Genomic DNA, 144179 nt, shown 5'->3' on the forward strand with positions numbered 1-144179 from the left:
TGTTTAAAAACTGTGGTATTATTTTCATGTTTATGTGCACCTCACACACATTAAGTTCTCATGGGGTCTTTTATTTTGAAATCTGACCAGACTCTCCTTGGACCCTCCTCATCTGTTCTTTGCAGCGTGACCTGGCGTCAGTTGGGGGGGAAAATAAACAAGACCTGGCACCGTTTAAAGTGGTGCAGTGTGAATTACCACTTCTGGGAAGTGTCTGAAACTCACTGCGGTGGGTCTGGTGGGACTACAAGCGATCTGCTTTAGAACCATAACGCAGTGCAGCTGCTCCAGGTGCATCCCTGAGGTTACGTGAAAAAGCAGCACGCTACAAGAACTTTTGACAAGTGGTCAAACAAGGAATTTAGACTCTTAAATGAAAGTTTTAATCTAAACTAAAGCAGCAGCCTTATTGCACAAAGGTTCTCATTATACAGGATCATATGCAGTTATGAGGAAAGTACATCTTACTGCTCCCATTAAGAGTGTAAGTAGCAGTCAGATACTAATCAGTCACTTGACCAAACAATCTGAAGTGCATCATCTTATGCTGAGAAACAAGTGAAAAACATTCAAGACTGCTGTCAATCTTCCCAGGAGCAGAAAACTGAAAAAGCAAAAGCTACAAGTGTGGCTGCCAGGAGGAAAAAAAGAACACGGCAGCACGGCTTAGTGGAGACTTCTGGAACAATGCCTCTTTAGAGACCAAAGTGGAGATGTTTGGCCATAATGCTCAGTGCCCATTTGGCAAAAACCAAACATGGCATATCAGCACAAACTCATACCAGCTGTCAGCGTGGCGGTTTGGGCTTGGTTTGCAGCCACGGGACCTGGGCACCTCGCAGTCATCGAGTGGACCATGAACTCCTCTGTGTACCAAAACATTCTAGAGTCGAATGTGAGGAGATCAGTCCAACAGCTAAAGCTGGGCCAAAACGGGGCCGACAGAGATCCCGAGCACAGCAGCAGGTCTGCAAACGAACGATAAAAAGAAAACGTCCTCCACAAGATTCACGTGAGAGATTCTTTAACAGGACTAAACATTATATTACTGGAGTAATAATTACTGATTCATGTATATAACGTGTATATCACTGTAATAATGGAGCTGGAGCTGAAATACTACAACATAATGTTTTAGATTCATATTTCAAATAAGTAATTAAAGCTTTGCAATACAAAACATTTGCAGGAAGCATGATATAAAACTACTTAAAAATAAAGTAAAATTACTTGCAGGACAGGACATTTCCCTTCATTGTAACACTAACATTTTACATTTTTACCCTTGTTCATTAAACACTGACTTACCTGAGAGTGACACCAAATCCACTTATGGACCACCACCACGGAGAAATCAAAACAATCACTTTGTTACATTACTGAAACTTTTATTGACGTTTAAACATGTTTGAACAAGGCCATTATAGTGCAATTCAACAAGGCAAAGAATTTTTTATTTTTTAAACTGGTACATAAATTCTTGGTGAACACGTTTGGAGACGCTACAAAAACTCTCACTGCATTTAGCTCTAATTTGGTTGAACCGCATAACTTTTTTTGTAAACTGATGAACTGAGTAAACGTCAGTATAAGCGACTTCAAAACCCTGGACAGAGATGTGGCTAACATCGCCCACATCGGTGTCTCATTTGTATCTTTGCGCTGTCTAGCTTTACAGTTTTTAGTTATAAGTCTCTATCCAGCCCTGCATGTGAAGGAAAAAACAAATATCTGATTACATTTTTATATCATTGGCTCTAAAACAAACAAACACGTGACGACTAAATACAAACACGCACTCTCCAGCAGATGTGATTTAATAGGTAACCCTGTGTATTAGTTTTACATCACATTAGATTTCTAGCATCACCGTCTGCAGTGACCTGTGGATGATTTTGTGTACATGCTAAAGAAACCTGCTGCTTGCACCTTTTATGAAGGCGCAGAGGAATGTTTATTTTACAGGGATGCAGATGTTGTAATAGGAAGATGCAGAGGAATTCAGTTTGATTTGGCTGATACAGAATAACAATGATGACTTTTCTCCCTTTAACCATAAATTAGAAATGTGTGGAAACCAGCTCCGACAAACTCGACAGATTGCTTCAGCTCCGGAGTCTGTGTCCCAAAGTGCAACTTAACCTGGGTCTCGTTCTCTTTGGATAGCCAGCGCTTACTAATCCAGTCAAACATAAGGTCTGGGGGCCAGATTCGGCCTGGCAAAAACTCCAATCTGGCCATCTGTACTTCTTTGGAAGAAGTGGAGGATAAAAGTTTTGGACTATATATCCGTTTTTTCTTTTTTGTTTTCAGACTTTTACGACTGATAAAGACCTCCCTCACAGCCATTCATACTACATCAAAGTAATTAACTGATAGATAAACAATTAAATTACATAAAACTTCTTTTGTTTTGTTTTTTAATTACAGGACATTCTTTTCTGTAATTTTACACATTTCTTTCTTACAATTTAACCTCAAAGGGTTGTGCTGACTGATTTCTTTCAATTCCTACTGTAGGATTTCGTTATCAAGTAGATAAACTGAGACAAACCGTTGACATCACCCTTCTTTTCTTATGATGTCTGAGAGATTCAGTGTGTGGATAAACAAACACTTTTAAAGCTTCGAGGCAAAAACTGATTGCAAAAGTGAATTCTCCTGGATTTGCACCAAGCCGTCAAGAAAGAAATGCCAGGAGTGCTCTTTCACTCAGATTTTAACTTTAGTGCTCTGTCGGGTCTGCCACCACATCTGCCTTCTATCACTTGAAAAATATTGCTGAAGTGCGACCTTTTTTCCCTCTGAGCAACTGATGCAAGCTGCTGCTTCGGGTTTTTTTTACTAGCAGGATAGAAATTAAATTACATTTAATAGCAATTTAAGTCAATTACATTGCTAGACGGTGACTGGAAGGGGAAAAAAACAATTTGGATGCACAAAATTAGAAAAAGTGATCGAATCGAACTTTGTGACACAGACTCCCGGTGCTGCTTCTGCTCTCTGCACAGTCACACAAACACAATGTTAAAGTGCTGGTGGCCACAAACACAAAGACAAAACATTTTTCTTCTGACATGTCGCACAAACGGCAAATAAACATCAATATAGTTAATATTACATCACAAAGGGAGAGAAACTAGCAGATTGTTTCGAAAGATATCACTCAAAACTTTGAGGGAAAGAAAATGAAGATGCTGAATAATTCTTCATGTAGTGGGCAAACATGCAGAAGGAGTACAAAAATATTACATTACAGTACAGTGTGATGCAATCGAATCCAACAGCCCTGCGCCTGATGCTTGTGTGTGAGGTTTGCAGAGTTGGCTTTTCCTTTCAGAGGTGTTTTATTTGTGGTTATTGTTAGGTTTGCGGTTATTGTTATGGCTGTAGTGTGTTGTGTCGCATCAGGCAGCATTTCACTGTTTATTTCTGTTATTTTGTCCACCCGCTGTGTGCATGTGTTCCCTTAACAGCTTCCCTTTCACATAAGTGCAACAAATCGCATTCCCTGAACTTCTGACATAGAAGATAAACTGAAAAGTATATTTCACAGATTCCTCATAGAAAATATACCTGACATGTTTTTTTATATATATTTTCATTTGTAATCTCACTACAAAACACTCAAAAAGCTCTTCGTCCGCTCTGAGGAAACGTCTGTGCTGCTCAGTGGCAGCGTCTTATGTTTGGTTGTGTTTACCGTACTTGCAATAATCCAGATTCAAAAAAACAAAAAGCAAAAAAATGAATGTTAATGCACGTCTGAGACAGATCCACTGCTGACTTGCAGCCAGCTCTGGGAGAGCAGCGAGCGAGGTGGGGCAACAGCAGGTCTCCGATCGCTCAGAGGAGGGCACCCTCACCCAGAGAGAGGATGAGGAGAGGTTGGGAAAGAGAGTGAGAGACACAAAGAAAAGGAGAGTGGCAAGGAGAGAGGAGGTGAAGAGGAGGGGGGGTGTCTATTCCCTGACACATAAACTGCGAACGAGCTCTGACTCGGCACAACTGTTGGCCTTGCTCTGCTTTGCTTGGGGTTGTGACAAATGAAATAAACTAAGTGTGCCAGACCTCATGAGACGGATTTAACAGCTCAGTATTACAGACACACACTGCATGCAGGAGGAGGTTAGAGGAGAGGACGACAGCAGTGCAGATTGCATACAATTAACAGTTAAATGTCTCTCTGGAGTTTCTCGCTTTGAGGTGCAGCCGTGTATTCCTGCAGCAAGTACTCTGTAACCTACACAGCCCACGTAGGACCTGTCACTGCTTCTTTACAGCCACGAGGCTGGCCGTCTGCCGTGACGGCTGTGAAATGTACAAGTCTTATAAATAAAAGTCGGGGAAGGAAGACGACAGCGATGTGCATGAGTGCAGCTGAAGTGAGTGCGTTCTGAGTGTTAGTAGCATGCTAGGCTACCGTTTGTGAGCTCTACAGCGCAGTCGGCTGTTTGCAAGGCGTCACGAGTCCCAGGCTCATCCGCTGAGGGGATGCAGGTCCACCTTCACCTTCTCGCCGCTGCTCAGCATCCCCACGGTGGGGTACAGGCCCCCAGGAGGGACGACCATCTCCCTCCGGCCCATGAGCTTCCCATTCCTCGTGAAAAACACCTGCAGGGCATCAAACAGTTAAAACACACACACACGTGAGCCTTTTGCTGATGGAGCGCTCGAATAATTGGTCGTGAAACGAAAGTCTTCACATAATCGCCGATAAATTTGAGAGCACGCCAGTTGTAAACAGGAATTATGTCCAGTTAGGAAATATCGTTAAACAAATGGGTGACAGGGTAATGTCTGGATTCTCGATTGGGGGGGGGGGGGGGGGGGGGGGGGGTCAGTGTTTACAGTACATGTCTGTACTAAATCAGCAAGTGATCAAACATTATCCAGCTGCTCTCAAAAGAACATCAACAAGCTTTTCAATCCTAATACCGAGGGCTTCTTTCCAAGTCTGAGAGCAAATACCGAAACACTAAACCAACAAGCAAAGTACTGGCGAGTTTGCGTCTTCTAAAAATCAGACTGAGTCACATATCAAACATTTACTGTACCACCCACTCGAAAAAGAACGGCTTAGCCTATTTAATTAGAGATGAAGGCTGAGGGAAACATACTTCGTTAGCCTGAACAACAGCGGCGTGGCGGTGCAGTGTAACGTTAAGGAGCGGTGCACTGAGACTTAAACGTGTCCTGCTGAGTAAACACTGACAGATCCATGGATTACGCCGTTCTATTCTCACCCACTTGCGTTTTCCGTGCTCACACCCGCTCGGTGACCTCTCGGCCTCCGCTTGCACAACGGTGCAGGCGAGCGAGCCGAGCAGCTACGAGTCAAGACAGAGTAAAGAACTGCAGTAATTAAAACAATAAAAAAAACAACAGTTGGAACATGAAGTGGTTAGATGGTTAGAGTGTACAGAGAGCTGCTGGGTGCACATTACAGTGAGGCGTGGTGAGACGGCGCACGCGTGTGGGTTGCAATATGCAGGCCGCGGCGATGGCTCCCACAGGAGCCGTGTTACACACGAATATGAAAGTAATCATTGTGAGGCAAGTCGCTGCGGTTTCTGCTGTTGTAAGTAATATAAAATAATGACCGAGATCCCGCTGCGAAGTGCGCTCCGTGAAGAGCTGCCAGAAAATAAATAGGTTAAAGGTACCTCGAGGAGTTTTTTGAACGCTGAGGAGAGATATTTTTCTCCTCAGGAATGTTTTCTAACGGTTCTCTCTTGGTTCACACTGCTCGACTGATCAACAGGTGGCGCTAATGCAGCAAGGAAAGCATCAATGTGCCATCATTTCTCTATAATCTCATCCTGAAGGATGTCTTAATTCCTTAGATGCACTCAGAGGGGAGAGGAACCAAAACAGAACACGACCATCATCGAGATGGTGTACTGAGATGGAGTCGCAGGTTAGAGGTTGAGCAGCCAGATTCATACAACACAAACGAGGGACAAAGAGGACGTTTTGGTGGGACAACGTGAGACGTGCTGTTACGGTTCCAGGGCTTTTTGCAGGAGTTTCTTGTGTGATGGTGGAGACTACAGGAAATGAGGAACACCTGGCAAGTGCTCGGGGCTCAAATCACACCCCGTCTCCGCTCCTGTGACGGTGTCTGTGCCGTCTACTGCCGCAGCACCACTGTTTTCTTGATTTGGTTTTGCACATACATCTCCTCCATGCACCGCCTTACACCGCTGACCAGATGTTTACACATCATGATTGTTGCTAGGTTTAATAAACCTTTGGTAATCCTTATTAAAAAAGACGAGTCTAACAAAAAAATAAAAATTCTTTGGATACAGGGAAAACGTAAACGTTTGTACCCAGAAACAAAAACTGACATATTAGATGCTTTAACTATTTAACAGACTTGCATTTATGCCATAGTGATGCTCCTCCTTGAAGTGAGCATCATTTATCTTGATGAAAAAGCCTTGTTGTTGCCAGATGTGAGAGGGGAATTAACAAACTCCTTTGAGCTCATAAGATAGCAACAGCAACTTTAAATAACCACTTGTTAGTACCATTTCTAATCGTGCAACATACTGATCCTTAAGCTGTTTTGCTACAGCAGCAGAAGACCACGCAGGGTGTACTCCTGTCAACTGAGAACAGGAATCTAAGGCAACAGTTCACACAGGCTCACAAAAAGTAGACAACAGAAACATCACCTGGTCTGATGAGCCTTGATTTCTGCATTTGGATGGATGGGTCAGAATTTGGCAAAAGCAACATGAAATCAATCCTGCCTCTTATCAGCGGTTCAGGCTGATGCTGTAATGGTGGAGACACCACAGCCGACCTGAACGTTGTTGCATTCCATCATGACCACAGCGTACCCATCGTCTGCGTCTACTTCCTGCAGGATGATGTATTACAAAGCTCGGGACAATGAGTTCACTGTACTCAGATGGCCTCCGCAGTCACCAGTTCTCAATCCAATACAGCACATTTGAGATGTGGTAGAATGGGAGATTCGCATCATGGATGTGCAACCAAACAAAACTGCAGCATCTGCGTGACGTTATCATGTCTGTATGGACCAACATCTCCCAGGAATGCATGAAGAATTGGGGCAGCTTTGAAAGGACAACCTGACGAGATTTACGCAACAAAGTGGCAGATGAGTGTATTTCTGGGTCTTTTCTGTCTCTTAGTCGTCTTTGCGCCACCCATTTCTAGTAAAATGTGTTCAAACTTTTAAAAATAGAACCAATCAAAATGTGGGACATTTTTTCTGTATCAATCCCACATAAAATGGGACATTGAGTCAGGAACAGGAGAGTGAAGGGCAGAGGAGACGAGGAGGATTACATTCGAGAAGAAAATACAGGACATATGCTTTAACTCTTATAATATGTAAACCTGCTCTGCATTTTTTAAGCTTCACGGATATACACGCTGAAGTCCTCGGGGTAGGTTTTAACAAAATATGCACAGAAATTTCTGTTTATAAGAGTTCACCAACAATCAACAATCCAAAACACTACACATGATTTGTGCCTCGGTTACTTAAAGAAAATTCTCCAAAGCTGTATTCAATTATTATACAGAGAGAAGAATAGCCTGAGGGTCTGAAAAGTGCACCTAATGTATATTTAAATAAACTTGCATTCTTTCCAGTGGCCAGCAGGTGGTGACTCTTCTAGTGGCAAAAAGAAGTTTGTGTAGTCTTAATTCTCATTTGCTTTATGGGTTTGTTAAACACTTTGCTGAAATTTTTGTGGTCTCAATCACTAGTTCACTTCCCCCACCGCTCCACGTATTTATTCCCCTTGTTTCACCTCCTTTTTTTCCATCTCATTGTCCGCTACCCAAAAACTGAGAGCCACTGATTTATGCTAAATTAGAGTGATTCCCAGATGGCAAGCAGGGCCGCCAGGGCTGATAGCAAAATGTAAAGAAGTCGCACACACACAATAAAAAGCAATCTATATGTTATTTTCATGGACTTGAATACTCATTTTTTGTTGGAAGCATATTTTGTGTCTGTAGCACATATGATGTTCAGACTATTCACCAGGGAAAAGTCAGCTAAGCAAGGAAGCAGCTCTTTAAAGAAGTGGCAGCTGCCATTTTTACCTTTTTTTAAAAAAAAACCTAACTGATACGGCTCGAGCAGGGGCTGCTGTGATTTTGCCTTTGTGGGTGTGTCTTCAACTCTTCCCAGCCTTAGGTGCCACCTTTCTATGTAGCTGATTCTCCTCAGCAATTAGGCCAGAGTACTCAAGGCCAGGGAGGGGAGCGCTCCGGTGCCAAGGACACAGGAAGGGAATAGCACTTATGTGGGTTCCAGCACATGTGTGGATTCCGGGCAACGAGAGGTCGAACAAACTGGTAAAAGTCACGATCAAAAAAGCTCACACAGAATTAAATATTAAATTATCCATAAGGACAAAGATGGAGAGTGTCAACTTAACTGGGACAGCAGTACAACAGGGAGGAATTTATACTCAGTGCAAAATAAAATTTTTGTAATATCAAGAAACATAGTGATCAATAGAAGAGTCAAACTCGTAATTAGCAGACTCTGGACTGGACATAGAGACTACTTTATTCATGATAAGAAAACATCAGTAAAGCATTTTTTCATTATGAAGCAAATTCATTAAAGAAAAGAAAGAAATGTTATGGAAAGAGAGATTAGGTCAAAAACACAATGTAGAAAGTCTACTGAAGTGGACGGCAGAGTTATTATAGTTTTGTATTTTGTAGTTTTGTATATTGAAGAAAACCAGTGAAGATCTGTCTTATAGACATCCAAAGCCTCAATCACAAGATCCATCAATCCCCAATTAGTTTGTAATAACAAAAATCAGAAATCCCAGAACATTTCCTCTATAATTTTAGTTTTTTTTATTTGTATTTTCAAGTTCACAAAACTGTTTCAGTTTTTTTTTTTTCAACGGTCTAGTTTAGTAGTTTAGTTTAACCATAATAACTTTGGCAGGGCGGCAGTGGTTCAGGAGGAGCTGTAATACTGAGCAACCTCAAAATAGCAGAGAAGTGGAGAATCCTTCATTTTTGGTGACAACCACCAAAGAAGAGGAGGCAGCAATGCACCAAAAGAAGACAAAGAAGGTCGTGGCGAGGAAGGTGGCAATAAAGAAAAGGCTGGGGAAGAAGAAGGCGGCGAAGAATAAGGGAACCCCACAGGAGGCAGATCAATCACTCGCCTCAGAGTTGAGAAAAGCTTTCATTTTACTGACCTTTCATGGTTTTTGGAGAACAAGAGCCAATTTACTTTAAAGGAATTGCACTACCCACACCCATCCACACTTATTAGGGGCCCGGGTCAAAGGGGGAGCAGCCTGAGCACAGAAGCCCAGCTAATCTTTCAAGCGTGCCCTTGGTCTAACCCGGGCCTTCTCCAGGTAGGACATGCCCAAACGACCTCAACTGAGTCCTTTTGATGTTTAGGAGTAGCGGTTCTATTCTTAGCCTCTCTCTGCTTGCATGTCTAAACTCCTTACCCCATCTCTAAGAGATAGGCCAACCAACCTAAGAAGAAAGCCTATTTCCTCAACTTGTATCCACCATCTCATTCTTTCGGTCACTACCTAGCCTTTTCCTCAGCCGGAAAAAGGATGAAGTGCCCGGGTCGTGGACGAGTTGCTTTCCGACTGGAGGATTTTAAGTACCTCGGTTTCTTGTAAATAGAAAAAAGAAAATCAATATTTGCAGTGGCCACCATCTAATTTATAATCAGTTATCTTCAATATAGACGAGCATTTTTCAGTGTATAAGAGGGTAGGTTGTTTGTTCCTCTAGCATCTTGGAGAGTTTGTCACAACTCTTCTGAAGTTTTAGTTTGTCTCAGCATTTTCTGCGTCTTCATGTAATCCATTTGGAGCCAAACTATCTGCTGCAGCTCTCTCTGCCTCTCGTGATGCTGCCAAAAGATCGATTTTTATGACTCGGGATCTGCACTTACATAAGGAATTTGGGACAGGAAGTCCTGCCACAAGTCTAGCTAGTGAGAGGTCATGCGTTATCTCAAAGATGGTCACCACCTCAGTGTTCACATTTACACATTCAGTTGGTTTCCCATAGTGGCTGGTTGACATGTGAAATCAGACGCAAACAAGTATATACCGCCTTCTTAATTCCCAGAATCAACATTAATTTAGATCTTACTGCAACAATGCTGACTTTGGATACTTGTTCAGACTTCTATGGTTCTTGCTGGCAAGTGGAAAACATCATAGCTGTGATAAATCATGTATAGCAGCATGAATGCTCAGGCAATCACAGGCACAATACCAAGCTTTTGCAGCAGAGCTCATGATCTAAAAACTCCTCCCAGCACCCACGGTCATCTTCCATTACTGTACTTAAGGATGTCTGCAGGTATAAACAAGTTCAATTTAACACTTTAGGGCATTTAAGAGCAAACTTGAGAAGAAAATACAGAAGTGGAAAAAGAAAGTGGAAAATATACTCTGTACAAGTACACACATGGATGTGAGATAAAAGTAAAAAGGGTAAATTACAATATTTGTAAGAACGTAATATGAAATGTTTATTGATTGTTTATTAAAGTGAAGCGAAAAACTGTAAAAGCACTAAATGAGCCTGTTGTTCCATTGAATTGCAGGCTCAAATCAAGCTAGTTAATGTCTATGTGCAAAGGTCTTGACCTGTACTTCATTTATTATTTGTTTAACCAGGAAGTGAAACTCTTTGGATTAATAATCTCTTTTGCAAGAATTTAATGGGCTGATAGAGGCAGCTTTAACCTAACATGTTAGTCAATAGTCGGAGAAACCAGAGCACGAGAAGTGCTCCTCAAAGATCCCAAAAACTTGATTCTGTTCATCTGGACGTAGGAGAAACATTTCGTCACTCATCCAAGTGACTTCTTCAGTGTCAGCTGACTGCAGGTTTCCCCAACCTTATAAACAGTACATTCGCTCAATGACTGAAACTAGCACCACTGACGAACAACGGGCTGTGAGGTCAGTTTTGATATGCAAATTGTCATGACCACTGATCAACAACCACAGATTAATGGCATATGAAATACTCCTGAAACACGGAGACACATTTTCTCTAAACATTGTCTCTGTGGCTTTTAAACCCCAAAACACACTGTACCAAAAATTGGTCCACCCCAAGGATCGGGTCCCCCCGACACAAACAGCGTAGCATAGAGTACGCTGTTAAGTGCCAGGAGAATTGCCGTGATTTATACATCGGGGAAACCAAACAACCTCTGGCTAAGCGGATGGCACTACACAGAAGAGCTACCTCGTCAGGCCAGGACTCTGCAGTCTATTTACACCTACAGGACAGTGGACACTCTGAGCGCACACATCATGGACAGGGAGGAACGCTGGTTTGAGCGGAGAGTCAAGGAAAAGGGAAAGACCATCTCTGAATCGAGGAGTGGGCCTAAGGGTACATCTTTCGCCATCTTACAATGCTGTGATTGCAGCCATTCCCCAACTCATGGCCATTGGTCAATTGTCATTGATCAGTGGCTGTTGATCAAAGGTCATGACAATTTGCATATTAATGATCAAGAAACTGACCTCACAGCCCATTCTTCGTCAGTGGTGCTAGTTTCAGTCATTGAGCAAATGTACTGTTTATAAGGTTGGGGAAACCTGCAGTCAGCTCAGACTGAATGAGTGATAAAACATTTCTCCCACTGCAAACGCTACTTCCAGATGAACAGAATCAATTTTTGGGATTCCCTTACCTGGATGATTGAGCATGCATCAAGACTCCTCAAAGAAGAGCTCTAAAAACACTTCAATCACCAAAACCTCGGTACAATCCTCGGGGATGTTACTACTTAAACTGCTCCAAAAGGTACCGGAAAAAAAACGCGAAAGCTTTTTGTTGCACCTGCATCAGCACAGAGCTCTGCTATTCTATCTGTTCTTCACAAGAAGTATCACTGGGGTTCATTAACCAAGGGCAGCACTGAATATCCCCCCCGCCCCAGGCCAAAGACCCTGAACACACATACCTCACCTTACATATATACAGCAAAAATTAAACAAGGTTGTGTTGTGTTTAAAACTGTTCCTCACCGTGACCTTCCTGCCCTCCTGTTCCTGTTCTCCCGCCTCCTCTCCATCCTCCCCCTCCTCCTCCTCCGCCTCGTCATTCAGGTACAGAACATTCTGGACGCTGGCGTGACCTGGGCGGATGTCCAGTCGATCCCAGTCATCTGTGTCCCCTGACGACAAAGCACACACTGTGGGGTTAAGAAGAGGCTGCAGCTTGCTGTACTTCACAGTCATTCCCTAATAAAACCTAAGGTCAGGTAACACAGTGTGATGAGACAGATATGGTTAGATGACATAAGCTGCTGTCTGAGGCCACTTGTAAGTTTGAACATTATTTCTTTCACGTGCAACACATTCCTTAATAGCAGTAAATACAAAAATCCTGGGAAACTGAACAAAATGTAAATAAAAATTAAATGCAAAGTTTAGAAAAAAGAATAATTTGATATTTTTTACATGAAAATGGTACAGTAAGAAGAACTGAGAATATAACAAAATATAGAAGTTGTAAAACTAATAACAGCAGAAATCTTATAATGTTTGAAATTAAATTGCAAAAGATCAACAGTGTGATAGGGTGCAAAAACAGACACAAAGAGGGGTTCACCATTCAAACCTGTGTGGGAAAATAATCTAATATGGGATTTCATCAGCAGCAGTTCATAATATCATTAAAAGATTCAGTCAACATGAATCTCTGTCTGCCAAACAGTTACACTAACTGGCTGAGATCCTGAGCCCCTTAAAGCAGCGGTCCCCAACCCCCGGGCCGCGGACCAGTACCGGTCCGTGAGTCATTTGGTACCGGGCCACGAGAGTAGAGGCTCAGGTGTGAAATGTATGGTTTTCAGGGTTTTTATCAGTTTTCAGCGTTATTTTGTTATCGTTTTTATCGTTAACGCGGTTTTCCTGGGTCTTTTCACGTGTGTTATGAATAAATCTTCTTTTTTTCGGTACCGGTACTAGTTTTATTTTGTTGTATTTATCCGCGACACCTTAAAGGCCGGTCTGTGAAAATATTGTCGGGCATAAACTGGTCAGTGGCGCAAAAAAGGTTGGAGACCGCTGCCTTAAAACATCAAAAACAGATCTGATTCTGTAGTGGCAATAAGTGCATTTGTTCGTGCATTCTGTTACCTAAAAAATGCACGAAATTGGAATGTTTAAGACTGGAACAGGTACACGACTGTGAACCAGTCGCCTTCTGCACGCCTGATTCTTGCCCTTAAGAAATACTGTCAAGCAATTGTTTCACTAGTTTATTTAAATAACCAGCTTAGATGACGGCATCGATACAATCACGGAGGTGTGTTCAGGACAAACAAACCTCTTTAATGAGTGACAGTGTAATTGCAGCTTTCCTCTCACCTTCCCCGTCCAGGATGTAGTCTCGTGGGAACATGATGCCGCAGCCCATGATGTCGCCTTTGAAGCAGCGAGGACCAAAAGCATCTCCGACTCCGCTGCCGTGAAAGATCTTTCCATCATCTATGAGAGAGTGAGAGAAATAAACTGTAAGCTATCCATTTAACCAGTTTATTAAGAATTTGTTCCTCTGTTTATTTGTGCTCAGGATTTCTGCAGGATTAATTACACTGAACTTTTTTTTCAAACCACAATCATTATGACAAATTATGAAAGCATGACGTGAAACCAGCACCAACAATACAGCCTATAATTATTTCTTACATAATATTCTAGCAGTTTCCTGCAGTATCCAGCACTTTCTAAACATTTAAATAAATTAACGTGACTCGAACCGTGACGGGTAACTCATTAAAAAGCAATAAATACTGCACAATCACTTAAATCTAAGCAAAAAACTGACACTAGTAGCAGCAGGAGTAATAGTAGCAAAGGTACTTTTAGCGTCTCTGGCTTTGTTACTCCAACCCTTAAACATGCAAGCTGCAGCTTGTAACATGATTTTAGCTTCCTTCACACACCAGACAAGTTTAAGTAACCCAAAGAAACAACCACTAATGAGCATACATGAGCACTTGCTCTCAAATGTATCTCCAACTTTCACTTGTGGACACCGCCACAGTTTGCAATCCCTTGTAAATAACTTTTGTGTGACGCATCCTGACAGGGCTGACTGCAGCAGTTCATTGGTGAAATGCTTTTAATTTGTAGGTGTTTAATGAAGAAGTATTTGTAACATAGGCAACAAAGTTTCAAGCTGTAAGGCTGAACTTGAGTGAACTGGACCGCAGTGTTTCTTTTAATGTGTTTACCACAGAGGCCAACGTGTGCACATCCAGCGTAGCGCTAACATACAGGACATCCTGACATTCCAGCAGGATGATGATGTGTAAAGGCGGAAAAAAAACCAGCCACTACTAAAAACACTTTTCTCAAAAGAAGGGGGAAAAAAAGGCATCAACAACATCTAAAGGAAATCACCAAAACAACACACACTACAGTTTCGAGCGACAATGGAAAAACGGGGCAAAAGAAAAACATTGCAGAGGTAGCCTGCAGACAAGCTTTCCTCAAGTGAAGCGGCGTGGCTGCTGCTGGTAAATATTTATGGAGTTGTCATGGGACCCGTCCCCGGCTCAGGATACTGTTTAAACAATCTCTATCTGAGCACCGGGAGGCAGACAGAGACACTGTATCATTACGGCTCCCATGCGGGCCCTTGTCACAACACCACACACTAGGCAAACAGTGGAGCCACGCCGGCATGAGGCGCAGCACAGCTAAAAATAGACGAGCAGGGCTTTGGAGAGCGACAAGGACTGGCGCTAGAGGTGAGCTCGGGTGTGCAAGTCCAGGTTTGGGGCCCACGGTTGGAGCTAGCTGACTGGGAGAGGAAAGGTAGGAAGAGCCTGGCAGAGCATCAAGGGCTGTGGCTGGAGGGATGTTTCCTACAGCAAATTATATATTCTTGCTCACAGTTTGCTGGCAGTTAGTAGATTTGCTATTGCACATCCACAAGAAACATAAAAAAATAATGGAACTGCAGCAGACGCCAAGATATCATAATCTGGATACTTGTGAACTTTATGTGGATGTGTTGTAAGGACAAACATGTTGAAATAAAACAATGAACTCGGCTGGGCGCCATTTGGAAAAATTCTGACTTTCAAAGTCATCGGATCCCAGTGTAACTGCAGCCATTTAAGTTCAAAAATCTACCCAGTGAATTTAAGCATCTCCTCATAATTATCATGAAGGTTTAACAAAAGCAGCCCCATAAATCAACACTCACACCTTTCTCATATCCTCAGTCCAGTTCTTCTCCATAGAGTCTTACACCTGTGTAACAATCGTTGACCTGTGACACACCTTAAGGTCAAGGTCACTGAGACTCATACCCGTGTGGTATGAATTTGAAACTCCTACGTCAATCTCATTCTCAAGTTATTGCATTCATAAACTTGGATGTCCACGCTGCCTGGCCACCCGCCCGCCCAGCAGAGTGATGGCAAAACCCCATGAGGCTTTTACGGCTGTAGTGTAAAAACCATAATCAACATGACCATCACTCTTACTATATTTTCCACATATTTGCCCCCCAAAAAGCTCTGCTGCAAAAAATACAGGTGCTCAAAAGTACTGCAATCAGAATTAGTTACTGTGAGCAAATTTAAAGGCTCTGGTTGTTCAGGTAACCATTAAACGCATTTACTGTCCCCTCATTTGCCAACCAGCTGCACCCATTGGTAGTTCATCAAACTCTTGGAATGAAAAGTTGAACCTACTTTGCGTCATCAGCAGTTATGTCACATGACCTTGGTTGAAGCCGCTCAATGTCACTGAGTTTGTTTGCACCTTACTTTCGCTGCATGGAGTAAACCACTATTTATTTTACTGGCCATAACAAACGTCTTTTTCCGTGGTCTGTGGTCGCTTGTACTGTGTGTCATTGTATTTGTGTGACTGTTTACGTTTGTCATTGTTAAAAGATCTTTTCATCAGGTCACTCTTGAAAAAGTGACTTTTACACAGATAAAAATAATAAAAATAATAGACATATAACTATTACCTATATTTGCCCATATTAGTGTTCAGTTTTTCAGGTATCTGATATTTCTTATTGACCTCTGAAGTGACTGTTGATGTTTTTTGTTTTTCCTTTCTTCAGCTATGAGGTTCAATTTCCTGCGGGATCTGCACACGGGCAACTCTATTGATGGCCTGATGAATGATAAAATGCTTTTTGGTTTCACTAAAACTAACGATGCTCACATCCCTTTTATTGGCCTTTAATATATTTGCTTTTAACCAGTTCAAAGCTAATTTATGGTGGGTGTAAGTGGAAGTTAATGACCCTTAAAGGGGACCTCATCTGCTCATTTCCAGTTCCATGTTTTTATTCCTGGATTCTTAAAGAGTAGCTTTGGATGATTCACGGTTCAAAATGATTATTTATTTTATAGCGGGCCTTTCACTGCATCTGCTGTGTTTTAGTGCAAAAGAGGATGAAAACTGCTATACTGGAAAGGGGAAAAAAGGGCTGGAAAATAGGCAGTTTAAAATTAGCATAGAGGTGTTGACCAAGGAAGCTAAACGAAGCAGCAGATTGGTGATGCTGTTAAACTGGAAGTCTTGATAATAGATTTAGACTGTCAGTAGCTGTCATCACCACCAGGTGTTATATCTACAGCAAGAGCAACAAGAGGGTGAAAAATGGATCTGGGCTCAGGGTTTGGCGCTGGGCCCTCAGAAGGAGAGCTCAGGCTCTGTGGCTCCTGAGCGACTAAGAGCGCCTGGCTGACGACCGAGACCAGCTGGGAAGAGAAAAACTTTCTGGTAACACTAGAGTTTGCCCGGAAAAGAGCGGGCTTCCCTGCCCAGGGAACAATGACTTCACTGATTCCAAAAACATGAAAAATTAAACCTAAATATTTATGTTCTTTCGTGATCCCACACATGCATGTGCACATGCTGCTAAAAATGTACTTCAAATTCCATTTGCAGATGCCGTGTGGGTTTATCACAAACAAAATGCGATAAGCCCACATGGCATCTGCCGTGTGTTAAAACCGCATGGCAGATGCCGTGTGATGATGATATATGATATGACATACATCCTGGGTTCATTTTCCAGTGAGGCCCCAGTTGATGCATATGTGAACAACATACTTCCTTGGTTAGAGAAACTGCACAATTAAGCAATACAGGCAGGGCTGCAGAGTCTCTGCACCAGTGAAGCTATGGTATACCTTGGTGGTTGATGGCAAATGTTCTCAAAGAAATAAGACTTAAAGTAAAGTTTCCATCAGGTAACTCCCCTGTTACGGTCTGGTCCAGATCTGAGGCAGAGGACGCCTCAGAGGGATGTACAGCTCAGCTGATGGTTTGGTGAGCTGTTGGATTACCTGGATCCAAACTGAGCACCCATGGCAACCTACCAAATCACACTTTTTAATCATGCTGCCAGGAATTTATAAGATAGTGACAGGCTCTAGGATGGTCTTGCCACTTCCTGCTGTGTTTCAAACAGGTGCCTGCAAGTCAGTAGCTTTCAAAGCTTTCGATTTGGTCATTCACAGGTGTCAATATGTGGACCACAGAGTGTTATACTGCATATGCTATAACACAATAACAACAGCATATCAGCTTTTCAACTATTAATACTGTAGTGAAAGAACTGTAGCTCAAGGTTTTTATAACCAACCAAAACTAAACCAAAAATTAAAAAACGAACCTGTTAGGCTCTATCCACACATTTTCCATCCACTTAAATACAGGGAGTGCAGAATTATTAGGCAAGTTGTGTTTTTGAGGAATAATTTTATTATTGAACAACAACCATGTTCTCAATGAACCCAAAAAACTCATTAATATCAAAGCTGAATGTTTTTGGAAGTAGTTTTTAGTTTGTTTTTAGTTTTAGCTATTTTAGGGGGATATCTGTGTGTGCAGGTGACTATTACTGTGCATAATTATTAGGCAACTTAACAAAAAACAAATATATACCCATTTCAATTATTTATTTTTACCAGTGAAACCAATATAACATCTCCACATTCACAAATATACATTTATGACATTCAAAAACAAAACAAAAACAAATCAGCGACCAATATAGCCACCTTTCTTTGCAAGGACACTCAAAAGCCTGCCATCCATGGATTCTGTCAGTGTTTTGATCTGTTCACCATCAACATTGCGTGCAGCAGCAACCACAGCCTCCCAGACACTGTTCAGAGAGGTGTACTGTTTTCCCTCCTTGTAAATCTCACATTTGATGATGGACCGCAGGTTCTCAATGGGGTTCAGATCAGGTGAACAAGGAGGCCATGTCATTAGTTTTTCTTCTTTTATACCCTTTCTTGCCAGCCACGCTGTGGAGTACTTGGACGCGTGTGATGGAGCATTGTCCTGCATGAAAATCATGTTTTTCTTGAAGGATGCAGACTTCTTCCTGTACCACTGCTTGAAGAAGGTGTCTTCCAGAAACTGGCAGTAGGACTGGGAGTTGAGCTTGACTCCATCCTCAACCCGGAAAGGCCCCACAAGCTCATCTTTGATGATACCAGCCCAAACCAGTACTCCACCTCCACCTTGCTGGCGTCTGAGTCGGACTGGAGCTCTCTGCCCTTTACCAATCCAGCCACGGGCCCATCCATCTGGCCCATCAAGACTCACTCTCATTTCATCAGTCCATAAAACCTTAGAAAAACCAGTCGTGAGATATTTCTTGGCCCAGTCTTGACGTTTCAGCTTGTGTGTCTTGTTCAGTGGTGGTCGTCTTTCAGCCTTTCTTACCTTGGCCATGTCTCTGAGTATTGCACACCTTGTGCTTTTGGGCACTCCAGTGATGTTGCAGCTCTGAAATATGGCCAAACTGGTGGCAAGTGGCATCTTGGCAGCTGCACGCTTGACTTTTCTCAGTTCACGGGCAGTTATTTTGTGCCTTGGTTTTTCCACACGCTTCTTGTGACCCTGTTGACTATTTTGAATGAAACACTTGATTGTTCGATGATCACGCTTCAGAAGCTTTGCAATTTTGAGACTGCTGCATCCCTCTGCAAGATATCTCACTATTTTTGACTTTTCTGAGCCTGTCAAGTCCTTCTTTTGACCCATTTTGCCAAAAGAAAGGACGTTGCCTAATAATTATGCACACCTGATATAGGGTGTTGATGTCATTAGACAACACCCCTTCTCATTACAGAGATGCACATCACCTAATATGCTTAATTGGTAGTAGGCTTTCGAGCCTATACAGCTTGTAGTAAGACAACATGCATGAAGAGGATGATGTGGACAAAATATTCATTTGCCTAATAATTCTGCACTCCCTGTAGTTAATCATAAGGAGAAAGGTGGGGCACAGTTTGGACCAGTCTATTACAGGGCTAAAATATGATGGTAGCCCAGATTCTTTGACAAGAAGTGTGATTAATGAGCAAAAGAACCATTTTTTGAGTATGAAAAGTACAAGATATATGTCATAGCCCCATTTCTATGCCCTACTGTACACCTTAATGTACAGCAAAGTCCAATAACAACAGTCAGTTGATGATCTGATGTTCTCGTTTTCCTTGTGAATATAACAGTGTGAGTTGTGGATGTGGATTCTTATCATGAAGGTATTTTCTAGATCTTTCCTTCACTGCATAGCTGCTATTGCATAACTGTTATGTACTTCATGTACACTTATTATCAGATCAGTTTAGGCAGTTGTGGCTCAGGAAGTAGAGCACGTTGCTGTCTTACCATAAGGCTGGTGGCTCAATCTCCAGTTCCACAAGCCTGAGTCCTCTTTGGGTAGGATACCCAACTCCAAATGAGTCCTCAAAGGTATAAAATAAAGAGCCGTATACAAGATACAAAGTAAGTACCCACCTACTGTACACAACAATCATCTATTAAACCATTAATAACCAATGTACAGTTAACAGGAGATATTATTTGGTGGTGAGAGTCTCAACTCCACATGTTGCATCATCTCTAAAGCACCCCCAACATGGGACATGCTCTCATGGCTACAACTGCGAGTGTCACCGGTTGCTGGAGGCTCTCCCAGTTGGCATTTGGTGAGAAACTAATAAAAACTAAAAATCTCACAGAAACTACAGCTAATGATGTAAAGTGACAAAGTCCACATAAAGACAAAGCTGTGTGTGAAGGGATCAAACATGGGACTTTTACCAATGAGTCTGGGTTTTGTGTCCCATGTGAATCTAAAAGTGAGCGTGGAGTTTTTATTTTTAGACTTACTGGACTTATTATTTTAAAAAAATCTGTTGCCAAATGAGTATGGTTAGGTTTAGGTAAAAAAAAAACTGCTTGGTTAGGCTTAAGCACGAATACTACTTGGATTTGTTTAGGAAAAGTTCATGGGTTTGCATTAAAATAGACTCTTTCACAATCTTACCCATGTATTAAAAAGCCTTTCTGGCTTGGCTTTCAGGCAGAAAGCCCTGAAGGCAAAATTCTCCCACGTGTGGTGTTTCTTCCCAATCGGCAAAGCTATGACATTGCAAAACGTGATCAGTCAGTTCCAGTGACGATGCTGTAGCAACGCTGTTGTTGACACCGTTGTAGGGACAACATCATCAACACCAGCACATCTTCAGGTGTTTCTACGATATATAGTGGTACTAATGTGATGTTTAATATTTTGGTGGTTTTTAAGCTGATTAATGGATCAAGATTTAAACAAATATTTTCATTTTTTAGGTTACCTTTTCAAATACTATGTGGCTAAATCTTTTCCAGTTTGACTCTCTCTGGGTTTTGGTTGGAAAAAGAAAGAATTTGGAAAATTTTCAATATTTATGACATTTTACACACGAAGTAAAACAACATCTGAAAAAAGTGGATGATATGTGGTGGGTTAAAATTAGTCATGGCCGCATGAACATAATGCAGATACTGTACATGCGCAAACATGCTGGAAGGTTGACTGAGGAATATAATCCCCTTACAGCCAAAAACCATGAGTCAGTCAATTAATTAGTTCAAGCACTTTGAGAGAAAGATGGCAACAACTTTAATAATCCCCTGACTGAGCAAATGACTATTCTGCTTTTCCTAATTTTCTTTAAAATGTATAATGTTACAATGGTAGATGGTAATACTAAGCATAACAACTCTTTAAGGCTCAGTTTTCAGGTAATATTCTGGTCTTGGATCTCTATGATCTCACAGATGGGTTCTCCCTAATATTTAATGGGGTCATTCCATCTCAAATCATCAAAGTTTTTAGAGTATTATCTGTTCAACCATCTCTGATGAGCCTAAAAATGTTATTGTCCTACGTTTAAACACATACAATTTTTTTGTAAAATTGTCTTTGTCTTATTTTTCTTTTCTTTATTTATCTCACAAACAGCTTCTGTCCCTGGGCCATTCAGAATGCCATTAAACACTCTCCCCCAACACCCCACCCCTGCTCACCTACCTCACCAATCCGAGCCATGGTATGAGTAACCCCCATCACTTTGGCCAATCACACACAGACTCTATGTAGACCAAGTCTTTTCTTTGCACTACTTCCAAGCACTAAGAACTATTTTGTTCTCTATTGTGTCCCATTCTCTTATGTTTTCTGATATATTTCAGGCCTGGTAATTGAACAAAATGACTCAGTCTGGTTAGTGAGGGTTGTCTCGATCTATGCAGCTACCTTTGGAAAAGCCTGGAAACTATCCTAGTTGTCGTGAAAACCATGTCTTTATCAATATATGCTGAGGATAAAACCTTGTCATTATGGGTGCAAGGGAGGTCATAAAATGTTGTCTTTATGGGGGAAAGAGTTAAAGGAGCATGAGCTAAAACAGCTTCTTTCAAATAGGAGGAATTCAGTCAACCTCTAAATGTACATTATTCAGGCTTTAGTGCTCTCACTTCTCAGTCAGTGTGAATGGAGTGATGTCATACACTATGCTTGCACTGCTCACACTAAAAAGTTCAGCCAATCACATCACATTATGAAACTATCATGGGAGAGCGGTGGGCTTTTTTGTGTAGCTCAGCATCAAAATCTAAGAGGCATTGATCTTTGCTTTAGTAATAAGCCTGCTCTATATGAACAAAGTTAGTAAGAGGGAGCTAACTAGTCCAACCTATGTATTGAATTCTGATTGGAACAAACATTCCCAAAGCCTTGGAACCTCTGGAAGTGGTGTGTAGTGTTGATGGAGGACCGTATGCCGTAAGGACAAGGCTTGGCTGGACCATCAATGGACCACTTTCAGGAAACTGTGAAGCTACAAGTGATCAGAAGCATCCACAAGTTACAGTCAACAGAATTTCTGTTGTCACGCTGGAGGAGCTTTGGCAGCAACAGTTCAAGAATGACTTTCCTGAGAGCAAAGCTGATGAGCAGGTTGGATTGTCAAGAGAGGATCAGAGATTTCTGGAAATAGTGACTAACTCTGCCAAATATGTGGGTGGTCATATCCAGATAGCATTACCTTTTCGGAATGCCAGTATCAGTATGCCAAACAATAAGAAAGTTGTTCAACAACGTCTGCGCTTTCTACAAAAGAGATTTGAGAGAGACACAGTGTTTCATACTGAGTACAAAGTGTTCATGAATGAGCTTCTGGCTAAAGGATATGCTGAAAAGGTCCCGGAAGAGGAGATCAATCGCAATGATGGCAAGCTGTGGTATATACCACACCATGGTGTTTACCAGCCGACCAAGAAGAAACTCAGAGTTGTGTTTGACTGTGGAGTGAGTTATCATGGAACATCTTTAAACTCCCAACTCTTACAAGGACCTGATCTTACAAGCTCTTTAATAGGAGTGATCACAAGATTCAGGAAGGAGCCAGTTGTAATTATGGGAGATATTGAATCCATGTTCCATCAAGTCATGGTTCCAGCTGAAGATAAAGATCTATTGAGATTTCTCTGGTGGCCTAAAGGTGATCTGGAACAACCAACATCTGAATACAGGATGAATGTACATCTCTTCGGGGCAACTTCGTCACCAAGTTGTGCCAACTTTGCACTCAGAAAGTGTGCGGATGACTTTGGACATCTCTACAGTGAGGAAGCTGTGAAGAAGTTGTTGCACTGTTTTTATGTGGACGATTGTCTTGTGTCCGTTGAAACTGATGAGGAAGCAGTGTTAATGTACCACGAGTTGGTTTCTTTGTGTGCCAAAGGAGGATTTTTGCTCAAAAAGTGGATCACCAACAAGCCTGGAGTGCTGGAATCAATTCCTGAAAGTCACAGAGCCACAGGAATGAAAGAGTTGAACATGGAATTGGATTCCTCAATGATCGAGCGAGTTTTGGGCGTGGAGTGGTGCATAAAATCAGACTCTTTTAAGTTCAAGATTGTGCTCAAGGACAGACCGCTCACCAGAAGAGGAATCCTTTCAATTGTCAGTTCTATCTACGATCCTCTTGGAATGCTAAGTCCTGTGGTCTTAACTGCTAAGAAAATCCTAAGAGATCTATGCCAGGAAGGAATCGGCTGGGACGATAACGTACCAGAGCTGTTTTCCAAAAGATGGTTAACATGGCTCCAGCAGCTCCAGCTATTGAGCAAGTTTGAAGTGAGTCGTTGTCTGAAACCTGATGGATTTGGAGAAATCACGAGTGCTCAGTTGCACCATTTCTGTGATGCCAGTGAGGATGGGTATGGAACAGTGACCTACCTGCTGATTGAAAACATTTGTTCAGAACGACACTGTGCGTTTGTTATGGGAAAAGCTCGTGTCGCTCCTCTTAAATCCTTTACCATCCCGAGAATGGAGCTCATTGCAGCAACCATGGCCAGTCGATTGGATGTACTCTGGAGGAAAGAGCTGCAGATGGAACTTCTGGATTCTGTGTTTTGGACAGACAGTGCTTCTGTTCTTAAATACATCAGGAGTGAGACTTCAAGATTCAAGGTTTTTGTGACCAACAGAGTTTCACAAATCTTAAGAGTTTCATCTTCCTCGCAATGGAGATATGTGGACACTGCCAGTAATCCAGCAGATATGGCCTCAAGAGGAGTGAAAGTCGATGTTTTTATGAAGAATACAAAATGGTTGTTTGGGCCTCAGTATCTTCTACAATCTAGGAGTGAATGGCCTGTCTACCCAGATGACATCAGTCTGCTTGCATCTGATGATCCTGAGGTAAAAACAGTTGCCACAGTGAGTGTTGAGCAAGCTGGAGAAATTCTGTTACTCGCTTGTTTAAACATTTTTCCACCTGGACACATCTTAAGAAGTCAGTGGCATGGCTGTTAAAATTTAAGGACTTGCTTCTGTCCTTTGTGAAGAAAAGGAGAGAATTGTGTTCAAGCTTACCACAGCCAGTGGTCACCAAAGAGCAACAGAAATCATTTGTGGAAGAAAAGCTGAGGAACTTTAAGAGGACATCTGTGATTAAGAATCTTACAGTGGAAGATCTGGACAAAGCTGAGGTTGTCATTATCAAGTTCTGTCCGAGGAGGAGATTTTCCTTGGAGCTTGTGAATCTGGAGAAGGGACAACCCATTATAAAATCAAGTCCTCTAAGAAGACTCTGCCCACAGCTGCAAGATGGAATTCTCAGAGTGGGTGGGAGACTCAGTAGATCATTGATGCCAGTTGAGGTGAAACATCCCATAATACTAGCAAAGGATCAACACATTTCCGAGCTCTTGCTTAGACACATACATCAGGAAGTTGGACATGGTGGTTGTAACCACATGCTGTCTAAGCTAAGAGAAAAGTACTGGTTGATTGGAGCTAGTACAGCAATAAGAAAAGTGTTATCTAAATGTGTCATCTGTCGACGTCTTAATGCTCCACCAGTGAATCAACAGATGGCGGATTTGCCCAATGAAAGAATCATTCCAGATGAACCTCCATTCACGCGGGTGGGAGTGGATTACTTCGGACCCTTCAGTGTAAAAAGTAGGAGGAGCGTGGTGAAGAGATACGGTGTTATATTCACCTGCCTTGCTATCCGTGCTGTTCACATTGAGGTTGCTCCATCACTGGATACTGACTCTTTCATTAATGCGTTCAGACGTTTCAATGCAAGAAGAGGTCAGGTTCGAGAACTGCGTTCTGACAACGGAACCAATTTTGTAGGTGCTGAACGTGAACTTAGAACTGCCATTGAACATTGGAACCAGGTAAAAATCAATGACGTCTTTCTGCAAAAGGGAGTTAAATGGACCTTTAATCCACCTGGAGGTTCACATCACGGAGGAACCTGGGAGCGACTGATAAGACTGGTTCGCAAAGTACTTAATTCCATAATGAAAGTACAAAACCTGGATGAAGAAGGTCTTCATACTGTACTTTGTGAGGTTGAAGCCATCATTAACAGCCGCCCAATTACCAAAGCCTCAATGAATCCTAACGACCTGGAAGCTTTGACCCCTAATCATCTTCTTCTGTTAAAGACCTCACCGATATTACCACCAGGAGTATTCCATTCCACTGATATGTACACACACAGAAGATGGAAACAAGTCCAATACATGTCTGACTTGTTTTGGAAAAGATGGGTGAAGGAATACCTACTACAGCAACAGGAACGTCAGCGATGGATTGGAGTAAAAAGGAATCTCATCGTGGGAGATCTGGTTCTCATCATGGACAGTTCGGCACCTCGAAACTCTTGGCCAATGGGACGTGTGATAAAGACTTTTCCTGACCGAAGAGGATTCGTTCGTCAAGTTCGGATTAAAACTCAGACTAGTTGCCTGGATCGACCTATTACCAAACTGTGTCTACTGCTGGAGGCAGATCACAGTTAAAGACTTCTGGGTCCAATTATCAGACTTTGATTGTATTTGGACATAAAATGTCTCTCATTTTTCTTTTAAGATAGACTTTAAGATTACCTATAGGATTCCTGTGGGTAATATTGAAATACAGTAAATGCTTGACTTTTCTCTGCATGTTTTATGTCTCCTACTTGGTTAATTATGGGTAATTATTAGAAGGGATCCTAATAATTAGGGGCTGGTGTGTAGGAGCCATAATTGAATGTATTGAATTTTGATGATCACTGGGTTTTTATTTGTTTGGTTGTTATGGGAGTCACGTGGGTGCTAGCGGTGACATAAATGGGCGTTGTCAGTCTGTCATTCACTGGTTTTGATTTTGACAGAGACGAGGGCTGGGTAGCCGTAGTTTTTGTTGACCGCTGCACAACATGTTCGCTTCGTTATATTAGAGCCTGTGATGTTGTAAGAGTTTGAATCAGGAGCCGATGATACCACTCTGTAAAAATCGCAAAGCACTTTAATAAACAAGCAAACAATTCCACCTCTCGCATTATTGCGTAAAGTTGACAGCGCGTCAGGCAAATAGGCAGGCTTCATCCCCGGCCTCTAGCGACTGTGGAAGTCGCTACACCCGCTGTAGTTGAAGCATCGACATGCGGGTTCTGCCTGACGGGCTGCTCCGAGGTCGAGGATAAGGATTATTTTGAAAAGTGATTCATTACTTTACTACTCTAAGAGAGTCCAAGAATAAAATTATGAAGCTGGAATGAGCAGAATCAGAGACTGTTATTATTATTACGCCCCCCCCCCTGTTTTGCTTTGTATTGGTTGGTTGTTTGTAGTCAATGCCGCTATTATTTTTCAGTTCGCTGAGGTTTTTCTTTAAAAAAAACTTTTCCGACTCCATTCTTCCCCAGTGAGACTCTCTTTTGTTTTTACCCCCTCTGAACTCTAGCAGATTCGGGTCGTAACATTATAAATATGTCAGATAAATTATTGCAAATGAATTCCACTGTGTGGTATAGTATTTTCTCTGTATTATTGTATGGCGTTTACCTTACAATGTAAAGCGCCTGGAGGCAACAGTTGTTGTGATTTGGCAATTTGGCACAATATAAATTGAAATTAACTGAAATGAATTATAGCCACAAAGCCTAGATTCAGACAGTATTTACCAGCCTCTCTTTGTGCCCCTAAGTGGTACAGACAATGCCATCCAAAACTAATCTGTCCCAAGGTAAGAGGGTGATATTATCTCCCTTACGTAACAAGTTGCTATTGAATAATTGTTTTTGCAGAACTTGAGCTTGAATCAGATTAAACCCTGTCACTGAAGTTAGACTGAGTCCTATTATCTTGGTCGGCGTGGTTGAGCGGGATGGATGGTGGTTGTGGTGGTCGGGCACAACCTTCAGCTGCGGGTGTTGAGTCATAGCACGTGTGAGTCACTGATGGAGGGGTGTTTGGAAGAGGGGTGTGTGTGTGTGTGTGTTTGGGGCGGGGGGTTGATTGGGTTAATGAGGCTTGCTGAGGAGCACTCACTGGTTGGATGGCTGGTTACTCCTGACAGGGCCCACAGGGACCAACAGCATAGGGACCTCATGGCCCATTAATGTGTGGAGCAAGCACGAAGGATGGAGGTCCACACTGGGCAAAATTCCAATGCAAACACTCGTTGTAACACCAGCGTCGGGCAAAGATCTCTCAGACTATACAAGCTGTACAAAGAAGCAGTGATATTGTTGGAAATACAGTTTGTGTAAATACCTGGAACTTATCAGGACTAAAATAACAGCCTCAAAAGTCAATAATACGCATCAAATGTGATGCAGCTCAGCACTGATTGCGTGTCCGCTGCTATGTACCATAAATCAGGCCAAAAGAAACAGAGCTCTGGTGACAAATTGTTTATAAAAGTTTATACAAAAAGGACAAATGTCACCCTGCGTGATGCAATTTGCCATTTTTCCTGTAAATCACACAATCTACTGCGTTACCTTCTTCTTAATAGCTAATGATAAACTCCTGTACTGCCAATGCAGAGGAAAAACAGCACTGATCAAAGTATAGATATCAGCTTTAAGTGTTTATTTGGAGCCAAGACCTGCCAAGAATAACTTGGCAGATATTTGCTGGTTCAGGTACTGAGGGCTAATACAAAAACACAACCATAAAATAACAGACACACCTCTGTGCAGAAACATGCCCTTCTGTGGAACTGAGCAGACCCTATTTTGTTAGACCTTCATCCTTCTTGCCCGCTACAAACTTAAATTCAATATCAAACCAAGAGATCTACAAAAATTTATCTCAGAACAATGCTCCAGCAGTCCAATGGTAATAAAGAAACGTGAAGATGAAAACAACCCTCGATTAAAAGTAAAGACACGTGTGACGAGTAACTAGACAATTAAAACGTTACTAGGCCTTAAACTAATTATTGGGGGTTTTTTTGTAATGTACACCACAAGTTAACAGTTGTTTCTCTGTTGTTTTATGTTATGTTACAATGAAACATGCAACTACAGCAACCCCTGCCTTCTTTCTGTGAGAAGACGTTTTTACCCTTTAAAGCCGGTCGGAGCGGGCACGCTCCGTTTTGCGTAACTATTTTTAAATCCCGGTAGCACTGCAACCACATAAGCTAGCGCAATAATTTTTTTTGCATATGAAACCAGAGGAGTTGTACTTACATCTCATGTCATCAGCTTGTCCTAGGTCATGGTTTCCTTCCACATATGGCTTTGCAAAAATTGCATAAAAAGCACTTGCAGCAACAAAAACATAATATTCCAGAAACACACTTTGCTGATCCGATCAGCTGTTCGTAACTCTTCCTACGTTGGAATAGACGTCAGCGCGAACTATCGCATGTCCGCCATGACCTGCCCGAAACTGGAAGTGACGTCATGACACGGAAATGTGGTTGTTTACCTTCAGGGCCTATACAAGCATACTGGTGTCTTTAAAGGTTATGTTTGACTTTATGACTTATGCTTAGGACTCAAATTGCACTGCTGGAAATAGTTTATTTTGATGCATATGCTGTTTTTTTGCAAATTTGATTATAATATTTATTTTCATTTTTCCTGCAGTATATAAAAATTGGTGTATTTCAATAATAAAACTATGAAGACACTCAAAATAAATTTCCTGTGGTGGGAAATTATTTTGTGCAACTTTTTTGTATTTACAGTTTTGAGGGATAAGCCTCTTAAATTTCTCTAACTAGGAATGTATGTTAAAAAAAACAAAAACAATTTTCAAATTTTTTTGTAGTTTATTGCACTTTTTTGCAATTTATGTAATTACTATGCACTTAATGCATACATATTATTAAAATTTGGGCTATAATGGTTGTATTTATGTATAGCAACTTGAAATGCTCCCAAAAATGGCACTACAGCATGTAAAAATATAATACAAGCTCTGGCGGACTTGGTTCTATGGTAGGTCTTAAAGGGTTAAATAAGCAAGGTGGAAAGAAAGCAGATGATAGCTGTGCAAACCAGTGTTGTTCTGCAGCACTTTGATGTAGATAAGTGTGTCGGCTTTGTCAGAGTAAACTGATACAGTATATATCCACTCAGCTGTAGCTATGTTCTGTACGTTCTGATAGACTGTTCATACTAATCTAACACTGCACGAGTGCAAAGCTATGCAAAGCATTTAAAAAGTGATTCCATTAAAGGAAAATGTAATTAAAATGTAATGCTATATTTATATGGATAATGTTTAAAATCATGCATTAAGTAGCCCTCGTAAATAGTTCTCCAGTCTTGGAGGACATTCAAAGCTCCTTTTTGGATGCTGGCTGCCTTTTGTTCTGTCCTCTGTCCAGATGATCTCACACTGCTTTAATAATGTTGAGGTCCGGGCTCTGGAGAGGCGAATCCATGACTGATGATGTTACATTGTGTGTTTTTCTACACAGTTATGCTTTTACTGCACTGGCAGTAAACAATAATTTCTAGATGGCACTGAATGGTGGATCAAAATCTGACAGTACTTTTCTACATTCACAACTATTGTTCTGACAAGGCCCCTAACATCACTGAGAAATGCAGCCCCAAACCATGACAAAGCCTCCATCACCACTGATTTTCAGGGCAATTCTTGTGTAATTTGGCATACCTCAGCCAGTTTCCCTTCGTTGAGAAAAGCTTCTTTACAGTCACCATTTCACTGAGACCATTTCTGATGAGGTTTCAGTAAAAAGTTCAATTCAATTCAATTTTATTTATACAGCGCCAAATAACAACAAAAGTGGCCTCAAGGCGCTTCATAGGCACAGAGAAAAACCCAACAATCATATGACCCCCTATGAGCAAGCAAAGCAGGGAACAACTGATGTATACCTGGTCCTATGTCAGATATTTGCTGGATTGTTTTCCTATTTCATGACTTTCAGATACTGATAATCTGCTGTAGATAGGTTTTTTTTTTAGGTCTTCCACTTCTCCGGTTTCTTTAATTTGCACACATTCTGAGATATGCCAAGTTTCCAGCTAACAGCCATTTGGAAATCACCTTGTTGTTGCAAAAATACTATTTTATGCCCATAAAACTTTGGTTATCTTTGGCATTTTTCATAGATTCAACAAAAGAAATTGGAGCAAATTCAGTTTTTTGTGACAGGCTGTTAGTAGCAAAGTGCCAAAAGATACAATTTAAAATTTGCTCTTTCCTAAGTTGTCGAGCTGTTATGTGAATACACAATACGGGTGACTCCACAAAGCTAGATGCATTTTTATGTTTAATATTTTGTTTTTTATGTATGATTCATAGTTCAGTGTTAAGTTGCTTAAGAAAGGGGGAAAAACTCCTCTGAAAATGGTCAGGGCTGAACTGAAATGAGTGGACAAGCAGCCAATGTCCAATGAAAAACTGCAATGTATGCAACTGGCCCTGCATTGGCCACCAGCACTCCGATGTTGGAAAAGGACAACAGGAAACCAAAGATCTCTTTACATGATCACTTGATCTGAAACTGAGACAAAACTATGAGTTTAATAAGTTGATCGTAGTATGGCATATGCTGAAGCAGTGGTGACACACTCACTGAAGGTTCATGCTAGGCCAAGTCAGGCTGTTGTAACGTGTCATCTGACAGTTAAAGGAAGAACTGTTCACGTATGAATACAGGTGTACCCTGAACTTTAAGGTGGAACTTATTATCGAGGATAGGTTAGATAAAGCACAGGATGCTTTCAGAAGGCTCAGCTCCATTTGGAAATCTAGACAGCTTACACAGAACACAAATCTAAGCCTCTACAACAGCGATGTGAAGTTCTACCAACCAATCAAGGTCTTCTGCAATGGGTGTCTTCACTGAATATGCAACATCTTCAGACCAAGAGTGTGCCCTGAGATGGACACAATCAGGAAGAGGAAGAAAGGCAGACCACAAACAACTAGAGCGGATGATGAAGGTCAAACATTTGCAGCTTTATGTCTCACATTTAGCAAAGAATGCTAGTAAGAGTAGTTTGGTATCCCTAAGAAACAAAATGTTCGAAAAACCGTCAACGTACTCTAAAAAATATTGCTTTTTTACTTTTGTCACCCTGCCAAAGCGCATCCATGTACAATTCTTGAGACTGACGAGCCTTTCAGTGAAAATCCTGGATGCGTGGAGACATGAAGAAAAGGCTCTGACTGTTGATTTTGAATTGCTGGATCAGAGTCTACACATTAACCGAAGCATGGAAAGCAAACCTCATATGCACAGCGTGGAAAACCACATACATCATTTTAGTCTGTAACAAATAAGATTAATGCGAGCTCTACTGGGGCGTGCACATTGCTGTGGTGTTCAATGCACAGCAGCCAAACCAGGCAGACCGCAGCGCAAGACCTCTGGGACTGGCACAGTGAGCCTCTGTGAAAGACAGGCCTCGTCTGTCACTCAGCAATGAGGCATCATCCACAGACCCCAGCAGGATGCATAGCATCAACTGTTATTATTATTAATAAATCCTAAGTATAAATGGAATCTGCAAAGGGATATGGGGATTTAAGATTATAAACATTAACTCAAAACATAAATGGAATGTGCGGACTGAACAAGAAAATGTGTTTTGATAGCTTATTTGGAGGTCAAATGGAATAAAGTATATAAACATTCCTCTAAAAATAAAATCCTACCCTTTTTGTGGTGGAAAAACATGAACGGAAAGTGACATTTATAGTGTGTTATGGTGAATCATTCAGAATAAGAGCAGCAGAAACCCCCCTTTGAGAAAGAATAACAATGGGATGCTTCAGAACAAAATAAAGCAGATAAAAGCCAGCTAGCTCGTAACTGCTTTGGTCAGATAAGGACTAACAAGATCTGAATTGTGACACTGGATTTTCAGATAAAGAGCTGGCTACCCACAGTAGCTTCACCAAGTAATAACAACCACCTACCTAGCTGCTTCTATTCCCATATCATGGCACAAGCGTTTGATAGCTAATCTCTTAGCGCTGTTAGTGAGGCCTGGAATGGGAACTGTGGGGGTTTGTGCAGATGCCTGGATAGATAATGTTCACAGGCTTGTTGTCACAAACAATCAAGACTGAACGTGTGTGTGTGGAAGCAAAGGGAGATAAAGATAACTTTAACTAAACTCGGGTTTTGGTTCATCACTTACAAAGTTGACCGAACTCCCACAGAAAAGCAGATAAAGAGAAACAGAGATTTGGTCCGTTTTATCTCTCTGATGCTGTCACCGTATGTTTTATCAGCCTTTGTGTCTACAATCCTCCTTGATCTCTGTTTGTGTTAGGCACCTTAAACATTAAGCCGAGTTGTCCCTCTGTGATGTTGGCATCTAAAGGCAGCAAAAGATGCTTCAGAGGAAGTAAATCCAATTTATGTATTCTACGGGGGTAATTCCACACCGAGAGGAAAAAAAACAAGACAAACAATCAACACATGACTTTCTTTCTGTGAAACCCAACCCTCTAAGGGGAAATAAGAAAAAAAGAGGAAACTGAGTTAAAATCTCTCACCTGCATGGTAGGCCACTGATCCTCGGCTCCACCCCGGATGTCTGTTCTTGGGGTAGTCCTGCACAAACACAGACACACCGGTCACAATAGATATCTGCACCAGGTAGCTTCAGTGACTAACAGATAACAGATTAACAGACGAGCTAATGAACGGCACAAACAGCTTCACATCGACATAAACATATGTTTTTTTTGACAGTTGGAGTTTCAAGCGGTCAGAAAAACAGATAGATACACAGACTTCAAAGTAATAAAGGTAAAACAGACTCATGGGCTGAGTCTGTTAAACGAAGTCCTGCTGGCCTCATCACCTGCGGGCTAGGATAAGAATTTGCATCTCAGAACTTAAGAGCTACGGTTCTCATTTACAACAGAATGAAGTGCTCAAGGTTGGGAATAAATTGAGGCATTTGGGAGGAACTGACTGATGAACTGCACTGTCTGCAGTCATGACAAAGCTGTTGCAGTAAAGAGAGAGCTGGGCGTTAATTTAATGCTCCATCTATGTCCTTATCGCCAGTTGCAGCCACAAGCTCTGTGTAGCGACCAAAAAAATAAGATCACTGATACAAAAAGCGGAAATGAGCTTCCTCCAAAGGGTGTGCTCAGCCGGAGAGATTTGATGAGCAGATAGGTCATTCGGGAAGAGCTCAGAGTAGCGCAGCAATCACTCAACAGTGAAAGGAGCCAGTTGATATTGTTAAGAATCTGACAAGGACGCCTCTTGGGTGCCTGCTAGGTTAGGTGTGTGGGTATTTCCAACCAGAAGGAGACCCTGGGGCAGACCCGGGACATGCTGGAAAGATCACATGTCTGGGCTGTCTTGGGAAGGCCTCGGTGCTGTGACACTCTGGTGATGTTTATTAAATGTTTACATTTAATGAACTTTTACTCTGTGTCAGCTCCAAACTAACAGACCACTTTTCATGTATTTGCACAGCTCAAATACTTGAAAGACTTTTGCTTAAGCTTTGACTACGAACTCTAGACTGTATAAGGTATGATTACCTCCCTTGTAAACGTGACTCTAAAGTGGATCAGTTTTAAAGTCAAAATTTAAAATGGTTTATTTTTTAATATCCTAAAATTTCCAAACGTTTACATTACCAAGCAAAAAACAGATTTAATCTATCCATCTGGTAATTATCTATGAATTCTTAACTTGAAAATGTCAAACTGTCTCCGTTCTTTGAATTATTGCAGCTCACTTAACTCAAACAATGAAACTTCTGAGGGGGAAAAAACACCACTCGGTTTATAAGCAGCCGCCTATCAGTCACCACCTAGATACTGCTATCGCCACGGGCCAATGACAGAAATGCCTCCAGTGTCACTTATCCCCTCAGAGCTGAGAGGTTTGTTCAATAAAGGTTTGAGGTAAAACAGTGCGTACTTTATTTGCCATTTATGCTCCAGAAACTGCTCGACAAAACCCATTTTTGGTCATACTTTTTCAGACAGCAGAGACAATGAAAAACATTGGAAATATTGAAGAGTCCGGTTGTTCTCGACTGCATGAATGCTCTGCTGTTTTTGTGCGTAGCTGGGGCTGTTAGTCTGCGTCTTTGTCCGGCTTTTTTCATGCCTCATTACATTTAAAAACACTAAACATCATGTTGTTTTCAGTAAGACTTCAAAGTAACAAATGAGACTATAATTCAACAGGAAAGTGTGTGCAGAGGCCAAAGAGGAGCAGAACCAAGGATTGTTTTCCCAATTCTACCCAACTGGACTTCTTTTTCAAGCTAGAAGAGTCGCCTCCTGCTGGTCATTAGAAAGAAGGCGTGCTTAAGGACGGCGTCGTAAATGCAGAGTTTCCACTCGTCTATTTTTATATATCATCTATGGCATGAGCACATCAGAACTGGTATATGTTTCTCAAATAGGAGTTTTTAAATGGCATTCAGCCACAGCTTCACCGGCTCCATCCTGTGTCGAAACAGCAGCTCCACTCAGACTGAGCTGGATGTGAAGCTTCGTCTCTCACCAAGACAGAAAAAAAATGATTTCACTTTATAATAACAAGGTTAAAATGATTTAATAGGCTGCAAATCCTAGTTTTTTATGTCCGTTTATAATTCATTTATGCTAAACAGGCTGGCAGGTAGCGTGCACGTCACACACAGTGGCAGATTTAGATCTAGGCAGCTCTGCAAAGCCAGCCTTCAGATTTCCAGAGGAGTTTGAAATGGGTTCTTTATCCATGTTAACATGCTAATGGGTGTGAGGATCATCTGTTTTGGATACCTGTCAGCGTCTGCTGAGGGTGTGTTGTGTTCTCTCTCTCTCTCTCTTTCCATCTGTCTGCATGTACAGTGTGTGCGCCTTTCTCCAGGTTTCACCATGCCAACGGTAATAACTATCAGGCCAACTTTTGGATAAGATCACAGAATGACTCAGAGGTAATTACTAAAGATTTTTATCTGTTTTCTAGGCTGCACATCCATTACTGTAGAAACACACTACTGAGCAAGAGAGAAAAGAGCCACAATGACATTATGGTTTTCTTTTATCTCTCAGTGGGCAACATCTTCTAAATGCTTACTTGTACATCCTCTCTTTTTCCCTAAAGTAAATTCTTCCCACTGCACTTCTTTTCATATAGTATTAGCACACAAAAGGCAACCTGAAGACCTTTCATTTTCATCTTGTCAAAGAAATCCAAATATGACGAGGATGACGTCCAGAAAAGAAAAACAAATCAGCCTTTAGCAAGATGCTGTGAAGGGAGCTGTGCTTTTATTCAAACAGGCTCTGACTGATGACTGATGCAGACTGAATAGGTAATACATTACCCAAAGCAATATAAGCCAGATGAAATTATTACTATTAGCACCTGTGTGGGATGAGAGGTGAACAACGGGGACAGTGCAGACAGACAGCTTGGCCAGGACAGGCATTCGGAGGCCACGACATCAGGGAAACATCAACGATCCCATCTGACAACCCCATTGGGGCTGGAGGAACAGGAAATGGAGATGGATGGAGGGGGGGAAAGCGAGAGAAGACGAGAGTGAGACATCAGCAGAAGAAGAGAGAGACATGGAGGAATGCAGCTACCGCTCCAAGCCTGAAACCCCTTGATCCGCCAAGTCTGCTCCTCTTCCCCCTCGTCTCAACCACAAGCCTGAGGATTCCTCCAGCTGACTGGCATGTGGGTTCCCCGAGAAGGAAAGGAACGTCTGGGTGTTTTCTCCCTGATTGATGAGCCTGATCAGTGATTTCTAAAATAAGGCCCTATTAGGAACAGCTAAGCAAATAAGGGGAAGATTTAGAGTTTCTAATGTAAACCGGAGACATGTGTCTGATAACTGGATCAACCATTAAATGCTTGTTCTCATAGATGTCTTTGTGGTAATTGTTGTGTCCATCATTTCTAATTCAAAACATGTCCTCAGTGTATTCCATCCATCAAAATAAATATGGTGTCCCTTCCACAACCTACTGATTTAACTAACTCTGATTTAATAATGCCTATTGGCTAGACTACCACACATTTTATTCATCGATGAAAATTATCCGCACGGGATAAAAAAATTATACTTTTTAGAGTAAAAGGTCTCAACAGCTGTTGGATGGATTATCAGGGAATTCAATAAAGACATTTGTCATCTTTGTGAACTCAGGTGGCTCGACTGATCATAATTTGTTAGGTCAAAGATTTAATTAATCCAACACTTTGGTTTATAATCAAAAACCTTTGACATGTGGAAAAGTTTGCACATACACGTGCACAGAAAAAGCAACCTCAACTGATGTCATCCACATAGACTGCATATGAAAAATAGATGTAGCCACTGTGACATCATCCACTGGTTTCTGGACTTTGCATTGAAAGAGTGAAAGGTAAAGTTTACAAGATGCTAGTGAGGCTCACTGTGGTGTAAGGTTTGTAGACAGTGACACTGGAGGTGCTAGGATGGACTGGATTAGAAATGAGCATATCAGTGTGGAGTGAAAGGTCTGCGGTGCCGCTGCAGGGGAGGCGGACGCACCTGAGCGGCATCTGCAATCACGCCTCGCCGGCTTAAAGTCTGAACTGGGTTCTGTCTGTCATTTAGGGGGGATTAGCTGGGGGATTCCCATGATGCATTGAGTATTTCCTTTTCAGTCAACTTTCTCACTCAACATGTGTTAACAGACCTCTCGCATTGAATCATACTTGTTATTAATCTCTGGCTCTATTCCACAGCATGTCTTTATCCTGTCTTCCGTCTCTCACCGCAACCGGTCGCACCAGATGGCCCCGCCCCTCCCTGAGCCTGGTTCATTATTGTAGGGTCTACCTTACAATATTCGGTCTTTAAGTGATGACATGATGAATCCTGCTTCCGGGCCCAAACTACTCTGTGTTTAATAAGGCTTTTGTGTTTTTTACATGTTTTAATGCTTTGTATCTTGTTCTATTGAAAGCCCCTAAAAACAGTCAGTGATCACTGTCGGCCTCTCTCAGTTTTTATTACCGCTAATCATTTTAAAGCAGTATATTGATAACTAACCTTGTATTGTGGATGGATTTTCTCAGTTGTTGTCCTGACTGAATTTCAGCCCGTTTACAGCATCCTGCAATGCGATTGCAATTGTACCGAACCTTCGGGAACCCTCACGTTAACTTTTATTGAGTGGAAAAAAGTTAGCGTTCATCCTCCAGCTTCACTGTTTATATTATGCTAACATAGCTAGGGCGATCGTGGCTCAAGAGTTGGCAGCTTGTCTTGTGATCGGAAGGATCACGTAGCACATCACTATATACCAGCTAGCCAAACTTCAGTAACCCTACAAACGTCACTGCTGTTTAGTTTCCTATCTTCATTTATGTTGGAAATGATAGCAGGGCTGTACGTCTTAATTTGGTTCAGAACTCTCTCAGTCAGAACATGGTATATTATATTTATAGCGAGCTAACTTCCTGCTAACTTCTAACGCCGTTAAACTTCATAAATTCGTTTTTTGTGGATGCCTGGATGTTAAATTTAAGTGTTATGCCTGGTAAAGCAGCAACGCTGATCATTTTATTACAGATGAAAGGAAAGAGACAGTTTTTAACTCTCAGTGATGCTGCAGTGATCGTTGGACTTAGGGACCTGCAGCAGAGTTTGGGCCCAGGCACGGCTAATGACGTCAGACTTAAAGACTGACGTCAGCGCCTTGAGGCGACTGTTGTTGTGATTTGGCGCTATATAAATAAACTCAATTGAATTTAATTGAAAGTTGTTGGTGTGTGTTCGTTTGGCGGCTGAAAAGCTGCAGCCATGTCTGTAAGACACAGCAACCAGGAATAAAGAAAGTATGCTGAAAAGCATTAAAATATGGTCGGGTCTACCGTGGATTCATTATAATCAGATGGGCAGCTCAGACCAAGCGCTTTAGAGGCAAAGTTATCAAGGCTGAGGTGGTTTGGACGTGCTGGGGAGGGAAAGTGGGTATAAAGCGGACAAAGGATGTTGAATAGGGAGCTTCCAGGCAAGAAGAAAAGAGTAAGAACATAGAGAGACTTCAAGGATGTCGTGAAGGAGGACTTGCAGAGGGTTGGTGTGACAGACGAGGATACTAGGAACAGAGTGAGATGGAGGCAGATGATTCGCTGTGGTGACCCCTAAAGAAAATTATTGTTTTAGTGCAATTGTTTTAGCTCGAAGTGACCATATTTGGGACGAGTGATCAACTAATGCTTGGAAGATTAGTTAGTAAACTGTAGCCATCAACTGAATGGATGAATTCAATAATAAAAACTGTATTAGAGACTGATTGGGAAGTCTCTATCAAATCATATTAGTCAGATAAAAACTTATTTTGGTTGCTCCCTCTAGATAATCTATTAGAAGGTACCAACAGCACAAATACTTTTAAAGACTCAAACTAGACCACATTAAGGTGTATGAGTTATAAAATTATGTAACGAAAAGCGTTTTAATATGGGAGTCATTATGGATTGATTTGTTTTTGAAGTCAGCCTCAACCAACCAGTTTTTGGCATCTCCCCAATCATTTTTTTTAGCCCTGAAGGTTGATGTTTGGTTATCCAGAAACAGTGTTAAGCTGGCCAAACACTCCATATTCTGGCAGCCTTTTACAAGCAATGTAATGTTTTAAAAAATAATCACAAATTTATGATAATAGGAATATTTTTATTTCCTTTAGAAGGGTGCTGAATTTTTGTTTGGTCATGCAACTTTAGCCTGGATCTCTTAGCGTGACAGTGGGCTGTATTCGCCCCATTTCCTGCTTCACATTTATTTCTTGGATTGCACCTTGGTGTCACATTTAACCTGTGCCAAGAAAACAATCTGAGCAGAGCCTGATAGTGTTTAGTTCCCCTTCATTTTGGCGATGAGTGATAAATGAATGATTTTAGTCACAGTCTTTGTATAATTCAAACTTAGCCAAGAGATAAGCATTATTCTCTTGAGGATGCCCCACTTCTCCAAGTTTCATTAAAACCATCCTATAGTTCTTGTGTAATCCCGTTTACAGTCAGACACATATGAATACATGAAAATGCTCTAAACATATAACAACAGGGAGTCCTGGAGTAGCTGGTTTGGCCTCACGCTGAGCCTTGATATCAACATCAGAGCCAGTCTAGAATACGACATACAGATATATTTAAAAGTTGTTTACTGCACTTTTTAGTGTAAATTAATAAACTATTTAACTTCCTGTGTTAATATTCTCCTACAGCGTTTGCATTCTTACATGTTTTTATCCCCAGTTAGAAACCATCCATAGATATGTACTCTCTCTGCAGTGCTGCAATTTTGGTATTCAATAAGTGATAGTGCCAGTAATCACATGTACACTCCTCTATTGATGACTGGATTAATTAACCAGGTGGTTTACTCTCACAAAACCCAAACTTTTGAAACATGGTCACTACCCCTGTTTGCCTAGAGCAATGCAAAGAACTGTAAGCTCCTGGAAAGAATAATAAACGGTAGACTTGAATCCACAGCATGGAAGAGCAAAAGCCTTCGATATCAGATCCACAGCTGCTATCAGAGCAGCCTGCATTTCCACACTGTGGCAGAGTAAACAAGTCTGAAAAAGTATGACTGGGAAGGTGCGGGCAGAAAGGAAAACCATGTGGAAGCAGATACCCATCACCTACTGCTGCTATCGCACTGACATATCACAGCACTGTCTAAAAATATAACTCAAGCCATGAAGTGCCGCAGATGTGCATGTACGAGTGTTTGCGTGCATACGTGTGTGAAGAAGTCACAGTTTGCGGGAAGGGAAAGTACTGTTTCTGTTTGTACGTGCCTCACCTATAGGGGTTGGACACAGGCTGTGTAGGGAACTAATGCAGGTCTGTTTGTTTAACCCCATGTCATCAGGCTAAAACCTCCAGCTGCCCACATAACAGCAACTGTCTGTCATTAGCCATTGATGTGACTCGAGAGAAGAGAACAACAGCCTATCTGTGTGTATTTGTTTGGGCATGTCCATCACTTTTTATGGATGCAAGTTCAAATGCAAGATGAAATCAGATAAATTGCTAAATTAGCTCTGTTATTGAACGAGTGCCAGAGAGAGTGCATAGCTGATGTTTAGCGTGGCAGCGTATTTTTCATTTAAGACAGGAGTGTGTCGCAAAATTTATAGCTATTTTCCAAAGAAATACCAAATAGTACAATACACTAAAGCCTCTGACTGAGGCAGAGGTAAAAGTCTATTTACAAATACTACTGGAAACTACTGCAAATGGTGCCAAGGAGGCACCAGGAAACCAAAACATCTCCTCTGAGAGAATAGAAAACCAGATATAAGTCAGAGGCAGCAGACCTGTTGGTTTGTGTGAAAGCAGCTGATAAGGGGACAGAATTATATGTTAGTGGAGCTTATTGCAAAGCAAATAAATTACAGATATCGTACTTAAAAGCACCTTTATTTGTCAATACAATCAGAGCTCCCGCTATGCCACTACACAGATAACAGAGGAAATGTTCTGCAGGAATGCATTCAGACTTGCCTTCTGGTGTACCTTGGGGACAAAGTTTGAAAACCTATGTTTTAGACTACTGCATTAAAAGTTTGGGGTCACTTAGAGCAGTTATTGTCTTATTATCAGAAATGTTCATAAGTTAGTTAGTGATTTTTAGTGGAGTATCTACATAGGCCCACTTTCAGGAGCCATCACTTCTGTACTACCTAATGCAGTTTCATGCGTTCAAAGTCAAACTGCTCATGTTGGTACAGCTTGCAATCACTGTGCTGTTATAAGAAGATTTTTTTTTAAAAAAGCTTTCATACAGCGGTTTTCATAAACAAGTTCCAGTTTGGGTTTTATGTGTACCATTTGTTGGGTTTACAACCTGCTTCTCAACTTGTATTTATGCTTGTCTTCATGTCCAGTTCTGCTCTGACGTCTTACACTTCTCTTTCTGCTTTAGTTATCCAACTTACACTGCTCATCAATCAGCTGACTCCCAGCCTAAGAGCTTCCTGTTTCTGTCCAGTGGCCAAGAAACTATTCCACATGCCAATGTACAAAAGAAAAGGACAGACTGAAAGAATATGATGTTCTTCATCTTTAAATCTATCCATTTTAAATAATACCTTTTCATAGTTCAAGTTAACATCTTCAGACATCATTTACATCTTTTTCCATCTAGGCACCGTCCAAAACCCAAAAGATACACAGTTTAATCCACATTCATGAAGGAGCTGCTGCCCAGTATGTCTGAGACTTGTTTACGAGAAAGGGGAAAGTAGAGCAGGAGGCTGAAGATGGATTGTCATCTGTGTTGACGTGGACGCTGTACTGATCTGTTGTTGTAAAGAGAGAGCTGAGAGTGAAAGTGAAGCTTTCAATTTACACTTCAACCCTCAACTAAAGCCAAACACTGCGGGTAGTGACCGAAAGAATGAGATCTTGGATAAAAGTAGTGGAAATGAGATTCCTCCCAAGGCTGTCTAGGCTCAGCCTTAGCGATAGGGTGAGGAACCTGTTCATTGAGGAGGGACTCAGAGTCGAGCTGCCGGGGATGCATCCTGTGCAACTCTTTGTTGAGATGTTTTGGGCATGCTGAACTTGGAGGAGACCCCACAACAAACCCAGAAGATGCTGTGAGATGACGGAGCTTGGCTGGCTTAGCAATGCCTTGTTGTCCCATCGGAAAAGCTGGGTGGCCACAGCTTAGACCCAGATAAGTAGTAGATTTATGAAAGCATAAAATAGTCAAGTTTTAGAAAGTGGAAGTAGTGATTGTTTTAGCATTGTTGCATTATAAACGAATGATTCTTTAAAGCGGAATTTATACTAAGTAGCATCCCTGACACTGTTGTTGCACTGGTTGTGATCAGAGGCCTTGGCACAGTAACTGATCCTTTGTTTTATCCTAAGTTGACCCTGCTAGAAAGAGATTCTTGGAGCAGCACAAAAAACCCGTTAGAAGGACTGCTGCATCACAAGAGGAAAAGGAAGAGCGCTGTTCCCAGGACCTGTTCCCGGGGCACACCAGGACAGAGGAAACCGTTTTATTTCTTGTTTGTGTGTACGAGCGTGTAGGCTTTGCTGTGTGTGTGTAGCTTTATGACTGGGCTGCTGTACATTACCAGAGACTCAATACAAGAGGGTCAAGGGTGAACTGAGAAAACCATCTGTCTTTTTTAAACACTGATGGCTACTCAATCAAATACTTTCCGTTCACTCCTCTGTCATATCCATTTTTCTCTCCCAGCTGCATCTATACTCCCACAGGGTTACCGTCATTTTTTGTAGGATTTTAAGCAGATGGCGGTTGTTTGTTTTTTAAAACATGAGGGCTTTCCTGCTTCGTTTTTTTTCACCTGTGTTTTTCCCTTTCCCTTGATTTTTCTAGCTCTTGACGTTTTACCTAGCTTCCCCACCTTGCCATCTACTCTCTACACTCTTCCACCCCATAATTAATCCTAGATCTCTTTGTCCCACAGCCTAGCAACCGCTGTGTGTACCGGATGAAAAACAACTGTGCTACCAAGCGTATGCATGCTGTACATTCATAAAGACCCTTATCTTCCGTCTTCAGAGGAATGAGAGAGAAAGCAAGGGGGTCATGACAGGTCTAGGAATGGCAGCGGGGTCAAAACAGATCTTAGATTATGAAACACGCTAAACAACAGCATTTACTTTACACACAAAGAACTCAGACTTATCACATAGCCCAAATTCTTCAGACTTTCCCTTTTGCAGGAAACTGGCAATAGTGGCTTAGGGGATTGAAAAATTAACTCCACCCCCGCCTCCTTTTTCGTCTTTTCTTTTGATTTGTTAAGTGTTTTTTTAAAGCTTAAAAAAATTCCCTAAACTTAACGCTTAATAAGGTTTAAAAAAGCGAGAAATGCCAGGCTATAAACATGTTTTTATCTTCTGTTAAATTTTGGCAATGTTAACATATGAGTCTACGGAGACTGGTTCACTTTTGGAGCCATCCTTCAGTGGCCACTGGAGGAACTGCAGTTTTTGGCACTTCCATGCTGGCTTCATTTTTGAGCCAACGTGTGCTTGTTTAGCACATTTGCATGCTAACTTTCACTAATTTGCATTTAACACAGAGTGCAACGCAGGCTAATAGGAATGTTATTAGCTTCAGGGGTATTCTGAAAATCTGCTCGGATAGTGATGCTCAAGTAAAAGTCATAATAATGGATAATACAGGATTCTTGGGGCTGCTGTTGATACCGTAACGTGTATTAAAAAGGGAAAAGCTGCTTTGGCATCGCTCCTGAACTTAGGCTTAAAGCTTTTATACCAAAAACCCTGATTAAACCCAACAAACAAAAGTAATGCAGCCATTTTAAAAAAGGTGAGGGAACCTGAAAGCAAGCAAACTGACTTAAGTAATCGCCGCTCAACCGCTTCCTCACCCAGCACTGTCTGTATGTGTTTACTTACATGTGTGAAACCCGACATTTGTCTGGTTTTATCTTTTTCTGCATATAAAATAATTCTGAAAATATAACAATAATGTCAACTAACATTTTTGACATGTGTATTTGTTGCAAAATCAGTGTTGGCTGAAACAAAAAAAGAGTTCTTATCATCATTTGTGGATTCTGAAATGCTACTAAAATGAAAATTATAATTACTTATTTTGTTACTCCTTGGATCAAAACATTAGTTACTTTCACTGAGTATTGTAGAAACTGTTACAGAACTACTTATTGCACTGATTGTGAAACGAATGAATGAAAGCAATAAACTGTGATACTCCACGCTCTTACCTTTCCAGTCACAAGGCAGGCCCGACCTAACACATACCCTGCTTTATCCCTCTTTTACACTCTACTGGAGATCATAATTTACAAAATGAGCATCATGTTCAGTAACTATAAACCCATCAGAAAAGTGTTTAAAGAGGTCATGGAGAAAAGTAGCATCATTTTCCCATATCATTTTTATGATCTTCCCCCTGCTGGAGATTACAAAGAATGTAGATTTAAGGCATTTTACCCATTGTCTTACACTGCATACCTGATGCCTTTGGTTGAAATATCATTAGGGAAAGGCACTGGATAAACAACTGAGTCATGAAGTCAACTTTTTAACTTCTTTCGAGTTGTCCTATGCCTTTCTTTTGTGAGTAAACAACAGCTTAACAGTAACAGTAGGCCATAAGACAGGCCAACTAAACAAATAGTTGCAGCTTGTGTCTAAAAAATATCTTTAACTTATAAAATTCCCCAATGCTTTCACCTGACAGGCTGATAGGCTTGCAGTACATGTGCAGAAACTCTGCTAATATCACAACGTAGTCCATTTAAACAATTTTATTAATTTGCCAATTTTAAAGAATTCCATAGCTACGAAGGAAACGTGTAAGTGGAGCACGCATATGCTGTCCAAGTCTATTTTTTCCACTCACCTTCTCCTATACATCTGTATAGCTCTATATCTTCCCGTCATCCAGTAAGGTGACCTATGCATCCCCTCGTTTCTCTTCTATATAAATTCCCTGTGAAACCTTGAAAGATGTTATAGAAGTTTCATCTTTTGTTTTTGTTATTAAAAGGAGCCGAGTTTTGACCCTGGGAGAGACAGTGCTGGCAGCTCTCTGTAGACCTTGGCTTTGGCACTTACTAATATTTCACATCCATAACACTCAAGGCTACACTTAAAGGGTGGGGAAAAAACTCACAAATCATTAACCCACATAGATGAAGAAATAGTTCCTGAGTCATCGGAGTTTAATCTTGTCTTTCATGAGGAGGGTTAAAACAGCTCTCTTGAACCTATTACTCCTTTTATTTTAAATCTCTGCAGGTGTGTATTGAAAGGTCTTGACATATTGATCGTAGATTTATTCAATTTCAGCATCTCTTGTCTATCAGTTTCACTATATTCTGCCTGTTTCGTTCTTTAAAGCCGGCCAGCACTCGAAGTGGCAGTGCTAATGCTGAAATTGGAACCGCATGTGCATACTTTGGAAAAAGAAATAGGGGTTCAAACGAGAGTGTTAAAATTTCGTTAATTGTATTTTCCTCTTAAAGGTGTTTCATCTCCCCAAAGTAGGCCATTAAAGAATGGGTAAACTGCTGGATAATGGGAATAAAAATCAATTATAAAGGCACAGTACCAATACATTTACTACTGAACTATGCTCCAAAATCTAAAAACAGTTTTACCAGCTTAGCAACTCATCCTATTTTCTCAATTCACTGGGATCTGCATGTATGTGAAAGAACTTATAAAAGGACAAGAGTGCCGCTGCTCTTCCATCAGGCCAACATTACAACATTCCCAAGACAGGGCCTGAGGAACATTTTGTACATGGTAATTATCTGCCTAGTTCCCAATTCAGGCTTTTGTCAAAGTTTTCCATCATTAGCATGTTTTTACCTCGACCACTTGTCGAACTATGGGGAACGGAAAGGGCGCGTATGAGTGAGTAGAATCCAAGAATAAGTCAGTGGGAGACGTGTTCATGCAGTCCACATGCTCTGAAACCATTAAGCTATGCTTTTTAATATATTACAATGTGGAAAAATAGGCATGGTGGCTAAATGCTGAACACCCCCTCCCCCAAAGAAAAAAGAAAAAAAAGTGAATGTAGGTGTAAAAATGTCAAAAGCTGTTCTTTTCTTAGAAAGCTCACCCTTCTTGCCAAGCCCAGGGCAATGTAGCATTTCTCCCCAGCATCGACTATCTCCACTTCATAGTAATGACAGCGGGTGGTGAGTGGCTGTCGGGCCTGGGCCAAACCCACATCCATAATACTCTTTCCTTTGCCAACATACTCCAAAAGCTGAGAAAGAAAAAAAAAACATGCAGAGAAGAAGAAGAATGGGGGTTAATATGCTGAGAAATAAACAACAGACTCACATTACCAACAAAAGACTGCAGGGTTTCAGACGCCGCGTGATTGGCTCCGTTCTGCAACTAACTGTATTTATGACACAAGTATTAGCCCCTGAATCGTTGTAGTGGTGCAACTAGGGGGAAAAATATAAAGAAATATGCAGCTGAGGTCTACCATTACTTTTGTAATGGTTGTCAAAGGTACAGCTGCAGGCAAGCAGGGAACTGTGGTAATGTTTTCAAAGCACATACATGTAATCTCCATGAAAACGGGCACCCGTTGTTTGTTCAGCTCAGCCACTGCTGTCATTGTGTTTCTCTTACTTTCTCAACTCTTTAAGAGTTTGTATTAATGACCAAGTCCTTGCAGAGGACCACTTCAGCCTCTTTGAATTTATACAGACTTTTAGCTTCAATCGTTTACGTTTCTTAAACCACACCACTGGGTCATTTTTTGGACAAAACACTAACTTGTTCTTAATGAACATTGACCAAAAGGCACAAGATTTTAGACACCTATTCGGCATGAGTCACAGGCATCATATATAGTTTAGTGTAACCAATGCTCTTTTGTGGTTTTCAAATTTCACCATATTTGGTGAACGTGCAATATAATGTCCACCCTGGATGTATTTCAAATAATGTTTGGGTAAGCATTCATGGCCACTGTATAATGAAGTGTTTGGTCATCTTCTGAGGTTTTCTCTGGCAGTACAAAGAGGTTATCAAGGTTTTTTTTTTTTTTTAAATATCGCAGCAATTATTGGTGACTGCCATGAAATTTGGTACTGAATATCCATCGTGTCAAACTGGCAACATATTTGATCCCATAACTTGCTATTGGCACTATAATTGTCTGCTTCATCCTAAATATCATCTATATACATGCATTGAAATATGGTACAAATATTCTTGATTCCACACCAATGAATCCCTTTGATATTAAATATCCAGATTTTACAAAGAGGACACCAGTTTACTCCAGGTTTTGGGTGTTAGGTGAATTTCTGTTAAGGTCCCTCCTGTCCAGTCTTTAGTGTTGTTAGAGAATTGTTTTCTTTGTTTTCACCTGTGCCACTGTTCCTGGACGGTTCATTGTTAGATGGTTTTGGTGAGTCCTTCAGATCTTACGAGAGTTTTCTTCTCCTCACTGATCTTCAAATAAACCTTTGCGTTCTTCAGTGGTCTAGTGCAGCAGTCCCCAACCTTTTTTGCACCACAGACCGGTTTATGTCCGACAATAATTTCACTCACCGGCCTATGAGGTGTCGCGGATAAATACAACAAAATAAAACCAGTACCGGTACCAAAAAAAATACAATTTATTCATAACACACAGGGAAAAAAACCATGGAAATCGAGTTAACAATAAAAACGATTAACAAAATAACGCAAAAAACTGATAAAACCCTGAAAACTATGAATTTCACACTCTCGCGGCCCGGTACCAAACGACTCACGGACCGGTACCGGTGGCCCAGGGGTTGGGGACCACTGGTCTAGTGAACTTCATCGTTCATTGCGAAAGAATCACCGTAAGATGCCCAAGATCGTGTAGTAACATCCCGTTTCCGCTGTGAAAGTTTCATTGGAAGTTCTGCTGAAAGATTTTGCAGGTGCGGAAAGGGCAGATGATCAAGACCCGTGGGAGTTTCATTTTGCACTTCACTGGAAATGTCTCTGCAATCTGAATCTGAATGTCCATATAATCCTCAACTGTACCAGCTCTTGTTGTTTGTGCAGCTTTCGGCTTCTAAATGAATTAACTTTAAAATGGATAAGCATGAAATCCCAACAGGTATTCATCTTTCCCTCAAGATAAATAAAAACTCTACTTATCCCCTAGACTTTCCACTGGTAGGGCTGACAAACAAAACCATGAATGCCTTAGAGGAGACACCGTTCAAAAATGTCTCACCTGTTTCTGTGAAGGCAGGATGGATAGGAAACACAGCTGATCAAGCTTGGGCAGGACCCAGTGTTGTTATAGAGGCCAGGGACTTAATTAACCACGCAACTAGCTGTTACAAGTGTATCCTAAGTGAGTGGGCATTATGATAGATTGACACTTCCAAACCCAGTCAAACCCTCACTGAATCGCCCACAGGGACTATCCTACAAGTACGAACAGCCACTCCAGACTGAAGATCCATTACTTGATGGTAATACAATTACTTTCAATTCTATTTTGGTCTTAAGCATCTAAACAGGTGAAGATGGGTGGGAACAGGTGAGTAGGTGGACAAAGCCTTTAGTCTGAGCAGAGTTTCCATGTCATGTGAGTGAATGTGTGAGCATGTGCGCAATGAAGCATACACCCCCAGGCTGAAAGGCTAGGATGACAGACGAGGTGGGGGTGGACAAAATTACTTCTGCATTAAGCCTCTGTGATTCTGAGCGTGCAACACCACCTGGGTGTGCTACGATTCAGTAGCCAGCCACTTAAAACGACACACCTGGTGGGAAAAGCTATTCAACATGTATGTCAAAAAAGTCAAGTGTCTCAATTAAGTTATTACAATTTTTTTCTCTGTGTTATTTGCTGTTGCTTAGCGATCTGTCAAACTGAAAATGATTCAGAAATGGAGCTGAGGCAATCGAAGGCGATTAAACTGGTTGAATAGGACTGTACTTGTGTAGTTCATGTAGTTACACGCATTTTATTAACAGACATAAAAACCAAGAGTTATTGCAGCATTCCAAGTATGCAGAGACTAAGGAAACCACACAACCAATATCAGATTGTTATATGAGATAACCAATGTAATAGATTGCAGGATATTGATTTCAAGATCTTTTTATAGTGCTAACGATCACTACCTAGGACTTACTTTTCTTATGGGACATACAGTCGACTCTCTGCCAAAAAAACTAAGTACACCTCATGATTCGACCAGTCAGTGGACACATCGATCACTGGTTGAGGACTGTGATATCAGCATAGTGCCATGAACATTTACACTTCATTCGCTGCAGTCTTTTCCTGGCTGCTCAGAAAAAGTTATAGAAATCACAGATTCAATGATGGGAGAGGAATCGAACAAGCAGAAACAGGACAAAAAAATATCAGTAGTGAAGATTTTTCCACAGTTTTATGCAGAACCCATGTTTTCCAACTGCTGCAGCAATTTCCCCCTGTGCCATCTGGGAATCCCAGCACTCGCTCTCTTTGATGTAGGATGTAAAAATGCCAGTGGAGACCAACCTGCTCACAGACCTGTGCCTGAAGCCCAGCCACAAGCTGAAATAAATTTTTGGTCCCCACTGCCATACACAAGGACAGCCACAGCAAGCATTCAGTTTTGGGGGCTACCTGGGGATAAATACCCACTGCAGAAGTCCTGCACACAAGGTTTTTCCTATATATTGGATAAATGTGCTGCCCACCAAAGACGTTTTGGCTGTCCCCCAAAGGAAAATTACCAGGACTGTGATTTTAAACAAGTTAAACAACTGGGGATGAATTTGCCCTAAGTGAGCTAATACAGACAATCTTTGGGCCAATCGCCCCTACGTGCTTAGTCAATCCGCCAAAGGCCTATTTTGAGTCAGGAAAAACCCTGACATACCTTCCATGAGTTTTTCTGTATGCAGAAAATCTGAAGTGATTTAATAGCCAGCCAGCAGTTGGTAATGTAACATCCCATCATCTTCTTGTCTTTTATTTCTTGCAGTCTTCTCCATATTGCTTTGCTGTGTGATAGATGCCTAGTAGTGGCAACAAATATTTCCTCTTTTGTTCTGCAGAATCAGCATCAAGTGATATTTGCTTGGTTTTATGCCAATTTTTTAAAGTTACTATATTACATACATGGAAATGTTAACTAGTATTTAGACTTTAAGGCTATTTTTTGTTGTTTCATTGATAGGGTCACCATCCCAGTCCTAGTATTTCCAACTTGTGTTTGTTGTTGTTTTTGTTGAATTTTACCATCTCTACTAGTGTTTTTAAATTCGATTAGATTTTTAAATGCAGAGTCTGACACTTGGTGCAATTTTCGACATCACCAATTAAAGTGTACATGTTCTGTCTTCACTAAAAAAAATTATTTTTTAAAAAAAAAAATCTGCTTTTGAGTGATCAACAAACAGGATTTCTGACATCACAAATACAGTGGATACCAATTATGGTCAAACATCATCTTTTGCGCCCAGCAATTACCTTTTTATGTTATTCTTATATTCTGGAAATATTGTTGCACAAAAAACATATTTTTGTATGCTTTAATACTCATTATTAACTAATGTCTGCTTATAGTTTGACAATACTGTTAAGCGCTAACTGTAACTGTCTGCAGAAATGTGTGTGTAATGTGTGTTTGTCAACATTTTAACAGCACAGTATGTGCCTGAGTAGCAGAAAATATTAAGATTAAACGCAAACTTAATCTGTAGTGCTACTTTTTCTGCTTAACATCTATAAGTTTTTATACTTTTGAGTGATTTGCAATCAACAGAGAAGCAGTAACTGCAGATTGTTCGCCGTATTAAAGGCTGAATAGTTTCTTCTCCCTTTCACAAAGGAAATCTCCACAGTAACCGGTGCCAAAGCCTCATTTGTTTAGTCTTTGTAATACCGTGTTGATTAATTGTTCATGGATAGCTTTCAACATTAGCCTCCACCTTAACCTGCTGCAGTTCATGCCTGGACAGCTGCTTCTCCTTTGGGAGAGGAGGAAAGAGTTTCGGTGTGATGAGCACTCAGTCACACCTCTTTTTGCTTCTTGCTGCTGAGTAATGGAAGGAGGAGAGAGACAAGCGGGCAGAAAAAGAGAGATGTAGCCTTGAGCAAAGCATGCCTCACTGAGACAGCTGACAGCCTCCCTCTCCCTTTCTTTTTTCTTGCTATCTCACTCCTATAATTCTAAGCGGTGAGAATGGTAATGTTGGTGTGCAAGGCCATGTTTTGTTGAGTTGCTGCCTGGGAAACAGATGTAACACCCAGACATTGGTCTTGCCAGCTTCCTGTCACAGCTAACAGGGAAACTTAAGTAGAAGGTGAAAATGAAATTAGGAGACTGCTTCTTTATCATGTGAATCAAATCTGAAGACCAAATTTTAACCCGATTAAACACAACACCTGTGTGATCTCAGTATCCGTCAAAATAGAAAGCAAAGCAGATGACAGACCGACAAACCAGCACACTTCTGCCATGTTTTTAATTTACTTAGTGGTTTTATGTAGGCTGTCAGAGCAAAACAGAAATACACAGTCAACAAAAGCGATTCACGACTCCCTGAGTTTGAGAACAGAAGTCTGCAGATGAGAGGATTGGTAAGCCTAACAATACTGCAATATTCCACATATGTCAGTGATATTTAAAGTAAGATTTGATTTTTCGCTTCAAACTGCTCACTCATCCAAGTGACTTCTTTTTCTCCCACTGAAAACGCTACGTCCAGATGAACAGAATCAACTCTTTGGGATTTCCTTACCTTAATGATTGAGCATGCATCAAGACTCTTCAAAGAAGAGCTCTGTTGGGTAAAACACTTTAATCACCAAAGCAATGCTCTGTGATGTTGTTAACTGCTACAAAAAGTTAAAACAGCCCTGATACTGTCAACACAGTTTGATCACCTGCTGAAACATCCTTACTACTTCTTTGGGTTTTCACTGCATTTATGTATTTTATTCTTTTCATTCTGAACATGTTTTTCCTGGATTTGTTTGCTTTTCTTTTTATTGCATATGCGCTAACTTATGGACATCACGATGGTGCAGTGTTTAGTACTGTCACCTATATGAATGTAGGGTGACCAGATGATCGGGTCTTCCCAGAAAGTGACATGTAACTCCCATTGCACCCTCTTGGACTGCAGGTAGCAATGGAAGTTCTGCAGCATGCTAACTGAAGCGTGCTACAGGCAGAGAACCCATTCATGTGCCACTACACCGAGGCTGGAAAGTCCTGCTTGCATTACTTCAATAAATTTAGTTGGAAACAGTGTAATATGATAAAAGGCTAAAAGCTTAGGTTAGTTCCATTTTTATTTATAATGAAGATTTAATTACGGTGGCACATATACAAGGGGCAATTACAATAAATACATATAAATCATTTGGAATCAGCTAAATTGTTATTTTAAAACATTATCAATATCTGAGCATCTCCATTTCTCATTGTTTCACCTTCTTTTTTGTGCCCTCTTACTCTCTTCTTCTGTTCATGATCCTTCTTAAAATAAATCCTCGCCATTTGTGTGCTTAAAAACTAAAAAAATATGGACATAGAAAGTTGACTGATCCAGGCCAAAAGTGGCACCCTGGTTTGGAAAATATATGAGCTGGCCTTGTCCTTGGAACAGAGGCTGTGATTCCCTGCTCTAATTCATCTCTCACTTGGGTTGGATGGCCTCCAGTAGCTAAATCTGACTTGTCCATCAGTCACTTTTTTAATGCATGAGGTATCCCAGATGAAAACTACTGCCATTATGCTGCAGCTGGTCACAGCCACTCTGTCATTGCTGCTTTTTAATGGGCTTCCAGCCAACAGATTATGAGTACTGAATGCAGCCACTGATACGGAACACAGTTAAAAGATACTCTGTCTTCTTCATGTCATGACTCTGTTTACATTACAAGCACAACGCACCACTTTACCTAGGAATAAATTACCTGAACAAAATTACTACAACGTACTACAACCTACTCATTAGAAAGCACTGCAAACATGCCCAAACAACGCTTAGAGCAGGTTTCCCGCTCAATCTGAAAAAATATCTTGTTTGCATTTTTGCAGAAAAACATCTCATGAACGTTCCTTTAGGACAAACTTTTTTTCTTTTTTTTCAAACCGCCTTCAGAAGTTCACTTGGCACCAACTATATGCAAAATCTAAACGCAACCTATAATTACCACAAAACTGACAACAAGCGAGGTGAAGAAATGTGAACATTTACCGTCAGAAGACAAGATGATATTTGCCTGGGTGCATGCAGAATGCCTAAAGGCAACATGCCCACCTGCAGTAACACCCAAGACAGTGAGAGAGTACGCATGAAACCTGAACACAAACCACAAGTTATTTCATGAAACAAGACAGGAAAACAATAGGCACACGCAGTGATTTGACGGTTCAATCAATCAGTCATCCCTGAGAATATTCAGCTGAAACCTTTGCGAGCAAAGACCCACATTGTTGCCCTTCACTGACACCTCATTGCTCACTGGCCACGCGGAGCTTTTCGTCACCTTTTAATACACTCCATTTATTATCACCATTACCACTGCTGAGAAGATGTTGCCCAAATTAACTCGGGGCTCCAGTGCCAGCAGGTATTGCCACCAGTGCTGATTTATCTGGACAAAGTCGTAAAAAGTTAACAGTTTCACAGGATGGTTGCCTCTGCCAGAACCCCCCCCCTCCCCCCAAAAAAACCCTCAACATTACTCTTGGGTAAGGAATAAATAGCGCCCGAGAGAGGATGCCATGAAAAGATGGCAACACATATAGGTTTAGAATAATGAATTCTTAGTGCTAACACTTCATGCTGCCAGACTGCTGCTGTATGTTTGAAACAAGAGCACAATTCAGAGCAATGAGGAAGGTGTTTTATAACAGGATGAGGATCCAAGTCAACACTATTGTCCAAAGACTACACCTTTTCAAGGTCTAAGCCAAACTGTATTCCCCAAGAATATTTCAAGAGAAATAGATTTACTAACATAAATGCATATATAGGAAACATTTGCACTTGAAATCTGCAAATGCGTTAGGCTGCCCTCTAGGTACATTTCATATTTTTAGGTTATCAGTAAGTACAGAAGCATTACTGCAAAGCAATACTTGCAAATGCAAACATTCAAACACATTTTCTCGCTTATGAGTTTAGTTCAGCTAAACTTCATTACTTTCAGATGAGTGAAAAATTTAAAGAAAAACCAACGTAAATTGCTCAGGCCATGTGACAAGGCACAAGACACCTCCACAATCTTTAGTGGAATTTGGCACGTCTCTGGAGCTCAACTACCGGGATTAACACCACCTGTCCAAAAGATATCTCCTGATCTGGTGCGTTGATGATGTGATGGAAAGCACTGTTTAAAACATCAGTGCAGAACAAAGCACAGGTGTTTAAGTGGGTTTAAGATGTGATGACTACAAAAGCCACCGCAGGATGGAAATATCCCCATCTAAAGGACACAAGGGGTCATTGAATGGTTTGATTGATGTGAAAATGACGTGAATTGTACAGCATTTAGATCAAGCGAGATATGCTATGTATGTTTTGTTACATCTTTTCATTAAATAAACTATTGATTTTAAAATCCTTCTCCTCATGCGTAATGTTCTGAATTATCCTCAAGACGTTACAGTATTATATTGCCCCGATAGAGCACTTGACTCTCAGACTGCAGGCTTACACGTGGTTCCTAACATATCCAAAACTACAACAGCAGGCAGACCCTTCAAGCTGTCGCATCAGCTCCTACTTTGGATTCAGGAGACAGAGACTACCTCTAATTTTAAGGTAAAGCTCTAAACTTTACATTTTGATAAAGGTCTCTCATTAGAACATGAACCATTCCTTAGTTATGCTGCTATAGGCTCAAGCTACTGGAGAATTTCCCATGATGCACCTTCTGTATATATCTTGTTTCATCTCATATGTTTATATACCACATGCTATCAGATTTGATCAGAGTTTTGTTCTTCTCTCTCTGTTCTCTCCCTTTGTCTTCGCTTTCCCTTACCATCCAACCAGCTGCAGCATATGGCTGTGCCTTCCTGAAAATGGATCTGCTGGTGGTGTTTTCCTGTTACAACAAAATCCTCTTTCCCATTGTTGGCAATTTTTTTGCTCACAGTGAATTGTTTGGTTGTTGGAGTTTTCTCTGTAGCACTACAGTGTTCTTACCTTACATTATAAAGCGCTTTGAGACGACCGTTGTGAATATGGTGATGACTGGCCAGCCACAACATTAAAATAACCTGCCTAATAATGCGCACATCCCTCTTTGTGCCAAAAACAGACTCTTCAGGACACTGATGTGGGATTTCTGCAGTGTTCTGTAAAGTCTGGAACCAGGACTTTAAGGTGTGGTGGGGTGGGATACTGATCTGGCTTTGTGGCACTTCCGGCAGGTTCATGATCAGATAAAGATTTCAAGAGTTTTCGAGGCCAGGTCAAAACATTGGGTTCAGGGATGTAGCACTGCCTTGTAAAACAGATGAAGAACGACCTTTTGAAAGAAGGATCCCATCCCGCTAGAAGAGTTTCATAGATTCAGAAAATCAGTGCCGCACTGAAGCTGTTCTGGCAACATTTGACGGACCAACGCCTTACTAAGACATCTTTTGTTGGCTTTTCCTTCCATTTGACACCCATCTCTAACTCATAATCATCTACAACATCCTGTGGGTCAGCTATAAATCCAGCTGGGTTATCTTGTGTGAAGAGGCTTCACTCTGCCCAGCCTGGATTAAGTTATTCATAGTTTCCTCTTTTCTCACGCTGATCAGTTCAAAGAATGGGAGGCGATCATGATGGTGCCATCATCAGGTTGCAACTACAACAACTTGATGGGAAAGTTGTGAACTTTCATCAAGGAGCAGTGTCATGGTGGCGATTCATGACTATTGTTCCCAGAGGAAGGAAGGAAGGAAGCAGGCAACCTTTGAGGGGCGTTGGTATTACAGCTGGCTCTGGCAAGTGGAAAAGGTAAAACAAGGAATGGAGCAGCGATGGAGGACAGTGGTTCACATTCACATACACTTTGCTGCGTGGCAGACGAGGAGATGCTCCTGTGAGGATACTGCAGTTTGTCGACAAGTTTGTTTGCTTTTGAAAAACTTCTGTGCACTAATACAGCGCAAAAAAATGCCGGCCTGAATATTTTTCCAATTTCTACATGTCGGGGAGTGGTGGAGGGAGATATGGGCTGTGAGGGGGTGACGGTACACTTGGGAAAACCGATAACTGTAGACTCAGGTGCTGTCCACTTACTTGTCGGCCCGCTCATCCGCAGCTGAGGGGATTAAGCTGGTGGGCACAGTGACTGCTGTGACAACAGGAGGCAGGGGATTGGAGGCTCATGTTCGCATTGAGCCGCACGTACGCAGTGGAAAGCCAGCCAAATGCCTCCTCTCAAGAAAAAACAGCAGAGCAGAAGCATGGTGGCGAGCGAAAAAACATCATTCATGTAGAGTATTAAACATGTTGTGTTTGCCTAAGACACCAGCTGCTGACAGTCAAGAGAAAGGTAGAAAAAAATAAATCTCCCGATGTATGTGTGAGAACTTGAGATCACTTTCAAAGGTACATTAAATTTACCAGTGTAAAACAGGAACCCTGAAGCTAAACAATCAATCAAGCCTTTTCTCAACAGCGGTAAGGGCCCGAGCCGGTGCTTGAAACAGCTGTTTTCATTTGTTAATGTCAGGTAATCCAATCACTTTCACACCTCCATTAACCCACAGGGAAAAGAAACTAAAAGGTTTATGCTGAATGTTTGTCTCATAATACGATTTAGTCGTGACAGAAGACCATCATTAAACAAAGTTATGAGAATTAAGAATGAATCAAGTAAATATTATATTATTTGAGAGAAGAAGAGAAAATGTAGAGACTCACTACCTTTCACAGTAAATCAGAAATCTGACATGTATAAAAAATATTATTATTTTATTAATATTAATTATCTGGTACTGGAGGCAACACTTTTCTATTTCATTGTTCCCATATTAACTTTTACTTGAACAGGTTGAACAGATATATTTGGCTTTTTTTTTTTTCAATTTTATTTCTCATCTTGCTAAAAGAAAAATACCCTCTGCAATCAGTTTACTAGCAACCTTTGCTTTTATTTTAAAAGCTCCCTGATAACCAGCTAGTTCTGTGGGTTAGAGATGACCAATATTATTCACGTCACCTGCTAGTGGTTTAAAATATAGGTTTAAATAGGGAGTACTTTCAGTCAAGGCATTAAAGGAAAACTGTAAACTCTACAAGTTTTCATTACATTATTTATCAAAAGGGTTGCACTGTATATGTTGCACCCTGCATGTACAGTATAAACATCAGATATGTGCTTACTGATAAAGACAAATGCCATGAAAACATCTTTAGTCAAACAGTAAAGCAGACAAATTCCCCAAACAACAGTGAATGAAATGTGTTACATTTAAAAGTACGTGTAACCATGTAAAGCCAAAAACTTATCACGTGTTTGAGTCATAGTTTTACCAGTACATGCTGCAGTTTTTGTTTTGTCTTTGCATTTTATTGAAAGCCTAGATATCTTTTGTATGAAAGCTAAAGCTATCCATCAGGCAAATGATCCTTAAAGATGTACATAACCTCAACTGAAAAGGTAACATCTGCTGAACTAAGGCACATCATTTGCTTCCCAAAGAAGAACTGAAGGTTTTTTGACATAAGAAGGATAATGAACGAAAAAGCCGAGGACAGGTGGTAACATTGTCGGCCATTCTAGTCCTTGAGATACCGGTTAATATCGCCTCGTTTGTAAGTGCGCTGCACGCCCCATCGCAAAAATACAGAAAGAGGGTTGTCACAACATCAGCACACCTGAGTGACTGGCATTTTCACACATCTGTTCTTGTTTATTAGAACACGTTTCTAAGTTGCAGCTTTGTTAGTGAAAGCTCTGTCAGTTTAAGACAGTTGTCATCATAGTAAGGACAAGGCTCACTTGCAAAAAACCCTTTGTGGGTTGCAACGTCCATATTCAATAAAATAACTGTCAATGACACATTTCTCTTTTTTCAGATGTTAGAATGTACGTCGTGCCACTGGTATGTTTTAATTCCCAGAAACTGATAAGATTATTAACACTATAAATGTCATGATTTGTACTCTTTCTGTAATTTGAAACAATCTAAATAATAACTGAACTTGATTGCCAATACGTAACTATTAAAACCAACTGTTGATTTAAATTCTCCTTAGATTTTGTTTTTTGTACTTTTTCAATAATTTTTCTCAGGGTACAAATAAAACAGATTCTAAGAAACCAATCATGTCAACATTTTCAAATCTGGTGTTGTTTTGCCCTTGAGCATCGTGATTTATACTATAGTTAAATAGCTCACATACCAAGAATATGATTGTATTGTTTTTAATTGCAGCCGAGTGTGAAGCAGCGGGAATGAGGATCAGCACCTCCAAATCTGAGGCCATGGTTCTCAGCCGGAAAAGGGTGGAGTGCCCACTCCGGGTCGGGGATGAGTTCCTGCCCCAAGTGGAGGAGTTCAAGTATCTCGGGGTCTTGTTCGCGAGTGATGGGAGAAGGGAGCCGGAGATCGACAGACGGATTGGGGCTGCAGCTGCAGTAATGCGGACGCTGCACCGGTCCGTCGTGGTGAAGAGGGAGCTGAGTGTAAAAGCGAAGCTCTCAATTTACCGGTCGATCTACGTCCCTACCCTCACCTATGGCCACGAGCTGTGGGTAGTGACCGAAAGAACGAGATCGCGGATACAAGCGGCAGAAATGAGCTTCCTCCGAAGGGTGGCTGGCCTCTCCCTTAGAGATAGGGTGAGAAGTTCGGCCATCCGGGAGGGGCTCAGAGTAGAGCAGCTGCTGCTCCACATCGAAAGGAGCCAGCTGAGGTGGTTCGGGCATCTGACAAGGATGCCCCCTGGGCGCCTCCTGGGTGAGGTGTTCCAGGCATGTCCCACCGGGAGGAGGCCCCGGGGCAGACCCAGGACACGCTGGAGAGATTATATCTCTCGGCTGGCCTGGGAACGCCTTGGTATTCCCCCGGATAAGCTGGAGGAGGTGGCTGGGGAGAGGGAGGTCTGGGCCTCTTTGCTTAGGCTGCTGCCCCCGCGACCCGGCCCCGGACAAAGCGGATGAAGATGGATGGATGTTTTTAATTGTTAGAGTGAGTGAGTCAGGAGGGTTTTTAAGCTTTGTAAGCATATTTACTATGTACTTACTCAACTTGTACCTTCTGTATTGCACATGCAATTCTATTTTATAGCTTATTTAATCTTGCACATACCTTTCCAGAGTCTACAGATGTAAACTGGTTGCTAAATCAAGTGCATGAAATCTTTTCTAGTTTGAGATCAATGTTTTTGTAACCAACTAAAAAGCTGAAGGCTGTCTCCTTAAGCACCTCTGTCCCACTTCCAAAGTTGTTATTTTTAGAAGGTTCCATAATCTGTAAACTCCCCGTTCTTAACAGAAACACATGCTCATTGGCAATATCACCATTGATTTCAAAGTTTTGGGACTGGGGATCATCACTGGTAATTAGAGCTTGGTCCCTGGCTACAACTTCAATCTGCAGAGGTTTGCAGTTCCAATGTTGAAGGAGGTACCATACATCTCAAAACCAATAACCCACTGGACTCTAAAGTTTCAGGTCTGGCTCAAGTTGAGTCAGTGCGGTCCCATCACAGGCACTGTCTGCAAGGCCTCACTTCCACTAACAGGAGTCACTGGACTGGATTTCTGGACTATTTTTGTGATGTTGGTGCTTTCTGGAGCATTTTTAATGGCATTATCTGACTAATATTATGGCTTATCGTGTGGTACAAACCACCTGGCTACCTGCTACCAACCAAATCAATAGCAAAGTTTTATACCTCTCTGCGGTTACCAAGCGGTCCTCGAATGTTATCCAAGTATGGGTTTCACAGAGACTGGCAGCGATCTTCAGCAACTAACCACAATTTTCCCTTGCAGCTACTGGCTCCCAAAGGGTTTCCAACTGGTCTCTGGGCCTGTGTGACTGAAGCTTTAGCATCTATTCGCAGGTTTGAGTGCTACACCCATAGTTTATAGACATAGCTAGCAAATGTTAGCTAATAAATTAGCACTACGCCTTCTAGTTCAAACATGGTAACTTACAGGTACCAAAAAAAAGTGTCAGTGTCTATGATCTCCTGTGATACCACAATGGATTTGTCTGTGTTTTACACATTCTGTGGTTTTGATCCTAAAAGGCTTAAAAAAAAGAAACGTTTTTCATTCCTTGTAAGCAGAATTTTATGATCACACTGTGCATAAAAAGGCTTGTAGCAAAGAGAGGTCTTTGTTATATTTCCTAAACTGAAACAATTGCATCTGTTGAAAACATTCCAAGTTTACATTTTGCTTAATGACAAAGCTATTTTCGCCACATGAAGCTTTCACTGAAACTCCTTAAAGCTAAATTCATGCCCACAAGGACACAGCCATTAAACTATAAGTCACTTGATTTACTTCATTTTTTCCATTAAAAGAGAAGCATGAGTTGAGAGCATTTATTACCCTCAACAAATGGCCTTCAGATGAGTGATAAAAAGTTTGAAAGGAACAAAGATTGCATCAAAATAAAGATTATTCAAAACAGAAAGAAAGAGGCCAGAGCCAAAGCAGTAATATCTTTTATACCAGCTACGTCAGAGCCATTTCAAGGACATGCAAGATGAATTATGCAAGTGTAATATTTGGTGAAAAGACATAAAATGGAAAGAGTTATAAAAGAGAGATAGAGAGAGACAGCGAGAAACACGTGACTGCATCAAAGAGAGCAAGAGGTCTACATATTTGGCAAGGTAGGTATGAAGAGTGCTCTAGGATGAGAAACCCACCTATTTAAACAGGAGTGGCCATCCCCCTACTGTAAAATAAACAGTTCACAAAGGCAAAGACTTAGCTGCAGACAAGTCACTACCATCGCCATTGTGTTCTGTGCATTCTGCGGCTTTGCACTTCTCATCAAAAGCATACCAGCCAAATAACTCATTTATCTTGCAGCAGTCTTTTCCATCATCCTGCCCCACCACCCATCCACCCACCAAGGATGACCATCCTCCAGAACAGTGATTATCCATACTTGCTAAATAGTTAACATGTAAAAACTATTCCACCGTTTTGACTAAATGTTGGTGAGGTGTTGATGCCTAATTCATCTATGGCAACGTAACGGTAGATCCGCAAGTCTTCAGAAACCACAGACACTGGAAATGTCTGTTGCATAGCCACATGTACAAAAAAGAAAAGAAAAAATCCCATGACATTTAAAATTTACCTCACAGCTTTAGGCTGCACTTAAAATCTACATGACTATAATAAAAATGGAATAAACAGGAAGAGGAGAAACAAAGCAGGCAAGAGTAGAGGAGAGATGGGAGAAGTAAAGGAGACTAGGATGAGAAACTACGAGAAGAAAGGAGGACATGGAACAAGGAAAGAGGACACACAGGGCAGTAAAGAGGAGATAAAAGTAAAGGCAAGGACAGGAGACAAGGATAGAGGAGGGTATGCGGTACAGTAGGTGAAAAATGAGTGAATAGGGAGAGGACAGGAGACATGTATGGAGGAGATAAGAGAAGGAACAACAAGGAGACAGGAAAGGAGTTGATGGTAGAGGAGAAAAATGAGGGCAGATGACAGGAGGAGAGATAAAAAGGAAAGTGGAAAAAACATGAAAAGAGGAGATGGACAAGAGTAAAAGCAGACTGACTACAGCAGAATAAAGAAGAAGGGTAGAGAAGAGAAAAGCAGGTCCAAAGACAGCTGGAAAAGTTGAGGCACACTGAGACTGGTTAAAACCGCACAATGAAGTGAATTAAAAGTCAAAACCAACAAAGAGATTAAATGAGACCACCTTGTGGCTGACATAATTTTGAAGCATAATCCTGTTACGCAAAGAGTTCCAATGATCAAGACAAAACTTTGCACTTCTCCGACGAGCTTTTCATTTCCTCTGTCACACTTTCCCTTTCTCTCTCTTGCTTGCTTCCCCCTTAAACCAAAATTTTCACTGTCTTCACTGTGTACACAAAATCCTTGTATATGTCAGAACCTGACAGCGTTATCAGTCTGAGTATTAGCACTCACTTAAACCCTCACAACGGTGATCACATAATGGATTTTAAAGGTACAGCTCATCCCAAAAATTAGACCATTCCAGTTAAAAATAATTCGCAAATTGCTGTGACCACCTTCACGTAGGAGCTAGTTTCCTTTCTGTGCGTCATAGAAAAAAGATCCCGGGTTTGAATCCACCAGCTGGGGCCTTTATGTGTAGAGCTTCCACATTGTTTGTGTGCCTGTATGTGTCGTCTGTGGGCCCTCCGGCTTACTCCCACAGTTCAAAGACTTTCATGTTTGGGTTACTGGTGACTCTAATGGTTATCTGTCTCTCTGTGTTAGCCATGCAGCAGACTGGCCAGACCAGAGTGTATCCGACGTCTAACTCATGGCAGCTGGAATAGGCTAAAACCCTCCTGCAACCTTGAATTGGATAAGAAGAAGAAGGTGGCTGGCTGGATGGAGAGATACAACCAAAAGAAGAATACAGCTAGCTAATATTACAGAGACCTGCCACAGTAAGGCAAGTCTTCATGGATGAAAGGGCTCTTTCTTTTCGGGAAGCCATATTTAAGATCCTGTGTTTGTGTCCTTTGTATAATTCTTGTGTTAGGGAGAGAGAAAGGAGAAGAATTATGGATATTCTAAATCTTGAGCAGGCAGGAAACAACAATGATGAAGAAGGAAAAAAAAGCACACAATGGAAACAATAGCTGGAGGCGACACTTTCAGTTGTTTTACCATTCCATTCCACTTTACTACAAATACGTTTTTTTATTATTACGATGACAGTCTTTTTTTTTCCTTGGCCCAAGCTAAACTGAAGGACCAACAACCCAACATCAATATGGATACCAGAAGTTACTTATCCAGGTCTACTCAGACCTCCCTGGCCCAACCTGCAGCTCTGTCAGACCAGAGACATAATCTCCCCAGCATGTCTTGAGTGTTCCAAGAATCTGTTCCCAGGATATATCCAAAAAACCTCACCATCAGTCAAGTGCAATTAAGTTGCAGTATAATCAATAAAAGGTAAAAATCAATGCAGCTCATATCTCCAAAACCGGGCAAGACACGCCAAAAATAATGTAAAGGGAAAAACAGCACTCCATACTCCAGGAATCTACATACATCTGACTTTTGGGTGAACTGTCCCTTTAAGGCTAATGTCTGTTTCTTCATGAAAGAGACTAAGAAAGGGAGGAAGAATAAAGAAAAAAAATTATTGCCGGACTGCCGAGCAGCCCACACTGCCAGGCCAGGCCAGCCCAGCTGTGAAAACCTCCAACCACATGAGAAAAAGTAAAAGATTCCTTAGAGTCCCATTCCTGCACTTATTGAATTTTTACAACCTGGTGTGCTGCCAGGCACTTGGCTCCAAAAACACTTTTTGTGCCACTGCCACTCTGCGGTCCAGAAAAACAGAAAAGAGAGACAATGAGCAAGACGGCTGGCTGAATCATCCTCCTCACCCACACACTGGCCTTCATCTCCCCTGTGCCAATGACAGACCTACCTGTAGCCCTGTGGCTACTTGCTGAAGGAGAACAAAGGTGTTATAGACCTCCACTGTAAACAGGTGGGAATAAAGATCTGTGATACCTCTGATGACACAGTTGAGCCAACAATGAGTTCCATTCAAGCCGCCACCACGAACTGTTGAATCATAATCAGATTGTATATAAGAGGTAGCCACATTAACGTCACCCTCTTTGCAGCCAGAAGTTACCGTATCTGAGAGGGTGTGGAGTACCAAGTTATCAGATAACATTAGCACGGTTGGTTATAAAGATGCATCACAAACTTTATGGCTGAAACACAGACATACACGTACCTGGCTAAGAAAATAAAACAATTTCACTTTACCAATCTGAGGCACTAACTACCCTACCTCACCTTATCTTAAAGCAGCCAATAATCTAATTTAAGCCCAACAGGATCCAGACTAATAAGTTAGCTGCCACATATCAGACTGTCAACATGCTTTGTAATGCTTTAAACATATTCTTTTTAACAATTAAGTCTTCATCGTGTAGTACTCAGTTTTGTTTGTTTGTCTGTCTGTTTGTTAGCAGTTTAACGTTCAGAGTCGTCAAGATATCATTTTCAATCACTTCTGTATGATGGTTGGTAGGGCTGTGCGATATGACCAAAATCTCATATCCCGATATAAGACAACAATATAAATCACAAAAGTTTAACATTTTTCTGTAAATTCTGTGAATCTCGGGCAGCTCGACTTGCGTTTAGTGTTTCCAGCTGGGCGTCGTTTAACTATACATTTTTAGACATAAGTTGTAACAGCCGCCGTTTTCTTTGTATTTATTACACGGCATGCTGTGGGGAAAAGGCTGTTCATTTATTTTTTAGCACCTGACAGCTCTTTTTTGCTTCTCATTCGCAAACACTCGGCATACTCATTCACATGATTTTAGTTTATTTTGAAAAGCCTCAACATGATCTTTTCAAAATAAGAGCTTTATTGTGAAATGTTTACGTGGAAAATAAACAAGCGGACAGCGGAGACAGGCAATGGTTTTACCATCATTTTTGCTAACGACAACACGTAAAAACAGGCGCTTGTCCGTCCGTAGTGTGGTTATATTAAATATAAGAGAAAGAGAGAACTTTAAGAAATTAATATAGCCACTACAGTGACCATCAAAATTATGAAAAAATATTGCTGTAAACAGTTTATTTTGCAACACCACGAAACAAACGATAGCGTGATAGGAAACGATAGATGTTTTTATATCGTCATCCGATATATATCGTTATATATATGATTTAATCTTGTGAAAATCAGTCATGTCAAATATTATTGTTAACCAAATATCATTACCTGCAATTTTTTATGGATTACCTTCAAACAATATACTAGGCCTCGGGGGACATGAGTATGTAGGTTGGCTAAGCATTTGACCTTCACCTTCACTGTTAGCGCCCGAGGTCAAAGTTGACCTTGAAAAAAATGTAAAGAAACCATATCGAGTAATCCATGGAGAGAGCTGTAAACCCCCTTTTTAATTTTTCAATACCTCGCCCTATGATGTCACAGTGTGACGCCATAACAGGCTGATGTCAGTAATAAAAAAAAAAACATCATAAAACATCAAAGTTTTAGAATAGCCCTCACGTTTTTGTTTTGTTTTTTAAGCTTTAACGTCTAAAAGGCATAAAACCTAAAACTGATTATATCAGACAGCGAATAACTGGCCGATCTGCAGCGAGGCCCAGGGTAAGATAAAGTAGGACTTTGGAATAATAAATGATGCAAAGCTAGAATAAAAACACAGAGCTAAAAATTAGCATAATAGATCAACTTCAGGCAGCAATAGATGGCTTGTTTCAGATGGTGGATGAATTGAGTAGCCGTGTGTAAGATAAATAAGGGCTACTTTTAAACGGTAAGTCATTCAAAGCTGGGGTGGTTGAATCCAAGAATTAAAAAGAAGTCTGAACTTTAAGCAGCCTTAATTTTTTTTTTTTTTTTGTGACTGTAAACCTGAGTGAAAATGTGAACACCAAATGTTTTGTGAGTGTTGTATGAGTGGGTTTTGTTTTTTTTATTTCGTTAGACCGCTAACACAGTACTATTATGTCTGCTTATTATGATGGCAGTTAAATGATTACCATGTGGAAAGCGTTCTGCCACATCCAGCAACCTAATGGAAGTTTGGTAGATCCTGTTCAGATTCATGTGCAGATAAAAAGTTGGTATACGGCCCTGCTTGCATGCTTAAGCTCTGAGGGTACAAATGGCAAACTGTTGCATCACCCCAGACTCTGATACAGCAGAAAGGCAGAGAAAGCACAGCAGACACGACTCCTTTACTGTAAGTCGGCTGTTTATCTTGTTAATGAAAGTGATGTGTGCAGGACTCAAAGGAAAATTCCTGAGCGGATGTCATGAAGCAATCTGCAAAACCCCTCCAAAGGTGACCCAAATCCCGTCACGGCAAGATGATACAATGGCTGAGACAAAATAATTCAAACTGAAGTGGTTGTGTCTGGAGCTTTCCCCGAACTTTAGAGAGCATTAAGCACAGCTGTCAACAAAGAGGGATTTGGTAAAGAACAGGCAGTTGAAGGATCTTGTAAGAGTACAGAACAAACATGGTGGAATGTCAACAACTGCACAGAAGAGCAAGCTGCAGAAAAGCCACACTATAATCTGTCCCATTCAAAAGACAGGTAAGCTAACAATAGCCAGAGTTGGACAGGCACCAAACCTGGGACTACTAACACAAACTTGGTGTCTCTGTGATTTGGTTGTAAGTTGCTCTTAATTTGAAGAAACATCCAAGAAAGATGTTGATACAAAGAAACATCCCTTTGTATCAACATAAAAAGTTCCAGGTCTATTTTCTGTCAATAGAATCTGCATCAAGCCACATTGCAGGCATCCACAGCACAGAGAATCAGGTAAAGTTTCATGATTTTAAGTCACATGCTGACCTATATGCTCTACTCCTCCTGTCATTTGAGGGTCAAAACACAACCGAAAAAACGTGACACCACAGGCACACTGAAGTCTTCTGAGGTAATAGGACAAATGCATTTAACATATGCTTTAACATAAGCTATCCTATTATTATAAAGGATTATAAAGGGGATTTCATAATTATCGTCCTTATAAAATTAAAGAACCACTGAACTGAACAAATATTTTACTAAATATTTTCAACTAATTGATTTTAGGTCTGGTGGTTAACATTTCTTCTTCACTACGTCTCACAAACACAAAAAAAATGCAGGGCAGCCATCCCATAATGGACTCTTCTGACACTGTTCATCCCATAATTAATGGCTTTGCTCTTCAACTGTGATATAACAACAAAAATTACACAGAAATTAAGTAAAAAAAAAAAGAGGTTTTACAAAATCTTCACTAACATTAAACATCAGAGCTGAGAGAGTCGGAGAAGCAGCACACGAGTTCCTTCACCTTCTCGATGTGGCTTGAGTGACTGATCAGTAATGTTTAGGAGGCAGCCCAAGCAAATTAATTAACACCTACGATAACCTTTTTCCACTAATATATAACCAAAAGCACTGAACTTCCAATGTTTCCAAACATCCCTTTTAATCAAGCAAAGAAGGAAAAAAATAACCTGCTCTTACCGTGCCGCTCACCCTGACGTCATAAAGTCGTCCCCAGTCGTCCTCGTGGCTGTCAACCATCATCATACTATCATCCTCCTCCAGGAACCACTCAGCTTGGAGGTCGACCTTCACCTCCTCCCCCATAGAGTGCATCCCCACAGCGGGGAACAGCCCCTCTGCCGACACAGGAACCTCTACTGAACCCACCTGGAGAGAAAGCGGATGTAAAAATCCTGAATAAACAACCCTGCATGCCCATTTGAAATGAGCGTGTTATTATTAAAACAAAAATACCTACCTCTTTCCCGTTTTTGGTGAAAAAGACTGTTGTGATACCTGCTTCTATATTTTCTGAGTGTATTCCACAGCCCATGCGGTCACCACGAGCACATTTCGGGCCAAACTGCTTCCCTATCCCTGTGCCATTATACAACCTAAATGGAAAGAGGAGATAAAAATCCTTTTAAGAAAAGTCCAAGCTTCTTTGAACTACAACCGCATACTTTGTAATCTTGTACAGCTTTCACTACGTAAACCTTGTGTTGCCACAGCTGTCGCACTCTACCACAAAACAAGTAAAAGAATGCAAAAATTATTTCAAATATTCAGTAAACGCAGCCAGACAAGACGAAACGTTCCATTATCTCACTTAACATGAAAGGAAATTAAAAATATGTAAACACAATTACTTTGAAGCGCATAATTACAGCTCACTTTGGCTTGATAATTGGCCACACATCTGTCTGGTGCTGAAATTTGGTATCATCAAGTGAAATTAGATGCTGACATATGAATCAGTTCCTGAGGCAGAATGTATTGCTTTGAAAAGTAAGTCACGTGTATAAATCCAACACACAGTATTCAGAGGATGAAGCAAGCAAAACTGGAAGGTAAAATATTTAACTGTTGATGAACTGGTTATTTACTTGTTCATCAAACAAAAAGAAAAAAATACTCTGAAAAAGTAACCTTAAACTACTTCTGTTAAATTTCCTTTTTGCTACTATTAAAATAGTCACACAAAACAAAATATCAACAAACCAAGAAATGAGGAAATGAGCAAGTTAACACTACCGAACCAATATATAAATGCAGCAGCCAAACCATGCAAGAAACCACCACTGCCCTGTAGCGTATAGGCAACTCCAGTTTGACTTACTTGCCGTTGTCAGCGTGATAAGCTACAGAGTATGGCAGCCAGCCCGGCTGGTGGTCCAGCCTGTAGAACTTAGGCACCAGGCCCACAGCAATGGTCCCTCTCACTCCTGTGTCCACTATGGTCACCTACACAAAGACACACACATTATATTGAAAACACACTACAGTGGCATCAGTTACAGTTCATTTAAGCCACAGTGCCAATAATGCCTAAAACATCGATAAAAGTCAGTGTCTAATGCCAGAAGCAAGGGTAAGGGTATAATATTCAGATATGAAATCCACAGCCTGAACTAACTGTATCCAGGTCATTTACAATCACATTAAATTAATTCAGTGCCACCACGTCTCTTGGTGGTCTGCAGTGTCTGCTGGCAGAGGTAGTTGGCTATGCAGAGCAAAGAACTGTTAGTATGAAACCAATGGAGATGGTGTTTGCACGCTGTCCTCCAAAAAATAATTTCCCCCAGGGATCAATAAAGTATTCTGATTCTGATTCTGATATACAAGTAACTTGCTGTGTTGCATTGGGATATTATATTCCATATACTCTCAAAAAATACAAAGGTACTTTCATATGCTCCCTATTTTCCCAAGGGGTCAGCACCGTGGATGGACCACATGTTTGATTTGGCACAGATTTTACACCGGATGCCCTTTCTGACGCAACCCTCCCATTTAGCCAGCCTTGGGACTGGCACTAGGGACCAGCTACGTTTGTGTCTCGAACCGGGGATTTAGCAAGAATAACTAGCTTGAAGTAATTGTTTCCTGTATGACTTTATCAGTTAAGGAATTTTGTCCTACACTTCTTTAAAATGTCACTTCAGTTCATTGAGGTTTGTGGGCATCCATTTATGCAGAGCTATCTTAAGGTCCCACCACAGCATTTCAATCGTGTTGAGGTCTGGACTTGGAGCCATTGCAAAAGCTTGGCTCTTCATTTTTCAGTTTATCACATTCACCCCACATCACCCATCACCCAATCATGACCCAACTTTGCAAATGTAAACCATGCTGCCATGACCTTTTTAGATAGAAGAGGCTTTCTCCTTGCAATCTTTCCAAACAAACCATACTTGTTCAGTCTTTTTCAGTCACAAGCTTCAACACTTAACGTTGTTTACACCATAACAGCCATAGCCAGCTGCTTTTCGTTTCCCCCACAATGGCCGTTGACATTTTCTACTGTTACTGTTTGTGTACAAAACACTTCTGTACACACTATACCTCAACACTTCTGAATATCAACACTTCACAAAAATTACAGGTTAATTGCAATATTTTATTGTTTGTTTGTTTGTTTGTTTGTTTGTTTTACACCCAATTCACCTCAAATGCTCTGGCTGGCATTCATCAGTAACAAATGCTACTTTACCTGAACTTTTCTCTCGGTAAACATTTTTGTGTTTTTGCCAATGTTAGCCACTGTTAACTGGTGTTACTGAAGCTTTCTTTGAATTCTTTAGATCTAACATTGTCAGGCTCAAGCATAGCAAATAAGCTCTATTTCGAAATGAGAATGTAATGAAGCTGTTTATCAAAACAGTGTGATGTTTAAACACTCGAGCCTAACATTAGCTAGCATAATGTTAGCCAGCTATAACAACAACAGCTATGTCTGTTATATAGCTTATATATATTCTATGTAGCAGCTATCCAGAGACGAGAGAGTTGCATGTCTGTTCTGCTGATGGTATTAGTAATTACATAAGCATATTTATGTGCAGTTTTTTGCATTAGATCCCTGCCTTGAGCTCAGAAGATGAGGCTTGTGATAAAAGAGGAAGAGGATAGGTGAAGATGAGGGAAGAGATAACAGGAGGAGGAAAAACTGATGAAAATATAAATGTACAAATCTTAAATGGTTATGTATAGTTTTTAAAAAACTGATATAACTGATAACTGATACATTCTGTTTTTGTTCAGGAATCTGGAACATTAGAATACATTTGTATTTGGGTATAAAGGGATAACACGCTAACTGGGGTCAGCAGAATCAGCTTTTGGGGTTTTTGCACAGTCTGCTGTTGGAGAGAATTTGCTGGGACTTTTAATCCTGGGAAGACTGTGGTTTTGTTTAACACACACCTGAATGTTCAAACCTGCAAAATGCAAAAAAACCTGCTTTTTTCCAACTGGTGTTGAAACAGTAAAGGTATACTTAGTTTTTCACAGAACTCGATGCAGTCTTGTAAAAAAAAATCATTAATAAAAGTTTCTTTTCATATGACTACAACGATTTGCTGATATTGCCCAGCACTAGTCAGAGGTTATGCAATCCTAATCCTGTACAGGAAAATGGCCCCATCCGGTTTAAATCTGTATCAGCTCCGTTATGTTATTGGCGAACACTCCAAGTTATTTCTCACCTCTCTAGGTTTCCTTCATCCCACCTGTCTCTCTAAGTATATCAACATGTGAAACCAAACTTCTTGGGTTTCCCTTACTAAAGATTTCTGGTCTGATTCCTTTCCAATCTGGCATTTGAGAGATTATAGTGTAGATCACTGGTTTGTAAAAAAGTACATTCTTGGCCGAGGCACAATACCACTTCTGTGCTGTTGAAATATCATTTGTGTCTGTATGATATAAATAAAAGTTACAAAAACATGTGTGACAACTAAGTTATGATAGTTTTGACTTTTTCAAATAAATCTATTAAAACAAGTGGAATGTTGCAGATGTTCAGTCTGGGCTGAAAGAAGCGATGAGGAGGAGAAGTGGAGAGCGAGCAGCGGTACTGACAACGGAGCTGAAATGGATTCTTTGTGAAAGCTGAAAGATGGGGAAACACGAGGATAGCGGTGACGCAGACGCGCACAGAACCCCGACCTTTATCAGAATAAATTCTTCCGAATTTTGAGATATCCTGGGAACTGACAGCATGTGCGTCACAGAGTGGAGAATAATGTAGCGCAAACCTCTGGGTAATGACCAACGTAAAATCCACTAAATGTCAAAGAAATCCATCCTCCAAATGTGATTCTTGTTTCAGTATAAACATTATTATTGTGAAGATTTTCCTTGCAGGGGAGAGAAGAGAGGTCATATGTGAGTTTGACATCAGATTTAAGAGAAATGTCAACTCTGGCACATATCAGGGACACCTCACAGCTATAAGAAATAATGTCAACGCATGCTGCCAGCCTGCATAGAGTCTCAGTAGAGGAATATTTTAACATATATCTGAAATGATGCTTCTCATGTCAAGAAGAAAAGATGTGAAAAGAAAACTAGAAGAAGTGAATCATTTGAAGAAGTATGGTATTGCTGGAGGGTCCTGTCTTAGTATATTTGCAGCCCAGCAGAAAGAGACTGGTTCAGTAGATATCAAGCCCCGTTCAAAACGATTTGCTCGTAATGCATCGCTTTGTGGCTGATGTTTGGTTGCTAGTGGACATTCCAGGCTCCCCATTGCGTCAGTAACCCTGTAACATATGTACCACCCCCCTCACATGCCAATCATCGGTATCCTACTAGTGAATCGGTCGCTGCATCAATGCCTCATCTAAAAGCTGATTTTAAGGTTCACTCGGGGCTTGTAAATCCAGTTTTTTCACCTCACTACAGGCCATTGAGATTCTTTGACATTTCATGGTCTCTGGTTACCACATGTATTCAAACAGGACCAGTAACTTCAGACCAGCAAATTCTTGGAACGGCCTCAAGGTGACTACCAGCTCAGTAGTTCCCTGAAGAACTACAGTCCCTCAAGGGTGATTTTTTTTTGTCTAACTTACCCATGTGGATGCTGGATTTAGGAGTATAGATACGTGTGAGTATTAATGTTAAATCTAATCTACTAATAAAATATGTTTTATTATTAAAGATTAAGATTCCCAGTATATATATGTAGTGATGAAAATTTGCTTTTTGTGGGTTGGTAGGGGAAAACATTGGACACTGCCTAACTGGCTACAACAGTGCTGTGTGCGGTAGTGAGAAGGATGTTCAGACTATAATCTGTGGTGACTGTGTCCACCCCAGGCTACCCCTTGGCTCCGCCCGTGTCCGTAAGGATAACAACTATCAGAAGGAACTGACGCATCAGCTTTGCTATATAAATGTATAATAACCTCTCCTGCTGCTAGTCTGAATGCCTTCCTGTCTGCTGAAAAACACTGGTGTGGTAGACTAATCTCTGCGCTTACAGATAACCACCTAACCGACACCCCATCCCTCATTCCAAAGCAGCTGGGACATTTTTGAGGTAGTGGTTTTGCACTGGTGAACTGAGGCTGTAGGGGGGCACCGAGAATTTAATATGAAGTTGAGAAAATTGTCAGCAACTGGATTCCAGGGGATAAAATGGCTGGATGGAAAAGCAATCGCGGGCACAACCAAGGATGGTGGTATGTGGGCTATCATATAATGAATAACGATCCACTGATTTCATATTGTTCATCCACTTCTGCTGGACTTAAACATTACAAAGAGGAAGCAAGAGAACAAATAAATCCTGGTACTTGGAATACAATAAAACAATGCTGACATGCAGCATCACTATCGATGTGCCTTACCTCAAAGTAGCAATTTCCCTTTGATAAAGGCCGGCCAGCCACATAGCATCCCACTTCTTCAGAGTTCCCTTGGTAACTAAAGAGGAGAAATTACAGGTTAACAATGGGTGATTTCTAGTAATTGCTGTATGCACAGTCAGAAAGAATACATCTCATCTCACACAAAGTCCTCTTGATTTTGATCAATAGGCACACACCGACACAGCAACAGATGTGAGAAATAAGATGGACATTAAAATGCTAATAATAACAAAAGCAGATTTATATAATTCAAATAAACCACACACGTGTAATGATTGCAATTGTTTCTGCCCTTTGTGGACTTTCTTTTGAGACTGTTGTCTGCTGCGTGTTTGATCGGGGGAGCAGATCACTGCTGCTTTATTTCCTTTGCCATTCAATTTTGAAAATTAATAAATAAATATATCCATGATGAAATGTCTCTGCAGACAGCTATACATTTGTGCAGACTCAAATCAATTCTCTTTGGAAATAAGAAGAATTTGTTGAGAACAAAAATGTTAAGCTATGCAAATAAATTAGACATGTCGCTATTCCTGGCTCAAATAGCACACATAAGCACAATGGGGCCACATATACAGTAGTTAAGGCAAGGAGTGAGCTTCCAGACATGGTGCATTATCCTGCTGGAAGCCGCCATAAGATGATAGATGGGTACGCAGTGGTCAGAAAGGGATGTACATGGTGAGCAACAATACTCAGATAGGCTGTGACTTTGAAATTATGCTCAATTAGTGCTAAGGGGGAAAAAAGTGTGCCAGGAAAATATCCTCCACACCATTACAGCACCACCACCAGCCTCAACTGTTAATACAAGGCAGGATGGATCCATGCTTTCCTTGTTGCTTACCCAAAATTCTGATCCTATTATCCAAATGCTTCAGCAGAAATGGAGACTCATCAGACCAGGCAACGTTTTTTCCAATCTTCAACTGTCCAATTTTGGTGAGCTCGTGGCAGTAGTGGCCTCTGTATCTACTGAAGTGTCTGGTGACTTTATTTTGTATAGAAAAACCCTGTGTTTAGAGATTTCAACCAGAAAACCTCCTGTACATCTTTAGTGTGTGAACTTCCAAGCCTGTTAAACCTTCATGTCAAGAAATTTCTACCATCACCAGTGTTGCTTTGATGATGGTTGTACTGGCCCATATTCTTCCCTACTTATCCATCTTAGAGTCACACGGGAGATGGAACCTTTCCCAGGATTATGTTCTACATAAATAAACTGACAAAAAAATAAATTGCCAAACTGACTGTTACTGGAAATGAAAATATTTATCATGGCACTGATAACTGTTCCTAATGTGCATCAGTAATTACAAGAGGCTCCAAAGGTCTAAGCAATACAAAACAAAACAGTCCTCTCTTCACCCTGTTCAACAAAGCCAAATGATCTCTTCAAGTGAATCCCCAAACAGTGGCATTTAAGAACAGGCTGACCTGAGTGTGTCTCCATCCTTCTGCAGCCTCATATATCGCTCCTGTGCTGGTCGACCATCACCGATGTCTCTGACACGACGCCTCAGATTCAGGAGGCATCTGTGGTGTAGTACGTTGATGTCATCCATCTGAGTAAAGAAAATGGAACTGTTAAAACAAAATAAGCACTTTATGATCATGTACAGCAGGCTCTGTAATCTTTACTATCAAATCACACAGGCCAATCTGTTGTCTAATCTCTCTTCTTTTCTTTTTTTTTTTTGGGGGGGGGGGGGGCATGTCCGGTTTCCGGTTAATGATGAATTGACTTCATTCTGAGACATGTAATTCTTTATGTTCTCCACAAATTATTCCAAACTCTTTGTTCTTCATAGCCACAACCTGGAGTGATGTTTACATGTGCCTGGTCAAACAAATCTAAGAGTGAGGACGATTTATGTCTCACCCTTCTGCACTTGACCTAAGCACTGCTCAATAGGCTACGTTCACACTGCAGGTCTTAATGCTCAATTCCGATTTTTTGATCAAATCCAATTTTTTTGTCTGCTCGTTCACACTACAAATAAAATGCGACAGCAAACGCTCTCTAGTGTGAACCCTCAAAGCGGCCCGCATGCGCAAAAGAAGACGTCATACACAACGCGCTCTGTTTAGACCCAGAACAAACTGTTGTTGTTTGACTGATGGCCTTAATATAAAGACTTCGGACTTCATGTTTCCCGATTTTTGCTTTAAGTTATTTTGTTATTTACATAATAATGTAGATAACCTAATAATGATCCTTATTGCTGTTTTAGAGGAGCGGTGCTTCAAAGGATAGTTGCAGATTTCTGTCAGAACCTGCAGGTTATGCAGTACAAATAAAATGTTAACGTTTCTCCAACGTTGTCTTCCCAGCAGTTTCACCGGATGGCCAGGAAGCGTTCACGATGTCTTCTCTGGCGCTGATAATTGGCGTCTGTCTTGTGTCAGTGACGAAAAGACGGATTTAATGCGACATGACCGTTCAAACAGCAGTCACTTTCTGAAACATCGGATATGTATCGGATTCAGTACCACATACGAAAGTGACCCAGATCGGATTTGAAAATATCGGATTTGTGCCGTTCACACTTTCATACCATGATCGGATATGGGTCGCATAGGGTCAAAAAAATTGGATTTGATGCGCTTTCGCCTGCAGTGTGAACGTAGCCTTAGTTGCTACTAGGGCTGGGCCATATTATACCGTTCACGGTAATACCGGTATAATGTTAGGCTACGATAGGAAAATGAAATATCGCGATAGAATATGAGTAAAACGCGCATGCGCAGTGCCTTTGTTTTCATACGCACATGGCCGATTGTTGAGTGAAACAGATGAACCAGAATTGGTTTGTAAAAATGGTGCAACTTCAGTGATGTGGAACTGGTTTGGTGTTTGTCAGTCAGATACACGACAAAGCACATTTTTTTGCAGAACATGCAAGCGGCCGTCGGACTAAGATGCCCTTAAATCTGGGAGTAATCTGGGTCCTAAACTCCGTAATCTTCAGGTCAAACGAACACTGCAGCATCACTAAGAGTTAAAAACTGTCTAAATTCTTTCATCTTTAATAAAACGATCAGCATTGCTGCTTTACCAGGTGTAACTATAAAGTTTAACTTCCAGGCATCCATGAAAACAAAATGTATTACATTTAACGGAGTTAGAAGCTAGCAGGAAGCTAGCGGAAGTTAGCTCGCTAGTTTCGCTAGTTACCTAAGCATGATATTGCATGTTCTGACTGAGAGATTTCTGAAAAAAATCAAACGTACAGCTCTGCTATCACTTCCAACATAAATGAAGACAGGAAACTAAACAGCAGTGACGTTTGTAGGGTTACTGAAGTTGGGCTAGCTGGTATATAATTATGATCGCTAGCGACACAGCTATGTTAGCATAACATAAACAGTGAAGCTGGAGGACAAACACTAACACTTTTCCACTTATAAAAGTTAACGTTAAGGTTCCTCATGGTTAGAGACAAATGCAATCGCATGGCAGGATGCTGTAAAAGGACCAATCTTCAGTCAGGAGAACAACTGAGATAATCCATCCACAATACGAGGTTAGTCATTAATATACTGCAACAACATGGGAATAGAGCAGCTGCCAGAGAATTCAACATTAATGAATCAATGGTACAGAAGTGGAGGAAGCAAGAAGAATGAGTTTAATAAAGTTTGATTTATCTGACTGCTTTGTTTCGCTTAATGTGCCTTATAATCCCGTGCACCTTATGGTCCGAAAAATACGTACTGCACACTGCAGTTTAATGTTGCAAAGCACCTCTTTTTAACTTCAGTGGATATTATACATGGTTATGCTCAGGATATGTCAGCCCATTTCTACTGGAAATGCCTTTTGGTTAAACTTTCAGCAAGGAATTTGCATTTGCACTGTTACATTTTTATAAAGCTTTAATGTACATAAAAACCAGCTTCTTGTTTAAGTGAAAATAAATGATAGGTTGTCTTTTTGCGCTAGTAATGTTGTGGAGTTGTATTTTGTCTCGCATCAATTATATCGTCAGTTATATCGTTATCGCAAATTTTCAAATATATATCGTGATAAATATTTTTGGCCATATCGCCCTGCTCTAATAATAATAATAATAATAATAATGGATACTTTATTGATCCCCATGGGGAAATTACTTGTTTTTCTCTGCATTTGACCCATTCACTCAGTGAAGCAGTGGGCAGCCCACTAAGCAGGCGCCCGGGGAGCAGTGTGTAGGGACGGTACCTTGCTCAGGGGTACCTCAGGGTAGCCGTTAAGTGGATTCGAACCGCCGACCTTCCGATCATGGGGCGACCACTTTACCTACTGAGCTATCCCTGCCCTGCCCTGTCTCCTCCCAGGATTGAACCAGGGATCTTTCGCTGGTTAGGCAAATATGTAAACCACTACACTACAGAGCTAACAGACATCAGCTTGAAGGCTTATTTGATCAACTCTAGCCTCCCATTTTCAGTTAAGCCCCTTCTCACACTGACGAATGCAACAGTTTGACTGTTTATCTTATTTATTCCTTGGAGTAACTGGAAAGAAAATAGCTGAGAAACAGTCTAAGAGAAGTCGAGGAAGTCAGACAGACCTCTCAAATTATATAAATCCTCTTCCAGAGGCTCCCAGAACTCTGGGAGAGGATTCTGAGGGGTCTGTCCAACAATTTAGTAGTTAATAGAGATGGACCGATCCGATATTACGTATCGGTCCGATACTGACGTAAATTCCTGGATCAGATATCGGAGAGAAATAAAAAATGTAATCCGATCCATTAAATATCAAAAAAGCACCTCACAAAACTTGCGACACGGCGTAACTCGGTTCATAACCGTAGCACGTCGGAGCAGTATGTGTCACGTGATAGAGCGGCTGTGTGTATTTGTAGCCTCGCTACCAAACCAGCATTTTATCTCCGAGGAAGTGATCCCAGAGAGAAGTAAAGCAAGTGTGTAAGTTAATCTCTGAATGTTTGTAAAGCATTCCCACGTTAAGCTTAACGACCGATATATGGAGCGACTGCCTCTTCTCTCTTCCTCCCTCTCCTGCTGCTACTTAAAACGTGAAACTGATCAATGATCAGCTGATTGGCTTTTCTGTCGCAAGTCCGTCTCTCTTCTTTGTTTATCGCCCACTTCGCGCCAGAAAGAGGAAACCAGCGGCTGAACAACAGCAGCACGTTTAAGCTTGATAATCTTTTGTTAGAATTTATTTAATATTACTTTCTAGACCAGGATCCTTTTCTACATAGCTGACAGCTGGTAACTGTGCAGGGGCGGATCTAGCAAAGTTTAGCCAGGGGGGCCGATAGGGCATTAACAGGGAGAAGGGGGCACAAAGACATACTTTGACCTTTGGGGTATGAACTAACAGCCAGACATTCACCTTCAGGAATTTCTGGTAGAGAGCAGTATTCATGTTTCCATCAGTTACAGCAAGTCACGCTGAAGCAACAAAGCAACTTCAGACCAAAAGCTGTCGCTCTTCTTATGAAATGCTGTGTTAGTTTTACGCCAAATGTAACAAGACGCAAACTTTTCTGTCATCAGTTCCCAGACTTTTTTCTCCCAAAGTCTTTGGAATCATCAAGATGTTGTTGGCAAATGTAAGGCAAGCCTTTATGTTCTTTTTGGTTAAGAGTAGTTTTCACCTTGGTACACTCCCATAGATGACATGCAGTCTCTTTCTTATTTTTGAATCATGAACACTGAATCTTAACTGAGGCCTTCAGTTCTGTAGATGTTGTTCTGTGTTCTTTTGTGATCTCCTGCATGAGTCGTAGATGCGCTCTTGGAGTAATTTTGGAAGGCCAGACACTCCTGGGAAAGAGCACTACTGCTCCAAATTTTCTCTATTTGCAGATAATGGCTCTCACCGTGGTTCACTGCAGTCCCAAACCCTCAAGAATGCCTCTCTAATCCTTTCCATGACTTTGTTTCTCATCTGTTCTTTCTTTCGATTGTGGCATGATGTGTTGCTTTTATCCTGTTTCACTTCATCAGACAGATTCTATTTAACAGAATTCTTGAGACAAAAAGTCTGGCAGCAATCAGTAATATGGCAAATATAGTGAACTTCAGTTGAAAATGAATGTGATTAATTGCAGTTCATTCGTGATTTAACGAGGGGGAATTTATTTTTCACACAGGGCCAGGTAGGTTTAAATAGCCTTTCTGCTTTTTCAGAGAACTGTATACACTTAATAACATGTATAAACCGCCAGTCAATCATACAGATGAGTTCCTAAATAAATCTCAGTCTTAATCGTCACCTACTTTCTATAACCATTTTATGAACTATTAAACATGTATCAGCACGAAGAAACAGGTGGCACACACACTGAAGCTAGCCAGAATAAATCATAGTTATGATAGTTATTGACATTTATTAAAGTTTTAAATTCTATAAAATTCTTGCTTCCAATGACCCCAAGGCATAAGAGAAACGGTACACTAGAAATACAAACGTAAAGCTTTCGCCGTCATAGTCGCAAGAAGGGGGCGTGCCGATGTTTACATCTGTCATCCAGCTGCCGTGCTAACGAAGATGCTAGTTTTAAGTTCAGGTGATGGTCAAACAGGTAACTTGTGTATTGTTAGCTGAAGGTTACAGTTAAGGGATGATTAAACGAGCCTCCAAAATTACAAACATCAGCTCACCAGACGAAGAGGGGGAGAAAGCGGTTGAATTTGGCCAGGGAGCTAAACGCAGGTTAGCGTCATTAGCGGCTAATGCGATAGCCTCTTTATGCTTCAGCGCAAAGCAAAGAGAACAACGAGAGACTGTTCCCTAAAGCCGGAGAGCCGAGTTTTGCGTCAGTGTAGCCGTCATTTCCGATAACTCACTCGCTAACCTGCTATCTAGGCAGTAAATGAGGCAGAAACTCACTTTCGTCCATCAGCTATCCATCCATCAGCGGCACACTTGTGTAAACTTTGGGAACGGCGCTTCCCAGTGACGTCACGCCCCATTCCGCTGAACGGGCCAATTGCAGCGAGGTTTGAGAAGTGGTGAGAAGCCACTTGGCCAATCCCGCTTCTGCGATGTATATATCAGCCATGTATTTGGCACCATTCATTATGTTCATGAATCCCTCACCACACACTTTCCACTCTGTAAACCTCGCCTTCTGTTCACAGGTTCTGTTTCATTATCCCAAACTGAAACATTACTATAAATATGAATTAGGCAGTTGGCTACCTCAGTAGGGGTCCAGAGGGGATTTGACCCAGTCCCCACCACAGGGTTTGTGTAGAAGAAGAAGTGGCAGCAGAGAGAGAAACTTTCTGAGCCAGTTGGGACAGATCTGAACTTTTATGGAGGAATCAAGAGAAGGAAGAAATTGTATTTAGCCTGCCCGAAGGAGGAAAAATGAATAATCCAGGGCACTGTGGAAAACAGAGCCCCCGTCGGTCTGGCAAGTGTCTTGGAACATTCTCCTAATATGTGGAAAAGGACTAGAAGTGCTGCGGCTTGCAAGCTGATGGGAACACAAGATGGCAGGTGATTTCTGCCCTTCTTGCCAAGATTAATCAGAACAGCAGGCGGCTGATGGCAAGGCCGAAATTGGCCTCATGTAGCCCTGAATTCCAGCCAGTACAGGCCAGTGGGTATGTCTGTATGCTCTGCAGAGTCTGAGCTGCTACTGCGGGAGCCAGGCACACGTTTTAACAACTAAATGTCTTAAGGTCAGGCACTGTATTAAAAAAAAAAAGCTAGTGAGAAATGTCATTACCACTCAGCGTTGTTGGCTTAATATAAATATTTATGCCCTGTTTGTTTGCTTTTACATCTGTATGCGGACCAGTGAAAGGCAAGGTAAAGTTATAACCTTGATTATTATCACGCATAAGCACTGTTTGAGAAACAGCACTCCCTGACGGCTGCAGACTCCCCCAGCAGGACAAAGCTCCTACCAGACTACAAAACCTGAAAGGAACACAATAAAGGGCCTAAGGTGTTGAGTTTTGGCCTCCCCCAGTCTGATCAAACATCCCAATGATGTGCCAGAACAAGCCAAAACCACAGAGGTCCCACCCCTGTAACTCACAGCACCCAAAGGATCAGCTGAATGGACATCCAGAGAGTTCCCGTGTCCATGCCCTGATGGATAAGAGCTGTTTTGGCAGACTCAATCAATATTAGGCCAACCTCTACCAGTGATGTTGTAATCCTGTGATATGTTGCAGGGATAGTTGGGCATAAGTGACAAGAGTGGCAAAAAAAAACAAAACAGAAAGAACTGCTCCCAAAACATAAATGCTTTTTCTAACTAAATGACTATACACAAAAGTGCAGCTTTGACTAAGAATGAGAGGTCTGATCTAACCACTTCACTCTCTCAACTGCAGTAGTTGCAAAGTTACTTTTTGCATATGCCTGTAAGAAAACAAGACTTGTGCCTTTTACAGTTTTGTGCGCTGTAAAAACATCATTTAGATACACTGAATAATCTGAATCACATGAGAATATTTAACATAACTGGGCTGAGGTGTCCATTTTATTATGCCACGGTCAAGTGTTGTACATTGAGAAGAAGCGCAGAGGAATCAGTAGCTGAAGAAAATCCTCACTGAGTGGAGCATAATTCAGTTTGGTCTTGTGCATTTGTCCCTCTCCTCCTCCCTCTAATTATCCAGATGATTACTCTTCCAAGTCAAACACCTGGCAAGCAAAAGCTCCAACTGCCATTTAATATCTGATAGCTACTGAAATATAATCTAGAGGTTTAACAGCTTATGAAAGACTGGATTAGATGTAATGCAATATCCGACATGGCAGTGATTAGGCTGATGCACGCAGTTGGTGCGTGGAGTAAACTTACATCAGTGTATGAGCACGCTGGATTTCTTGGTGTATTTCTTCTGAATCCAGCTCATTCTGTGAACTTTGACACGTGTGACAGAAAGACGGAGTATTACAGGTGTGTAGCTCAGTTTTAGGATTACATGTTTGCTCAGGAAACATTCTGTCATAACCTCAAACCGAACTCGAGCAGGAGCGAACACACAGCTGTGCATTTGTCGTGGCGAATGACAATGCAGTGGCAGCGCCGCCGATGGAAGCTCATACTATACATTTGTGTTTGTTACCATGGCAAATGTTCTTCCAGAAAGGTCTCTGACATTGGAAAAAGTGCAAATGGCTGAACGTGACTTCTACTGTTTATGCATGGGTGATGTTGAACATAAGTGGAAGAAGAAGGACTAGATGAATGTGTTCGTATATACCAGGAAAGGGTGGGGAGATTTTGATAATTTCTGAAAGGAACATAATCCACCCCCCACTTGCTCTGTCTCCCTCCCTGCCACCTCCCTCTCTCTCTCTCTTTCTCCCTCTCTCTCTCTGAGTCCCAGCCCCTGAAGGTGTCATAACTGTGCTCTCTCTCTCTCACTCTCTCTCTCTATCACCGCCTTTCAGATCTTTAAAAGCTGGTGCTTTGCCGTGTCTCTCACGATCTCCATTTGTCTCATCTGGCACTGCAGGGGACTCTCGACCGGCAAAGCACCAAGGAGAGCTACTGTATAGAAGCGGGAGGAAGACTGAGGAAAGAGGAGAGAAAGGGAAAGAGAGTAAGAGTGAGAGAGAAATATACATCCAGAAATAGCATCAGCTACATTTAACTGACAGAGAGTGACAGTGTGGAGAACCTGAGACCTGGACAGAAAATGCCTATCCTTTCTAACTTAACAACCGTTGTATTGTTGCTCATTGCTCACTGCGGATCATGGACCGGGGCGAACCGCTTGGGTCCCTTCAAGGTCTGCCCTTCCTGCAAGGATCCACTGGGGGCAGGTCGGCCCCCCAGGGACCATAATGCTGCTGGCAGCACGTCAGTGCTGGCCCAAGGAGAGCCCTGTGGTGTGTACACCCTGACCTGTGCCAAGGGGCTCCGTTGTGTTCCCCCACCAAGGGAGCACAGCCCCCTCCAGGCTCTGTTGCAGGGAAGGGGCATTTGCGCCAAGTACAGCAAGACTAGTCCCACCGAGAGGCCCCACCCCACAGGTAAGATACTGTATTTACACACACACGTGCATGAAATCACATAGGCACGCACCTACAGATGCAAACAGGGGCTTGCACGGCAACTGCATATAGGCTTGATTTGAAGGGGATATATGGCGACAGCCACACATTAGTGTATATACAGTGTGCCTCCCCCAGTATTGCTATAAATTGCATGTGATGCTGTGTCACTTACCAGCACAAGAAGGGACAATTAGTATGTGGCATTTAAGCCTGGTTGCATTTTGTGCACCACTAATGAATTTGCAGACCTCTGGCATCTGTTCCGCAGCACCTCTGGCTTCGCTGTTGATGAAAATGTCAGTTCCTTTTATGGTGGAAAATCACCACAATCACATTAACAAAGAGAAAACTACACCTTGTGTGAGCTTTCTTCAATTTTGGGGGATCTGTAAGTGAAGATATGCACCCATGAAGTGTTATTGTTACCATCCATTTCAGTGACAGGGTGCATGACAATGATCTGTCCAACAAGCCGGCTTCTCTGTAGAGAATTTAGAATGAATGTGAAAACTGTAACAGTGTCACCTACATTCTGATCAAGCTGCTTTTTATTGCAGTGATCTCCATCTACTGTTCAAACTGAGATACTGCGATTAACTATCTGAAAAGGAGCCGTACTGACAGAAATTAGGTCTCTCATTAAATGGCCAGCACACATGCATGTCCTCTTACTGAAGGTTCATTAATGTACTACGCTAAAAGAAGCAAAGCTATATCACAAAGTGTGAGTGCATTATTTTAAGTATATAGTGTATGATCTGACAATGGGTGCTGTTTTACCGGTATCATGCTTCAATGTTCTCATGTCGGCGTGTCATTTCCTCTCAGGTCCACATCCTTCACACAGTGGTGACATTGAAAAAGTAAGTTCATCCTCTTATTGTGAGATAAGCTACTCCATCTTCACCTAAATCATTAAAAATCTGACATTTCTAACCCTGTTATGGCTGTATGTTGAGCTGCATCTACACAGTTCTTCCCATAGATCCTCTGTCGTTTGGGGTGTTGCAGTGGCATGTACACACACACACACACGCACACACTGCTCTGAAGCCATGCATTATGGTGCATGATGTGTGTGCTGCTATGCGGCAGAACTAATTGAGCATGATGTGAATCAGGAAAGTTTCGAGCCGGCCGCTGCCGCTACAGATTTCTCAGTTAGTGAGCTGGTTTGCTGTGCAGTGTCTGAGCCAGTATGGATGCTATAAGTAGAATGCGATAGCCACCTAAATGGTCATATTTAGGTGGCTATTGCACAGTTCAATTTCTCAAAGTGACACAAAAACGCAGAGTCACTTCAAACCATTCAGTGACCTGAAAATCAAAAGCATTGTATAACAATATGGTTATATAATGATATACAATATGTGACATCTGATCTATATATATAGAAATGTGCATTTTCTCTGCTTCTGGCTGGAATGCTGCATCACCGTAGCTAATCCTTAGTGATTCACATCGACATGTGTTCTGCAAAGAGGATTTCTGCCAACACAATCACCTGAGGGGGGATAGCAGCTTGCCACTGCCACTCTTCATATTAAGGCAGGTTCTCTCTGTTTGCCTCTGGCGGTGTTTGAAGTCACACTCTGCGTTGCTGTTTTCAGGCACCCTGTCGCAAGCTGCTCAATAGCGTCCTGAGGGGTCTTGAGCTGACAATCTTCCAGTCTGACCGCGACATCTATATACCCAACTGTGACACTCGTGGCTTCTACAGGAAAAAGCAGGTAGAGCATTATCAGTAGAGCTATCGTGAGGCATGACAGTGGAACTTTGTTGAGCTTATGTGATGGGAAAATGTCTCGTTGCTGCACTGACTTGGTGTTACTGTACATGTGTCAGAGCTGCACTCCACTGCAGCTTTCTGTTCAGTGCATCCACAGATTAGTGTGTGACCACAGGGGCTGAGAATAACTGACACCTCTCTCTGAGCCTCTCAGCTGTGGGCTCAGAGAATCACTACTGCGCTATGATGACATATCATTTTCTCTCTCTGCCTCCCTCACCACCTTTCCTACCCTCTATCTCGGCGCTCTTTCCCTATAAAAATCTCCCTCTCTTTCCTTTAATTTCACACAGTGCCGCTCCTCCAAGGGAATGCAGCGTGGCCACTGCTGGTGCGTAGACGAGCTCGGCACGCCCGTGCCTTCACGTGCCAGCGAAGATGGTACCATACCATGCGATGGCGAGTGAGGGACAAGTCCGCCTGGTTGCTCTCAGCCTGGAGGAGGTGGAGAAGGAGGAGGGCGAGGAGGAGGTGGAGGAGCAGGAGCACGGGGAGAGGGGGTGGCTTTAGCTTGTGCTAGACACTGCCTGGACAGGAGGGAGCAGGGATAAACCACTTCCTATGGAAAATACACACCAGTTAATGTCCTCTCTATAAGCAAGACAAACACACTCTCACAGTCCAGCAGTAGCAACAGTAACATCTGCCTGAATGTTCAACAGTTGCAGCAATGTCCTCTGCGTCGTGTGGTGGCGCGCTGCATGCTCACATTATTGCTCCGTGAACTGCCTCAGTGATCCAAGCTGTATCTCTCCGAATGATCTCTATATTCCCTGGCTCTTGTCCTGGCTTTCTGGTAGATTTTTATTTTCCCTTTTCACTTTAGGATAGCTGACACTGCCTGTGTTTGTTCTGATCTCAGTGGGCTGAAATACTGTTACGCAGGTGATGTGACACAAACGTTCGAAAAAAAAGTGTCTCCCTCACCGTCCTCTCTCCCTCTCTCCAAAGATACACTGACATCAACATACTTATAATTGACAGAATATTTCTTTTCTATTAATTTATTTTTTTTGAGTATTTCCATCAAGTACTGCTTGAATCTCACAGTATCTTATATATATATGTCAAGTCAGAGAGAAAAAAAAAGTCATACTAATATGATACTGGAAGCTTCTGTTCACTTTATTTGTCAAAATAGCGTTCTGACTGCTTATTGGTTGATTGTTTGTACATATGTTGGATTTTTGTGGTCGACTGTGTGTTCTGAAGTGGCAGACAAAAAGCTTACGGCTGTTACCCTTTTCAAAAAGTTGTAAGGCATATTTTTATACACGTCAATATAATATTTTATATATGAATTGTTGGTTTATTTAATGAACTACAGTACAATGCCATGTATTTTTATATTGTCAGCAGTTTCTTATTTAAAGACAGAGATTATTTTATTTCATGTTAGGGGAAGTGTTGTGCTTTAGAGGCACTTTTATGGCAAAACTCATCACATTCATCAGAGCTCTATTCAACTGCTGTACATCTTATGGTTAGATCTCATGTTTTTAATTTTCCTTTTTGTTTATTTATGCTTTGTTCATTTGAGAATTTAAGAATGTCCATGTTACTATTATGTTTTCTTTTGGCACATCCTACTTTTAAAATTATGATTTCAGTACAGAAAAAAAAGATCAAATTTGTTATTGTTATAGTATGTCTTTCCCGAGTCCTTGCAAAAGTCATGAAATTGTGTGCTATTAAAGTGTGATTAGAATTTATCTATTTCTGACCAATCTTGTTGTGCCAATGTGTGTGCCGTGATGAAAGGTCCATGCACAAAGGACCTGTAAGATTTGCAAATATGAAAATAAAACATAATGATAATAAAAAATAGAGAAGAATAAAACATATATTAATATAACAACTGGTGTTGTGTCTGTTTCTTTTGTGAAATATGTCATTTGAGAGCAATTTTAATCACCCAGGGAGTGACCAAGAGAAGAAAACAGCTGTAAAGATAATTTCTTTAGGCTCAAATTTTCACAACAAGAACAAGCAATTATGTAATTAAAAAGGACGTAGCTACACTGATTAAAACACTTTACAGTAGACTGAAGTTAAGTCTCAAGCTATAAGAAATAATAATACACTATGTGTACTATAAATTATACATAGATGTATGACTGCATAATGCCAGTGTTTGTAGCATTTAAATGCAAAACTAAGACTAATTAGCGCTAAAGCCAAATGTGTGTTTGGACCAACATTTGTTTACTGATAATAGCTAGAGCCAGTGCTGTGTATATCAAGACTTAATTAGGTACACTTGTTCAACTACTTATCAATGGAAATATCAAATCAGCCAATCACATTGCACAAACATCTTAGGTTTATTATCCAAATTGAACATCAAAATTGAGCAGAAAGATGATTTAAGTGTCTTTGAACATGGGATGGTTGTTGGTGTTAGTGTTTCAGAAGCTGCTGACCAACTGGGATTTTCCTACACAGCCATCTCTGGGGTTTACAGAAGGTGGTCTGAAGAAGAGAAAATTTCTAGTGAGCAGCAGATCTCTGGGTAAAAATACGTTGTTGATGACTGAAGTCAGAAGGGAGTAAATAGACTGCTTCAAGTTGGTTGGAAGGCTGCAGTAATTCAAATAACCCCTCGTTGCAACAAAGATATGCAGAAGAATATCTCTGAAAGTACAATGTCAAACCTTAATGTAGATGGACTATAGTAGCAGAGACCACACCAGGTCCCACTCTTGTCAGCTAAGAACAGACTTTGGCATATACAACATGCATGCTTCCAGCATTTCACAAAACTCTAATCATCTTAAAATGATTTCTTGAACATAAAGTAAGAGGTGTAACGTGAGAGTATTTAGAAGACTTGGTCAGAAGCTTTGCGGCAGCGTTCTGAACAACTTGCGGACGATCCACAGAGCCTTCACACAACACGTGAACAAAGAATTACAATAATCCAAACGAGATGAGACAAATGCATGGATGACCATTTCTAGTTCTGAGCGTGATACAATGGGACTCAGCTTAGCAATATTTTTTAAATGATAAAAACAGGAGTGAACCAGTAAGTTAGCATGAGTGTCCAAAGTCAGAGATGAGTCAAAATTTACACCAAGGGTCCTGATAGAAGGTTTGGCAAATGTAGCGAGAGGGCCCAAGTTTTCCATAACCATAGGTACCAATTTTTTGAGTTCACTGTACTCTAATGGCCCCAACAGTTCACAAGAAGCAAACAAATGCATCAACACTGTGATGCTACCATGTCAATATGGAGTAAAATCTCAGAGGAATGTTTCCAGCAGTTGAATCTGTTGAATCTATGCCATGAAGAACTAAGGCAGTTCTGAAGAAAAAAGTGTTAGAAAGGTGTATGTAATAAAGTACTCAGTGAGTATACACACTGAGGACTAAAACTAACTGAAAATGGAAAAGGAATGGGACATCTTATCTTAATGACCCTGTAGTACCATATCACCCCATTAGAGCACTTCGCTCTCGCTCTGCAGGCCTACTTATTGTTCCTAGAGTATTTAAAAGTAGAATGGGAGGCAGAGCCTTCAGTTTTCAGGCCCCTCTTCTGTGGAACCAGATTCCAGATTGGATTCGGGAGACAGACACTATCTCTACTTTTAACATTAGGCTTAAAACTTTCCTCTTTACTAAAGCATATAGTTAGGGCTGGATCAGGGGACCCTGAATCCTCCCTTAGTTATGCTGCAATAGGTGTAGGGTACTGGGGAATTCCCATAATGCATTGAGTGTTTCTTCTTTGGTCACGTTACTCACTATCTGTTAATAGACCTCTCTACATTAAATCATTACTTGTTATTAATCTCTGGCTCTCTTTCACAGCATGTCTTTTGTCCTGTCTTCCTTCTCTCACCCCAACCGATCGCAGCAGGTGGCCCCGCCCCTCCCTGGGCCTGGTTCTGCCAGAGGTTTCTTCCTGTTAAAAGGGAGTTTTCCCTTCCCCATTTCACCAAACTGCTTGCTTATAGGGGGGCATCTGATCGATGGGTTTTTCTATGTATCTATTATTGTAGGGTCTACCTTACAATATAAAGCACCTTGAGGCAACTGTTGTTGTGATTTGGCGCTGCATAAATAAAATTTAATTGACAGGTAAAAAGAATCAGGAAACGTGGAAGTAAAAATAGTGGTGGATATGAAAGACACCTAAAACATGAAGTGAAAGGAAAATACTATTCACAAAGACAAGATCCACACTAAACATCAAATCAGAGACCAGGAAACATTAGAGAATAAATCTGTGAAGGTTCTCAGTCATCCAGGTCATCGTAGTCAAAGGAGCTTCCAAGGAAAAGCGTCTGGACTTCTTTAGGTTGCTTGAAGACGTTTCACCTCTCATCCGAGAAGCTTCTTCAGTTCTAAGGTCAAATAGGGGAGTCCCAGATTTAAACCTAGTGGGAGTATCCCCCCAAAGAGGGACAAAGGACCCCCTGATGATCCTCTAATCGCCTGAGCCAAGGTGTGAAAGCGGGTGTGGGTCCCAATCAGCCAGAGTTTCGGGTGTGTTCATTGTGAAACCTGGCCCCACCTTATCATGCGAATTCCTGATGTCAGATGGCCCAGGATGTGAGTGGGCGTTAAGGCGTCTGGGAAGGGATCTCAAAACTGGATTATAGATGGCAGACAGTTGGTGTCGTAAACCACCGCCTCTGTTCAAAGATGGTCGCTCACAGTGGACATAGATGGCTTCTTTCACTCCTCTTTCAAACCATCTGTCCTCTCTGTCCAAAATGTGAACATTGGCATCCTCGAAAGAGTGACCTTTGTCCTTTAGATGCAGATGGACTGCTGAGTCTTGTCCTGTGGAGGTGGCTCTTCTATGTTGTGTCATACGCTTGTGAAGTGGCTGTTTGGTTTCTCCAATGTAGAGGTCTGGGCATTCCTCGCTGCACTGTACAGCGTACACCACATTGTTAAGTCTGTGTTTTGGAGTTTTGTCTTTCGGGTGAACCAGTTTCTGTCTGAGCGTGTTGCTGGGTCTGAAATGCACCGGGATGTCGTGCTTGGAGAAAACGCTCCTGAGTTTCCTCCATGTAAAGGTTGGCTACAATAGGTGACACGGGGGAGCCCATGGCACAGCCATGTTTTTGTCTGTAGAAGCCTTTATTGTATTTGAAGTATGTTGTGGTAAGGCAGAAGTCTAACAGTGTGCAGATCTGATCGGGTGTGAAGTTGGTTCTGTCTTCCAAGGAGCTGTCTTCTTGTAGTCGTCCACTGCCTCCGTGGTGGGTATGCAAGTGAAGAGGGAGACTACATCAAAGGACACCATGGTTTAATCTGTATCCAGGGTAAGTTTCTGGACCTTGTCAGTGAAGTCGGTGGAGTTCTTGATGTGGTGTGGGGTGTTCCCCACGAGAGGTGCAAGGATGGTAGCAAGGTGTTTTGCAATGTTGTAAGTGCCATTTCACCTTAGAACTGAAGAAGCTTCTCGGATGAGAGGTGAAACGTCTTCAAGCAACTTAAAGAAGTCCAGACGCTTTTCTTTGCAAGCTCCTTTGATTAGAGAATAAACACAGAAAGACAAGACGAACAGGAAAAAAGACAGACAGGAAAACACTCAAGGGAGTAAATATGAGAAATAACAAAGTCAGAATGGGAACTAAATTTAAATGAAAAATAGGAGTTCAAAACTAATCACCCTGAAATGCATCCAAAAATCAACAAATACTAATCAGAAAACAGGCTCAGTGTTATGAGAATGATGAAGCATGAAAATCTGAATCCAAAACTGAATGCATAAAAGATGACACCCTGCTTTGTAGACTCAAAATAATGCACCACTCTGAAGTAAAACAAAAAGAAAAAGAAAAAAAGACGAATGGCTGAACAGAGAGAGAGCACAGCGTCACTACTTAAACTGTCAAAAAGTATTTGGATTTACTAATTTATAAAACAAAAAACAGTCCATATAATATGTATTTATCTCAAAACTGCATGCCAGGACTTATCTACCAAACCTGTGTTTTAATCTTGTCATTGCCTATAACTGCTCGAGACTTAAAATCATGAACGTGATTCTAAAATGTGGATATTAAATACAATTTGATTCTTTTTAACGGCTCTTTAGTACGAACACAGGGAACTGAGTTGTATTTGAAACTTCGACCTTACTGCTTTGCAAATTTCACTGCAGTGCTTACCACAAAGCGCACAGTCACTTGTTAGTGTGGTTTAAATGATGTGCATCTAATGTGCAGGTTAAGAATCAAAACAACAGTTCACCATTGTTGTTTATTGGGGAATGAAATAAACTGCACTGTCCTGAACTGCTTGTGAAAAGTCACTGGGTAAATTCTAACTCTTCAGTCAGTGTTAAATAGGTCATTTGGCGACTTCCTGTTTCACACTGTATATAAACGATGGACGTAGCTGATATGATGCCGGCTCTTCATTAGTGACAACCTGCTGTGAAACCTTGAGCTGACAGTGCACCCTCATTGCCAAAACCCAGACTTTCCGTCCACCGTGACTCTAATAATGAGAACAATTTACCAAAAGAACACCATGTTTCATTCAGTTTGACCTGAAACTAGCAAAAGAGCCCATGAGGTCATCAGGAAAGTTTTTACTGAGGCTTCAAAACGAAGGAGCTGAAAACTCATTAGACTTCTAAACAACCAGAAGTCTTTTAGCCATCACACGAGTCACCCTCTGATGGATATTGAAAAGAATACAGTTTCAAGGCAGTTAAACTGCACTTATCATGACCCTGGGTCAGTTTACCCGGTGTTTGTTTGAGTTTTTTAGACGTTCAAGTTTTGTTTATTTAACTACTCTATGTAATTCTTGGTTTTCTCAGTGTTTATATTGTTTACCTATTTGCCCGCATTACTGTAGTTAGTCCTGTTCTTGGTCCATTTTGGAATTTTCAGTAGTCAATCGTCTTGAGTCGAGCCAAGTATAAAGCTCACTCATGTGTCTGCTTTCCTAGTTTAGTTATCACACTTCCTGCTTTATTTTGTTTTGCTTCTGTGATTTAGTTCAGCTGTCTCTCATTTGCAACAGTCATTAAATGGCTTGCTTGAAATTGAACTCAGTCTACCTCCACATTTCTGCATCCTCCTCTAACACCCGACACGGCCTAAAGTATCTTTCGAAGCTGACATATGGCTTCACTGTCAGACCTGGAAATGACTCCCATCTTTTATATACAGCCTATGAGTAAAACATAGTAAATCTTCAAAGCATTAAAGACTATGCTGTATAAAACTATATGTGCTTCTATCGATATAATTTGAATACACAGTAATGGCATAAAATTAATACTTTCATATATAATGTTGAGTTACACTTCCCAGTGAATCTTTGCAGAAAGGGCCCTTGAATGGGCCCCAGCAGCTTATTTGTTGTTAAACACTCTGCATATTCTGTCCTGATCTCAGGGATGAAGGCTCCACTTGAAAATTAAAAAACAATTTCCACAACAGGTTTTTCTGAACAAAACAAAACACGAGAAGCTTAAATCAAGTGTGTACTTAATGGCTATAAACACTTAGGCCTGAAAGGGAACAATAAAGTGTGACAAATCAAATCTGATCTCATAAAGGGAAAAACACTAAAGTCTCATTTTTTTGGGCACTGCTACGCAAACATTATGAACTTTCGCATTTTTCTAATCATGAACAAGTAAGACTTCTTTGAATCATTACCTGCATGCAAGCATGGTACTGTGTAGTTCTTGGATTTAAGGCTTTGTGCTTATATCCATTTTCTGAGAATCCCCTCTGCAGTCACACTAACCAGCTGCCAGCAGCGAAACAGAAATTACACATTAGAGCACATTAGAGTCATGCTGCCTTTAAGCCATTAGTAGGCACATAAAGGATAATTTTCTTCTGCTTCTCCGCTCAGGGACCAGATACATGCCTGTTTCCAAGGTAACAGCATAGAATATCTCATATCTCTTTATAAATGCATAATATGAATTGAAGGTCTTGGAGAAAATGAAGACGCAAACATGATCCTTTGCAGAAATCACATGTGTGTCCTATTTCTATATTTGAATCAAAAGTCAACTCAATTCTCTGGTTTTAAATGAGATAAAATGATAAATTTTTGTTGAAGTTGTTGGAAACTGTTAATTATTTTCATGTGTTTTTATAACAGATACCTTGCTTGGTCTTAAGCACCTTGCAAAGCACTTCATTTGTGAATTTTCGTAATGCAAACAGGATTATGTCAGGTTTTTAGCTTTTTTAAAAACACATTTGTGTTGCATATTCTAGCTCAGAGTTTGAAAGATATGGATCTTTCATCTCTGCTGTTTAGTGCAAAATGGGATCCAGCAGTCTGGGATCCCATCAGGACATTTCAAGAGACTGTTCTGCACAGATTTGGTCCAACAGGTCCAGAGGCTTTGTAGAAGTACAATATCAATCGGCTGCAGTGTCCCTTTAAAGACAAGCTAAAGCAAGGCAGCTGTTTCTGTGAGATCTCTTAGTGACCTCCACACAAAGTAACCTCACAGAATTTTGAGGTTTTGCTGCCCCCTAGAGGTTACGCATCTAAATATGAAAAAAGGAAACTATAAAGATTACTGTATAGTGGTATAAAGGCAACGTTTTGCATTTATTTAAGTGAGTTACATATCTTTACATAGCAGTCCCAAAGTCAAATGATATAAATACAATTTCTTGTTGGGCCCCTATGGCCCCCATTATACACAGATCCGTCACAACAGTAACAAATGCCTGCCTAATACTTATTGGTTCCATCTTATGCTTTCAAAACATCTCCAGTCCCTCAGGGCTTGGACACAGGACCTCTGAGGATGGGATGCTGGAGGTAAAACCGTTAGGTTCTGTTGGCTGTGCGGCTGGAGAATCAGTGTATCAGATCTGTTTTATCAGAGCATTCTACAGATGCTCAGTCAGATTGGGATCCACATAGTTTGGCGAAAAGAGCACATATTTATGCTGAAAAATGCCAGTGTTAGTAAGGTATCACAAAACCAGTTGAACCAATGACATCAGTAGGTTCAAATGGGACAGGCTACTGAAAGAAATTCTCTAATGATAATCAGAAACAATCCATGGAGTCTGCCCATTTCTAAATTTCCACAGAAATTAAGAGCTGAAAATTGTATTACGCTTGGATAAACCCCCTTGAAATGTCCAAACAACATTTATAAAACAAGTGATAAATTACACTAACTTCTTTCAGCCACAATACATAATGATTCGTTCTCAAACCTGTCAAAATGTGGGCCAGTTCTCCGAAGATATCAACACAAGAACTGATTCTGCATCAGCACTGGCACCACAATGGTGGAATAAATAGAATTTCAGCTGGTTTTGAGGAATCTGCTTTATGCAGCAGAACCTGGAGAAGAAGAAAAATCATGACAGAAAAAAATCTGTATGTTATTCTGTGTGTTTTTATGGCAATCACCCACAACTCTGTCTACTACAATTTGCACATTTACACCCTTATCAACCAATTAAAAGCCATCATATATTTACTGTGCTTGTTTTATTTTTTATGTCTGTTAACTGTAATTACAAAGTCATTTTTATTTTACTCTATTTTTTATTAAATAGCTAAAGACATTAAAAATAGCAACACTACTTTATTGCATTAAAACAGCTGTATTATATTATAATACTAATCTTTATTGTGCCATATTCATATTCACACACACACACACACACACACACACACACACACACACACACACACACACAATATTTTTTGTTATTTGTCATAATTATTATTATTACATCTTCAACTTATTCTTTTGTTCTCCACCTATACATTTTTCTCAATTTTCCTTAATTTTTTTAAGGAAACACTGCACACCTAGCTGAAATATGCCAAGTTTTTGGATAATTGCTCTTTAGCACAGAAGAGGATTAGAGCCACTAGGAGAGAAAAAGTGGGGATGTCTTATTTTTTTTTCAGATTTCTGAAAATGACTGAAAAACTGGAGAACTGTTGCTCAAAACCACTTGAAAAAACTTTATTCTAAAGTTTGGCTGCCTAGAAGCAAAATATAAAGAAATGAAGGCTGTTTCAAGACTTTTGCACATTACTATATATCAGTATTAAGATAATATTTACTCTCATTTTCAGATCTATGACAGAGATGAATTAACATTTGATATGATCCAGTTTTTAAGAAACCGTATCCAACTGACGGAGAAATTAATCGTACACTGACCACGTGGTCTATAATAACACAGGTGGGCTCGAGGGGGCGGTGGTGGACTGTCTGTCAGTGATTACATGGACCTGTGAAGTCACGCTTGGGTGAAGTTAGTAATGATTCATCTCCTCGGTTTAAACGTTAAGCGGTGCTCTGGGGAAACAGCGTCAGTCTGACACCAGCTGAGCGGGTCTGGTGACCTTTAGTTGTTGCGAGCCTGGACAGAACAGCGCGAGGAAGGTTAGCCGCTTTAGCTTGAGAGCTCCGGGTGACGGCAGCCGTCAGGAAGAGGCGTCACCGCCCGCACCAGCGCCAGTCGGAGCAGGGCACAAGGGGGAGACGGTCTGCGGCTATGGCTGCCCTCGGTAACACGGGGGCTACCTCCAGTCCTATGGTGATCCTGGCGCCCAAAACGAAGACGAAGAAGAAGCACTTCGTGCAGCAGAAGGTGAAGGTGTTCCGGGCTAGCGACCCCGTGCTGAGCGTCTTCATGTGGGGCGTTAATCACTCGGTGAGTCGGTGTTAGCTAACGTATCACTAAATGCTAATGTTGGTGCTAACTCAGTGTTAGCATGAAAGCTAGCCAGAGTACAGGTAACATCCCCGGACAGGTGAGGGTGTTAGATCGAAATCCGTCTGGTTGAGTGACAGTACACGTTCACCTGGAGAAGAACACGGATGTTTACAGAGCTGCACAAACGGTGGGAACTTGTTTTGCGGCACACGGGGCTGAAAGGTCTTTATAGTCGTACAGTTTATTTACAAAGCAGGTAAATGTGATTCTGTCCTGCTGAAGTTTCTCACGAGTGAAAATCATTCACATAAAATCCTGGCTAAAGAATTCCCGGTGTAGTTTAATATTCATGAACTTTCAGATGTATATATTATTTGAAGGGGTCACAACACCTGTCACAATTTCTACATAAAAGATGAATGAATGGCATAAACAAACATAAAAGACAAGTATACATTAATACAAGAACATTCAAACTTGGCACATACGGGGCTATAAGACCACAGAAACCATCTGTGTTTTGACAGCCTAAAATTAAAATGTTCATATTTCAAGATCTGTTTGAATTCCCCCTTTAAATGTGTCAAGCAGGGGAAATCAGGGTGGTTCTAGTCTGTTGTGTTTGGGTGGGGCGCTAGAAATAAAGGATAGGGAACTGATGAGATGAAAACTGGAAGTTTGAGCAGCTGACTACTAAAATAAAGTAATCTCTCTCTGAGATCACTGTCTCTCCTTCCACGCTATCCCAGCATCGCTGTATGATGACTTGTATAGGGTGAAGATCCTCACTTAAAGTCTGCATGTGGCTCAGTCTGTAAATCTTTTGTGCATATCTCAAAATGCTTACAAATACAAAAGGTGCATCTTTGTGGGTGGGGTGCACATGACCTCACAGGTTTCCTTCAGTATTGCCACACTGATCGGTCAGTTCCTGTAAAGAAACAAAAAAAAAAATAGAACTGTGTAAATGAACAGATTCCTGGTAGAAAGCATTGTTACGTTCTAAAAAACTCCACTTGAAGGTTAAACGTGCTGAATCATGCAGAAACTCTGACACAGCTGTCAAATAATGACCACATCTTAACAATAACAGCCTTTAAATTTCAACTAAAATATTGGAAACACGTTACAGCTCAAATGTCTTATTCTTCTTTTTATTCTTGTCCTACTGTTCAATGAACGTGATGGGCTGCTGAGCATTTTCTTCTTGGAGCTATTGGTGGATGCGTTAATTTATAAACCGCACTCCATGTTTTATTCAGTAGGACCTGAAACTAGTGAATGAGCCCATAAAGTCATGAAGAAGGTGTTTGCTGAGGTCACAGAGCAAATTAGCTGAGATCCATGCAGACTTTGTGCCCCAAAGTTTGCCTGTGGTTTTGAGTAACAAGAGGATTGCTCCACTCTATACTTCATTTATAAAAGTAGCTCATTCTTAACTACAAATAATATTTTTTAAAAAGTGTCAGATTGAAAGAAATTTTTGAAAAGTAATGAAGTAATTTTAAACTAAACATTTGATGCTGCTTTAATCCAAGATATCAGCAATCTGGTGCTTTTTCTCTTCTTACATGAAAGACATTTGATGGCCTCATTTTGGATTCTCTTAAAATGATTAATGAGCCGCTTTAGTTGTGCAACATCAGAAAACTGACAAGTCCCCACAGTGCTGTCTTACAGCTTGAGAGTTACAAATGTTTGTTTTCTAAATCTCTTCTAAAAATCTCTTCTTATTGCCTGACTTGTTTTCTCTTCATTTGGCTTGTTTCTTGTCATTTTCAAGTATTTTTAATCATTTTCTTTTGAATGGTTAATGCATTTTTAATCTTTCTGTGAAGCCCATTGTAACATTAAGATCAGTTGTCTTTCATTGCTTGTAAAAACAAAATGATATTTGTCAGTTGTGGGTTTATTTCAGACACTGAATTCTGTTTAATGATTGCCTCTTTTTTTTCTGCAGATTAATGATCTCAACCAGGTGCCTGTTCCCGTCATGCTGCTGCCCGATGACTTCAAAGCCAACACTAAGATCAAAGTCAACAACCACCTCTTCAACAAGTAAGACTCAGAAATGAGCACATTTTCACATGGAACAGATTGAAATTTATAACTAGTCAAGTGAAAATGTAACTTGCTGACCCCTTGAAGCGTTTGAGAAACTACAAAAAAACCCATCGGGGTATAAATCAGTGATAAGACTGGATGTTTGTGTTGGACTGTAGAGCTGGACAAATGTTTTGGAGCTGAAATTTAGTGAGAAATAAGTCATGTTTGTCTTGGAATGAGTTAAGTTTCCTAACTGCTTCCTCTCACAGGGAAAACCTCCCAGGACATTTCAAGTTCAAAGAATACTGCCCTCAGGTCTTTCGAAATCTAAGGGAACGGTTTGGTATTGAGGATCTGGACTATCAGGTGTGTAAAGTTGAGTCGTTGGCTGGTGATCACTGATGATACTGTTGAATGGCGCATTCAAAACAAATATGAAGTTTTTGCCTGGCTCGAGTACAAACAGTCTGCGCAGCGAAGAGAATTGACCTGAATTTGCTTTGGGCTACACAAAGACAGCAAGTATTAGTTGTAAATCTCCTGGCACCACCGACAATCAGAAATGGAGGATGGCTGTACTGAAGCCATTTGAGAGGCGGAGCTTTCATTGGTGGTACTGCATGTTTGGGGCGAATGCACCATAAGGGATGATCGTAGCTTGTTTTCATAAAAAATGACTGAAATTACTTCTTGTCTTTAGTACTTTACTAAAGATGAGTGCCTGTGCTAACCCGTGTGACGTTTCCAGGTGTCACTGACTCGCAGCCCACCTTTCAGCGTTGATGATCAGGGAGAAGGCCTGCTCCTTAACTCTTATGACCGGACGCTGGTGGTTAAGCAGATCTCCAGCGAGGATGTGGCAGACATGCACAACATCCTGTCAGAGTATCACCAGGTATGGTTATAGCTGTGTGTGTGTGTGTGTGTGTGTGTGTGTGTGTGTGTGTGTGTGTGTGTGTGTGTGTGTGTGTGTGTGTGTGTGTGTGTGTGTGTGTGTGTGTGTGTCAGGTCAGCCAAACTAGTGATGTCTGCAGGCCATTTAGACGTGTAGAAAGCTTTTCTGGCCTGCCCAAACCTTTAATTACAACTCTGATCAGCACACGTCATTTTTAAATCCCATGGCTTTATTTTCTTAGTTCTTTCTCTTCCAAGTGTAATTATTTATAGTATTTTATGACATTTAAAACTTTTTTTTTTTAAAGATTATTTACCTTGTTTTCCTGGCTTGAGATTAAATTTCATGGAAGCACTGGTCTGCATATAGTTGAGGCTTAAGAGTCTGTGTTGGCTCACCTTACAGAAGGCTTTGGCTTTTCCTGTTATTAACAAAACTGTATTTAAATCCTCCCAGCTAGTTTCCCAGACTTGGATTAAACCTAAGACTAACACTAAAAGAAAGGTTTGAACATTGCAGTTGCTTTTATTCTAGGGCTAGGCTTATGGCATGTCTGGTAAACTAAGCCTTGGGTGACAAAAATTGTATATGCAGGATAAAAAGTTTATTTATTGTTAATAAGTTTACACGCCACATTTGTTTGTGGCATGTGGCTTGTTTGTTTGTTGTTTGATGGTTACTTTTAAAGGGTCTCTGCCTTGTTGTGTGGAACCAGTAAATGGTATTTGTATAGCGCTTTACTAGTCCCCAAGGACCCCAAAGCGCTTTACACATTCAGTCATCCACCCATTCACACACACATTCACAGTGTCTCGCCCAAGGACACAATGACCTTCTGATTACAAGGCGAACTCCCAACTCCTGAGCCACGATCGCCCCAGTGTCATTAACTGAAGTAGCTAAAGCCTGTCTGAAATGTAACTACACGTTACATTGCGCGAGTTCTAGTCAAGTCTGACGCACTTAGCCATTTCCGGTCCAAATGCCTCTTCAGATCATATTTAGATAAATACTTGCACAACACTGGCAGTTAAATGGGTGTAAATTCCTTCAACTACGATCGAGTGATTAGTTACAGGTGTTAACATACCATCTAGGTAACAATGAGAAACAGATTTACTAGCAGTTAGTTTCTAAGTTTAACAATAAACGAAATTCCAAAAACCAAAACCCAAGTGGTACAAACAGACAAAAGCCTGTGTGGTGCTGTGAGATTAGATCCTCCTGTACCAACACATGCAGAGCCAAAGATGGCTGCAGGTGTCTGTCAGAAAGCCTGTGTAGAGTTCCTTCAAAACAAAAATGAAAATGAGGTCCAGCCAGGTAAAGTTAACACAACACAGGTCTGTGACAACTCTGCGCAGCTATTTCAGGTATTTGAGATGAGATGCGATCTTTGAAGAGTTGGTGAAGAGTTCAGTGGAAATCAAAGTGGTTTTGCCTGAAGTCCTACATTCCTATTGACTACAGCTAATATCAACAAGACAACAATGGCAATGTCTGTTGCAAGTTTTATGGTTTTGGTTAAATGGTTTCAATAAAAATACACTCTGAAGGTCAGTGATGTACAGCCCTATAAATGCTGATGAGCAGATTAGTCAATGTATACCTGTGGTGTATCAGAGATAACACTATCCACACACTCAAGTCAGTGACTAATATGATGTTGCATGGTTAGAGTAATTTGTTGCAGAAAAGTAGCATTACTAGGGAGAGTCACTGATCAATAAGTGACTCTAGTTGTATGGTTTGATCTGCCATGACAGGAGACGGCCGATTAGCCTCTAAATCATATTCTCATTAGATTGAGCTACGGCCGACATGTGCCTCTCGGAAACAAGCGTGGTTGTTAGAAAGTGTAAATACCTCAATTCAATTCAATTTTATTTATATAGCGCCAAATCACAACAGTCGCCTCAAGGCGTTTAATATTGTACAGTAGATCGTACAATAATAGATACAGAGAAAAACCCAACAATCATATGACCCCCTATGAGCAAGCACTTTGGCGACAGTGGGAAGGAAAAACTCCCTTTTAACAGGAAGAAACCTCCGACAGAACCAGGCTCAGGGAGGGGATAAAAGGGATACAAAAAACATGCTGTGGAAGAGAGCCAGAGGTTAATAGCAGATATGATTCAATGCAGAGAGGTCTATTAACACATAGTGAGTGAGAAAGGTGACTGAAAAGGAAAAACTCAATGCATTATGGGAATCCCCTGGCAGCCTAACTAAGGGGGGATTCAGGGTCACCTGGTCCAGCCCTAACTATATGCTTTAGCAAAAAGGAAAGTTTGAAGCCTAATCTTAAAAGTAGAGATAGTGTCTGTCTCCCGAATCCAACCTGGAAGCTGGTTCCACAGAAGAGGGGCCCGAAAACTGAATGCTCTCGCTCCCATTCTACTTTTAAATACTCTAGTAAGTATTTAAAAGTATATAAACCTTTGATTTGACTCTGAAAAAAATGAGGATATGAATTCAGTTGTTCTTGTTTGCGTCTTCCTCATCGTGCAGCAGCCAGTACTATCCCCACGCAGCCATTTGCCTGTTAATTTTGCATCTCCTTTACTTCAGAGAAGTCCAGACTCTCCTATGAGGGCTGGTTTTTGTGATCAAGCTAGTTTTGAAAACACAGCGCTGTTAAATAAGCCTTGTTCTCATTAAAAAATAAGAACATTAAAATGGTGAGTTAAACAAGATTATGACATGATAGTGAGAGAGCCGAATGATATCTCTGTGTGAAAGCTGAGAGTTTTTAAGCTGACAGTGTTTGTGCTTTTTTTCATTCAGGTGGAGAATATAGTTATTTTATGCAACTAATGCTTAAGATTTGTTTTTGTTTTTTTTGTTTTTTAAATCTTTTTCAAACCCATCCTGTTTGTGGATCACAAAATTGAATTCATAAACATTCTTTTCTGAGGAACAGAGTTTATTTGATATTGTAAATGTCAGTTAATATTTAACTGGTGACACACATTCTTAGCAAAAACAAACAAACAAAAAATTATATATATATATGTTATTAAAACCCGATTCTTTGATCCCCATGATAGAACAGAGAAAACCCGACTCATAGTGGTCAAAACATTTATAATTCTTTATTCAATCATCTTCCGGAAGAGAGAGCCCTGCACAGCCCAACGCCAGTTGCAGGATCTCTAACATTAGAATCATAAAATGTGTCTCATATAGGTGTTATTTTGGTACTTTACATGTCACACAGTTTCAACAACTCCTTATATGGTACAAGTTCCTCTTTTCTGTCTGGCTTCCCGTATTTATTAATATGCTTGTATAGCTCTACACTAACTTCCTGTTTTCAGTCTGGCTGAGCACTTAGTTTGTGAGTCAAACAGACAATGTAGATGTCAGGGCCTTTTATTGTGAAAGGAAGAAACAGGAAGAAGCCCTTTCTGAACGTTGATAGAACAGGTATTGGATTTTAATAATAAGAAGACAGCTGAGCGAACACTAATTTTAGTTAAGTTTATGCAAATTCATGTCAAAACAAAGTTAGACCAATTCGAAGGCTGACTTGCTTCATATTATCTTTTTTCCCATCCATCCATTTTCTTTCAATTATCCAGTTTAGGGTCAGACTTCAACCTTTTTCTAGTGTCATAGGGTGAGGGGCACATCAAGAGACTTTTAACCTCACATCTTTACTGAAAGATCACGTTTCCTTCAACAGTAATCTGCTGAGAAGCTGCAGGAAGAGTGACATTAATAAAAGGGTGACATGCAAGTTGGAGACTGTCCCAGTTGTTTCTTTTTCATCCTGCAGTGCAACTATAAATAAACCTCCCCATGAGCATCTTGAGTCCTTTCTGCCTGCTGCTCATTCAGTCAGCCCGGAGTCTGTCTGTCCATCTCACCTCCTGTCTGCTTTCCTGAGCTGTGTGTCTGCTGCTGCGCGTGTCCTACTTCACGTATTTTCTGTCTCCTTCATTTGGACCTTTGCAGCTGAAAAAAACAAAAGCATTTGTCCTGGAGGTCTGGAAGTAAGCATTTCGTGCAGATTATGAAAACAACTATTTATAGATTTGGCAGCAGGCTGGTGCTGTGAGTAAGAAAATAATTTCTTATTGTCTTGAATCATCCTTGATGGAGATCCTGGATTTGGTTTAAGGTGTTTCTCAGACACTCAGCCAGGCCGTTAACCTTCCTGTGGGCGGAAAGCCCAACTGGAAGACGATATCCTTCTGCAGACCAAAGCATTTCTCATCATCAAGGTTAGCCAAGGTTGTTTTTTTTTGTTTGTTTGTTTTTCTGTTACAGTCACAGGACACCTTTGCGCACAGGGCTGAACAAACACGCTATATTGTTGGTTTATTAAAGATATTCAAATGTTCATATCGCCACATCTGTGTTCATGTAAATATCAGAGTACATTTGAAGGGGAGATCAGAGCGGTGACATGCTTTCTTTCCTGTTTTGTTTGTTTACGTCAGGTTTTATTTGCCATTTGCCGTTCGGCCTGGTGGAGCTGAGTCATGTAGATGATTCAAAACTAGATCTCACTTCAGGCTAAACAGTCCACTGAGCAAACCTTTGGCTGCTTTGGGCTCTCGGTGGAATGTGTAGCCTGTGGTTGTGCAGCCTACATAAAAGTGCGAGGGAGATGAGGAAAATGGCAGCTCTGTTTCAGGACGTTTACTTCATTCAGCACTGAATGAACTCATTGTTTGTGCGTTCTGCATTTTAGTTTGTTTTGTAGATCAGTTTGTTTATTGTGAGTTTTCTGGAGGATATTTAACTTCTGTGCTACATTTTTAGCCTGCAGAACATTTGTTCGCTTGGACCGGGCATGAGAGCTTTGACTTTACTTTAGCATTACTCAAATTAATTTTGACAATATTTTGGGTGAGGTTTTTTGGCAGGTGTAGGGATTTTGTCTTGAGGATCTGGTCTGTTGATGCTGTGATAGACTGGTGAGCTGTCTAGAGTGTACCTCGCCTCTCGCTCTACGACAAATGCGATGGGCTTCATTGGCTAAACGGTCAAAAATAGAAGGATTTTTATAGCAACATTTTTAAATGCATTGCAATAAAATTACATTATATTTGCTCGCACACATAGTAGTGTAGTCCTGTGTCTTCGTCAGCCAGTAGTAACAAAAGAGTGCAAAACAAACTGTCAAAAAGAGCATCAGCACAACAGTGATGTGCATCCAGAGAATGGGCAACTTTCTTGCTTCCAAATGTTTCCTGGCGCCTGTTTATAGTCAATCTGTTGACCAGATAGTCTTGGAAATGCAGATTAACATTTTATTTGAAGTAATCTGGAAACTCATGATATTTGTTTGTTGGGTAGGTATTTGCATTTTGGTTTGGGGTTTCATGTATTGGTTTATTTACAGCGTGGGAAAAAGATAGTTTAAGCGTGCGCATCTGATCATCACGTCATTTCACCAGCTTTGTTGCTAGATAATGTTGTGATAATGAACAGTTGGCTGAACATGTGTCACTGGCTTCGGTTGGTGATGGAGAAAGCAAAGGTGATGCCTGTGATCACTTTGCATGTAAATCTTAACAGCACAGCTTCTGTGTGTGTAGTAATTTTAACAACACCTTCAAAACTTTAACCTCCCACACTGTAGACTCAATGAGCACTTTATTAGGAATGCATGTACACCCGCCTGTTCATGCAGTTATCTAAGAATGTTCTCTAGATACACTCCAGGGTGGGGCTGGTTGGGTGAGGCACCACCACATTGAGATGTTTTATATCCCACTGCTTATGGTGCATGTTTTCTTGGTGTGCCTCCAAACTGTTTTCATTTGTACACATTACAAGTTTTTCTTAACACAGATGGGAGCGGTTTACTGACTTAGCCATAATTTTGAAATGCTTGTGTGCCACAGTGAATCAAGTGAGTGTAAAATATGAAGGCTTCATGTAGTCAAGGCTTCAATTTGAACTTGAATTTGACACAACATTTATCGAGTTATGTATAAAAGTCATGCAGATAGCTGAGCTGAACAGAAAAGCATCCACATGTATGCAAGCTGCAGATCCTCTGACAGCCTCGTGGTCAGAAAATGGTGTTAGGACACAAAGAGAGATGTCTTTTTAACACTGTGAGCATCTATTGGTCTGATGGGACACTGAATGAGGCCAGTCTCAGGGAAGCATCTATTTTAACTGACTGCTATAGCGAGTGCTGAGCACAGCTAAAAGTCTGACCCTGATACACTCAGTAATTGGCCTCCATCACTTGTGAAGTTAACATTTGGGTTTGTTGATAATCTTTTGAGTTATCGATGCTAGATTTTTGGCCCATTCTCAAGTCAAAGCAATTGTTAATTCAGTAAAAATGATGGGCACTGTCATCTTACTACAGTGGGCGTGTCCTCTACCTACTGATGTGTGAATGAAACTCGATGCCTAAGTAAACACTTTGTAAACCACATTTGGTATATTGTTCTTAGGAAAGCTGCCGTTATGCACAGCTGCTGAAATAAGTTGTTCAACCGGTCTTAGTGCAAAGGTCTGTCTAACTTTAGTTTGTTGGTGATGGAGTACCAGATGAAAACAAGAAGTACTTCGAGTTTCAGCGTTTCCCATGCATGCTTGCGAGCCAGCCAGGCTTATTAATGACTGCCCAAGTATATTTTTGCTTGTTTTTTATGTGTTTCCATCTCATGTTTTAAAAATTCAGTTGCTACTTACCAGCGGGGGGGGAGGTCAGAGAGTAAGTTTACTTTATCCTGAGACATTTTGGCAGCCAAACCAAGACGATATTCCGGAAAATAGTTGGAAGTTTACCAGAGAAGCAAATAATGTTTGCATGCAAATCAGCGTAGGTACAACAAAGGATGGATCAGTAAGAAACAGGAGCAGACCAAGCATGACCCAAGTGTACAACACATAATGATGTGTCAGGGCTTTAAAGTTTATGATGAATCTCATTTCTCCACGAGAGACGATATGAAGCATTGCAAAGACCCTCAATTTAAATTTTCAGTTGAATTGAAATTGAGACATTGATCTCAATTTCTCCAGCACAGACATGAAACTAGAGTTATTAATCGCTCTTGCTTCAAAAGAGAGTTTGAATGTTTGAAGCTTTAACTTCAGTTTTTGTTCGTTGTGTTTGTGAAGTTGTTTCTGCCGTTGACATTAATCCTCCTTTTCCACCTGTCATGCAAATTCACAGTCATTTCCTCTTTGCAGCACATAGTGAAGTGTCACGGGAACACGCTGCTGCCACAGTTCCTGGGTATGTACCGCGTCACCGTGGACAGCGAGGAGACCTACCTGATGGTCATGAGGAACATGTTCAGCCACAGACTGGTGGTGCACAGGAAGTACGACCTCAAGGTGAAGAGGAACTGCATGGCAGTCTGACCTTTTTTTTTTTAATCACTGCTTCTCATCAGTGATTCACAAATTAATGAGGAAGTCGTGCTAGTTTCCACAAGTTGAGATTTTGGAAATGGTCCAAATTTATTCATGATTTTATTAGAAAAACAAAATGATTATCCGTTTAATTTAGTGTTTTGCTCTTTAAGATGGTCTCTCACTCTTTCTGTTTGATGTGTCAGTGGTAATATTAAAAGCAGTTTCTCTTTGTAGGGCTCTCTGGTGGATCGGGAAGCAAGCGACAAAGAAAGGGTAAAAGAAACCTCTTCCTTTGTCCTCTTTTCATATCATTATGTTGTTTTCTGTCTTATCTCAAAGCCAAGAGTCCTCCTGAGATGTATAATTTATTAATTTACCCCGAAGGTCAAAGAGCTCCCTACCTTCAAAGACATGGACTTCAGGAACAACATGCAGAAGGTTTATGTGACTGAGGAGGAGAAGGAAAAGTTCATGGAGAAGCTAAACAGAGATGTCGAGGTGGGTGAGCGGTTTTGTTGTTGTTGTTGTTGTTTCTCTCCTCTGCCACACAGTGGCAGTATCAGCCTGCTGAGGTTGCTCCTCTGTTGCTGTTTAGGAAATATTAAATGTATTTACTTAAATTACTAGTGAAGGAGGAGAAGTTTCAGTTTTATGAGGAAATTGCAGATCTATCGTGTTTTAAGAGTTTGAAAATCGAAGTAGGTATTCTTTTTAAGCTTGGTTATAAAAGCCTTTTAGAAAACACTGTCCTCTCCTCGCTCAGTTTCTAGTGAGGCTGAAGATCATGGACTACAGCCTGCTGCTCGGCATCCACGACATCGGCCGAGCTGAACGGGAGGAGGAGGAGTGTGAGGAAGAGGTCAAAGAGGAAGATCCGGAGGCAGAAAACGGCCTTGCACCGGGTCCTACGGTGGGCTCTTATGGCAACTCTCCGGAGGGAATCGCTGGTTACATGTCCTCCGTCAAGCCTCTGGGGCCCGGGGAGTTCGACCCCTACGTGGACGTGTATGCAGTTAGGAGCTGCCCAGGTGAATACTGGTGGGGAGGGGATGCTTAAACCTGAAAGTTAGCTGACTGCATTGATCAAACCAGTACCAGTGACTGTTTTCTGTCTTCATTTTATTTTTTAAACCAACACCAACCGTTTGTTTCTACATGTTTTGAGTCATTGTGTGATGAATCAATCAGTGCCTCACAATCAGCCGATTGTCTCTGCCATGCAAAATTATGCTGTCGTGCTATAAATAGTTTATGAGCTCCAGGCTCCAAAGTACATGGGGGTGGGTTTAGCACTCAAGCTGGTTTATTTCTCCCAGCATTTTTGAGCCAGAGCAGGAGACGGTCGTGTAATATTTAGGGATTAAAATAAACATCTGTTTAAAACTTGCACCTTAACTTGTTTTTGTATTCTGCGATTTGTTGTGTGGCGAACTTTGAGCGTGAGTATTATGGGATGTGTCATGGTTCAAATACTACTGCACCAGTTTAAAGGCTATGACACAGAGGACGGTGACTTTTTTTACCTGTCTTATTCCTGTCTGGAGAAAACTACCAAAGGTCATATCAAGATGTCAGAAGGTGGCATATGAAATGTCTCCTTTTTACCCGTTTTCTCCAACCAGGCAGGTTGTCTGTTGTTTGAGAATAATTTTTGAAGAAAGTCATATTCTAATCCTTGTAATTGTTGTTTATTGCTGTGAAAAGGAGAAACATGTTCTGTGTAACAGCCTGGAGATATCACCCTGACAACTTTAGATCCTGAAGAAATCTTTTTGGAAGTTGAGCCTGGTGTTTCAGATTTGGTTGATTTTCTTTTATTCAGTGTAAAAAAAGAAGAAAAGCCTTTTACAAATGACTGTAATGTAATAATATAGCTGTAGTGGTTCTAATTTTAATATCTGAACAGGGAGCTTTTGGTTTGATGCTTTTTAAATGAGACCTGTGACTACTGCTGTCACCACAAGCCTGGTAAAATAACCCAGATTGTTCTCTGCCTTTTAATCTCAGGAGCCCCTCAGAGGGAGGTCTACTTCATGGGCCTGATTGACGTGCTCACGCAGTATGACACCAAGAAGAAAGCCGCTCATGCAGCAAAAACTGTCAAACACGGGGTGAGTAGCACAAGAGAGGTGGAGGGCTGCTGTCAGCCGCTCGAAACACTCTGCTGTACCCGTACGGAGGTCGAGAAATTTACAGATGAAGCTGGTCGCTTAGATTATTGTAATTCCTTGTTTACTTGCTTATAATGCCTCCCTGAAACGACTGCAGGGTGTTCAGAATGCTGCTGCTAGGCTTTTGACAAAGTATCCCAAATACTCGCATGCCACTCCCCTGCTGATCCAACTGCAGTGTCTCCCTGTTAAGTTCAGGGTCCATTTTCTGCTTCGGTGAAGCATTTTGTGATTTTTATCTTGAAAGGTGCTATATAAATAAAATGTTACTTTACTTACTTACTGACAATGTTATGTATTTATTTGTTTCCCCCCCCCCCCCCTCTCTCTCTCTGTGTTCCAGGCTGGTGCTGAAATCTCCACAGTCCACCCCGAGCAATACGCCAAAAGGTTTCGTGATTTCATCTCAAACATATTTGCGTAACACTGCCACAGGTCGATCCAATTGAGAGCTAAAAGTCTTCTACTATAGACTAAAAGTAGTATGCACACACACAGGTCATTCTTTAGAGTTGATGATCTGAGGCAAGACTTAAGTTGTAGCAATATAATATACTACTTCTGATGCATATATTTATTTTTAAGATGTATTTCTGTAGATGTTAACACTTAATGAATTAACTCTGGAGCAATAGGGTACCTGCTGTTGATCAGTGTTGAAAGTGTTAAACTGCATCTGTGTAAGTTCAGATATTATGTCTCTTTCCTCTGCTTTACTTTGGTTTTCCAGCTGTGAACTTAACTTAGATTGATTAAACTTTTGCTTTTGCAGAGGATTAGATGAGAACACTAATTTCATGTGTTAAATAAATAGGAGATGTTGGCTTAAATAGAATAAAGGAAGTAGAGGGGAATGGGTTTCATAGCTCTTTCCAAAAGTAACAAAAATCTGCTTATATGCACCTCTAAAGCACCACAGAGGTAACCTTGTGGTTAACATCTCTGGGTTGGACGATAACTGCTGATTGACGATACATTTGGAGATGAGAGGTTTCTGTGTGAACGATCCATCAGTATCTGAGTGTAACGACTCAGATTGAGGCAGACTTGAGGCACCACATCAAGTCTGCTTTACAGATACCCCCCCCAAAAATGTCAATGAGGTTTATTTCAAGCAAAAATGCTATTCAAAATTGTCCCAAATCTCGGTTTATTGAACTGGGCTCAAATCTGGTGACTGTGAAGGCCGTAGCATAAGATTTGCATCATTCTCACGAGAGAATTCAGCGAACCCTTGTGCTCTGTGGAAGGAGGCGCTGCTATCAGGAGAAATACTTCATCACATGAAAAGACAGAAATCAGTCAGAAGAGTTTAGTTTTGACTTGCAGTGATGCTTTCATGTCAGTCAACTCACAGACTGCATACACCCCATCTGATCTTAAATGGCTCAGTAAAATAATAACCTAGTTAAAAAAAATCTACAAAAGATGTATATCTCTTTTTTTTAAATAGATTTTTAAATACATGATAAAACCACAACTTCATTTTCTTAGACAGTTTTTGTCATTGATGAGGTTTAGAGGTGCCAGTAGGCAGATGTTCTCTCGGCAACAAAACATATTCCCTACACCCTGTGAGCTTAATGAAGATTGGTATTAAATGCAGTAGTACACTAGGTTCTGCACTTGAAGAATATTATTATTTATGGATATATGGATGCCATTTGATTTCCAGTGCCAAATGTGTGGGATCAAAGCTTTATAAAAGCAGGATTTGCACTTTGAATGAGTGTTTTGCTGCTGAGCAGGTAAATGAAACGCAGTTTGAGCAGATCAAATGCTGATTTCCACCAAAGCCTCCATTATTCTCATCATTAAAATGTGTAGAGCAACGTTGTCACAGTTAAACGACCAGAAAGAAGAAAATAGAAAGCATATGGGACGATTTGGCCTGCACACATCTCTTAGCCTGTTAGGATATTCGGTAGTTTGAAGGTGATTTATGAAGGTGCAAATATTTAAGGATCATTTCTGCCTTTTAAAAAAAATCATGTGTTTTTGATGTTGTTGTTGTTGTAAAATAAATATGAAAACAGCTTCTGAGAATGAGCCCATCCGTCATGATTCTGACTCCTGGTGTAGTATTTTGTGTGTTAAAATGACCGATATGAGTCACAGTAGCATTAGGATTATGAAGTATCATGTGTGTAATGTAATGGTATTTGAGATTTAGTGATGACCAGAGTACCGTGTGAAACATTCTGGATATAAACACTACATTTCAGTCGCTCAGCCTTACAGCAGTGGGATATTAAACAGCATTCCTGAACAGTGACAGGGCAGTGATACTCTCTGTATGATGCCTCATCTACTCCATGATTGCACATGTATTTTTACAAATCAGCTTTTGGACCAAAATATATTTTACCAAGAATTTCTGGAAAGTGTTCGACTCATCATTCTTGTGTAATTGTGTAACTCTGTGTGCGTGCGTGTTGGTGTGTGTGTGTGGGGGGGTTGGTGGGTGAGGGGAGAGCTGTATGCTCACTATCTCAACTTCTAAATGTAAAAAAAATTTGATAAAATGAGGGAGGGGGGGGAGATTTGAGGTTCTACGGTTTCAGCTGCTCCTTTTAGGAGTTGCCACAGCAGATCATCTGCCCCCCTCTCTAGAATCCTCTTCAGTCACACCAACACTCTGCATACCCTCCTTCACTACATCCATGAATCTTCTCTGTGGGCTTCGTCTTTTCCTCCTGCCTGGCAGCTCCATCGTCAACATCCTTTGACCAGTGTATCCACTATCCCTCCTACATATGTCCAAATTATCTTCAGCTTGGCTCCTAACTTTGTCTCCAAGCCGCTCAACCTGAGCTGGCCTTCTAATCTTGCCCGCCCTCTTTACTCCCAGTAAAAATCTTAACATCAGTGCTTGAGATGGAGTGAGTACAGCTGGTTTTATTCTCCTGCCTTTTATCTCTAATTCTTTAAGTGGCTGGCCAGTATAGTAATGGTTTGCATTTATATAGCGCTTTTCGACACATTCACACACTGGTGGAGGCAAGCTACAGTTGTAGCCACAGCTGCCTTGGGGCAGACTGACAGAGGCGGGGCTGCCATATCGCACCGTCGGCCCCTTTGGTCATCACCAGTAGGCGGTAGGTGAAGGACACAACGACCAAGACAGACAGAGCTGGGGATTGAACCGGCAACCTTCCGGGTACAAGATGAGCTGTGATACCTTGCTTGGCAGTTTCCAAGGCCTTAGGTATGGGCAGCTTGCTGTATTTCTTAGCACCCCTTTCTTCATTGCATCTTTCTGCAGCTCTGATAATTGGCTGACTTCCCTCCGTGCTACCGTGATCCTGGCTCCTTCTCCATGGAGGGAACTGCTGGCTGTTCATCTTGTAGCCAAGCATCTCCGTGACCACTGCTACCATGGTGTAGATCAGCTGGTTAGTTCCCATGATGGTCTCTGTAGAAATTGTCCGTAACGCTGCATTCACATCATCTAGTAGACCTTCAGAGGGTAGTCTTGGTACCTGGCTACGGAGGGTCCAGGTACCAAGTGTGACCTGATCTTTCAGGTCACACTCAACGCTCCTTGTGTCAAACTTTGATGTCTTGGCTCACTTTTGCTGTAGCATGTGTGTTGTATATATCATCAATCTTCAGTTGTGATAGCAGTTTTTTTTTTTCAGAATGTTGGAACGCTGGGCCACTAATTGTTTGGATGTTGAAGATTCCATAGGTCCCACATCCTCTTCAAGATGCTCCAAAGGCGTATAATGTTACCACGATGTTATCCAGAGCGAGAGAGATATACATAAAGCCCATTTTTCAGGCTCATTGTTGGTGTTTTGGTAACTACCATGTAGGCAGTTGAAACCAGAAGTGTATAAAATTCTAGTATTTCGCTCACTAAAGCTGAAGCGCAGTTATTTGGAGCTTAAAATAATGGGAAAAACACTGAAAAAGCCCCATCAGCTGAGGTGATTGGTTGTGTTTGGACACCTGTTAATCTTACAATACTCAGTCAGTAACCATCCTAAGAAAAATGAGGTTGCATATGGGCTATACAGTCAAACGTTTGCAGATATAAAGTGATAAATCTGCAAGTGAAAATGTCTTGGATTAGAGTTGCAAGCAGTGCGAGTAAATGGTTACCCTGGAGGTAGTTTGTTAGTATTTTGCAGGTCAGAATAATCAGATAAAGCATAGGTGTTGACATTAGAGCTGTTCTTAGATAATGTGATGAAGGTCAGGGGCTGCTTTTTGTCTCACTGTTTCCAAAAGATGTGTTTCTGCTGACTGGTTCCTTCCTGTTTCATCAGCAGAGATCAAATCTGCTGACTGGTTCCTCCTTGTTTCACCAGAAAACCGAAGGGGGGCCCAGTCAACAGGATGGGCACAGAAAGACAGAAAGAGGGAGCAGTTGAAGGGTCAGTAAGCAACAAAGTGCTGACCACCCCCAGAGACAGTAGGAACGTTGAGTCCAGAGAACAGATCCCATTAATCAGTGTGAATCGTGGCCAAAACAAACCTTCCTGCATTCTCCCCATATATTGCTGACCTTGGTTTAGCCCCAACTGTGAGGCCATGGCTTATCCGGGCTCACTCATCACGTGCACTGTCCTCCACCATCCCTCAAGACCAATCTTAACTTTCTTTTGTCCCAGTACTTCAGTCATTAAATCACCTGATGCATAACCACAGAGATGAAGCCAAGCTCGCTTTTAAGAGTGTTAAAATGTTGTGATGATGAGGATGTGTGCTTCTCTAGATTAAAGAGCCTCCTTCCTCAGTGAGGCTGGGGTGGCCCAGGGCTCCCACCTTGCTCTACACTCGGCAAATCGCAGCACAGAGTACGGCTTCCTGGCATTGTTCTCTGCTATGTGGGCCCTCTTTATACTATTTCTCTTTATACTATTTCTTCTTACTGGCATCATACTTACAGGATCATGTGAGATAACTAACAAATGCATCCTCCCCCTCCATCACTCAGTCACTGCAAACCTTTTAACCACTTAAGCCAAGGCTGTTGAACAAGATTCTGCCTGCTCGACTTTGTTGTATTTTTTGATTATTGCTGGAAGGCCAGTTCAGCAGTCTTCTACTACAAAAGTATGCTCTACATGTAGTCTAGCATTGTCTTGCTGAAATACACAAGGCATTCAGTCAATCTGTGTGTCCCTGCCTCCACTCTGTGTCTTCACCACAGCCATTTCCATGATTTTCACGAAACCATTTATATCCTTAACATCAGACCTAACCAACACCGCCGCCGTTCCCTTCATGTACATGTACATTGAAGTGTGCTGTCTTACCTCTGGACACTCACTTCATCCAACTTCCTCCAGAGTTTGTCTTTCACTTCTGACATCCAACCTGTGGGGCATAGGGACTGACAACATTTAACGTAACACTTCAGTTTCTAGCTTTAAACTCATTCTTGTCTGACACCCTCTTCATCTCCACAACACTATTCTCATGCCATTCCTTCAAGGTTAGGGTTATTCCATTTCTCTGTCTACACCACTGGTGTTAAACTCCAGTCCTCAAGGGCCGGTGTCCTGAAACTTTTCCATGTGTCCCTGCTGCAACACACATGAATAAAATTAGCAGGTCATTAGCAAAACTCTAGAATTTGACTGAATGCTGAGGTGGCATTTTGCCCATTTGATTCATGTCACAGCAGCTCATGATTTATTGAACATGGTGCAATAAAACTACTTTTAGAAGGGTTTTCTAAATCCTTACATTTACCTCAGTAGGGTTAGGGGTTCCCATCTAAGGATACAGTCAGGTTCTACTATGAACTACTAATTTATGCAGGTGTGTTGCAGCAGGGACACATGGAAAAGTTTCAGGACACCGGCCCTCGAGGACTGGAGTTTAACACTCCTGGTCTACACCATTGCAGAGCAGCTTGAATCCACCTTGAGTCCTCCGTCCTTGCTTCCCTTCCAGCTGGTAAAAAACGAATCGTGACCATTCTAAATAACAGGCATCCAATACTAACTTTTGTCCTTGTTTCTTGTGCATAGCGATTTCTTTTGGTTATATTATATATTCTATATAATGACATATTCTTCACAATTTTATGTTGAAGGACATTATTCCAAATGCATAAAACGATGCAGGACTTGCAGACAGACAGGTAAATAAAAATCTGAGCTCTTTGTTAGGAGTCTAAAGTTTGTAAGAAGTCTAAAAGAAACAAAATCCAAACTTGGAAACTGGAGCATGATGCATACAAAGGAACAAACACAGGCAAGATAAATAAATGCTTAGACGAAGGATAAAAGGAAATTGAGACCATGTATACATATACACACAAATAGACTAATCAGGGGCAGTGGAAACGCATGGGGAGCAAAACACACCTGAACTTAATCAAGGTAAGAAGACAAGAAGCTGGAGTACATGAGACACATGACTGACAAAATGAAACGGAACAGAAAGGATTCAAACAGGGAAACACACGTCTAATACAAACACAGGGACTTGACAACAAGAAAGCACAGAGACTAGACACAAAAACAATTCAAACAAAACAAAAATGATTCCAGAAACAAGTCAACAAAAACTCAACATACAATAATAATCCAAACTTGAAGAGTTAACAAAGAAAACCAGACTTAAAAACTCAAAAATAAACGGAAAACTTGAAATGAGCCCAAAGAATCTCAGACCATGAAAATAAAGGAGATGTTGAAATGTTAGAAACATTATCAGCTGCGACATTGCACCATCATTGGTCTACTGTAGCAAAATAACCAGACTTTACTGCAACATTGTAGTACTGTTATGTGTAATACAACATATATATGATGATTTATTATTATCTTATGACAGCTTATCAAATTCGAGGTAACCCAGATGCTACCTGCAAGCTGATGTCTGACCTTTGACCTATGGTCCTGAAGCATTACATACTAAAATGGTGTATTTTATTATCTTTACCCATGTGTTTGGGGCAGAATTGGCCGAAATCTTTGGCTTCTATGAGCTGTAAAAACTTTATGGCATCATTTCATTTTCATTGTGTCTCATTGAAAAAATAAAAAAGCGTGTTGTGCAGCTCTCTACGTGCATCTTCATATGGTTCTTTTTGACATTTTTTTTCCACTGTCAACTTTGACCTTGGGTACTAACAATAAAGGTCGAGGTTAAATACTTAGCCAACCTGGGTACTCATATCCCCGGAGGCCTAGTATATTGTTGTGAAGTAAAGTAAGTTTTTCATAAAAATTTGTGGGTAATAAAATGTTTTAATTGATTTTTTTCACATTTGGTGCGACTTTAATCCAATCTACTATCACACAACATAAAAACATATCTAAAAAGAAACTATGGATGCTGGACAGACAGACAAGCAACCAGAACCGATTACGTTCTCCCTTCAGGGGGAGAATTACAGTTATTCTCTCTTACAGAACAGCCTTTAAACTACCAGTGGTAAGCCCATAATATTTGAACAATGATGCATTATGTTTTGCAATTTCGCCCCTGTACACCACCACAGTGGATCTCAAATCAGACAGACACGATGTGATTCAGGTGCAGACATCCAACTTTAATTAAAAGGGGTTTAATAGAACCCACTTTTATTCTACTAGTAGAACCTTTGCATTATTCACAGCTTAATCTGTTTTTTTTAATGTAATTTAATAACAATCAGCTTTCAACAGCAAATTTGAATTTTTTTAGATTAAAACTGTACATTGAATTCTCATTTTTATATACTTATATGGGTTTACTTGAATGGAAGACAGCTGTGATTTGTCGAGGGCGTGAACTTTACAAAGGGAACTTGGGTCACTGAGAAACTTGAGTTTCATTATTGCACATTTCTAGCAATAATTACTTTTGGAAATCCTCCTTATATAACTTCTCTATTCATGCGCAATACATTATTTCTTTATTTAAATTATTGTATCACTAGCTTTGTGGCTGTCTCTGTACTTCAGTTGTCCTACTCAGTGCTCACTGAGGATGCCATAGCTGTATGTGTGTGTGTGTTTGTTTATGGGAAATGGGAGGGTAGAAACTCCTGTTCGATTGCCCACATAGTCCTGAGCAGCAGAGCTGAAAAGGCACATCTCCCATCTGCAGACTTCACACAGAAGATTCTCCACTAGACGATAAGGTCTCAGGAGCGACCTTCCCCATTCAGCTCCTGTGTACGCTGCCACCGCCACTGAGGTACGAGAAAACTCAGTCATTTTCAAGGTTGTTAAACCCCACTTTACCTTTAGTCTAGATCTTAAAGGGAAACACTTTATACATCTATCTGTTGTCAGGTGTGGAAAATCATGTTATTGTTTTTACATAGAAATATATTTTTACACAGAAATATAGATAGAGATCGTCAGTTGTTAGGTTGCATTTAGGTGTAGGTGATTTTGAAGAGATTGGAGGCTTCAAAATCTGACACTTGCAAGTCTGAAGAGGTCAGAGATCCAGCAACACTCTGTTGTGTAATGCTTTACCAGCGTGTTTCAGATTGTGTTGATTTATTTATGCAAGTTTCTGGAGTTTTGACCTCTTTGGATTTTTTTTAGATAGAAGAATGTGTGAAATGAAAAGCACTTTTTTTTCTTTTTCACTGTTATAGACGTGCAAAGTTGAATCTGTTGAAATCATCTCCAGGAAAAATAAGCTATTAATTGGGCATTTTCTGTTGGTGTAAAGGCAAGCTTGTCAGTAGTTTCAGGTTGCAATTTGGGGAAATGTGGGAGGCTGATTTGGATGAGAATAGTAAAGTAAAGGCACTGTGGGCAAATTCACCTTCCTCCAAGATGCATGGAGGTGAGGATAAAATCTAAAGGTGTCAAAACTTGTGCAACACTTCTTGCAGAAAGATCTATTTCATGGTTTTTATTGTACATAGCATGAGTGTTTCTGAGTTTTTGACTTCGTTTCAGCTTAGTGAGAAAGAAGAATGCTTGGAATGGAAACCGTCTGTGTTTTAGATGTGCAGAGTTATATATGTGGAGCGTTGTGAATGAAAAACATGCTATAAATCTGAATTCTAAACATATCCATGCTTGCATTCACCTCAACGCGAGGCACTCCTGCTCTGAACTGAACACTGTAGGTTGTGAAATAGTTTTCTAATAACCTGCTGGGCTTTTTGTATTCACCTCTCAAAAACATTTTGAGTAAACCACCCCCTCCTCCTCCTGTGCCCCTCTTATGCAACGTCTTAAAACATAATCAGATTAACCTCAAAATAAATTTAAACCCTGTCAGGATATGAAACGCTTTCCTTTGCTTTTTCACTCCAGAACATGACCATTTTCAACCACTCGCTTGACTACTTGAACGGCACGCCATGGTTCGTCTCCGAATGCACCCTCCAGCTCAACACGAACTCCCGGCGCATCGCCCTCTTCCTGATGTACCTTTTCATCTTCATGGTGGGCCTGATGGAGAACACGCTGGTCGTCTGGGTCAACTGGCGCCGAAGGCATTCCTCCAATGCGGTCCTCTTCTGCATCATCAACGTGAGCCTGTCGGACCTGATGGTGATTGTGATCCTTCCTTTCTTCATGATGGAGGTGACCATGGACCAGGTCTGGCTGTGGGGTCGCTTCCTCTGCAAGGTCACCCACCTCATCTACGTGATCAACTTCTACAGCAGCTCCTTCTTCCTGGCCTTCATGACCCTCGAACGCTATTTCTCACTGTCAAGACCGTCATCGTCAAGCTTCTTCCCTGCGGGAGGCCGGAAGCGGTGGGTGGTCTGTGGGGGCCTCTGGGGGCTCTCCTTGTTTCTGGCTCTGTTAGAGAACGTCCATGTGAATCTTCTGGAGTGGGAAGAGCCAGGTTGTTACATGCTGCCTGAATACAACTACACCGAATGGTTCGTCACTGTGTCTTTCTTGTGCCTGGTTTTCCAGTTCCTGGTCCCCGCTGCTGTCATCATTACCTGCAATGTGCTGATTGCTCGTACAGCCAACAGGGCGACGGATGTGCAGAACCGACGGGATGTTTGGCTGGTGCACGTATACTCCCTTGTGTTTGTAATGTGCTGGCTCCCCTACCACTTGGTCATGTTCTTGATGATGATAGACGACCTTGAGCCCTATGTATTCAGCTGCAACACGGTGGAAGTGCTCTACTTTTCTTTCAGCGTGGTGCAGACCATTTCGCTTTTGCACTGTGTTGCCAACCCCTTCCTCTACAACTTCCTCAGCAAGAGCTTTCGGAACAACCTGATCAACACCATGTTGAACTACATTCCCAGAGAGGGGACTGCAGAACAGGTGGGACCCAGAGCCAACGCCAAAACTGCAAATGAGGGCGGTACAGACCTGGGAAAGCGGAGTAACGCCAGCACCAGCCATTCTGATGTTGGATCATAAGATGAAGCTGAGCTAAGGATCAAGTAAGCTCCAGTCGCGGTATATTTGACCAAACTAAATTCAGCCCTGTTGCTTCCAAGTATCACAGGCATCGATCGGGCTCATACCTTCCTCTCATAGTCCACTTCCTGTTTTGTTAAGCATGTACCTGATCAGTTTCACACACAGGAGGGCAGGAAATGTTTGATGTCTTCCTGCAAAGCTGCTCAACTCACACTGGAACTCATGGCACAGTGAATGTTCCAGGAATTCGTGTCAACAAAATGTGCTGCAGTGCCCCACAGGAGAAATCCTCATATCAGTATACACAAATGCAAATGTGAAAATGTAACTGTTTAATTGCATAAAATCAAAGCTTAATGTTACTAAATGCTTATTTATCTGGATGCTGATGTAGTCATACCTGTAAAAAAACAAAACAAAACAAAAAAACAATAAAACTCCCTTAAACGCTGGTGGTTTCGATCCAAGCTGGAAAAGCTGAGTTGGCTTTTGTAAGATGATTTGATGATGACAAAGCACAGCCACTCATTTGGAAACTTGTTTATTTTAACAAGGAAATTTGCCTTTCTTGCAGATGGCTTGTCCTTTCTGCTCATCTTTATTACATTTACTTCCGTTTCTGGAATGTTTCATGTTCAACAGGTTAAACAATAAGAAGGCAGGGGGGGAAAAAAGAAGCGGGGTCTGTGTGTCTACAAACGGCACAATAACAGGAAGAGACCAGGCTTTGCAAGGGCAAAGGTCTGAGCTGCTGGAAACAGGGGAAGCAGATTTCTGCAGATTCATCACTGAATTTCTGATGATGGAGCAGCTCATCCAACAGATAAAAAAATAACAATAATTCAGAGGTGATAACAGTCTTCCTAGAGGCATTTATTGCAAAAACAATATAAAAAAAACATAAACATATTTAGCTTTAGAAATAGACAACGAAAGGCATAAAAATAATAAATAGTTGCTGTCATAAATATGAGGTAAGACACAAAAATCGCACAGAAATGTGTAAATGGGCACTTCAATGTCACATTTCTACAGCACAACATACGTCACACGCTCTAAACAAGTCAGTATAGCTTGTGTTTAAAATGGAATTAGTCTGTGTAAGTTCAAACGCACACCATTATGTTTCAAAGACAAAAATATTCTCTACTGTGGATTTGTTTTATCTGAGTGAAACATGCACCATAAGAACAGACTAAATAAAATTGTAGGGTTTTAAAACCGTGACTGCAAATAGAATTAGTATGCTACAAACGGCATGCTACTTCAATATGCAATCAGTGTAATTACTCTGTAATTACAATCACTGACATCAAAAACCTATCCTGATATTACAGTAGATAAAATCTGCTGCATAATACAGCTGCCTTCTTTCACCTGCTAACATCAGGATACACTGCCACCAAGTGGCTTCTTCTTATCTTAGTTCAAACACACCAAACCTGCAGTTTGAACGGCATCTAACAGAAAAAAATATGGCGACCGCATTATAAAAATCCAGGTAAACGCTCAGTCGATCAACAGATACAGAAATAATCAGATGTAAGTGAAAAATAATCTATTTCTTTACTTCTATTCTATAAAAATACTAATTTTGTGTTTTAAAACAGTGATTCCCAGCTTTAAAAATTTATTTTCTGGCCTATATCAAAAAAAGAAAAGAGAAAAAAAAGAGAGGTTGATGCTAGAGTTCTCGGAGGCCTTTTTAAGGGGGGGGGGGAAGATCTCCTCAAAAACCAGCTGTAAGCAGCAGGGTTGCATCCTCCTGCAGAAATGTGCCTGTCAGCATAGGAGCATCACTGCGATGACTCGCTTCAAGCAATGAACCTCCAGTTTGCACAGGGATGGTTTCAACCATACAGTTTTACATTACTAACCACATCTATGGCCAGAAGCTCTGGCTAATGACTGAAATAGGCTGCTTCTAACAGGTGTCTGGGTGAGGAGCTTGGTCATTAGGGAGGGACGACTCCTCCACGTCAGTGTCTCCCAGGATGAGCTGGAGGAGACGGCTGAGAACAGGGAAATCTGAGTATATCTGCTTAGAGTGCTGCACCTGCAACCTGGACCAAGCCACTGAGGGATGGAATTTCTGCCCTTTGCGGCTCAAAAAGGGTATATCTTCTCATACTTATATTGTGAATGATTAAAAGTGTCCCCACTTTTTTTTTTTTTTTTACATATTTACTAAAACTCAAAAAAAATTCTTCACATGTATTGGATTTTAGGGAATCAGTCGCCATTTACAACACACATCACGAACACAACCAATAGATACTGCAGCTGACTTTATCCTTGTTGCCTTGGATCTCTGGTGGAAGGGACCAGACGGAAGGAGAGGATGCAAGGATGTAGAAACTAAGAAATGAGAAAGGGGGGATGGAGTTGGCCAGTGGGGGTGAGGTAGCTGGGAAGACTTTGTTAATTAAAAGTCTAGGGAGATGATTCTTCCAGCTGTTTTACTCCCAAAGTAGCATCCTTCTCTGTTAAAGTTGTTGGGGAGACTCATTTATGTGCTGACTGGACTCCTGTACTGGGTGCTAACTTACACACACACCCATAATACTCCAAAAACTGTTCATTTTGTTTTAGTCAAGTTTAAATAGTGTTAAAAATTCATTTTATACAGTTATCAGTCAGTTAGTGTGCACTTCCAGCAAGAGTTGACAGTTTTTGAGGCCAGTTTTGCACTTTTTACATTTACCCGTAGCATTTTTATTAAAACTATTGTCATCATTTTAGCTCAAATAATCGTAGTCGTATATACTGATAATTTATTAATGTAATACAACCATATTTTAGCCTTTTCATGCACTATGTTCAGCTATTTTAACTAAGATTTTAAAAGGCTTTACCTTACAATAAAAGGCACTTACTGCTACATAAATACATTTTAAGTGAACTGTTTTGAATTAACTAGTTGTTGTTGTGTTAGTGCAGACAGCTTTTCTATTATCGATTTGTAATTTCTAATTTTTTTTCTAAATTCATTTAAGTAAAATTTGGACTTACACAAAGAAGACACCGCTCAAATCGCGATGTCATTATTACGTGAAACCCCAGAGCCCCTCAAAAACCTGCTACGTGCCCCTCAGTGTGACTCGTACCGCTCTCTGTTTGGGAATCAATGCTTTAAAACACTGTGGAAAGAAAATAATACATTTATGAAAATATTTCGTGTTTGTCTACTTTTCTACATTGAGGTAATTGCAGTGTAATTACACTGTAATTACAATCACATATTAAGACAATCATTTTGATGATGCTACTTTTTTTTTTTTTTTTTTTTTTTTAAACAGACTCAGTCAAGAATCTGACCAGTGCAAATGGTCTTTAGTAGGAGAATCGTCCATCTTTAATCCATAGTAATGGCTAGTTTTAGAGTTTTTAGGTTTTGTTCTTATGTAGTTCTGGTTCCATTTGTGTGTTTGAGAAAGTTAGCTGGACAAAATAAGCAATACTGAGATCTTTTACAATAATTTAGAGACTACATGATTAACTAAAAACATTAGAAAAATCACTGCACTGGGCTAATAACAGTGTTTATAATAATATTTCAGCCAAAGCATCTTGTGCCAGGAAATGAAAAAAATCCTCCAAATAAAAACAAGAATGGAAACTTCTAGCGCTTCTGACTTTTTTTTAAACAGTTAGCCGGCATTAAATTGATGTAACAAGACAGATGTGCATGAGTCATCAGTAAATGTCCTATCTGTTGATAGGTGCTAACTGATGTTGGTGCATCAGTTAGCTAAAGCTCTAGTCTACTATCAGCAGCTTGTGGTCCACGACAACCAGACACAGAGGAGGCATCAGGGAGGAAACGAGGAGCTGATCAGGTGTCCACAGTGGGCAGCGGTTCTTTAGAGTGATCATTGTACATGAAGGTCTGCTCGATGTTGAAGTCCGGCGGTAAGTGGTCCTTGTGGAGCTCCATGTGTGACGACACCAGCTTCAGCGTGGAGAAGTAAAGGCCGCAGACGGTGCAGCGGTACATCAAGGCGCCGGCGTGCGTCTTCAGGTGGCAGATCATGGTGGAGCGCCCCCTGAAGAAGCGCAGACACACTTTACACTGGTAGGGTTTCTCCCCGGTGTGGATACGGAGGTGGTAGGTGAACTCCCCCGAGTGAGCGAAACGTTTACCACAGTAGCGACACCGGTACCACTTCCCACGCACCCCTGCAGGTCCGACACCGCTGTCCTGACTGGAGCTTCCGTTCGTCAGGACTCCAGAGGACACGCCGTGCATCGGCCCTTGAAAAAACTTGTCTGACACGCTGATGCCCATTCCCAAACCCAAACCGAAGTTGCTCATTTTAACGAGCCCGCTGACGTCCCGTGACGAGGAGGAGGAGCAGGAAGACGGCGGGCACTCCAGAGACTGATCCGCTTTACGTTTCCCTAACCACCCCTGGCCGCCAGCGGTTCCTCCGCTCCCCGTGGAGTCGCTGGTGTGCAGACTGAGGTGGTACTGAAACGCAGAGGACGAGCGAAACGTCTGCGGGCACAGGAAGCAATGCAGCTCCTCCGCTCCTCCTCCACTGCCACCTCCATCTGCTTTGACTCCGTAAGCCCTCAGCGCCGACTGCTCTCTCTCCTTAGCTGCCGCCTCCTCAGCGTGCACAGCCATGTGTCTGTCCAGCAGGGCGCGCTCTACAAAGCAGCGGGCGCAGTGCGGGCAGGTGAAGACGGGCAGGGAGAGGTGGGCGAGGGCGTGCCACAGTAGGGAGCACAGGGACAGCTGGGGGAGGTGACACACGCCACAGCTCAGGCTCTGGGGGCACACGTGGCTCAGCAGGTGGTCTTTGAGAGTCTGAGGAGGAGAGAAACACAAAACTAAAAGTTGAGGAGCCTCACTGAGGAAGCAGGTGTGTAGCAGGGGGACTCCTCATTCTTATTTCCTGCTCATGTTTGCCACCAAACCGGTTGTCAGGCATTGTTCATACAAACATCAGACTTCCTGTGGGTTTCACTGTGAACTCAAGTCTCACTTTTGTGCTTCTTAGACACACCTGGTCCTTGCGTTATTTACAAAGTAAACGCTTCAGTTAACCTTAAAGTGAACCACAGTGAGCTCATTCATGACACAGTTTAATGAACGAGAGCTCGACAGCATGTTGTGGCTCACAGAAAGAGCCTACAAAGGCCAACGCAACATTTGGGGCTTTTTATCTTAATAATTTGTGAATAAAACAAAAGAACCGCTTTTTAATGAACTGCCCGACTTCATTTCAGTTCATGGAGATAGAAATGGCTGTAATTTCTTAACGATTAATGTAAAAATCAAGTCCGCATTTATCATAACTAAATAGTGTCTGTTTACATATGGAGCCATTTATGTATCAAGCAATCGTTTAAAGTGTCTGACTTATGTCAAAAACACTCCATAAATATCCACTAACCTGGAAGTCCTTGCTGAGGGATTTGGTGCATACAGCACACTGCAGCTCTTGGCTGTGGCTGCTGTTGGTCAGCGCCCCCTGTGGGATGGTGTAACTGGATGCTGTCTGGCGGTGGTGCCGCAGCAGTTTCTTTTGACTGCAGAACTGCAAGTGGCACATGTCACAGGTGAAGAGCTGCACTCCCACATGGGTGAAGGAGTGGGCGATGCCCGCAGCACGGTCTGGAAAAGAGGCTCCGCACACCCTGCAGAGCCCCAGCTCCGTCAGGTGCGTCTCACCGTGTCTTCTGATGGCAGCTGGATCTGCTGGGAGTGCCACTGTGCAAGCTTTACATGTCACCGTGCTTCCTGTCACCTGGAGGAGCAAAGACCATTATTTCCTATGTGGAAAAAAAATACGACCCATCCCTGTGTCCTCTGAAGGTCTGTAGCTCAGAAAACGTTCAGAGCACGATGTCAAATCTTGGTCGCTTCATTAGAAATACAAACATTACAGAACTTCAGCTGATTTGATTTTATACAGAATGACTTTTTACATGAACTACTCTACTGCTCACAAACAGAAACATTACCTGGCTACTCGCATTCCCTCCATCTCCATTCTCCACACACACAAGGTCATCTTCATCCTCGTCCTCCTCCTCTCCCTCCTCCATGAAGTTCTCATCATCGCTCAGCTCGATGATCTCTCCTGCCAACTGTCTCCACTGCTCTTCCTCTGTTCCCTCCACTGCTCCATTACCTTGCAGAGCCTCCCTCTCCTCCTCAGTGTCTCCTTCCTCCACTTCCCCAAACATCAGCCTGCTGTCCTGCTGCACGTCGACGACGCCACCTTCCACCGCTGCCACCTGAAGGCTGCCTGGAGACTCTCCTGAGGATGATGTCGGGGCGCAGGCTTCAGCGCCAAGCTGAGCTGAAGAGTCAGGGAGGGAGCAAGACTCAGACGTAACAGGGTTGCTGCTCCGGGACAAAGAGTCGCCCGCGCTCTCAGAAACCATTTGACCATCTGTGTCACCGTCCTCACAGCAGCCTCCCGCCTCCCCATCGTTCAGCCCGTGTTCGGTCTTCAGCTGGAGCACAGGTCCCACAGGCTGCAAGCCGTCAGCCTGAAGGGAAAGGCTGCTGCTGCTGGTGGTTAAAGGCGGTCCTCCTGGTAACTGATGATCTGCTCCCATCTGCCCGTAGCCGATATGTGACTGGACATCTTCTGCCTTTAGGTCCAGAGACAGAGGCCCGGCTTGAACTTCGCGGCCTGACCTGCCCATCCTGATTTGGAAAAGAGGGGAGGGAGCAGCAGCAGGAGTCGGGGCAGCAGACGGGCCAGCCGATGAAGACAGAGAGGAGCAGGAGGCGGCGGAGGAGCACACAGACGGCACAGAAGCTGCACTAACTGCAACCACTGTGGGTGGAGTGGCCACCATGCTGGAGTCCAGGGTGACATCACCGGGACTGCTGACATTGCAGTTTGCAGACACAGAAGCCTGCAGGTCAGGGAAGGTAGCGTGACAAGCCTTCACCAGTTCACTGACCCCGAGCCGCTCGGCCAGCTCGTACAGGACCCCGACATCTATGAGATCAGTCACTATCTCCCCGGTGTAGACAAATGTCAGCACTTTCTCAAAGTTAGCTGGGGAGATAAACTCCAAAGAGAAGGCGGCGCTGGACGCGGTGGGAGTTCTGGTGAACAAGTTGCGAAAGTACGTCCCGGCGCAGGCCAGCACTGCACGGTGGGCTGCGAATGTCCGGTTGCCAACTTGCAGGAACACATCACAGTACTGACGTGATTGGCGGCAACGGTTAAGCTCAGAGAGAAGGCTGGCAGCGTGGCCGGGACACTGCAGCCGGATCCTCATCCCTGCCGCAGCTCCTAATGCACTACAATCCAACTGCAGGGAAGGAAATGCAGAATCATCAGAGCAGTACAGGGGACAAATATTCGGTGATTAGTCATCCATCTTTTGGTGGTAGATGGATCACTAATGAAAATGTATTCATACGCTGATGCAGTGAAAAGACACAAACAAACAACAAAAACAGCGTGATAATCCAGTTGTTAAATATAGCGGTGTCTGAAAAGGGCTGGGAAAATCATCAGAGACCCCAGTCACCCATCACATGGACTCTTCACCCTCCTGCCCTCTGGGAGGCGCCACAGGAGCCTCCGGACTAAGACCACCAGGTACCGGAACAGCTTCTTCCCCACAGCTGTCAGACTCCTGAACTCTGCCTCCTGACATCTGACCCACGTTAACTCATGGACTGAACATACACACCCCCACAATGGACAACTGTACCCTCAAACACAATAATAACATGGACTGAACCACCACTCACAACCACTAGCACTTTATATAGCCTCTGTAGAAACTATCTACACCCTCACTTATCTTAACTGCACTACTGTATAGCTCTGTGTAAATAATCATTCTGTACATTCGATAATCTTTAATCCTACAACTGTTTACAACTTGCATAGTTCCCATTTCTGTATAGCTGTATATCTCAGATTTCTGTAAAGTTATTTATTTCATATTCTGTATAGTTTTTCATATTTATATCCTGTTCATAGCCTGTACACATAGCTTGTACTCACTACAGCCTGTACATACTTATAGTTATAGAATATTCACAACATACTTCATACCGTGTACATTATAACATACCATAATAGACCCATTTCTGTAATATACTCACATATCTATATTATTGCTAATATATATTGTAATATATCTATATCACTAAAGCACTTCTGGATGAATGCAAACTGCATTTCGTTGCCCTGTACCTGTGCATGTGCAATGACAATAAAGTTGAATTCTATTCTATTCTATTCTATATAGATAAAATGTGTTACTGCATGATAAAATATGTAAAGTGGCTGTCAAAAAGCAGTCCAGTATGTGGCAACCAGTTTTTCACTCCAGTTTTTATAAAACAGGTTTAACAACAGTTTAAATCTAAATTCTGAGTTTTCAGATTTAGAATCGGTTCAGTCTTCTCCGATCCACTCTGAGGTAAGCTGTATGAGGAAGTAATGAAAGAAATCCATTAATTGCACTCTGATACCATGATTCGCCATGGGAACAGGTAAATAAAGCCCCCATTGTGATCGAACAAACCGGGGGTTATGAATGCAAGGTCTGAGGGATCTTTCAGCAATGGTTTCTGGAGAACTGGTTTGTCAACAGGCTGTGATTTTATTACTGTTGATCTCTTATCTTAAACACAACCTGCTCCAGAGCAGCACAAGTTACCATGGTGACATAAGACGTGAACCACCATCATATCAAGTTAAACCTGAAGTTAGTTGGATGATTCATAGTACATTTCAACATGATAGTCAACATGTATGCATCTCCCATTCTGACTTTTATCTTGGACTCTCTGTCGGAAAGAAGGAATTTTAGCTCCTCCCTCGTTACAGAAACCTTATTCTGATTGGCCCCTCACTACAAACAGAAGGTTTGAACTGAAAAGGGGGGGGGGGGGGGCTATTAAGGATACCCTTTCCCTGACATTACAGAGAGTCAAAAATAGAAAAAAAAAGTTATTTTAAACGAACTGTTTATAGCAGTCTGAGCTCTTAGCTGATACGGATTACTCTCATTGCTTGAAACTTTGGCCGTGTTTAACAGGAGCATTTATGTATGTTCTTTATTTATGCATGGCAGAAAATAAAGAAAAGCAGTATAGGTTCACTTTTATAAATAACAGAGGTATTATAAAAATGACAGTTTACTCCTTTAGATTCTATTTTTTAAGCATTTATGTTTTTGTATAAAGAAGCAGGATCTAACTGTTCTGCAGTAACAGATGTTGTAAATTAAATTTTCTTTTTTTCTTTTTTAAACGGTGTTAACGCGTTGTTTTTGCTGCTCTTTGTGTTTAAAGCACAATTACTCTTAATTTTCCGCAGTTTAAAAAGAAGCTAGAGGATCCCAGACAGTTTTTTCTCTATCGCAGACAATCCAGACACATTATGGTAACTCTACTCACCCAAACCAGAGGTTTTATTAAAAAATAATCCTCCTACTGTGAGCGCAGGCCCGCTCGTTGCTGTTACCATCACTCACCCATTGAGACGTGTCCGCCGGCGCTCAGAAATCCCCTTTTCCTTTTTGTTTTCATTCGGTCTGCACCGCTCAGGCACTCATTCTACATTTTAGAAGCCTTTGCTCTTATGGTCCATCCATCCGTCGCAGTTTGGTGACGCATGTCAACAAAGCTGAGCGGCGTTGCCCCCTGCAGGCCGGAGGCGTCACTGCAGGGAGGAGAATTCATCAAGTTTCAAGACCACTTGAAAAATGGCAAAAAATAAATAAATAAATCATATTTTGCATGGTTGGATGTTAACAAGGTTCCAAGTTGAGCTTCAACATGCAACAAGAAGAAATGGGAGTGAGACAAAACATTTTTTGATCATGCAATTTATTGAAAACAACACTTAAACTGAAACAGGCTGTTTTGACAGCTGATCAAAAGTTTAAGACCATATGCCTTTAAAAGGCCAATCTGTGCAAAAATATGGATTCATTGTCATTTTCTGTCAGGTAGTCACACTGCCATGGCAGTCTGATGGCAAAAGCAAAAAAAACCTTTCCCTTTTTGAACATGGTCAGGTTGTTAAACTGCATAAGTGCGCCATTGCTGCTGAGGTGGGACGCAGCAAGGCAGTCATTTGGAATTTCCTAAATGATCCTGAGGTTTATGGAACAAAAAGTTAAGTGGAAGACCCAAGACAATTTCACCAGCACGGAGCCGGAGGATCCAATTGGCTGTCCATCTGGGCGATCCCCGACCCAAATTAAGACCCTTACTGGTGCTGACTGCAGCCCCACAACAATCAGATATAATCTGAGACAGAAGGGCTTCAAAAAAAAACCCCCAAAAACCTCATCTCCTTGAACGCCACAGAACTGACTGTTTGGACTTTGCAAGAGAACACCAAACATAGGACATTGATCGAAGAAAGTTTTATTCTCTGATGAGAAAAAATTGAACCTTGATGGTCCTGATGGTTTCCAAAGTTACTGCCACGACAAGCAGATCCCACCTGAGATGTAACCATAATGGTCTGGGGTGCTTTTTCCTTCAGTGGAACAACGGAGATTCAGGAGGTGTCCTGCAGGTTTTAGATATGTCCTTGATCCAACAGCTCATTTAAATGGCTAAATCACCTCCTCAACATGTCTTGCAGTTCTCCGGAGCCCTGGTAATGAACTAATCATTTGATTCAGGTGTGCTGGCCCAGGGTGATATCTAAAATCTGCAGGACACCGGCTCTTGAGGTCTGGAGTTCCCCAGACCTGCTCTAAATGACCGAGGACTTTCCTTAAGCCAGATTTGTCAACCAAGGCTTAGACTACCAGGGCCTATGCCCCCGACCACTGTCTAGTCCACAAAACATAGAACTCCTGCTGTTGACTGCAGGAGGGGAGTGTGGATAATTTCCCAGTCTTTCTAAAAGAGTATTTGTGAGGTCAGACACTGATATTGAACTAGAGAGCCTAAATTGCAATTTCTATTCTAGCTTATCCCAAAGGTTCTTGATGTGGGTGGTCCAATCGAGTTCTTCCACACCATACTCATCCAACCATATCTTTATGGACCATGCTTTGTGCACGTGGCCTTGGTCATAGTGGAACAGCCAAACTGTTCCCACGAAGTTGGAAGCATCAAAATGTCCAAAATACCTTATAATTCACTTCTTTAGCAGGCATCTATTCAGTGTATAGCACTGGAACAATTAATAGATGCGTTTTACTAGCCAAGCTTGATAGCTTTATCTCTCTTTCTAGTATGGTCACTTGTTGGTGAGGCTCCCAAAATTATTTCTTCCATTTGCACCTTTGATCCAGGAGGAAGAAATTTCGTCCCAATGTATACTTGATTGTATATTGTTGGGTTGACAATAAAACTCTGCTTGACTTTATATACAGTCTATATGGTGAACATACCACTCTGACCCAAACGTTGCTAAAAACAGTCAAATAAATCTGTGCAGCAGATAGGCCCACACACAAAGACAATAAAAACAACATTTTTTTTAATGCTTATTTAAAAAAAAGTTTATTACTTTATTCTGGTAACCATTTGTTTTAGCTCATGAGGGACTCACATGACTCACCTTCGGCCGCTTCACTGTAAACTCATGGGATCGACCTACACAACAGTAAGATGAATGTGAATTATGTCGCAGTCTTCACGTATTCGCTCTCGATATCCCAAATAAAACTTTATCCACATGTTTACATACTTGTAAAACCATCCGCTTACTGCTTTATGTGAGAGAATAAGAAATTATAAAAGACAATGGAAAACAAAACAAAACAAGCTTTTAGAACTACCAGTAAGAAATCACTACAAAATGCAGTCTGGTTTTTTCAGTTGTGTCTTCGTTACAGAGTTTAACATTAAGCATGTAGTCTAGATACATTTATAGTAGAATAAAACGTCATATCTCGGACCTGTGGTCCTAACACTGACATAGGTCATACTCCAAACCATTCATTTTTCTAGTCTAAGTAGAATAATCTCAGCTGATTCGTTGCTGGAAAACAGTTTATACAATCGAACTGACAGGCTCACATAACTAACACCATGACATATTGTTGGTTTAAGCCAAGGAAGAAAAAAAAGTAGCAGTTTTGGTCCAGTCACAGCAGGTCTGAATAAAAGCATCACCCTCTGGATGCACTGAGTTGAGTCATCTGCGCTAAAATTTGTTGCTTTTCATCATCGTAGCTGAATTATTGCACTTCTTGCAGAGGAAGTGAAACAGAAGCAGTCCGCTACAGGTCTACTTGAGTCATTTTGAAATGAGGTCAACGGCACAATAACTCAGCAATATGCCTGCAATCAACAAATTGAATGAATATTGCTTTTTAAGTGGTTTGATATGTTGTTCAGTCTTCAGAAACAATGTTTTTCATCCGTTATACTAATGATATCCAGTGCTGTCATTTCTTTATACTACACCCCTCTCCACGATCAGCTCTGCCCGTTTCCACACATTAAAAATGTTTTCTGTGGCAGCGTTTTCAGTCCACGCTACCGTTTCCTGGAGCTGGTCCGACCCAGGCTGGCGGTGCTGGAGCGGCGACTGAGGATGGGCGTGGCAGCGGTGGGCGACGTCTCGTTGGGGCAGCCGTGCTGGAGCAAAATATCGATGCAGCTTTTGCTCCCTTTTTTCGTGGCCAGCATCATGGCCGTCTGGCCTTGGTTATCTTTCGCTTTCACATCGATTCCATACTGCAGGGAAGAGGCAAAGGACAGAACATGATATTTAAGCCTGTTTATTGATTAGATATTGATTAGATGATTGAACAGTTTGAAGTGAAGTGGAGCATACAGCTGAAAAATTATGTGCTGCTCCTCTTCTATTACTGTTGGACAGATTTTCTTTGATTTGCATAGACAGTATATAGAGTTAAGGTAATAAATAAGTCTAACCAGCATAATCATAATTTGATTTATTACTGATTTTTCAGAACTTGCTTCCCTGACGTTCAGTGTTGTCTATGATGACAGGTCATCAGATCTCAGGACCAACATTTAGTTTTTCTTAAACTAATTTGTTATTCAAACTGCTTTACTCGTTTTAACGTGCGCTGAGTGTCTGTTAACACAGACTCAGTCTAGTAAGGGAAAATTATTCCATTACAGAAGAACTCCAGGGGTAGAGCACATTTATTAAATACCACCTGAACACTGTGGAGATCCCAGCACAGAGTCCAGGTGCACTAAAAACAGCCTGTCATCATTTCTTTTGAAGGTTACTGAAGTCAGCACATTCAGTGAAGAGGCCAGCTGGCAATACTGCGATTAGCAATGAGACAGTGTTCTTCAGCTTCAGTTCTTTTACATTAAATTGGATAGAATTGCAGTTTTAACATCACTAATGCTTGGCTGAAATTACACGCACATAGTTTTTTCTTTTTGATTGAAGTTTTTGGGTCAGCTGTTCACACAGGATGTGATTTCATTACCAAACACTATTGTAAAGTGATGAATATCTCCTGCATTTGATTGTAATCTTATCTATGCCACATGTCTGGTCAGATATTTGATGACAGATATCTATTGGCCTAGTTACAGCTCCTACACCCTTCACTATAGACGTCGACTCTGGGGTTTTGTGGAGAGTCTGGTACACTGAGTGCTTATTATAAAGCCCTCAAACACGGAGTCTGCAGGAGTGCAGGCTTCTAACCACACTGTGCAAAGTACAGCAGCTTTTTTAATGTCGTTATAAAAGCTAATAATGACAAACAAGAACAAACAATTTAATATTAAGAGGGCAGCATGTTTTTGAAATGTTGTAAGCACCTGAGAAAAACTCCAAAGGCACATCTGATAAGGGTATAAACTGGTGCAGATGCTGACACGCAGCTGCCAATATGACTCCACAGAGAGTAACACTCATCACAGAATGGCAAGGGTACGTGTCTGCAGAGGCATTCACAGTTTCGAAAGCACAGAAGAGTCCATCACTAAGCATTTACACGATCATGGTGTGCATGCATGCACACTTCTACCGGTCAGTTTTTGAAGTAGTTTATTCCACCCTTATTTCTTTTACTGTGATTTACAGGACTAATGAACTAGTCGTGTTGTTCTACACTCGTCATTGGGCCTGAGGAAATATGAAACCGATATGAATGAGTGTGAACACAAAGAAGATACGCACCCAGATGAGCAGCTGTGTCATGACCACATCTCCCAGCTGGCAGGCAGCGTGCAGAGCCGTGCGCGGCAGCGAAGGCGAGCCGGCCGGCGGAGCGTTGATTTGTTCTTTAGTGCTGTGGGCCAGAAGGAGCAGCAGCCTGGGCAGATCTCTGTCGGTCACTGCAGATAGCAGCCACACCGGCACACCATCCTCTGGAAGCTGCGCCCCTGAGGCTGGCACAAGAGGCGCCACAAAGGCTCGCTGTTCATACTTGGCACGGATCCATGACTCTCGCTCCTCTCTAGAAAAACAGAAACAATACAAAGGAGACACACACATGTAAGATTAGACACTCTTAGAAGCACTGCAGTGTAAGCGAATCAGAACTTTGCTTACATTTAAAACTTGACATATCTGCAGGTTTTTAGAAATTCCACCATGGGTGTTATTTGTTCACGTTTGTACACATTGGATATTGAGCGATCAGATTTTTACCTGCTTTCTGTTAGTTTATTTCTTGGGTCTGGGATTTGATTTTTCCCACAAGCACACGAAACCACCGACAACTTCTCTGCATCACTTTTGACTCCATATTTAACTATTTAAATAAATGTACATTAGATATGAGCAGATGCAGTTTAAGCATTTCATATATGTTTAATCACGAGTGCAAAAAAGTTCTGCAACTCCGGCCATAAAAACAAACAAAAAATAAAATGCAAAAAAAAAGGATTAAAATTTGTCTGATCTCCCCTTCAAAGCTGTCTCCTGGTGCACTTCCAGTACTCCTGTTAGAAGTCCTGCACTAACTACTCGTGTCCATTTGTAGACTTTTTGTGGCTCGTAAATTTGCGCTTGCAAGTTTTAAGGGAGAGGCTGGCTTTTAGCTTTCAGTGAAAGGGCCTGAAGAAGATCGTTGGATCGTTGTCCAAATGAAATCTTTTTGATCACACTGTGATGGAAACCTGACAACATTATAATATAACATACAACAATATAATTAAATGGCTGTAACTAGGGTAAATTAAATAATATTACTCATTAATGTATTTACTTTTAGCCCTTCTGTGACAATGAATCAATTTTGATTTTGACTGATGAACCTTTTTTTTAAACCTACTAATAAACCTAATAATGGACATCAATGAGTTTTATTCATAATTTAAATCTCATTTAGTAGCTCTAAACACAAATGTAATCATTTGTGTACAAATCTGCTTAAATAACATATTTAATATTATTTTAGACTTCGTTATTATTCTAATTTATTAAAATGATTCTGTACATTTTTAATGTGCGACCGTGGCTCAGGGGGTTGGGAAGCGTATCTGTAACCAGAAGGTCGCCGGTTTGATCCCCGGGCTCTCTGTCCTGGTCGTTGTGTCCTTGGGCAAGACACTTTACCCTACTGCCTACTGGTGTTGGCCAGAGGGGCCGATGGCGCGATATGGCAGCCTCGCTTCTGTCAGTCTGCCCCAGGGCAGCTGTGGCTACAACCGTAGCTTGTGAGAGTGAATGAATAGTGGCATTGTAAAGCGCTATATAAATCCAATCCGTTATTATTTTATCTGCTTAAAACTTGTATAGGGTGTACAGGAGTTTACAGCAGTTTTTGACGTGTGCTGTGATCTGGCTCCACCCACCGTGTCGCACTCGGTGTGGGTTTGGTCCGTCCTTGGGTGCAGCTCTCCCAGATGCTGTTGGCCATGTGGTTTCCGATGGCAGCCAGCACCTGTGTGAGCTCTCCCGGCCAGTCGTCCAGGTCCAGCGAGCGCACACGGGACAGGTGAGTCCCCAGGTTTCGGTGGATCCCTGAGCACTCGATGCAGATCAGCGCACCCAGATTGAGACTGGCCCAAGTGGGATCTGCAGGATGGGAGAAGAGAGACTGCTTAGCAAGAAAAAACCATGAGCCAATGGCTGCACCACCACAGTCTGTGCATGGTGTGAATTATGCTCCAGAGTAAATGTGCAGCTGGCGGGAAACGTGCCAACGTTTAGGAACTCACTCGGTGCTTCGCAGTCCACACACTGACTGTTGCCTTTGGCATTTCGGATGGCCTGGAGCGCTACGGCCTCGCTCTGACTGCTCCTCCGCGCCTGCACAAACACCCATTTGCATCATTTATTCATATCCACACAAGTGTTTCTGTTTCATAAACAAGTGGTGCTTAAAATCCAACCGCTACCTCAGTAAACACAATGAATAGTAACACGCATTGATTAGAGCAGATGATGACACCACGTGGCATTAAAACTGCAAAACAAAGACATTTTAAATTGAACTATTTTTTAAAGTTAATAACATTTACTTTCTGACATTTTATTTGAGAGCCTTAATTTGGAGTGAGTAAATGTTTTCACTTAGAAATTCTGCTTTGGCACAAACAACTCATAGCTAACCGTCCAATCATGCAAGGCTTTGTAAAGATGCCAAAATAACTGCAGCACAACATGAGGATGTTTTAAAGATAGAGATAGCCACATGGACCAAACAGACGTTCTTGTAGTTTACAGAATAATCAGTCATGTCACTTAGACGCCAACATTAAATATACTCTGCTAATTTCCCCTAATGAAGACCATAATTTACCACAACTTGAAGCTATCAGCTGAGCCCATGAAGTCATCAGGAAAGTTTTACTGAGGTCAAAGATCAAACTATACAGCTTCTTCTTCTTTTTTTGCAACTGCAGGATTTTACAACTAATTGTAAAGTGAATCTTTATTGATATATACTTAGGTGTCATATATGTAGTAATTAAGGGCACAGAGGAGGCTGTCAGAGTTTGTCTTTATGAGGGTAAGAGTTAAGGACATCTGTTTAAATCAGTGCTATTTTCCCCCTCCTGTTTAGTGCATCATTCTCCTGGGTTTATATAGTTCCCTGCTTCTCTTCCCTACTTGCAGTATTAAAATGTTATGATTATATTTTAAACAAAACAGGAGAGCAGTTGTACGAGACGTATTCTGTGGTGTCACAGAAAGAGTGGATGATTTTAGAAACATTGTAATATGTAATTTATTTAAAAAACAAAAACAAAAACAAATAAATCTTTTAGACATACTTTTCCCATTAAGGTTTCACTCCAACAATTAAATTAAGATTGTGATGCATATAGACTACTGTAGGTTTGCATGTTCTTCACTTAAGAGCGCTTCCATTTGAAGTAATTTACCTGCAAAAATTCATCCATGAACCTTATCTTTCAAAACCTTTAAGTAATCTGCGCGGTAAATGCTCGTTTCCCACCCACCTGCCTTTTAAGAACCAACCTAAATTTTAACAGATTTGAGAACCAAAAGATTCATAAGGCTATAGTTCAGGGAAGTTTGGTTAATTTCCAGGGAAATCACCCTGCACATAACTCGTGGGCTGGATTTCTGGTGAATTTCTTTTAGGTTGCAAATATATAGCGCCTCTAAAAAATGTGTCTTCTTTATTGGAAAAGAGGTGTGAGACTGTGCGGGTGTGATTTGATCGGCTATGACTGGGATCGGTGACAGCAGAGACTCAAGCACCATCAGATTTTGACTCAAGTGTTTTTAAAATTTGACCTGTATTCTTCCTGGCATAGCTTTCTTTTCCTGCTCTGCTCTCTGCCCCCACACTGCACTTTCATTCTGTCTTGCTGTGATCAGTCAATCAAACCTTCACGCAGATATCCAAAGGAAAAGTTCAAGAGCAGGGAACAGCTTGTGGATTCTATTTTTGCCGCAATATTCTTCTCTTTAAGCCTCCAAGAAATGATGTTTTTAGACAGCAAAATCATTTTAGTTTAGGTGGAAAAATGGTGAGAATAAGTACAGAATCCATTTCTGAAATGTGTTTTCTGTACATGTTTACCTTGTTTCTGCCACTCTCACAGGAACCAAGACTTGCCAGGATTTGGCTCTCTATAGCTGTGACCCACGAGTCCCTCTCGTCCATGCTCGGAGCCTCAAAGTGCCACGTCTGCCCAGTAAACGACACTATGATGAAGTCGGCATTCTCTTCCTCTGCGAAGAGAGGGTGAAGCCGGAGAAACATGACATGAGATTTGCTGCATTCGACAAACCGAGAGAATGAATCCATTGAACTTTCAGTCGGTGGAGGAAAAATGAATGAAAAGCAAAACAAAACAAAAAAGTGGTTTAGATTGAGACATGAGGACAGAAAAATCTTTGGGTTATTCACGCTGAGGGTAATTCAAACAAACAATGGGGTGTAGATTATGGATGTCAGGCACACAGGGAAGGAAAACAGTCAGAGAGCACAAGCTGTGTCAGCACCATCACCCTCACTTGTTACCTGTCTTATTAATGTTTCTCAAGCTACCAAAGCTCTTTAATTTCCACATTTTGCGTTTGGCTGCAGAGCGAGAGATAAGCAAGAGAAGAGAAAGAGGAGTGCAAGTGTTAGGAAAAAAAGGCAGATACGAAATATTCAGAGAAAGACAAGCACGTTTATTAATCTTTATCCACACAGAAGAGAAAGAACGGGAAAACAAGAAAAGTCAGAATATAAGCAAGTGTGTCTTAGTAGAAAGTAAAGAATATAAAAATCTCTCAGAACTAAAGAATAAAGATTTTATTTAGTTATTATTTTGAGTAAAATTGTTTCTGTATATATAAAGCAAATAGAAAACCCAATTTCTTATTTAACTTAAACTGTTAGCATCAGTAGTCGCGCCTTGTGGAATGATGATGTTACCTTCGGCTTGCCCGACGGCTGCATCCCCTTTCTGATTCATGCTCTTCTTCCTCCTGTTCTTCTTCCTGTCGCTCATGGGAGATGATTGGCTGGGATCTTTTCCACCAAACGAACCGGCTGTCGCTTCCAGGGCATCTGACATTTGGCGCAAACATAACAAAACATACATGACAGAATTGTTTTCAGTCGCAGCGGAGCTGAGGCTGCACCCAGAGTGTCTGAGCCGGCGATGGTGGCTGAAAGGTTTCATTCCCTGCGGTACGTACCGACACTTTGTGCTTTGGTGGACAATGAGGAGGGGCAGCGCTGAAGTCCTCGCTCACCTCCTTGAGGGGACAAACCGCCAGACCGGTCATCGGCAACGACAGAGAGGGTAGCTGGACACAACTGAGGAACTGATGAAGAGAGAGAAAGTGAAGTGTTTATGTACAATAGGCCATGTTTTTATGATCTTTCAGGCTAAGAAATGTAAATTTATTGTTATCTAAAGCTTTATTTTCAAGTATAAAATTCCAGGAACAAACATATGGAAGGAAGATAAAACTAGAACCTGCAATCTTTTTAATAGCCAGCAGAGGGCGACTCCTCTAGGTGCAAAAAGCAGATTGTATCAAAGGCCATGACAAAACTAGCATTTTATAATATTATGGTAACAGTTAAGAGTTAAAACGCATGATAAAGGAGGGTGTGTTTCAGGAGAAAGTAAACACAACAATCCTCGATTTCTTGGTCAGATCTACTCTAAATAAGTGGATTTATCAAAAAGATAAGAAGACATGTCCATCTTTTATATACAGTCTTCAAAGTATGGTCTATTTATCCTCCTAAAGAAGACGTACCTGTACTGGTGCTATCAGCGGCTGGCAGCTCTTTACTCAGCCCGTTGACTCCAGGTACAGCTCCAGGGGGGGCGGGCGAGGGGCCTGTCGGTGCGACTGCTCTTGGAGGACGTTTCCCGGGAACTTTAACAGTCACACGCAGCAGATCGATTTCCTTTCCATGGGTATTCTGCGTGTAGTCCTGAAGAGGACAAGATGTTGCATGTTTTTAATCATCTTAGTGATCTGTAATGTTTTCCAAAACAGTCTTTAAGTCAGTCATGGGGGTTTTTTTTTCTCAAAAGGCCCTGATTTAAACAACTGAATTAAAATATGATGCAAATAGCATCACATCTCATGAATTCTGCTAGAATACCTAAATTTCTGTAGATGTAACAAATAAGAATGGGTCTTTCTTTCAAAAACCAATAACAAAAACAATCTAAAAGCATAACCGGTCCCTTTAAATGTGAAAAGCTGCAGATCTTCTCTCCCCCCTGCTCGTTTACTGTCGCATTGATCGGTGTTGTGGTGTTTTCTTACACTGGAGCTGGAGTGATAAGACAGCGTGCCATTGTTGGACAGGGTGACATATTTCTTCTTCCACTCCTTATTCAGAGAGCTCCCACTCCTCTTCCACAGGATGCCCTGTCAAAAGCATCAACCGGGGGTCGCATCAGTCACAGCAAACCACAGTCTGAATCTGCCTAAATTTAGAGCCGCCCCTTCAAAGTGTACCAGAAAGAGTTCGACAGCAATAGCTGAGAGCTCTTGTATTAATAGAACACCCTTGAGAAAGGTTGAAAAGGATGAAACAACAGACTTCTGTGCTGCTTATGTAAGACAAAATAAATAGACAAATGTATTTCTGTTCCCATCTTATTTCCGACAAGGGAATTGGCTCGTGTTATTGTTATAACTGCAGCGTGTAAATACCCCCATCACTGGATATTCGGCTTATTTTTGCTTGTAACGGAAACCAAACCTGTTTGATCGGAACGCCCCGCAGGCTGCTCAGGTCGCCTTTAGCGTCGCCACCTTTTTTGTCTGTGTCCCGGTTCTGCAACGAATCCAACAGAATTTAAAGTGTTAAAAAAGAAGAGGAGACGATTTAAGCGAGGAGAGTCAGAGGGGGCCGAATGGAGTGAAATGAGAATGAGATGAAGGAGACTAAAAGGTGTGAGACACGAGCAGTTGGAGGTGACTGACCTTGAAGAGCGAGGGGCGTCTGGGGATGCTCTTCAGCGAGCGAGCGTTGACGCTGCCTCCCCCGTCTCCCTGTGCAACTCGCAGCTCTCTGTGGCTCACCACAGGGGTGGAGGGGAGGGAGTAGGCGTAGCCGATACTGGGGCCATTACTGGCCTGAGAGGAGGAGGAATTGGAGGAGGAGGTGGAGGAGGTCAGGAGGTCAGGATGCAGGATGGGAATGGGAATGAGAAGAGATGGAGAGAGTGAGGATGGGGTGAAAGATGAAACAGAGTCACAAAAAGGTGATGATGAGTGACAACGTGAAGTCTTCAGTCGATCGGTGTGATTGATGGAAACTGATGGATGAAGAACAGGGCGGGCTGTGTTTTCATTGACTAAGCTAAAGTAATCAAACACGACACAAGCGTTGGTGTACACAACCTTAGATGATCCTTTGAATGTCATTTACATTTTAAATATCACGATTAAATCATATGTTCTAAATAAAAACAGGAAAATAGTAACAGTTGGAAGTCGTGTCCGATGTACTGTACTCTACAGGGTGGGCTCATTTTTAACATCAGTGCCTTGATGCCAGTAATAGATGAAGATTATATTTCTGAGATAAATATAAACGCATAATATTTGGAGTTTAGGTTTTATTTTTATAGTCACTGGGATATTTCCAGGGATAATGCTTTGGTCCACCAGCAACAATTTGTTAAATGTTAGCATTCATGTCTGTTTTATGATTATTTTCTATTTTACTTTGAAGTTCACATGTACTTCCTGTCTCTGTCTCCCCCGATTCATGATTGTTTTCAAAGTAATCCAATATTTCCCTCTGAATATCACAAAAAACAAAACAAATATCTAACATTTAGACTTATGTACCTGAGTAAATGTATCGCTTCACACCACTGCTTAAAGCTACATAAGTTTTCAAAATGTATTTTTTAAATATACAATATATTTAATCCTCTTTTGATTATATTTGCGCTACAAATATACGAAGCCTTGAGGTTAATGCTCACTTCCACCTGCTCACACGATCAGTGAAAGTTCACTTACATGTCACATAACCTGAAACTGCTCAAGTGTCACTACTGCTGCAGGTCATCATGAAACAACATATTCAAAAATGAGAAAAAGGAGTTATGATTCCAAAAAACAGCAACATGATTTATTACTGTATGTTGCTCGCCAGAGGTGACTATTTTCCCGCAAACCTGCTCTAAGAGGAAAAATGACCCCAGTGTACAAAAACTGCAGTTCCCCTAATGGCCACTAGAAGGTGACTCTGGATGAGAGTCAACCTCCATTGACTCTCATGTTAAAGTATCCATACTTGTATCATTGTGTAACGTACTTACAGTCTGACAAAGGACAGTTTGGGGTCTGGTCTTGGATTCTGGAGTTAGGGGCGTGGCTGCTTTGACTAACCTCTCCACCTGTAATACCGGTGCCTTTTGGAGCATGTATGCTTTATTTGCCTTTTAGCTCTAATTGGTGTCTTTTCTGTGCATTGCACCTGTACATTTTATCTATGCAACATGCGTACGTCACCCTTTTATCTAAATATGGTCACTTCTGGCTACAGAAAACAAAATGGCACCAGTCCAACAGCAGTATAAGCAACATTTTGTTATTACTCATGAAAAATAAATTTTGGATTTGTCTTTGAGCAAAATGTGATGTATTCAATGGACGTCCTTTAACATAAAGAATATTTGCTGATTAAGTAATCACTAAAGTTATTTTGATCCAGTCTGACGGTAAGTAAGTAAATAAATATGTGTGCCAAATTTCCTTGCAATGCATTTGGTGTGCTGCTGACTTACATCCCCAGAGTCTTTCTGCTAGCACAGCTTAAAACATGATCAGCTGGCATTAGAAGAACGGTGAAAGAGTGCTTTAATTTTGAAGACAGCATCAGCATAGCAACAGCAGAACACTTTCATCAGTGTCCTATATTTATCATGTCTTATGTAATATGAGTGAATGGGTTAAATGCAGAGAGCAATTTCCCCACGGGGCTCAATAAAGTACAATAATAATAATGTAATATCTGTCTAGACCGAAAGAAGATTGTGTTTACTCAAACAGTCGACTAATAACTACCGAGAAGGCGTCACACCTGACAGTCATAGTCGCTGCTCTCTTTCTACAGTTCTTTAAATGTGCTCAACATGCTGAGCTTTTTGTTTTGTGAATTTAAAGAAGATGTAATCAGCAACGAGGGCCAAGAAATACTTGAATCAATAATTGAATCCGGACAAATAATTATCTGAAGTAGAAAATACATGATAGAATATCCACTCAAAAACATGTTTTGTCCCTGATAAACATGAAGCAAAATAATGTGATTAAATTTCAACTAAATATAAAAAAATCAAAGGTTTATTCATTCAAATAATTAATCATTGTAGAAAATAAGCTTAGATGATATGAATGTAAAACAATCACGTAAATTTCATTTGACCAGATTCTGTTAAATTTGATATTTTACTTTGAACATTTTATATGTAATCAAATTATTTAAAATCCACAATTTGGGATAAATATTTTTTGAGTGTGTGGTGGCAAGCAATCACTACCGTTATTTCAGGTATTGCAATTTAATTTACGTCTGCTTTTCAGAGGGATATATTGCACTATTAACTCACTGGGTTTACTTAATATCCACATTTTCATCTGAAACATCTGTAGTTGGTGAAAAAACTCATGTAGAAGAAGAATGTAGAATATATAAATGTATATCTCACAGCAAACTGTGTTGTGCTTTTTTCCAACAATGAAAAAAAAATCATACTTCTGAGAAACTAACTAGAAATTTTTATGCAATAACAGCAAATTCTGACAGAAAATATTTTTTTAAATGGCAAAGTCAAGCCTCCACAGTACACAGAATATTTTGTACGGTATATGTTTACATATTGTTCTTAACTTGAGTTTAGGTTTTATGTGTATTTGTTTGAATACTTTCATTTTCACTTATTTCTTACCAGGAAATGGTTACAGCACGTTACAGCGCTCTGTTTTATCCACATAAATTTAAGGATCTCACAGTTTAGCCAGCCTGGTTTTAAACACTGTGCTGTGAGACATACCTGTTACAGTGCACACAATAATTTACACATTATGGCATTAATATCAATATTATTAATGATCAAATAATAATATCTAATAGATGTAAGTTTTCAGTTAAATATATATTTATACACTTTTACATTATAGTTTCTTCCGCGTCTATGTGAAGTCAAAAGCACAAGATGCCTCAGTTATGAAGCGAGCTTTTTCATATTTTAGAGTAAAAACATAAATTAGATTATTGTCAGTCCAAAGACATTTGACATCATGCTCTAAACCTTAAAGTATAATAAAGTAGGAATATAGTACTAGGTCCTTTTAATGTGTAATAATAAAGGTCATCATTATAGAAACTGGTATTGTTAAGACATGGTGCCTGACCAACAGGATATCTGAAGGTGGGGGGGAAAAGGTGCCACTTCATTAGTTGGTTGGTTTGTGGCTGTTTCACAAACCAACAAAATTAGGAAGTGTGTTTAGTTAGTTTTGGTCCCACAACAGAAAGCTTTTATTATACACGACTCCTGGCTGGTGCATTAATGCCAATCTTATTATAAATAAATAGATAAATAAACCTTCGTTTGTGCAAAACGTAATTTTGCAGAAGATGCATGATATACCTTCAGGCCTAGCCACAGTGATTGACATGTTGCTACCCTGTGATGGTGATGGTGAACATTAAATTCTCCAAACCGGGTAGACCATCGTTGGATATTAAGGAGAAACTAGCGCTCAGTCTAAAACGACCCCATTAAAGAATGGTTTCTTTAGTCAGGAAGAAAAATCATCACATAACTGAGCGATATAAACAAGTGAACAAGTAAAAATTTATTTCAAAAGGAAGTTACCCCCAACACCTGCTGAGCATTTTTGTGAAAAGCTCTATGTGGTGAGATAAGATCTTCTACCACTAAGTTTTGAAAACGGATCTGTTCTGCTTACCAAACAAAAAACTGTTTCATTTTATTTACCACTTTTCTGCCACAGTTTCTTCAAAATGTGTAACACAAAGTCCACCAATCACATGCAAAAAGTTAGGTAGTTACTTAGAAAAAGGCTTGAAAATGTCAGGATTATCAAGATAAGGCTATCAGTGTGGTTTGTGTTTCATTAACCATTAAATTTGCAAATGCAATATGGGGTATCTCCTATGGGAGTGACCCAGCAGTAAAACCGAAAAAGGACGTGTTACCTGTCCAGGGAACGATGCTGATCCAGGTGTGGAGCCTCCCGAGTGACTGGGTGAGTTAGGCAGAGACTTGCAGGCCTGCAGTGCCGCCTGCTTCTTCTGAGCTACAATCTTCTGAGCAGCTGAAAAACAAACACTCAAACAGTTGAGTCTGTTTCAAATGTCAGTGTGTAAATAGTAATGGGTGGATATTTTTTAAATTTTATTTTCCTTGTGAATCACATCCTTAAGCCTGTTCTTTTGTTGATGCTGATATCACTTATAAAATGTGAGTCAGCTCACCCTCTGAAAACACTCGGTCAACGTTGAACCCGTAGGTGGCGCAGGTCTCGTAAAAGAGGGAGTGACGCACGTCAATACACAGCTGTCTGGCTCTCTGATCTTCAATCACGCGAGGGTTGGTGCTGCTGATTTTATCTAAAGAAAGAAACAATATCAACATTGTAACACCTGCTTGTCCCATAAGCATCTTCTTTTGTTGTGGATGTTAGGAACCCATTCCTATGAATGCAACTCGCTGGACACGTTGCACATCTTGGCAGTAATCCTTAATTCTTCATGGCATAGATTCAACTAGGTGCTAGATTCTTACTGTGCCATCTTAATGCTGAAGCAGAATTTCAGTCTCATTAGAGCATGTGACGACTGTCTGTTGTCCAGTTTTGGTGAGCTCATGTACATTATAGCATCAATTTCCTGTTCCTAACTAATAGGACTGGCAACCAATGGGGTCTCTGCTGCTTCAAGGTTTGACGGATTGTGCATTTATCGAGCTTCTTTTGGACATTTTGATTGTATCGGGTGGTTATTTGAATTATTGCAGCGTTCCTATCAGCTTGCAGCAGTGACAATTTTCCTCTGAACTCTGGCAAAACATGGCATTTACACCCAGAGAGCTGCTAAGGGAGGAGACCCTGAATCCTCCCTTAGTTAGGCTGCAATAGGTGTAGGCTGCTGGGGGATTCCCATGATGCATCCCTTCAGTTACTCATTCACTATGTGTTAATAGACCTCTCTGCATTGAATAGTACTTGTTATTAATCTCTGGCTCTCTTCCACAGCATGTCTTCTATCCTGTCTTCCCTCTCTCACCCTAACCAGTTGCAGCAGATGGCCCCGCCCCTGCCTGAGCCTGGTTCTGCCGGAGGTTTCTTCCTGTTAAAAGGGAGTTTTTCCTTCCCACTGTTGCTTACTCATAGGGGGTCATGTTTGTTGGGTTTTTCTCTTTATTACTGTGGGGTCTACCTTAGAATATAAAGTCCCATGAGGCGACTGTTGTTGTGATTTGGCGCTGCATAAATAAAATTGAATTAAATTGAATTGAACTGCTGCTCACTGAATATTACAGTCTCTCATTAGTTAAGCTTAAATGCACTGAGTTCCTGTCATGT

At 41.2% G+C, this 144179-nt stretch overlaps 6 protein-coding genes across 11 annotated transcripts in view; 3 read left to right on the plus strand and 3 right to left on the minus strand.

The window, feature by feature from the left end:
• Window positions 1-3345: 3345 nt before the first annotated feature.
• spryd3 (SPRY domain containing 3) lies at window positions 3346-79451 on the minus strand. Of its 2 annotated transcripts, XM_085260194.1 has the most exons (11): window positions 79388-79451; window positions 73969-74096; window positions 72508-72583; window positions 67986-68110; window positions 67125-67260; window positions 66845-67033; window positions 45743-45892; window positions 32667-32724; window positions 13401-13520; window positions 12054-12202; window positions 3346-4614 (listed from the first exon to the last, which is right to left on the minus strand). In XM_085260194.1, the coding sequence occupies exons 2-11, from the start codon at window positions 74094-74096 to the stop codon at window positions 4480-4482; spliced, it is 1266 nt and encodes a 421-aa protein (XP_085116320.1). In that variant the 5' UTR covers window positions 79388-79451; the 3' UTR covers window positions 3346-4479. The 2 variants fall into 2 exon arrangements, with proteins under 2 accessions (XP_085116320.1, XP_085116321.1); XM_085260195.1 differs by lacking the exon at window positions 45743-45892.
• Window positions 79452-81910: 2459 nt separating this feature from the next.
• Window positions 81911-86175, plus strand: igfbp6b (insulin-like growth factor binding protein 6b). Its single transcript, XM_085260190.1, has 4 exons — window positions 81911-82504; window positions 83357-83391; window positions 84139-84258; window positions 84611-86175. The coding sequence occupies exons 1-4, from the start codon at window positions 82168-82170 to the stop codon at window positions 84722-84724; spliced, it is 606 nt and encodes a 201-aa protein (XP_085116316.1). The 5' UTR covers window positions 81911-82167; the 3' UTR covers window positions 84725-86175.
• Window positions 86176-94505: 8330 nt separating this feature from the next.
• Window positions 94506-109801, plus strand: pip4k2ca (phosphatidylinositol-5-phosphate 4-kinase, type II, gamma a). Its single transcript, XM_085259524.1, has 10 exons — window positions 94506-94966; window positions 96930-97027; window positions 97285-97381; window positions 97764-97910; window positions 105087-105233; window positions 105489-105527; window positions 105639-105752; window positions 106018-106282; window positions 107262-107365; window positions 107769-109801. Exons 1-10 carry the CDS (start codon window positions 94808-94810, stop codon window positions 107847-107849), a joined length of 1251 nt encoding a protein of 416 aa, XP_085115650.1. The 5' UTR covers window positions 94506-94807; the 3' UTR covers window positions 107850-109801.
• A 5612-nt stretch (window positions 109802-115413) lies between these two features.
• On the plus strand, window positions 115414-118217 carry ackr5 (atypical chemokine receptor 5). Its single transcript, XM_085259209.1, has 2 exons — window positions 115414-115573; window positions 116659-118217. Exon 2 carries the CDS (start codon window positions 116662-116664, stop codon window positions 117736-117738), a length of 1077 nt encoding a protein of 358 aa, XP_085115335.1. The 5' UTR covers window positions 115414-115573; window positions 116659-116661; the 3' UTR covers window positions 117739-118217.
• Window positions 118218-119903: 1686 nt separating this feature from the next.
• zbtb39 (zinc finger and BTB domain containing 39) lies at window positions 119904-128422 on the minus strand. Of its 2 annotated transcripts, none has more exons than XM_085259208.1 (5): window positions 128196-128422; window positions 127216-127403; window positions 123715-125028; window positions 123144-123497; window positions 119904-122554 (listed from the first exon to the last, which is right to left on the minus strand). In XM_085259208.1, exons 3-5 carry the CDS (start codon window positions 124993-124995, stop codon window positions 121577-121579), a joined length of 2613 nt encoding a protein of 870 aa, XP_085115334.1. In that variant the 5' UTR covers window positions 124996-125028; window positions 127216-127403; window positions 128196-128422; the 3' UTR covers window positions 119904-121576. The 2 variants fall into 2 exon arrangements, with proteins under 2 accessions (XP_085115334.1, XP_085115333.1); XM_085259207.1 differs by having other exon boundaries at window positions 128144-128422.
• A 760-nt stretch (window positions 128423-129182) lies between these two features.
• Window positions 129183-144179, minus strand: part of agap2 (ArfGAP with GTPase domain, ankyrin repeat and PH domain 2) — a 27956-nt gene continuing 12959 nt past the window's right edge. For 2 of the 4 annotated variants that reach the window (XM_085259656.1, XM_085259653.1), the window contains 14 exons: window positions 143071-143205; window positions 142792-142910; window positions 138531-138683; window positions 138307-138381; window positions 137865-137969; window positions 137343-137523; window positions 136770-136898; window positions 136504-136638; window positions 136102-136161; window positions 135658-135809; window positions 133820-133910; window positions 133454-133676; window positions 131832-132111; window positions 129183-130393 (listed from right to left, as the gene is read on the minus strand). In XM_085259656.1, coding sequence (XP_085115782.1) covers window positions 130193-130393; window positions 131832-132111; window positions 133454-133676; window positions 133820-133910; window positions 135658-135809; window positions 136102-136161; window positions 136504-136638; window positions 136770-136898; window positions 137343-137523; window positions 137865-137969; window positions 138307-138381; window positions 138531-138683; window positions 142792-142910; window positions 143071-143205 — 2039 coding nt within the window. In that variant the 3' untranslated portion in view covers window positions 129183-130192. The remainder of the gene's footprint in view (window positions 130394-131831; window positions 132112-133453; window positions 133677-133819; window positions 133911-135657; window positions 135810-136101; window positions 136162-136503; window positions 136639-136769; window positions 136899-137342; window positions 137524-137864; window positions 137970-138306; window positions 138382-138530; window positions 138684-142791; window positions 142911-143070; window positions 143206-144179) is intronic. The other 2 variants (XM_085259655.1, XM_085259654.1) reach the window with 2 other exon arrangements.

This window comes from Mchenga conophoros, linkage group LG20, assembly GCF_057382185.1.
Source record: "Mchenga conophoros isolate Kocher_MC1m ecotype Shallow Benthic linkage group LG20, M_conophoros_male_GT1.1, whole genome shotgun sequence".
Lineage (NCBI taxonomy): Eukaryota > Metazoa > Chordata > Actinopteri > Cichliformes > Cichlidae > Mchenga > Mchenga conophoros.

Excerpts from the sequence above, each read along its gene's own strand:
- spryd3 (XM_085260194.1), bottom strand. The coding sequence starts at position 74,096 with ATGGATGACATCAACGTACTACACCACAGATGCCTCCTGAATCTGAGG. Across the intron at positions 67,034-67,124 it reads TCACCAAAAACGGGAAAGAG|GTGGGTTCAGTAGAGGTTCC; the intron begins GTAGGTATTTTT and ends CTTTCTCTCCAG. Across the intron at positions 12,203-13,400 it reads CTACATCCTGGACGGGGAAG|GGGACACAGATGACTGGGAT; the intron begins GTGAGAGGAAAG and ends CTTTGTCGTCAG.
- igfbp6b (XM_085260190.1), top strand. The coding sequence starts at position 82,168 with ATGCCTATCCTTTCTAACTTAACAACCGTTGTATTGTTGCTCATTGCT. Across the intron at positions 82,505-83,356 it reads CGAGAGGCCCCACCCCACAG|GTCCACATCCTTCACACAGT; the intron begins GTAAGATACTGT and ends ATTTCCTCTCAG. Across the intron at positions 84,259-84,610 it reads GCTTCTACAGGAAAAAGCAG|TGCCGCTCCTCCAAGGGAAT; the intron begins GTAGAGCATTAT and ends AATTTCACACAG.
- pip4k2ca (XM_085259524.1), top strand. The coding sequence starts at position 94,808 with ATGGCTGCCCTCGGTAACACGGGGGCTACCTCCAGTCCTATGGTGATC. Across the intron at positions 97,382-97,763 it reads TTGAGGATCTGGACTATCAG|GTGTCACTGACTCGCAGCCC; the intron begins GTGTGTAAAGTT and ends TGACGTTTCCAG. Across the intron at positions 105,753-106,017 it reads AGCTAAACAGAGATGTCGAG|TTTCTAGTGAGGCTGAAGAT; the intron begins GTGGGTGAGCGG and ends CTCCTCGCTCAG.
- ackr5 (XM_085259209.1), top strand. The coding sequence starts at position 116,662 with ATGACCATTTTCAACCACTCGCTTGACTACTTGAACGGCACGCCATGG.
- zbtb39 (XM_085259208.1), bottom strand. The coding sequence starts at position 124,995 with ATGAGGATCCGGCTGCAGTGTCCCGGCCACGCTGCCAGCCTTCTCTCT. Across the intron at positions 123,498-123,714 it reads GAGGGAATGCGAGTAGCCAG|GTGACAGGAAGCACGGTGAC; the intron begins GTAATGTTTCTG and ends TTGCTCCTCCAG. Across the intron at positions 122,555-123,143 it reads CCCTCAGCAAGGACTTCCAG|ACTCTCAAAGACCACCTGCT; the intron begins GTTAGTGGATAT and ends TCTCCTCCTCAG.